Genomic DNA, 121,896 nt, shown 5'->3' on the forward strand with positions numbered 1-121,896 from the left:
GAAACCAGGGAGGAGCAGGGAGAGAGGAAGAGAAGAAAGGTGTCCATCTTAAACATAAGTCTGGTGTGCGGTGCTGGCCATCTCCAGCCCATGGCATCAGCTGGACAGCTTGGGCTTCTTTACACAAAGCAAATGTCCTAGAGAGGGAAGCAGAAGATCTCGGACCCTGAGGCCCAGGGTTGAGTCACACAGCCACGAGAGCCACAGGCCAGCCAGGCCAGCATGGGAGGGGCCAAGAGTAGCCTTGCTGCCGAGATTCACCAGGTAATGAAAAGGAAAATGGCGGCTCAACCAGCAGACTCACTTGTTGCTCCTATGAAGAGGGATTAGTTTACATCGCATCAGGAAAACCATGAAAAGCAGCAGGAATAAAAGGAGACAACCACAGATGAGAGGTTCTGAACTATGTTGATATGGAAGACTAGGTTAAATGGATGACTTTCTAGAAAAACATGAACTGAAAGGTGGACCTAAAACCTAGACAAGGGCTGGGCTGTGGCTCAGTGGTAGAGTGTGTGTCTAGCACTGTGAGTGTGTGTCTCAGCACCGCATAAAGCAATAAAGACATTGTTATGGGGTCTGCTTATCAACACCTAGTGAGACCACCAGAGAGTAGAGTAGGAAAAAAGTTTATTTGGGGGAGAGAGAAAAAAACAGGCTGATGCGTCAGGGCCGCTAGTCCAAGTGGAGCAGTGTGGTCAGTGACTTCAGCAGGCGGGTTTTAAAGGGAGAGCCACAAAAAATCCTGGCAGGCTCACAATAGGGGCCTTTTTCCCCCCAAAGGTTGCAAGCAGCCAGTTTCAGTTTATCTCTTCAGGCTGCACCTGGAGGGTTAGCAGGGTGAGCTCGGCAGGGGGAGCCAGACTACCCACATCAGAAACCGGCAGCTTCTGGGGCCTCCGGAGGGATGGGTTGCTGCACAGAAATGGCCACAATGTCCTTAACTCAAGGCCACATTATTTTATCTCGGGTATTTCTGACCTTGTATTGACCATCAGCACAACTCAAAGATTTTATTTGCACCCATTTTGGTTTGCTCAATCTTAACTAGATATATTTGTTTTATATCAGAGGATCTCTACCCTTTTCTTTTTATAAGGGGGTCTCTACTCTTTCACGTCACGTGCATCTACAACTAAAAATAAAAACATAAAAAAAAAAACACACCTAGACAACATGAACAGATCAAGAACCATGGAAGAAGCTGAAGCAGTACTGAAATACAAACTCCCCTGAAGAAACTGCTACATCGGGGTGTCTTCAAGGTCTTCTATCAAACCTTTCATGAAAGAGTCAATGATTCTAGCATAACCCTGACACCCAGACTCACAAGCATAGCAAAAACATACACTAACTTCATGAATCAAGATCAAAGTTACTTTTTAACCTATTTGTATATTTTTGGCAGTACTGGGTGGGTGCTCTACCACTGAGCTATATCCCCAGCCTTTTTTATTTTTTGAGGGTCTTGCTAAGTTGCCTAGGCCGGCCTTGAACTTGAGACCTTCCTGTCCTCAGCTGAGATGACAGATGTGTGCCACCACACCCAGTGTAACAGGCAAAACTCTTAAATATTTTAGCATACCTAAGTCACCAGTGTTGCAACAATTAAGCATCAAGGCCAGGCCCCCAAGCAGCCTGCAGAGGGAGGCAAATTCTCCCTTCTCTGCCTGGGTCCACCCAAGCAGCTGGGGAGGGTGCCTGTTTTATTTGGTCCTCCAGTGCTAACCTCCTAGGGACTCCACAGACACCCGCAGTGTCTCATCAGGTACAAGGAAGGTGAGTTAGCCATCAGGGCACTCTTCCCTGCTGCAATCTGGCTAGTCATATTCCCAGACCCTGATGGCCTTCATGATGACTTCTGGGGTCCCCAGGAGGCTGAGCCCGGGTCAGTGTCTAGGAAGTCTTCTTTGGGGAAGACGGGCACCCCAAGGTTGGAGGTGGGGTGAAGAGCGTGGGCCAGGAAGAAAGACTGAGCGCTGAGCTGCAGGCTGCGGGCCAGCCACCGGGGGTAGTGCTGCTAGATCTGCAAGGGCCCAGGCTGAGGGCGAGGCCAAGCCCGAGACTCTGGAGGAAGACCTGGGCAGAGGGCACCGGACCCGCGTGTAGCTGCTGACCGGCACTGCTGGTGTCCTATTTGTGCAAGTCCTTCTCCCTGGCTGAGCGCCTCCTGGAACCCAGGTGCCTCCAGTGAAAGAACCCCAAGTCACTGCTCTGTCTCTCCCGACTGGGTGTGCGCAAAACACGCGTCCCCGTGTGCATGGCCTGGGTGTGCGGACACCTGCCCCTGCTGGACCATGTCAGCCGCCTTGAGCCTGCGTGAGCCAGCATCCTGCACAGCCCTGGACACTGGCCCACCCGAGTCCTCCTGCTTGTGTTGCTGAACTGTGGCCAAAGCTGTGCAGCTGGTTCTTCCCTGCAAAAGAGTCACTTCAGTGCCACCCTGCGGCACAGGCAGGGGTCCGAGGTGACAGCGAGGCCTGGCTGTGCTCAGCAGTGACTGCCACAATCTAGCGGAGCACGGGGTGAGGAGGTTCACCCATCCTCTGCACCCCAGGCTGAACATGGAGTGTGTGGGGGCTGTGGGCCATTTCTGCTCCCCCTTCTGTGTAATCAAGTCTGAAGGCCCACACCTACCATGGACGGGATCCGAACCACCTTCCAGAGCCCTCCTGGAAAACGCCCAGGACTCACCACAAGGTCGCCAAGGCCCCTGTGCAGCATCTTCAGCCAGACCCAGGAGCCCACCCCACCTCCCTGCAAGGCTGAGACCCACCTGCCATCAGCCCCGCCCATCAATCCTTCTTTGGTAAAAGCTTTTGGTGAATGTTGCCAGCATTATTTACCCAGAGCGGTCTGCTGGTATCACAGAAACTGGGGGCCCTGTGGCCCCAGGAGGTGACCAGGTGAGAGGGCCATGGGTCAGGGTGCAAAGGACACTTGGGGCTCACCCTGCCCGTGCCAAGGCTGGGGAACATGGGCACCTCTTCTGCTTCGCAAGGCTCTCCTACAGAAACAGCCCATGTCGCGCTCTGCTCAGCAAGCTGTTTCCTCCTGCACACACCCAGGACAGGGCTGGATGAGCAGGTGCCCACCTGCTGGCCTGTCCTCCTTGCCCTCAGGGAGAGGCGCTGTGCTTCTTCGGTCTGCTGCTTTGGCATTTCCAGCAACACCTCCCTGATGACGTGTCTCAGGGCATGCCCTTCCTGAAAACAGGCCAGTCTGGGACATGTTGCAGGTCAGCCTGCAATCGTCACACATCTGGACAGGAACAAAGGCTGGGGGCCAGTCCTGGTAAACCACCCTCACAAGGGCCAGAACAGTCGGCCTCTGTCTGCTGCTGGGCACAGGGAGGAGCAGCGTCCTCACGCCAGGGCCTCTAAGGCCTTACCTGCACCCTGCCTGGTGCTCTGAAAGCAAGGTCATGTAGGCGCCCGCCCTGGAGTCGAGGTCACGTAGGCGCCCACCCTGGAGTCAAGGTCACATAGGCACCCGCCCTGGAGTCCTCTTGTCCAGCCCCCAGGGGCTGTCTTCCACTGTGGCCAGGGAATCCACAGCTCTCTGGTGTACACTGGAGCTCAGGACTCCTGGTGGTCAGCAGCTGTCTCTGCTGACACCTTCCATCTGCCCCAGGAGGCAGTCCCAGGCCCCAGAGGCGGACGGCAAGGGGCAGGGCACTCCCCAGATGACAGGCAGCAGCCCCATTTCAAAGATGGCCAAGGCAGCCAGCTTCCTCTGGTTCTGTGCCCAACACAGAAGCAGAAGGAAAGCAGCTGGCAGGTGGGGGCAATTCCAGGACATGGCCTGGTCCAGCCCTGGGGGCCGTGGTGCCAAGGCTTGCACACCCTCACCTGACACCCCGCCCCCACACAGAGCAGTCAATACCCAGAGACACGGGGAGCAGAGAATGGTGCACAAAAGCAGGCACGGAGCCATTTTATTGGAAACTGTTAAGGCAAGGCACTCTGAACGTGGTGGTCTCCTCGAGCTCGTGTGGCTGCCCCTAGCCTCGGTTCAGAGAAAAATTCAACCAAGACCAGCCTCAAGTCACCTGACCTGAGACTCAAATACACTGTATTTAACAACTGGTCGCTTTGCTTTCAACTCAGCAACATACGTGAAACAAACTGATTTTACAGACACAATATCATGTTAATACAAAGTCCATGGAAGTCTATTAGAAAGTGTCTTTTATGAATAAACAAGTATTGACAACTGCTATAACATACTTAGGAATGTTTCAGAAAACTTTAAAAATTACTATCAAATGCCCAAGAAATCAGAAAAATAAGACTAAAGCATTTGTGAAGGGCCATTTCCTTAGTGTGTGAGAATCCACAGTGCAGCTGCTAGGTGACCTGCCCATCACCAGTCCACAGCACCATGGGGAGTGAGGAGGAACGCACAGTTGGCTGCAGGGGCTGCCCACCGACGTTACCAGGGGGAATTCTCTTGAATCAAAGCAACCTGGCAACTGGGAGTATTGTCTAGGATCTTTTAGGAAAAGTGTCCAGCTGTCCGGTCATTAAGAACAGTCTGTTCACTACTCACGTGTCTTGATTTTAAAGAAATGCACACCCTGGGGCACCTGCAGCTTCCCTGAGGAGCTTACAGACACCACCTCAAAGAAACCCTCCAGAAGTCTGAGCTGAAGCGCAGCCGGACAGGCGGCCCGCTAAGGCAGGCAAGCCCGTCTGCGGCAGTGTGTGGAGGGCCCTCTAACAGGCCCAACGCACGGGCTTCCTGCATACTGGGTCTCACAGCGGGGCTGGCCTGCGCACAGAACTTCTCCCTTTTTGGGGCGGACTTGCCAGGACCCATGATCCCAAAATGACCACCCCCAGACAGACAGCCTGACAGGCAGGCAGAGGTCCAACGCTCATGAGAGTATTTCCAAGGACATGTGACTGCCCATCTGCTGGTGGGGTTGGAGGGAAGGTGAGTTGGGCACCAGAGCACCCACTCCCACCTGTGGGCATTCATGTTCCACAGGGAAAGACGCTCAAGTTCTATCAAAGATGCAAATTAAAAAATGTCATCCCAGAGGAGTCTGAACTCTTACATGAAAACATGAGGGGGGAAATCTCTTGGTGGGGCATCCAAAATTTATTAAAAAAAAAAAAAAAAAAAAAAAAAGTAAGGAGATTTAAACTATTCTATTCTTTAATGCTATTCAATATAGTTGCAGTTAGGAAATAAATCCTTATCAGACTGTGTAAGGGACACTGTTTTCAACAGAAAGCTACCTGAGTTAACATGTACAAAGGTTCAAAGAAATGGGCACACAGATGCCACCCATGGATTTTTCTGGGAAATGACAATGGACTGGTCAGCTCACCCACGACACAAGTGAAAGTGACCTTCCCCATCATGTGTGAAGCCTGCTGGTGGAGAGAGGCCGTGGGACCTGGGCTGCTGCAGCAGATCTGCCAGCACCTCTGGACTGTCAGGTTGCTCACTTGGTAATCAGCTTGACAACTGAGACGGGCAGGCGACAGTGAACGAAAAACAGCAAGAGCCCAACGAGATTAACGTCTTGAGCAACTAAATACAGAAACAGGCGGGAGGGACAGAAGGCAATAGCCTGCAGGGGCAAGAGCAGGATTGTCCTTTCAGGGCAGCACCCAGCGCCCTGCTGGAGGCTGGCCCCCGGTGGAGCAGGTCCCCGCCTGTGCTGGGCAGCACGCGCCTGCAGGGCCCGGGACCGCCTGATCTGTCGAACGCATGTTCCACTTGTCCTAAAACTTCGCATACGGGTTTTGTTCTTTAAACAAACCTGAAAGAAAATGATCTTGAATTAGAAGCTGACTGGAAATGGAATGCGTAACAGCAGCATCAGCTGACTGCGTTTCACGTGATTTACTGAGGCTGAGAAAACGGGTTCTCAGCAGGCCGACCCTGCCCCACCCTTCCTGAAGTCAAACCACGGTGGACTTTGAAACTGAAAATTTACCAGAAACAATAATGGTGACAGATCCTAGGAAGTAAAGACTGAATTGACGAAGCTCACAAAAAGAAAGTAAAACATTTAAGGCAAATGCTTCCTTCAGTACTGGCTGGCTAAAATCATACAGAAAAACCAAACCAAAACCCCTCACTCTGAATCTCCTTATAATTGCTGTTGAACTTTTAAAATCAAGGTTACAAAAGGAAGACAGACCACCAACTTGACTAGACAACATAACTGGGATAAAATGTGAATCTAAGCACAAGTCAATCTGTGGTACCTACCCAAGACCAGAAGTTTCCTCTTCCTGTTGCAGAAACACAACTCTTTTTGAGGATTGAACCCATTGCCTCACACATGCCAGGCAAGCGCTCCACCAGTGCAGTAGAACCCCAACCCACACACACACTCTTGTATGACAAAATTACCTAGAGCCAGCGCAACAAGTCTTACCGCAGGTCTGCTGCGGGTGGGGAAGCAGGGGCAGGAAGCAAGAGTGCAGGAACGAGGTCAGGACTGTTTGTGCAGAGGATGGGAGCATCAGACCTCAGGGGAGGAGGCTACAGTCAGTTCTGGCCCACAGCCCAGATACAAAATGCACACAGGAGCAGCCATGCCAAGGCCTTACTCAAGGAACAGCTCCTGGCTCTGATTCTAGTTTGGAGGGAAAACAAGAGGCAAACCATTCTGTGATGAGAAGTTAAATGCCTTCCAAAACCACAAGAAGCGTGAGGACTCAATGCTGGCGTTCTGCTAACTGACCAGGTAACCATGTGCCTTCTCCCACCAGAACTCCAGGGACTTGTTCCACGCAGCCAAGGCTATCCAAAGTGCAGGCCACTCAACAGGCTTTACTACAAGCAGGCAAAGGCACAAGGAGAGGGCAAGTAAACCACCACCATGGCAGAACAGGCAAGCAGCACCCACCCACCCAGAGCCACGCACTGGCCCTTGCCCACACAGAGGTCAGGCAAAGCCAAAGTCCAAGGATTTTAACACATGCGTGCGTGGCAGTGACCAACACTGTACTGGGTGTGTCCATGTCAATGTCAAAAAGCTCCTCTGGACTCTTCAAAGAAAGTTGTATCCAGTCAACAGCTGACACCTGGCATGGATGCCCGATGTCCTGCTCCATGGGGAGCTGCACCAGGAAGCTGGTAATCTCCCACACTTGAGGCCGGGGAATGCACAGGGCAAGGCAAGGGCAAGACACAGGCTGGCCCTGGGGAAGGAGTGGTGGTGGCAGGCTAGGCAGCAGAGAGCAGGCCAGGGGCAGCAGCTCAGGGCAGAGTGCCCCGAAGCCAGAGTGGCAGCCTGCGGAGCAGAAAAGGGCAGGAGCTTCACCTGCCAGGAAGGAAGAGGAGGCCTGTAGGCTCAGAGGAGCACAGGAAGCCTCTGGCCTGAGGTCACACGCCAAGCCAGCAGGGTGGATCCTGGCCACAACCCAGTCTTGGCTTCTTGTGCACAGTGTGATGGGGCAGAGACCTCCTGGTCAGTGGACAGAGCTAATCACTGTGCACAGCACCAACACCAGCAGCAACGGGGCCCCTGTGGCCCTAGCAGAGGAACTAAACCTGCACATATTTAAAATCCTAACAGCCCACACCTGTGTGGAAGCACCACACTGTCTCCTGGTGCTACCAGCTCTGTACTCCCCAGAGCACAGAAGCGAAGGAGTGACAGTACTACTCCTATGGCTGAGATCCAAAAGTACCTGCAGAACGTGGCAGGACTCCAGCTATACTCACTGGGCAAGATCTTGAAGTTCTCCTCATGGGATTTCACCCTTAGCACAGTTCTCCAGGATAGCACAGGGGCTCAGCTGGGAAAGCACAGAAGGCCAGTGGCCTGGGTCCAGGACAGCAAGGAAATGCTAGTATGTCCACCACCGTGCAGTCACCAAATCTAGCACAGACAACTCTTAAATTTGGTGGGCTTCAAAAATCAGCTTGGAAGTAAAAGAGCACAGAGGACAGCAGAGTCTAACGTTCACAGTTGAAAGGTAATTTGGAGCATGATTTAAGGTGCTGGATTTCTGAACTCTTCCAACAGAATGAAAAGTTTATACTGGACATACATGTTCACTCTGGCCCCTTTGAAGTCACCCTGAAACCTCTCCAAACAAGGCCAAACAAGACCAAGCATCCAGGAGGCATAGTAAGAGGCACTGACAAGCCTCAGCTCAGGCCAGTCTCAGAGAAAGGAGGACCGTCTGCCACCTCAGCCCACAACAAGGAGACACAGGCCAGGGTGAAGGGCTACGAGGAGTGGACCAGAAAACAGCCTAACTGCGGTACAGGCACACACACTTGAAGAAAAATGGAGGACACACCAGCTACTGATGGCCTTTCTGGAAGTTAGCACACTTCATGAACAAACAAGTACCCAAGAAAAAGAAGTCTGGCTGAGATTAAACCCTGCCGGGGTCCCCCTCTGAAGACACTCCTGTGATCGTGTGTCAAGCGCTAAGCCTGGAGTAACTCTGGCTGCTGTCCTCAGTGCAGGATGAGCCCACAGAGAGCAGCTGCTGTCCAGGCCCAGCAGCTCAGTCCTGTCTGGGCTAACCCAGGGCAGTGGCCAGGCACCCATTCTAGGCCATCTGAAAGGAGGCGTAATTGAGCCTTACCATATTTTTTTCTGATTTCGTCATGTCTCGACTTCATCTCGGCTCTCCTAAAAAGTGTAAGAAAACACCAGGTAGCATTAAACCACAATGCACAACACCATCTCAAAAACTCACACTTTCATCTCCTCCAGCAGAGGCTCCCAGCCGGGGGCGCTGTGCTGTCAGACCACACCCACCGGGGCAGCCTGTGGCACAGCACTGCCCCAGGGCACTCCCCGAGGCTGCTCAGCAGACCATTCTCCTTCAGTAAGTCAACTCGAAAGCCCCAAACTGTGATCTTTTAAAGTTCCTTTCGTACAGAGAATGCACTAATCAGTAAGTACCCTGCCAGGTTCTGCAGGTGGTTAGGAAAATGCAATTGTTGGCACGTGGCTAGTGCACCCAAGGGTGGAAACTTCAGCAGGACACCAGCTGCCAGGGCTTGAGCCCCCACAGGCCAGCAGAGTGCCATGATGCAGTGTCAGGGAGACCCCATCCGTGCCCCGAGCCTCGGCTGGCTCAGCTAAGTGGACGGGGCTGGGGACAGAGGACTCGAAAGCCCCAGACACTGTTGCAGGTTTAGCAGCAGTCACTACATCACAGGTGCACACATCAAGCCAGACTGTACCACCCCCTCTCTGCCACCAAGAGAAAGCAGACCAAAGCCTGTGCCAAGGCTAGAGACATCCCATGAGGCTCCTGTCAGTTTCTCACGCTTTAGCCACAGCCTAGGACATGCTGTGTACTGTTCCTTTTTTAAAAACAGAAAATGCATGACTCATTAATGTTTTCTGTGGCTCTCCAGATCTGAGCTCCGTGAAGCAAACTCCTCTGCTGAGACCTCACCTCTCCTCCTGCCGGACCCTCCTTTCTTCCTGCTCTCTCATGGCCCGCTCGTCACCTTTATCTGGCTTCTGACTTCTCTTCCGCCGGCAGCAGCAGCAGCAGCAGACAGTGATGCCCAGGAGGACGGTGCCCCCCAAGACCGACATGGCAATGATCAACGCCTCAAAGTTCACTGGAAATCCAAACGCCCAGAGTTAGGACCGTTTCAGATGTGGAACCTACCACTGAAGGCCCCTCCTTTGGCCATGCTGGGCAGGTCCTGGAACACAGGGCCCAGGTGTCTGCCTCAGTCAGGCTGCTGGCTCTGTGGGCTCACAGCACCAGGTCCTCCTGAGACACCTATCTGTGGCTTACAATTTCTAGGTTAACCACAATGAATCAAAAGGACACAACAGCTTCTTTTACTTGAGATTGGGAAGACATTCCCAGGCTAAGGAGGATTAACAAACCCAGCAAGAAATAAAGAACACCAGGCTGTCTATTCATCCTCTCCTAGGACATCCTGAACTCCTAATGTAGTGAAACTTGTAAAAAGAGATTAGGCGCCCTGATGCAGCTTTGTTTATTATTTAAATCAAAGTCAAGAAGATTACAACCATTTCCCAGAAAAACAAACTTCTTTTGGGGTACAGTGACCACCAGACCCAAAAGGAAGGAGTCTGGAGAAGTAGCCTAAGCCACAGCCCCTATGGGGCCGTCTTCAAATCTGAGTACTATTGATACCCTGGGGTTGGACATGGCCGCCTAATCAGTTTCAGCAATGTGACTTAATAGCTCAAGTCAAACCAAAACTAGCTTTACAGTTTTCTCCAATTTTTCTTAAGAGTCTTTAATCTAAAAGCAGTCAAGATTTTTCTACTCAATTCAAACCAGAGCCAATTAAAGAACATGCTACACAGCTTTTACAAATGTGTTCGGGTCCCCCAGTTCGAAGAGTTTACTGAAGACAGCTTAAGAACAAACTCACTGCCACGGCCTCAGTTTGTCCACTGAAGTTAAGACGTGCACCACAGAGAGCTGGTCCTCTCTAAGCTGCCTATCCTGGCAGGTCTGGAAGGTGGCGGCTCTGGTGAGTGAGTTGTTTTTAATAATAAGCAAAGCAGCTGTGGCTAGGCCTTGACCCCTAGTGGCACCAGGAGACGCTGAGGGGCCCACCAAGCTGCCTACCACTGTTCTCCTACCAAGAGTCCTCCCCAGGCAAACACCCCCTCCTCATGCATGGGACAGGCACAGTATGGGCTTGTCCCTGGCAGCAGGCTGCAGGTCCCTCTCAGCCCTCAGAAGTCACCAAATAAGCCAACCCAAGCTCATCTGGAAATCAAGGCACCCTCCCTCTTGCCACGACAAGGCATCTCCCTCAGAGCCTGTGTGAATACACAAGGCTAATAAACTGCTGTTGATATCACCTGTCAGGGCTGGGTGTCATGGTTCAGGCATCTCTGTACCCTGGGGTCAGAATCTTATTTCACAAGAGAACTATCAAGAACAGCCGCCACTGAGAAGGCACTTGAAGCTGACCGTCATGGGACAAATGCAGATCAACACCACAACGAGACAGCCACACACTCGACCCAATGGACCAAAATCAAGATGTCTGCTGTCCGAAGGAAGCCCTGGCAGGGATGTGGAGCAACTTGAAGTCTCACTCAGCTTCCAGGGCACAAGGGGAGGCCACTCTCAGATTGTGTACAGCGGTCCCACTGAGGTGGAACAGACAAGACAAAGCGAGTCAGCACTGCACAGGGTCAGTGCAGAGGCCGCCCCAGGTCCCGAGGGAAGGAGTCTCTGGCAGAGCTGGGAACCTGTATGCACGCACAGACGCCCAACGAACACGTGCACATATGCACGCCTGCACAAGCGACACGGACCACAGCTGCCGCCTAGTGAGAGGGACCTCGGGATGCACGCGCCTGGGTCACGATGAAAGGGCTGCGCTGTGGCTCAGTGGTGGTTGAATGCCCAGCACGCGTGAGGCAGGGCGTTGATCCTCAGCCACAAAAATACACAAATAAGGAAAATAAAGGTGTCATGTCCATCACAACTGAAAAAAAAAAAAAGGAATCACGCATGGAAAGCAGCTTAGTGACAGGCTCGGACGCCAGGACTGCCCAGCCCAAGGGTTGTCTCTGGGTGGTCAGAAAGGAAGCCTCCAGGAAGCAGACAGCAGCCAGCCCTTCTGACACATGGACAGCAGAGAGCTCAGGCAAGCGGGCAGGCACAATGGTGACCGTGCTCCCAACACACCCACAGACACCTGCAATCACAGCCCTGCCTCACACGTGTCTAGACTGCCTGGGCCTCCGAGCCAGAGACGAGCAGTTCCAGGTGGGAGCTGATGGGATTGTGAGGCAGATGTTCTCAGAAAAGAGATGGCTAAGTAAGTTACAGAGGGATCTAAGGTGCAAACATGAAAGGAACCATCTAGTGCTCTAAGAAAATATCAGCTCCTTCACGGGGCTGAAGGCCTGTGTGACCCCAAAACCTGAAGCCACAGAAGAACACAAAAAAAATTCAACTACAGAGAAATGAGCACCAGGTAGCAAGGCACACCACAAACTTAAGGCAAACTAGGAAACAATTTGAATACTACAAGGGCTAATTTCCTTCATAAAAGAACACTGAGCTAGGCACACCTCTGTTGATGCCAACTACTCAAGAGAGCAAAGCAGGAGACTCTCAAGTTCAAGGCCAATCCATGTAATGCAGTGAGACACCACCTCAAAAACAACAACAAAAAACCCACCTGTGAAATCAACTACACAAACACACACACACACACACACAAGAAAAACACAGGGTCATGTTGTGTCCAGGCCAGTCAGGGAGTCCTAAGCTGGAATGCAGACCTCCTGTGGGCTTCATGGGGAGGACGTGAGTACCCCATACCCCATCCGCAAAGCAGAGAAGTCAAAAGAAAAGGCTTCCAACTTACCCTACCCAGCACACCCCCATTGAGAGTCCAGCACTGAGGTGGACGATACTGAAGGAGTCCTGCAGACGACTTGACCTGCCACCAGATGATCACTGGCTCCCTAACTTCTTTCTCACTAGGAGTGTCACAGAACTACAGCAGCATGTTTCCCAGCAAATCATGCTACCTGAGCATGTGACAGAATTTTCAAAATAGCACCAATTTTGCAAGAAGTAAATGAAAACAACTTACCCCAGCAAACGCCCCAGCGTGCAGAGCTCAGCTTGCACAGAGAGCCAGGGGGCAGTATTTTTCTGACTGGGTAGTCCAAGCATGCATTATTAGCGTTGCACCACAGACACTGGAAGAGACCAACCCGAGAACACAATGTGAAACCCAGAGTCCTCCACAGGGGCAGCAGCCCCTCTTCCCAGATAACTGCGATGGCTGTGATCCCCAACTCATGCTCCTTACCCTTGCTGTTCTTAGGTCAATGCCCCACACAGTGGCCAGGGGTCCTGTCGACCCCTGTACCTCAGACAGCTTCCACGACTCACCTGGACACAACCACACAGGCTGGCTGTTCTCCAGGGAGCATTCCTCCCAACCCACTCTCTGCCCTCTGGTGCCACTCACCTGCCACGCTCACGTGCCTGCTGCCACACTGCCACAGGACAGGCATCTGTGCATGCCCTGAAATGCCCAAGGCCTGGTATGCAGTCTGGCCCATAGCAGGCATTCATAAAGGGCCTGCTGAATGGACCAGTGACCACAATGACCATTGAGAGGTCCCGGCACACCCTACCTTCCCTCCTTACAGTGGTATGGAGTCGCCACAGCTTGGAAGACAGGGAAGCCAGACTCAAAGGCATCTGCCGGGGTCAGGGCCTTGGGGAGCCTCACGGGCGCCTCCAAGCCCCTCAGGCTTGGGGGAGGCACTGCAGTGAGGCGGCATCCTCACACCAGCAGTGGTCAAGAGCAGAGCTGGGTAGGGCCCACCAGATGCCAGAGGTGCACAGCAGTCTGGGACTGCTCCCAGAGCCGGGTGCTGGGGCAGCAAGGGGGCAGCTGAGCACCCTGGCGGGCACCCCCGCAGCAGCTAACACACAGGACGGGCCGAAGTATTGCAGTCCCAGCAGCCTGAGTTTGCCAGCCCACACTAGGGCGAGCCTGCTACTACAAATCTTAATGATAAGAGTACTATGGAATTTTCTTCCATATTTTTTAAAGTATCTTTTAAGTTGTTGATGGACCTTTATTATATTTACATGAAGTGCCAAGAATCAAACCCAGTGCCTCATACATGCCAAGCAAGCACTCTACTACTGAGTTACCACCCCAGCCCCAGAATGTTTAATGCGACTAATAAAATCATGATATTTTGGTCTTAGGCTAGGATGAACATCTATTCCAAAAATATTAAAATGCACCCTGGGCTCCCTTCCCCAGGGTGACTGCACAGTACTGCTTTAATGTCTTGCCTTCACAGAGTTCACAGCACAACGTGGTGACAGCATTCACCTTCCACCCCAGAGGTCAACCGTTTTTGGCTAGTTCTCCATTTTCAAATGGTTCCAGTTGAAAATGTCTAGTATTCCACGTTCACTGGAAGGCTGGGGCTCTTCTGTGGTTGTCATTCTGGTGATCTTTTAACTGAAGACGCTAGCACGTGGGGAACAACCCAGGCGGCACCCAGGGAAGTTGCAGGAGCCACACCTCACCTCTGACCTACTCGGGCCCCTCCAAGACAGGCCCCTCTAAGACAGGCCTGAGGGTCTGGGGCTAGCCCCTCTGCACCTGCCCTTTCTGCTCTGCTCTGTGCTTGCGCAGGGGTCAGGACTCGAGCTTTCCCGGACTGGCCTCACCCACTGTGACCTGGCTGGGTTACTCCACGGACTGTCATCACCACATCCACCCAGAGCAGGGCAGCACAAACCATCTTTAGACTGCAAGGCCATGTATAATAAAAAGTTATTTTTATGGCCAAAATGACTTCCAATAGGAAACCCAGAGACTGAAAAGAATCGCCATGAAATAACGATGTCAAGACAGGCTACAGGGGCAGCTTCTCCCAATGTTCAGTCCCACTGACAAGACCCATCTCAAACCTGCACCCCTGCCAGGTGGGGCGAGAGTTGTTTTATAAAAACATGCAGGCTGGGGAGATAGCTCAGTTGGTAGAGTGCTTGTCTTGCATGCACAAGGCCCTGGGTTCAATCCCCAGCACCACAAAAAAAAAAAAAAACAGGTGTTATGCCGGAAACTATCTATCACTCACTTCCTGCTGCTTCCCCTTGTTAGGGGAAGAAACACAGGCTCTGCAGTCCTGAAAAACCTATAAAAACCTAGAGGTGGGGGCAGAGGTGCCACCCTGGACCTTAGGCTGCTTTTTGTCCCAACTGCTGCCCCCTACTGCTAGCCCTCTCTCAACTACTACACAGCTCTGGACTACATGGGGTCAACCGAGAGCCCTTGCCAGAGCTGCTGAGGTGGTGGGGAGCAGAGACTGTGGCAAAAAAGCCAAAGGCCCTGAACACGCAGATGGTCGTGCATCTTCTCGAGGTCTACGTCGGGGTCCTGTTTCCCCACAGCTGGCTCCTACTTCTCCCAGATGGACAGCTGAGCACCCATTTCCATTAAGCCTAGAATGACCCATCCGAGGGGCCCAATGAGTCTCTGCCTTGTCTCATAAAGCAGAGGATTAGACATTCTTGTTCCAGAATGGCTACCCTCTTGCTCAAGGGCACACAGGGATTAAAAGAACTGGGGACAAAATCCAAATAGGCTGGCTGTCTTTCCAGCAGACTGGCCTGGCAGGTACCTCTCCCTGAGTGCCCTCCCCACTCCTGCGAGGAGCGGGGTTCCCCACAGGTACTGATAGCAGAGGCAGAGCATGGTACAGTCGCAGGATGGTGGTTGGAGGCTCTCTCGATGGGCTCATGTGAGGGCAGACTCCACAGCACTGAGCAGAAGAGGGCAACAGGGCCTTGGGTCTGCTGTGGACTCGGTGTCACCCACTCTGCCAACTGTGGAGTCCCAGCCCCTCCGTGAGATGGAGTTACAGCCCCCAACAGGTTCTAGGGTATCATGGTCCTAGAGGGAAGGCCTGGCCAGACAAGTGGCCACAGAGCAGATGCTCAGCCCAGGGACTCTGTCTGAGCACTGGCCACCAAGCAGCAGTACGCCTGAGGCTTCCCGACCAGCTCCGGGGCGGCCCTACCTGCTCTGTTCTCCTTGCCAACCACCTGCAGGAAGAGTGCAACCACAGAACTGCCTGTGTGGTGAGAAGGTAAGCAGGCGTGATGTGCCTGGGAGAGACTGGGATGTATTCAGTAACCGTCACGAAGAAGGTGCCACCATCTCTGCACACACGAGCCGCCCTGCACTAGAGGAAGCGGGTCTGCTGCTGTTCGCATCCTGATCTGCACTACTTACAGAGACATTCTTCAGGCACTCTTCACAGGATCTGTTTGTGTTCTGAGAACAACCTGTGGGGAAAAGACAGGCATCGTGAGGGTCAGCACGAAAGGCGAGCCCACAGACTGGGTGGACCTCTGAATGGAGTTCCCAAGACCCTCCCAGCACCAGCCTGCTTCAGGTACACAAGATAAACATCGACTGACTTCTGTTGCCAGAGGGGACCTGGAAGAGCCAAGGCAAGGGGTCTGCTGGGAAGGAAGATTCCAGCACAGGAACTGTACTTTACGGCTGGCCTCTGGAGGTGGTGAGCCTCGTGGCTACACACCACCACCAACACGCTGAGACCTACTGCTCAGCAGCCTCTCTAGGGACCCAGAGAGGCACAGCAACACCAGCAACCCTGCCTGAAGCAACCAGGTTTGCACCCTTACTGTTAGGGTTCGGATCCCCCGCACCCAAAGGCTGGTGTGTTAAAGGCTTGGTCCCCGACCCAGCCCCAGCCAGAGGCTGGACATTCGGGAAATGATAAGATCATGAGCTCCGACTCGTCAGTGGATCGATCCATGTGATGGACTAGCTATCTGAATGGACTCCTGGGGAGGGGGACTAGGAGTCGGGCCTAGCTGAAGGGAGTGGGCCATGGGGCTGTACCGCCCTGCCCTTCTCTCTGCATGCTGGCTGCCATGAGCTGACGGCTCTCCTCCCCACACCCTTCTGCACGATGTTCTGCTATACTACAGGCCAACACCATGGAGCCAGCCCACTGTTATCATCAGGGTGTCCAGCTGGGGTCCAGGTCCCAGGTGTCCCAAACCAAGAATGGAGCAAGACAAACACAAGTAACAGGCCAAGTGCAGGTTTACTGCAGGTGAAGGAGGAAGCAGCACTCCATAAGACACAGGAGAGTGGGCGGAGCGGGGGGTAGTGAGAGAGAGTGAGAGAAAAAGAGAGAGAGGGAGAGGGAGGGAGGGAGAGAGAGAGAGAGAGAGAGGGAGGGAGGCTCAAGGCCCGAGGTCCAGAAATCAGGGTCTTCTATGCTGATCTGTGGGGCCCTTCTTCCCTATATGGACCTGACTAAAGGTCTCAGTCCACTTGCCCCCACTGGTTGCCTTATGATACCTGATTAGAATACTGTCCAGTTTTCCCCATTGGTGACTTTAGAAAACCTAATAGGATACTGCCCAGTTGACCCCCACTGGTCATTTTAAAATACCAAACCTGTGGCAGGCAGTAAGTCCTCAGAGGCAGGAGCTGTCATGGTAATGGGATCTTTCTTATACCCTGCAGAAGACATCTCTGTGTCCCTGAACTCCTACCTAACACCAGCTCAGTCTAAAACCTCTGAAACAGAGCAAAAACAAATCTTTCCTCATGCTGTTCATCTCAGGGATGTACACAGCAACACACAGCTGACCAACACACTTACCTACAAATCTCAAGTAGAGACGCATGGCCTACCAGCCTGTTCCAGTCACGAGGAACACCTGGGACTCTGCCCACTATTCACAGCACGGCTGCTGCCAGAGAAGGTCAAACTCCAAGTGCTGAGAGCTTCGGAACGCGAGTTGGTCAGAAGTGAAGACCAGGGTATGAACAAGAATTCCCCACAAGTTGCTGGTCAATTGCCAACTGCTTTTCCCCACCATTCCTTACCACACACAGTGAAAAGAGCTCCTATGTCACTGGTTGCCAGTGAGATGCAAATTAAAATCACAAGGAGATGCCCCTGCACACCACGGAATGGCTAACGCTAGAGACTGCTCTGCAAGTGGACGAGGACAAAGAGCAATGAAGCTTGGCCAATGCAGCCATTTTCAAAATGGCCTGGAAGTGCTCAAAATAGAAACAGGCAGCCCTCTATGACTTGCCCGTCCCACTCAGGCACTGTATCCAAGAGAACCTGGAACACATCACTGACCCGTCACATGTCAACAATGCCACACCAGAAAAAGCCCAGACGTCCATTTCTAGAAGGATGGACAGGCAGGCCAGAACATCCACAGTGGAACACTGTCTAGTCACAAAAGACACATAAAACACAGACAATGGACAAGCACTCATGGTCTGAGAAGGCTCAGCCAACGACCATGCTCTCTGCAGCCCCCACAGGTGGAAATCATCAGCCCTCAGCCAAGGAAAGGGCCGCCTGGGGCGGCACTGAGGGGAGCAGAGCACTCTGGACTGACGCTGCATCTGGCAGGGTCAGGGTCCTGGGGGAACTCATCCAGGGCACATTCAACTCTCCTGCATTTCACTGCAGGAAAATTTATCTCGAAAGAAAAACAAGACAACCCTCTGGGTCTAGTTAATGACAGGCACAACAGTACAGGAGACGTCTGCCACTGACTCAAGTGCATCCATGGAAGGCTACGGAAGGACGCCTGGACAGGTGTACCAGCAAAATGTGGAGGCAGAACCTAAGTGGCAGGATGTGAATGGGGACACTGCCTGTCCCCTGTAGGGCAGACCTGAACTAAAACAGCGTCCAACAGAGTCCTAGTTAACAGTCCAGTTTCTCCACATTTTGCTTCTCTAAATAAAGCCTACTTCACCACAGTGATTGCTATTTAATAGTACTACTCAGTCTCCAGCTATGTGCTGTTGGTTTATGTGGTCGTTTTTTTGTAAACCTTTTTTTTTTTTTTTTTTTTTGTGGTGCTGGGGATTGAACTGAGGGCCTTGTGCTTGTGAAGCAAGTACTCTACCAACTGAGCTATCTCCCCAGCCTGTAAATCACTTTAAAAACTTGGAAGAGTAGATTTTATTCAGACCCAGGGAGGTAAAGAAAACTGACCACGAAATATCTCAATTTCTTAAAGCACCATGGATAGGCAGGGATATGTTTTCAAAAGCAACCTGTGTCCTGGTGCTGGAGATGGGGAAACACAGCTATGGAGCAAAAGAAGGCTGAGCTCTGGGACGCAGGGCGACCAGCTGCACCATGAACTTCAGACAATCTGACTGGCCTTTTGAAAACAAAGACAGTTGGAGAGCTATTCCTGATCAATTACTGGACTCAAAACAATGCAGTTTGACATACTTTCAGGAGTGGGAAACACACCAATATTGGGGTAACTGGTAAAATCTGTGTCTGGACCCTATGTTAAACTGAGTATGCAAATGTCACAATATCAGTGTTCCAAACATCAATGCCAAATGTCCAGACTGTGGTAACTACATCGACTTGTGCAGAAGAAAGTTCTTGCTCTTGGGAGAAATTACTCCTGTAGCACTCAAGGGTAAAGGGCCTACCTCAGCAACTTACTCTCAAGGGCTGGTCAAAACAACAAGTAATAAAATTATAATTTGTCAATCTGCAACAAACATTTTTTAAAGAAATAAAATATAAGTGTTTTAAATAAATTTTTTAGTTGTAGGTGGACACAATACCTTTACTTTATCTTTATGTGGTACTGAGGATGGAACCCAGGGCCTCATAGGTGGTAGGCAAGTGCTCTACCGCTGAGCCACAACTCCAGCCCCCAAATATAAGCATTTTAATGTTAAAATACTAACAAGGAGACAGAGAGGGATGACAAAGCAAACCCAGCACTCGGATCCTTCAGCTTTCCTGAGCTGGGGAGCTTCTTCACTTCCCCAGAGGATCGCAGGGCCTGCCCACCATGCCCACTCTCCACTCTGTTTCAACAGTCATCTGCAAGCAAGAGTGGCCCTGGGGATGGTGATGATGATATAGGGCCCTCCATTACAGGATCTTCATTCTGATGTTCCTTTGCAAACTGAAAGAACCGAGCTCCAAGATACACTGGATCACGGGCCAGTATGAGTCAACAGGTGGATGGAGAGGAAGAGGAAGAACTGCCCGGACCTCCTCATGCTCTTCCCACCTCCTCCTCTGCAACATGAACAGGGACATCTCCAACATCAGGCAGTCCTCATTAAGACGGATTCCAAGATGGGAAAGGTCACTCTATCCCCGAGGCCAGCGCACCACACCATCTCGCACAGCTAGGAAGGAAATGTGGTAACTATTTGTCACTGCTCATGAGGAAAGCAGTGTGCATTCCTCAGAAGCCACAGATGACCTTACTCATCACAGGATACAGAAAACCATGTGCGGGAGACGAGAAGACATGCCTGTGGATTTCAAGTGTAATACTGGATGTGAATGTCTAACTCTGAGGTCCTAGGCTCTGAGGCTTCACTTAGAGTCTACCGATTAATTTTAAAGAACTTTCAGACTCATTCACTTTGGAAATTAAATAAACACCAAAAAAAAAAAAAAAAAAGAGTTCTGTCAGAATATGCTAAATCATTACAAATCATTTTTGGTGCTTCCCTAGTTTCAGATGTGTCAACTAACTCATTACAGACAAAGGACACACTAGCATGCGTGAACAGATACTTCTCAAAACCAAGGAAACAAGAAAATATCATCTATCGCACAGCACCTGTCACACGGCAGGCCTCAAGCTGCCATCTGCTCTGCCCACACAGCTTTGTGCCCACTCTGCACGATGACATTGTTAATTTCAGGTGAGGAAAGAGGACATCCACCACTTCTGTAGGAATGAGGTGAGCTGTGGTCATGTCAAAACCACATGCCCAAGCCTCAGAACCTTCTGCATTCACCTACACAGCCATGTTTCTCAGATTGGGCGAGGGTGGGGTATACAGAGTCACCTCCAAGCCTGGTCCCACTGTAAGGACACCCACCAGCTACTGTTCCTTATCAATTCCTGTTGAGTGGTAAAGCTGAAGTCCTTTCAGGGACTGCCTTCCCCAAAGTTCTTGGATTCAGTCTGACCCCATACACAAGTAACATGGGATCCAAAACTCTATCAAGAAAAATCTTAAATTAAAAAAAAAAAAAACAAAACAAAACTATCAAGGCCTCTTTAATTTCATGAATATTGCTCTAAAGATCTTCGATACATTATAGTTACTACTGTTGCCCCTCCACCAAAGCACACAGAAAAGTATTAAAAAGGCGTTAAAAAGTGTGGGTGTTGGATTGGCGTGATGCACTCTATGTCACGTGGTACCCTTGTAAAGGTTGTTTTAAACGCTAGCAGACATGTTCCTGTAGAATAAGTAGTAACAATCTCATCCCAAGCACAAGTTCTATAGAAATGGGGCGGTGGGGAGGGGGGGACGTTGATGCATGGCTGAAGTCACTAACACCCAAGCACACCTGGAAGTAATGTTCCTCTCCAGGGACAAGGTGAACGCAGACCCTGAGGGTCCCTAGGAGAAGAACAACTACACAGGCATGACACTAATGTCCCTTTCAAGATGTTCCCAATAAGAGTAAACAGTCTGTTCACCCAGGAGGGTGGCCACCACCTAGAGAAGGAAGAGATCTTGGTTGACACCCTGGAGCTGCACTTCGGGATGAATTCCCAAGCTGCCCTGGAGAAGTCCAGGGCAGGAAAAATAGAGCAGCTACTCCCAGCTCCTCAGGCTGCTTTCCTCACACACCCACTCCAGCAGCAAAGCACACACAGCTCTGTCCTGTGCTGTCAGACTCTCCTGGATGCCCACTGTTGGTGAAGAGCACTGGTGGTGCATCTGTGCTCAGAACTCAACCAAGACCCCAACCCTGTGCAATGCCAGCTGGTGCCTTCTGCAACACATTCCAAAACAACTGAATGGCTGAAGTCACTAACACCAAGCACACCTGGAAGTGCATTAGAAACAAATACTCTGGCAATGGACAACACTCAAAAAGGTCACAGAGAGAAAAGGTGCTTGAGTCAGAGAATTTCGATAGGGTCTGGTCTAACATGAGCTGAGAAAAATACTAACCCCTGAACAGGGCCAGGTCAACCCTAACTGCAAAGGTCAGGAAACAGGTGAAGGGGCTACTGGCTCTGTTAACCTACACAAAAGTGAGCACCATTTCCGAAACAGGTCCAACCAGACCCCGCACAGCTCAAAGCCTGGAGCAAGCCTGCCAGGCCCTGAGGCCAAGCTCTGCTCTGCCCTCCAGGAAGCCACCCTCCAGAAAGGCTGCTGCGTTCCGCAAGCGTGTGGGCTTCGGGACACGCACTTTCCTCCACCAGAACCCCCATACCCCTCGCCCTGCCTGTTTCTTGGCCAGTCTTCGGAGGGACTGGGCTTCTCCGTCAGGAACTCTGCTGTGGGTCACCACTGGGGTCCCGCGGCTGGCACGGCTGGGACACCGAACGCAGGACGTCCACCACAAGTCTACAGGACAACGCACCCGCACCACCTGCTTCCCAGCTGATGCCACGGCACCGGCGCCCCCTCCTCCGCGCCCTCAGGGATGAAGGAACTGCCAGTGTCCGCCGCGGTCCCCGAACCCGGGGGACGTGTGAGCCGCAGCGGCCAGACCAGGGGCCGCTGGGGCTTGGCCATGCAGAGCGGCGCCCCGCCCGGGACCCTCGCGAGCCCCCGCCGCCCGACCCCGGGCCTTACCGGCTCCGGGCGGTTCCTGCGCGGCGCCCGCTGTGATGAGCAGCAGGAACAGCGCGCCGCCGGCGAGGGGCAGCCCGCAGCGCGGCGTTGGCCCGCGAGTCCCTCCTGGCACCATGGTCGGTCGGCCGATCAGCGGTCTGAACACCAACCTACTCCGACGCCAGCCCCGCGGCCTCTGCCCGGAAGAGCCGCGGCGCCGGAAGTGGGAGGGAGGGGCGGGGCCGGGGAGTGCGCAGCCGTGGGCTCCGACCCGCCTCCGGGCGCGCCTGCGGCTCAGTGCGCCTGCGCAGCGAGGCCCTCTGCCCGGACTAAGGCGCCTCGGCTCAGTGCGCCTGCGCAGTGGGGCCCTCTGCGTAACTGTGGCGGCGAGTCCGGAGCTGGCGGGCGCTGGGCTGTGGACGATGACCTCAAGCGCTGCCACCTCCTTGAGAGCCCCGGAGCAGCGGTGACGGCCCGCGCCTGCCCTTACCTTAGGAACGTCACATTACTGGACGTTCCTTACCTTGTTACATTATCACCTTAACGTCGTTCCCCGCACGTCGAGGACTTGAAAGGCGACCTCAGCACGGATGGGGCTGTCGTCTCGCCCCTACAGGCTTGTCCGCAGCGCAGCAGGGCCTTGGGAGCTGTCGGCCAGGCGCGGGACCCTCTGCCGTCTGGGCGGTCCCCGGGGGCCATAGGTGACCAGATGGCCGCCTATGGCCATGCTCTGGGTCACCCCGCGCCTCTCCATCCCAGAAGGAGGCATCTTGGTGAGGGTGAAACCCGGCAAAGGACAAGTGGCTAATTATCAAAGAAAAGGAAGTGGGTTGCTAAGAGCTGACCTCGGATGGCCCTTCCCCGCTTGGGAACAGGAGGGTCGCACTTTCCAGCACAAGCCATTACCCCCAGGGCTACTCTTTACTGCCCTAGGGCAGGTAGGCCGGAAAGAAAGAGGATAGGGAGTCTGTTTAAAAGCAAGACACCCCCACTACTGCGGGCACCAGCTCTGGGTCCTGGCTCCTCTCTGGAGAAGTCTCTCAAATAAAACTTGGTTTCTATGCTTGCCTCTTCTATGCTTGGCTTGGTGTATCTCAGGTGTTTAATCTTCGAAACTGGGGGAACGACGACCTCATCCTGATTTCCAAGACCAGTATCAAAGGCACAGCTGAAGGTGGGCTGTGTATCCCACCTGCTGTCAGAGATTCAACTCGGTGACCTCCCTTCTGTCCCTGGGACGGCCTCCAAAATGGTTCAAATGTAAGGTCTCCTCCACCCACGTGGGCAGTGTGCAAAGTACTGCTTTCTGACCCAGACGGCACCTTTGGCCTCTGTATACCCTGTTCTCCAATGTGCAGGGCACTATGTCAAAGACTGACAGATACAGAGAAGAATCTCCAATTAAGGAATTTTATTGAGGAATAAGTAGAATTTCGATCCAAGACAGGCACAGGTCAAGGTGGCCTCTGATACCTCAGGGGACAGGGAAGGTTGTAGGTCTTACCAGGACAGAGAAGCCCACACAAATGTGTGAGGGAGCTGGCAAGCTCCTGTCAGTGAGTGGCTGCAGCTCCTGTGACAGCTGGCCCGAGGGTCATGGCTGGCAGTTCCGCCAACAGTTCCTGAGGAGAAAACAGCCCTAAGCGGGGGTCAGATTGGCCAACGGGGCAGTCTCTGAGACAATCATTGGCAACCCCAACAGTGGGGTGGGAGGACATTTGTAAATGTTAACCAACACACGACTGCATTCCGAACCTGCCATTGGGCAGTGGTGTTTTAGAGCATAACTCAGTCTCCATGTCACTGGATGGGGGTCTGGGAGGCCTCCCTAAAGGAGACAGCGATCTCAGCTCGGCACTGGCAGGTTCTTGATGTGCAAAGTGGAAAGGAATTTCAGGATGCACTAAAAGAGGCCAAGCAGAGACGTATTCAGGAACTCGGGCAGCAGAGCAGGACAGGCACTCCTGGGGAGAGGGAGCATGGGCCGCCTCAAGTGAGATGCACTCTGGGGTCTCAGGCTTATTCTTGAAGAAAACTGCAGACGGTGAACTAGTGAACATGAGAACTGCGTGGGCTCGTGTCAGCCTCGTGAGCTTGAGTCTTCAGACCACGGAGCACAGAAGAGGCCACAGGGTCTGGTTCTCAGGTTCTTTGCTGATTAATTGTACCCATGATGAGTTTTAACCATATCTCTATAGAGGCTTTTTTTTAAATGTCGATGGACCTTTATTTTTATTTATTTATATGCGGTGCTGAGGCTCAAACCCAGTGCCTCACACATGCTAGGCAAGCGCTCTGCCACTGGCCACAACCCTGGCCCTATAGGCTTTTTTTTAAAGTAGCCTAAAAATGCATCGGGTGCCTGCACTCATAACCAGACTGACAGTACTCTGAGGTTTATTGCATCTTTACAGGATTTAGGCCTGGAGAAGAAACAGGCCTGGGGAGTAACCGTGAGCATGTTCATGGAGTTTCTGAAGTTGGAGTAGAGGTGCGACCGTCAGGGATGGCATGGTAAGCAGCAGAGAGTGAACACCGGGAGGAGAAGCCCTCAGCCACCAAGAATGTGGCATGTGCCCTTCCCACCTTCTCAGTCACCATCTTATCAGCCAGCGCACCCTCCTGTGGCTCTCCAAGGACAAATGACATAAGTAGGAGCCGAGTCACAGGTCCCCAGGCCTGGCTGGCCTCCCACGGGGGCTGTGCACCCTCTGCTCATCGCCACCTGCTCTCTCAGAGCAACTCACACTATCACAGTGGCAGGATGACGGATGACGTGGCACTGATAGGAAGGACATGATGTGGCACTGATAGGAAGGACGTGACAGCTGACGCCTGTTCCTTAAGGTGCTCCCAGGAACAAAGAAAACCTTTTGAATCTATCTGAGCCAATTAGCACCCACCACCAGCCCACCCCTGCCACCGTTCCCAGGAATAAAGCCAGCCGTCGCTTTGTCCCAGGAGCCCCACGCTCCCGGGTCAGCACAGCGCCTCCCTTCAGCTCCAAGAAGCAGTCCCTCTAGAGACTGGTTCCCTCACTTCACATATGAACTACTGCACGTCCTGAACACATGGAGCCTGCCTCACAGCTGACCTTCACCCCATTCTTCTGATGAAAGAGCCCAAGCTGGGAGCAGAGGGACCCTTCCTTCCCCATTTGTCTCCTTTCTACCTATCATTTCTTCTATTCTACCTCAGTGGAACAACTCAGTAATGCAGAAGTTTAAAAAAAAATGAACTTGGTAATTATAATCCGAGTGCCTGTTTATCACCCGGGGTCAAGATTTAGGAAAGGAGCAAGATGCCCGATGTGCCCACATGTCTGGAGCACCCAGGTACAGCCTTGGTGTCAAAGAGCGGCCAACTTGTGGGAATGAGCCCAGGGGCTTGCGGCGGAAAGCACAGGCAGAGAACTCTAGAGAGGCAGGAGGATATGGGAGCAGTCCGGGATTAAAGTGCATGTTTTTCCAAGAGAAAAGATGGTTAAGAACCAAGACTGATCCAATTTCAGTGACATTGACTTGGGAGAAATAGTAGCTGCGCCCCAGAGCCACAGAGAGGCCCTCTGCGGGACACACCAGCCACTAGGCCAGGGCCAAAGCCTCGTTGTCATGGAACTCCAGGGACTGCCGCACTGGGGTGCCCTGTACCTACCTGGCACTGTGCACAGGGGGTACCTGCTGGGGATTTTCACCCACATTTTGATTTGGTAGTGAAGTGACTGTGCTAGTTTTTTTTATTATTTCGAGTACATTCCTTGGTTGGTTAAAGAATTACTTCCAGAGAAGTTGCATTTAAAAAGCTAACTGCTTCCTGAGTCTTAGCATGGTCACCACCCCCCAGGGTCTTCAACACTGCCAGGGACAAAGAGCCTATTTGGGTCTGAGACTCTGGACACCTGGAGGGGAGCCAGCAAAGGGTGGGGAATGGTGTGGGCGGCCTTAGGCCAGCAGGGGCTGGTAGGATCCAGGTTAAAGGGAGGCAGGAGGGAGGGGAGGGAGCTATACTCCAGCCAGAGCCAGTGTCCTTGGTTGGATAAGCAAGAATGCAGGATGTGCCCCCCTGGAAAGTGGATGGCTGTGGTCAGCAGCAGCTGCTTCCTTGGTGGGTTTTTCTTTCTTCTTTTTTGGGTGAGGGTAGGATACTGGGGATGTGTTGTCAGATGAGGGTTGGCCTCTTGGGAAGGAGGGAGTGGGACGGTGCCCCTCAACTCAGACACCGTGAGCAGGTTCTGTGAGGCAGGCTCCATTGTTCGGGACGTGCAGTAGTTCATATGTGGAGTGAGGACCAGCCGTCTTTAATGAGACAACCAGGCCACTGCTCAGGTCACATGCTCACAATACCATCCTGCAGGGAAGAGCAGACTTCTACTGGGGCCCAGGAAGGCCAAGAGGCACCGGATCATCACAGAGTGTGCTCATGTGACACAAAGAGAGCCCAGTGTTCTGTGCTCAAGCCCAGTCCACACCTTGGATCCATGCCTAGTACACCCCAGGATTCTCCTCATTTCCCCCCTTTTTCTTTTTGCCATCATAACCTGAGTTGACATGACCTATCTCGTCTCAATTTTTGAGGTTCTGTTACAAAGGCAGCAAATACATAGAAATGATATTACAATACCATCAAGGGAAAGGCCAATTAACACAATATTTACAGGATCAAATATGGAGGTGATTTTGTTCCATAATCGTGTGAAGAAAGAAGCATTTAGTACAAGTTGGGCTCAGGTTTCATTGATTGACATGATTGCATGACCTAGTTTGAGCATTAAGTTTTGAAACCAGGCGTTCCAAGGACCCCTTAAATATGTACTGAATTCTTGCCTCCACTTAGTCACATTGTCAAGCGTTGCCATAGTTTCACAACATAGGGTAATGTGGGATTACATTGTAAATACATTGTCATTTGCACGATATCCATTTTTTCATTCATGAGATCCATTTGTTGCTGCAAATTTAGGATGCCCCTTGTATTAGTGTATTAGTTTGGTGTTGAAGAGCGAAGGCTTCGCTCACTCTAGTAGCCTGTGAATCTAGCACTGCGGCATTAGCACCAGTCTGTGCTAAGACTGTCGTGGCAGCAGTTGAAGCAGCCAGAGCAGCGATGCTGATACCTGCAAGCAATGCAGTAAGTCCAACATCTCTTTTGGCACGTCTTTAGTAAGAACTATCAGTTGAATAATATGAGTATCATTTGATATAACCCAAATGTAAGAAGGTACTCTAGCTAACCATGCAGTTGAAAACCCAGGAGACCAACAGTTGGTCAGGAAGCACTGTGTAGAATCATGACAATATATAGACATATTGGTGGTTTGATTAGAGACAATGAAATAAAAAGGATGCTGAAAACAGAGAAGCGCATTAAGCATTTGTGAAGATGTTGACGAGGAGGTGCTGAAGTGGCAGAAATGAAGTTAAGACAGAAGGCAGGACTTCTGCATCTAAGCCTAATGGCAGCACCATGGACGGACTGGGGGTCCTAATAACTGTTGCACCAGTGCAGTGAGAGTTAGCAGTGATCATAGCACTCATTCGTAAAAACAAAGTGGACGGGGAAGTATCACCTTCAGGAGCCATTTGTTGAGCCTCCTGAGCTACCCTTTTTAATCCCCCCCAAGTTACTGGAGGTGCATGGTGACCTCTTTTCTTCCTTCGTTTTTCTTGTGTGTTTGATGATTGTCCTTGTCTGGCTGAGGAGCCCTCTGTGTCCTCAAGGCGGAGTCTCTTCCGTTCTTCCGTCGGGGTTTGTGAACGTCTTTTCTTGTTGCCCTCCATATGACGTAGCAGGTTTGATTGATCTGGCTGGTATCCAAATTGGCATAGATTCACCTTCTGGGAAAACACAAGCATAACCTCGCCCCTGAGTTAGTAAAGGGTGTGGTCCACGAAGGCAATTTGATAGGGGGTCCTTCCAATACACTAATGGCAGAGGAGTGTCACTGGGAAAGGAACCCCAATGCTTCGTGGCTGATGAAATACCGTGGTCATCAAAGGTTAGGAAACTCAGAGTGAACAGAATGTGATTGAGTGTGTATGACGGGGGCATATGTGTTCCCTCTTCTCCCCCTTTTTCTTTTTGTAGCTGAGTTTTTATAGTATGGTGTGTTCTTTCTACAATTCCTTGTGGATTGTATTGGATTCCTGTAATTACCTTGATATTCCAAGTAGATGCACAACTTTTGAATTTGTTTGAAGTTCATGCAGGTCCATTGTCTGTTTTGATGGCCCAATTTGGGGGCAGTTGTTTATATTCCTAGGTGGTCAGAGTGGAATGCTCCCCTCTGCAAGTTTACATACTTGAGACATTAACTGCTGCGAACCAAGAACTAGGACAAGGGATTCCTTCAGGAGGACCTCATTGACCTGAGCCCTCATGAGTCTCTTGTTGAAAATGGACCACAAACATTAAGGACTGCAATTATTATAAGGAAGAGTGTACAGGCTAATCCTAACACTGTAGTAGGATTCAGCATATTAAGTAGGTTCTATTTAAAGTTGATAACACAGACCTCTCCGGGGAGGGAGAAGGGGACCATGGCTGATGTTCTAAAGTCCCAAGAAGCGAGCGCACCTTACATCCTTTATAGGTTCAGGTCTCTTTTGTTCTCCAGTTGTTTTTTTTTTTTTTTTTCCTTTATCTCTCCTTCTTGCCAGTGTGATTAGGTCTAGTTTTGCAGGTGAGATGCATAAAGTGAGAAGTGAATGGGCAGAAGAAGGACCAATGTGATTCAGCCAGGAAAATCTGATAACCAATGGGCTCTGCAAATGCTTGACATTACATTCTCCCAGGAACAGTCTCCAACTGTGCCTCAACAGAGGCACATGGTTTTTATGGCCTCCATTTCCTCAATTTGACTGATCCCCTATTTCTACACTAACTGCCTGTCCCCAATTCTGGCTTTGTTTTCCCCTTTTGCTTTAGGAACTCCTAACTGCTGTAAGGACAGGGAGTGATGACCGCTCTGGCTGCTTCGAACTGGAAGTGGGCAGCGTGGGGCAAGCAGTTTGGAGTTCCCTTTTAAAAATCAGGTCAATCGAGGGGTCCAAGGTAGAAGTTTGGTTGGGGAAGAGCAGGTTGTAAAGGCATCTGGGGGTGGGTGCTTCTATGAGAGAAGAACAAAAGACATGAGTACTGAAGTGAGATTAGTACAAAATAAATGTTGTCAAATCTGGAACATGTCAATGCATATCATGAAGATGACAGAAGTCAATAATCCCTCATCAGGAGGTAGAAGGGCTGAGAAGTTGTTCCCATAATAAGGCCTAACAAAGGCTGGAGAGGACAAGTCCTTTGTGTGGGAACCTTGACACTGTCCAGGTTATCAGGAATGTAAATGCAACATGTAACCTTTAATGTCATTGATGTCCCCAGAAAATATAGCTAAGCTACTTGCTGTCATCTGATTTTTGTAAAATATCCTTTTATTGGTATAATCTGTGTTTAGTAGAGATCTCTATATTTCTGTTATTTAGGGCTAGATAATCATACTAGCAAACACAGATTAAGCCTACCTGTGTAGCTTAGGGAGGTCTGTAGGCCTTAAATTGACTAAAAATTTCTGACTCTGGCCATTTCTCTTGATAATTATTAGGCACATTTGTCTAAGAATCTCTCTTTTGTAGCTTCCAGTCTTTACTTATTCTAGCATGCTAACACAAGTGTATTATTTAAATTGCATTTAACTATTGCTTCTTTTTTAGACTCTGTAATGTAGTACAATACTCTAACAGTTGTTGTTTAACCATAATTGTATACACCCTAATTTTCAAGAGTAATTGTTCTAAAGAAGAAAACAGACATGATGTTAAGAGTAAATTAGTGTTTCTAAGAAATCCTTGTCATTTTAACATATAGATTGAATTTTGGTTTGTATCAGTACATTAGTATTTGACCTTAGGAAAAATCTTAAGTAGCTTTAACTGATTGTTTCATATACATATAACCAACTTAGTTACACACGAACTTGTTGAAACTTGCCCTTTACTTACACATAGATTGTCTTAGCACTTGCTTAGACCCTCATGTTTACCACATAAGCATTTTCTTACCCAGAAACACCTTGTTGTTTATAGTACTCTAATAGAAACACAGTTAAAACTTTTGGAGCCCTTTGTATATAGAATTGTACCTGTAAGGACTTAACTCTTAGTTACATTGTGTTTAGTGATAACACAAAGCAATCTTTAAACCCTTTTTATCCACCAATCTTTGAAAACACCAATAACGTTTAAGTATGTTACCCCCTGGAATTTAAGGAGTTAAGAGTACTCGATGTTATTTAATAATTAGCATTTTAACTTTGCAAATTAATCAGATGTTTCTAACAAACATATTTGAGTACTCTTATATATGTTAAGTCTAATTTACTTATTTTACTGTAAAACCAAGATATCAGACAAGAGAATTGAACAGTATTTGCCGGCTCTTTCCTGTTGAAGAAAAGTCCAAGAATCAATTGATATTAGACATTTATAAACATTAACATTTCATTAGTTTGACCACCTAGAGACTTGCGAGTTAATTTCAAAGACATTTTACTCTTATTAGTTTACCCAATTGAAATTGAACCTTTTTAAATCATGTGAATTTAAAATATGTGGATCCATTTTTTAAATTTTAATTTTATGCACACTTATTATTCATGTCAATTTTGTCAGGTACATACATAGACAACACATTAGACAAAAACATACACATAACACAAAAGCAAAGGCCTTGTAACGTTTATCTCCATTGCAATGTAACAGATGTTCAAAAATAACTCTAGAGTTGAATAAAAATAGAACTGATGAGAAAAGCATTAACCCAGGTATGTAGGATCAAAATTGTGAGCTCAAAAAATATTGCATTTAAGAAAAACAAAACAAGAATCCTAGAAGAAAAAATGATAATAACCATTAATTATAGCATAAAAGACTGAGGAAGAGGAAGGCAGAGAGAAGGGGTGAGAAGTAGGGGTGGGAGAAAGTGATTTAGTTCCTCCTTTGCTAGGGATTTGTTTTAAAGCTCGCAGAGCACATAAGTGCACTTGATCTAAATACTGAGGTGGGTCCTGCACCTGAATAGCTGGTGAAGCATAGATTCCTTCTCCCTGTAAACAGTCAGCATTTAACTGTGCTCCTGCCCTATTATTCCTTTCAGCCTGTTGCTCACATTGGTCATAGAACCCTGCTCTCCATAGGAGGCACTCACCAGAGCCCAATATCATACGACACAAATCTTTCCAATCCTTGGGAGTGTTAAGATCTAGACTAAAATTCTCTATTAACCGATTAGCATAAGGGGAATGAAGACCATTCGCTTGAACTGCCTTCCTAATAGTAGTAACTGTCTTTTGTTCATGAGGATACCAATGCAAAGGTCGCTGGGCTGTTCTATTGAGATTTACTGGAAATGCTTGTAAGGGAGTCCCCCAATTACGATCCCTAGTTTGACATAAATCATTAAAATGTGGTCCCCAAGGGCTATTATTTGAATATGCAGGAGGAGCAGAAGCAGATTCTTCAGCTACTCACTGTGGTTCCCTACTGTCATTTGATGGTGATGTAGCACTCTGGCCACGAGATGGCAGTACAGGATAAAGCTGACTAGGCTGTGGCTATGGACGATCCTCATCCTCCTTATCTCTAAATTCCTGTGGTTTTTCTAGCTCTTGTTTTTCCCTGTTTTGTACTGGTGCCTGGTGTTTGGCATTTATAGTTTCGTCTTCCTTTTCACCGTTCCTGTTGCGCCCAAAGGCTTGAGACCCCACAAGGACCACCAGAGACCACGATCAATGCAAGCAGCAAAGAGTCATTTATTAGCAAGTTCGAACCTGGTCCTCTGCGTCCTTAACCAGTGACGCTAAGAGAGGCCCCGAGCCCTCGTTAGCAGGGTTTTTATAATGAAAGGCAAGCAGTTTTACAGTGTTCTTTTAATTGGTTAACATTTGAACAGCTAAACATTAGTCCTCCTCTGGTTGGGTCCTGCCAATCTATTTGATTCTCATTGGGTCCTGCCAGAACTGAACGGTCCTAGTGGAAGAAGGGAGGAGGGAAGGGGTGAACTATGCAGGAGATGAGTCGGGGCTAAGCCCCGCTCCCGTCCTTGACAGATAAGGTCTCCAGGCAACCACACATTCCTTGGACAAATATCTCTTAACAACCTTGGTAAGCACAGGGACCCAGCAGTCCTGTTTGTCCTTGAGACAGTTAGCAGCACAGATACCACCCTGCTCTCAACATTCCCACGCTCTACCTGAGCAGCCAGAGTATCTTGTAAGCCTAGGTGCTTTTCCTCAGGGATCCCCCTAAGGCAGCTAAAAGAGCAGTAACAATTGGATAAAAAGTGAGGGTAGGTTTACCCTCCTGTATCTCCTTCCTATGGGCCAAGTGTATAACCCTCTCCCATCCCAGGATCCCATGTTCTATCTAATGCCACCCATGGGGCGCAATTCATAACATTCCCATATATTCATAGCCTCCTTTTCTGAGGCTTTTACTCGCCTGCTCCTCAACAGCGCTTGTACAACTCGCGCCTGGGGAACTCTAACTGAAGGCGGCAGATTCCCCATAAGGAGGTCACACACCCAGCGGCTCTGTGGGCTTTGGCTTCCTCTGAGGCCCCACGTTGGGCGCCCCCTGTTGTCAGATGAGGGTTGGCCTCTCGGGAAGGAGGGAGTGGGACGGTGCCCCTCAACTCAGACACCGTGAGCAGGTTCTGTGAGGCAGGCTCCATTGTTCAGGACGTGCAGTAGTTCATATGTGGAGTGAGGACCAGCCGTCTTAATGAGACAACCAGGCCACTGCTCAGGTCACATGCTCACAATACCTCCTGCAGGGAAGAGCAGACTTCTACTGGGGCCCAGGAAGGCCAAGAGGCACCGGGTCATCACAGAGTGTGCTCATGTGACACGAAGAGAGCCCAGTGTTCTGTGCTCAAGCCCAGTCCACACCTTGGACTCTCGCCCGGTACCCCCAGGATTCTCCTCAGGGATGGAGCTCAGGGGTACTCAACCCCCCACCACATCCCCACCCTATTTGGTATTTCATTTAGAGACAGGGTCTCACTGAGTTGCTTAGCACCTTGCTTTTGCTGAGGCTGCTTTGAGCTCTCAATTCCCCTGTCAGCCGCTTGGTGGGTTTGGAGCTGGCTCACACCTCGTGGGGCCTGCAGGACATCCCTTGGGAGTCCTCCTGGGGTCAGGCCCCCCCCCTTTTTAAATGTGGCCTTTTTTTAAATGTGTTTTTTAGTTGTGGGCCATCACAATACTTCATTTTATTTATTTCCATGTGGTGCTGAGGATTGAACCTAGTGCCTCACACTACCACTGAGCCCCAGCCCCAGCCCCTGAGGTGACTTTTTGACAAGACAGGAAGTGTCATCTGTGCAAGTTCACGCAGGCACGAAGACATGGGGCTGGATGAGAACCAGGGGCTCGCCCCTTCCTGCGTGCCAGCCAGGGACCGTGCTGCTGGCAATTATTGCCAGAGACACCTCTGGGCTCAGTCCCAGGTCACAGCAGGTTGCGGGGGCAATTGCATCTCAGCCTGAGTCTTGAAGGGCCATTCGAACCAGGCAGAGGGTCCCAGGGTGAGGGCTGGTCGCAGGAGTGGTGGGCTGCCAACACCCTGGCAGGCACAGTCGCGTGGATGCCGCACCTGGGGAAGAGGACGCAGGTGGAACACAGCAGCAGGCCGGCTTGCTCAAGAAGGGAGGCCAGCCCGGGCAGGCCGGTCCTTTCAAGGACCAGGGGCCGCAGATGCAGCCTCCAGCTGGCTCAGATCCGCTTCCATCCCAGATCCTCTTCAGAGTAGGGGGCAGTGAGGCCACCGGCGGGTCTGGGAGGCACCGGGTGCTGAGGCTGCCCGCTGAGAGCGGGGCTGCAGCAGAGCTGTGGAACGGAGGCCCTGCCTGCCATGAGAGAGGCTGTGCCCATCCGGGTGCCACTGCAGCGGGGTGGGGAGGGGGGGGGCACCTGTCGAGGGGCCGCGGGCTGGAGGGGAGTTTGGGGGAGGTGTCACACCTCTGCACCTGCCCACGGTGGAGGGAGTGGGGCGCCCATGAGCAGCCGGCGGGGGACATGCCCAGCCCCAGCCTTCACAGGGCAGGGAGGCAAGTCCGGCCCACAGGCCACTTCGTCAGAAAATGGCTCAAATTCATTCTTTTTTTCTTTTCTTTTTTTTTTTTTTTTACATTTTAGATAAAATAAAGCCACTTCCTAGATGTGGTGCCACTAATGTGTAAGCTCAGGCGGGCTCCGCGGCGGGACCAAACGTAAGCTTGGCGGGTCTTGGCGGGCACAGTGAGCAGCCAAAGAAAATGGGACAGAAAGTGGCCAAAGTAAGCTTTTTTGGAATTTGGCTCTTGGGCGAAATTCCCAGATCCCCCGGGTATAGGGACCCAGAGAAAGTCGCAGGTGGCCCTGGCTGCCCAGGGTTTTTATAGACTGGGATGGGAGGGTCCTGTTGAGTGACAGGTGGGTGTGAAGGGTCAGTGGAACTTTCCATCCACCTTGCTGCGAACTTTCTGATCACCTTTGGTGGGCTGGTCTTTGTTCTGGCTGCTCAACTTTGCCCCGGCTGCTCAACTTTGCCCCCTACAGTCGCCTAATTTCCGACCTAACAATATGGTTAAAGGTTAATCTTTGGTGATTCTGTTTCAAATATGCTTGTTTACAAATAGGGGTCTTAGTCTCTCCCTACTGCAGTAGCAAAATACCTGAGAATGGGTAATCTGTAAGCAGCAGAAATGCACTGCTGAGTGCCGGAGGCTGGAGAGTGAGGCTGGAGAGTGTGGAAGGCTGGAGAATTTGACTGGAGAGTGAGGCTAGAGAGTAAGGGAGGCTGGAGAGTGGGGCTGGACAGTGAGGCTGGATAGTGAGGCTGGACAGTGAGGGAGACTGGAGAGTGAGGCTGGAGAGTGAGGCTGGAGAGTGAGGCTGGAGAGTGCAGGGTCCAGGCACCCACAGATTCCTGTCTGGGGTGGGCTGCTGTCTCCTCAGAGGGCAGCTCTCACTGTATCCTCAGCTGAGCTCCCCCGGCCTCCTCTATGAGGGAACTAACGCCCCTTGTTGGGGCGCCACCCTCATGACCTCGTGCCCCCGGGACACCCCTCCTGACATCAGTGCAACGGGGGCTGCTGGGAGGCATGACAGGCAGGCCTGGGGCAGGGTGAGACCCAGGGGTGAGGGACACAGGGCTTGCTGGACGGAGGGGCCCCAGGTGGCACTGGGAGGAGGCCGTGTGCTGCAGGGCCAGGCTGGCAGCCTTGGCCTGGAGGGATGGAGGGCGCAGGCACAGCGTTCCCTCTGGGGACACCGAGGCCGCTCAGAGGCCCACAGGCTGCCCGGCCAGCAGGAGGAGGGCAGTGGGCACTGCAGGGAGCTGGCGGGCAGGGTCTGCATCTCCAGCCCTGGCTCTGCGCCCTCTGGATGCGGGATGCCCACCTGCCCGCCACCACACACTCCGTCAGTGCTTCCCGGTGACTGGATGTCACTGAATCAATAGTTCTGCTGGAATTCTAATAAGGAATTGTATTTTTTGAGGAAAAAATAGAGACAAAGATGTGAAAATACATTTCTGCACAGAGACAGATACACAACCACGCAGCCGGCACCGTCGCCTGGGGCAGGGGTGAAGTGCAGACCTGAGCTCCAGCGGCGCCTGTGGAGGCTGTGCCCCTCTGTGCCCGCGCCACGCTCTCAGAGGACACCGCACACGTATCTACGCACAACGCGGGCCCTTCACACAGCACAAGACAGATGCAGACTTCCAGGTCTCCCAGGAGCAACCCACGAGGAGAGGGTGCGGGTGAGACTGCTCTCGGCGGTGCCTCTCGTGCTCCTGAGAGCAGCCTGGCCCGACAGGCAGGCCCTGGCCTCCGGGAGAGGGAGCCTCTCCAGCTGGCTGCGCTCTGGCCAGGCTCAGCAGCAGGCAGCCTTCTGTGGGTGGCCAGGGGCCGGGGTGCTGGCCAGCTGGGGAGGAAGAACAGAAGCAGCAGCAGGGGGTGAGGTGGGTCTGTCCCCTCAGGCGGAAAGAAGAGCGGCAGCACAAAGCCCAAGCCTGCAGCAGGCCGCGGCAGCCTCAGCCGGAGGCCAGCTCCCAGCAACGCCTGCGCGGAGGTTTTATTGTTCTTTCCACAGAGCTTAGGCACCCGGCAAGTTAAATGCAAGTGGATTTGCCCACCTCTCCCAGGAAGCCACACCCAAGTCCTGGGACTCGGAAAGTCCTGTTCTCAGGTCGCTATGGGAAGAGTGCAGATCGGAAGGGGAGCTGGCCCTGAAGACGAGTCCATGTGAACCCCTGGCCTTCTCTGCCACTTGGAAGGCAGACAGAAGCAGAGTGGACGTCTAGTTCGCTGGCAGAAGCCACGTCAGGGTCACAGATGGAGACGTGGCTTTGGGGTCCCCTCTGCTCTGTCCTGTTGGCCTCGTCTTCACCAGGGGCGCCTAACTCTCCGTGAACTTGGGGTTCATGACTGTCGTGGTGGCACTCTTGAAGAGAGGGTTGTCCTGGTGAGAAACGGGGACACGGACTCCTCAGGGCAGGGAGGTTGCAGGAGCAGACGCAGGAGCAGGGGCCTCCCGGGTCCGCAGGTCAGTGCTGGAGAAGCGAACTGGGGCAGAGCTCTCCTGCACCGCAGGGCTCTCAGGGGACAGACTGCGGGGCGGGCTGGCGCAGTCCCACACGGGCGGCCCAGGTCCACAGCGGGTGGGGCAGGAGCGTCACAGATCGTGGGGTTGTGGGCTCTGCGGGGCCACCAAGGGCGGCAGCTTACGTTGTTCCACTGGGACTTGAGCTTTTCCTTCTCAAAGCGTCTGTACTCCCGGAGGTCACTCAGGTGGGTCAGGGCCTTCCAGATGACCAGCAGCAGGACGCCGATCAACACCACCCCTGCCACAGTGCCCCCTACAATGCCACCAATGTTGGGGCCCTTCACGCACTCTGAGGAGGAAGCACAGCCCGGAGCGTCAGTCCCCTCAGCCGGGTCAGCGCCTCGCCCAGTGGAGGTCCCCCGAGGGGTTCACCCTCCGTCACTCGCTGCAGGTGATGAGAGAACCCAGCCTAGCCCCTGCCAGGAGCAAGGCCTGTGGCTCCAAGGCCCCTTGGCATGGCCCCTTGTTCACAGAGAAGGCAAGGCCAGGTCACCAGTCGCCTTGCAGAGCCTGGCAGGATGCCAGCCCGTGGACACGGTCACCCCTGCTGGTGCAGCCAATTAGCTGGGGCCTGGGGCCTGCAGATTCTCACTACTCAGGGTGGGAAGGTGCCTGAGGGCCAGTTGCCTCGCAGCAGAGCTGGGAACTCACGGGCTCTGCGGTGGGAGCTGGCTCACCTGGCGAAGGTGTTCCATGGTGACCAAAGCAGGACCTGAGCTCAGACTGGTGGGGCAGCTGTGGCAGGAACAGGGCAAGGTCCCACATCTGTGCCACATCTGTGCCTGCCCCCTGCTGAGCCTGGGGCCCTGGGCTGCTGATGGCCATGCCACAGGCCCTGGTCACAGGGAGAGGCACTAACCTTTAGGGCAAGCCCCTATTTGCTGGGTCCCTGACAATGACATTTTTGTGGGCTACCATCTGTCGCCCTGGCCTTTGCAGAGAGTTCTGGTCTTCTCAGAGTTTAAGGAATTTGGCCCTGGCAGTTCCCCAAACCTGAGCCCAGCTCTGTCCATCAGAGTGACCTGGAGAGGGCCATTACACTGGCAGTCAGGAGTCTGAAGCCCCAGGCTGAGGATAGGCCAAGAGTCCAGGCAGGGTGCAGGGAGGGTCTGAGCCCACCTTCCACACTGTCCCGTTCGTGGAGGGGCTTCTAGGTCAGTTCAGTGAGTGTCCTCATGTGCTACTGCCCTGTGCTCTGGGGTCCCTCTGAGTGGCCGCCCAGCCCTGTTCCCTCAGTAGGAGTGGGCAGGGTGCTCGATCACGGGGCTGCATGCTGAAGCCTGAAGGCCTGGCCAAGCCCAGCATCCCCAATGTCTCTGTCACTGTCACCAACCTACCTCCTGGCGGACTGCCCTGCCCCTAGCCTCCCACCCCACTCCATCTGCCGGGCCCCTGGACCCTCTGCCCACCACCAGGTGCCACCCAGAGAAGGCTCCGTCCACACCCCAGACTCCACTGTCCACCTTGTCCATGTCCACTCTGCCAGGTCCAAGCAGCAGCCCTGCACCCTGTGCCCCCCACAGCCCAAGGGCTCTGGGCCCAGCCGGCCTGGCAACTGGAGAGCTGAGTGAGCTCCCGGCCGCTCTTACGCCAGAGCTGCCTGTGCCAAGTGCAGGTCCAGATGCCAGGCTGGGAGGCTGCGTGCCCAGGGCACCAGGTCTCCAGGCGGCCCTGCGTCAGACCCGCTCCCAAGGAGACAGGATCCTGAGCGAAGCAAGGTGCCCCTGAGGTCTCGCCAGCCCCGTGTCCTGCAGGCGGCCAGCTCTGCCAGAACGTCCCCTCGGGGACCTTCTGATGACGGAACCCGTGGGGTCAACGCGCTGCGCCAGCTCTGGGTCATTGCGCTCCACCAGAGCTCGGTTTTCCCCGGCCCCCTTTCCTCTCTGTGTGTCTGTGTCTTCTCCTTATCCCACCACTCCTGCCCACCGGTCATCTCCTTAATTGATGGCCGTGGCTCAGTGGAGAGGGGAGGGTGTGGTATGGCACCACAGCCTCTGCCTCATGCCCTGACAGGACGGGGTCCACCTGGTGCCCTGACAGGACGGGGTCCACCTGGCTGCCAGGCGGGGTTTTCAAGCACCACTTCCGTGAACCGCTCTTCCTGGGAGCTGGCTTCAGGACCCCAACCTCCTCCCAGGCTCCTGGGGCCCCTGACCTGGAGCAGACGGCTGCGGGGCCCACCTTGCCCCCAGGAAGAGAGACTCCTCCCACACGGGCCTTGGCCCTCTGTCACCGCGCCCGCCCACCCCGGGCGCCGCCCGCCTCACCTCGGCTCTCGTCCACGTGGATGTCATAGCGGTCCCTGCCGTCCCGCTGCAGCAGGGTGTAGGTCATCCAGCAGCCCTCCGAGTCCCGCTCCTGGCAGGTCTTGCCCTGCCCAGGACGGCTCTGCAGCAGCACGCTCTTGCACTCAGTGCTGCAGTTCTTCTCGAAGGGGCCCTTGTTGAACTTCAGGCACTCGGCACAGGAGCTGCGGGGGAGCCGGGCATGAGCAGGCGCAGGAAGGTACAGAGGTGTGAGGGGACACAGATGGTGTGCGCAAGTGTGAGGATGCATGGTGTGCAAGGTGCAAAGACTCGGGGTGCAAGCACGTGTAGGGATGCATGGGTGTGAGAGGGTGCTCAGGTGTGTGAGGGTACACAACTATGTCAGGGTGCCCGGGTGTGTGAGGATGCACAGGTGTGCAAGGTGCACAGATGCATCGGGGTGCAAGCACGTGTTGAGATGCATGGGTGTGAGGAGGCACTCAGGTGTGCAAGGGTGTATGTGTGTATCAGGGTGCATGGGTGTAAGAGGATGCACGGGTGTGTCAGGGTGCTCAGGTGTGTGAAGGTGCATAGATGCATCAGGAGAATGGTATGTTGGGGTGCATGGGCGTGTCAGGGTGCTCAGGTGTGCAAGAGTGCATGTGCGTACTGGGGTGTGCTACAGGCTTGGGCATCTGCACACCAGGTGGTCCCCTAGTGGGGGGTGCTCAGGGCCCAGCCCAGGTGTGGGTTGGGGCCACGATGGTGCTACTGGGAGAGGATGGAGGTGGAGCTGGTGGCCGTGGAAAGGCACAGGTGAGACCTGCCAGGAGGGAAGGTCCAGGCGCGGGGCGGAGGGGAGAGGGCCGCGAGGCGCGGGTTGCTGGGACCCGCTCAGGGTGTCCTGGCAGGGAGGCGGCTGCAGGACTCACGTGTACCGGCCGCAGGGGGAGGGGCAGCCGGGGCAGTCCTGGCACAGGGGCGGCTGGTAGCCAGGGTCGCACTCGCAGGTGTTGCAGCGGCACCGGCCCCGGCCGCTGCACTCCACCCGCGCGGCGTTCAGACAGCCCGTGGTGGACTTCCCGCACTGGCACGCTGAGCCCTCGAAGTCCTCTGTGCAGTGGCACTGGCCGCAGGAGCAGGTCCCCCTGCCTGGAAGACAGCAGGGCCCCTGCAGCACCCTCCCTGCCAGCGGCTCCGCGCCCCAGGAGCCCCCGGCTGGAGGTCTGCACTCAGGCCTCCTGCGCTGCCCTGCCTCCCCTCCCGCCACTCCTGCAGTTGGGCCCTGGGGACGCTGTGGACCACCGTGCCTGAGTCACGGCCCCCACCAGCGACACGGTCACTTCTGGGCGTCTAGGCCTCCCGTCCCACTGTGACCGGGACTGTGATCAGGCTGTGACTGTGGTCTGTGGGCCCTCCCATGAGGTCGCCTGCTACCAGGGACGCAGAAACGGGCCCAGCAGGGAGGAGGGTCTCTCCAGGTCCTGCCCCAGGGTCCCACTGTCGGGCTCCTGGGGCACATGGACCAGAGAGGCCTGCTGCGGGTCCGTCAGGACAGTGGCCTGCCCACTCACTAGGGCCACCACAGACTTGGCCGTCATAGCGCTCGCAGTTGACGTTGTCGCACTCGCAGTACCGGCCGAAGATCTCCTTGTTGGGGATGTCGCTGGTGTGGCAGATGCACTGCCCGCAGACGCAGTCCCCCAGCCCGGAGCACACGACGGAGCTGTTGTCCTTCCGGCAGCTTCCCTCCAGCTCCTGGCTGCTCCGGCCCTGCGTCTGACACTCACAGTTCTTCCCGATGTAGCCAGCGTCGCACCTGGACCGGAGGGCGCAGGTCAGGCGCCTGACCCCGGGCAGCAGCACGCAACCCTTGGCGCAGGGCCGCCCTGAGCCTGCTCTTGCTCGAAAGTCTGCTGAGCCCACCAGGGACTGGGCGAGACCCCCGGAGAGGAACCCAGCCTGGCCCTTGAGGGGACTGAGCCCCCTGCTCCAGATGGTGCTGTCCAGGGAACTGAGCCACCTGCTCCAGATGGTGCTGTCCACCCTCCCGGGCCTGAGGGCTCAGGTGCTGCTGGACCTGGCAGTGCTGCCCGGCCAGGAACTGGTCTGGTGGAGACACTCGAGGAGGGTTTAGCCAGGCCTCCTGGCCCAGTGGCGTGAGCCCTCCCTCTGCTCTGCGAGTCTCTGGGGGAGCAGAATGCTGGGGCGTCCAAGGGGGCCGGGCTGCTCCCCTGGGGGCCGAGGGCGGGCTGCGCTGGTGGGTGGGCCGCTGACCCTGGGTACGAAGGGCCGGTCTCTGTCCTCCTGTGGCAGCATCCATCCCTCTGCCAGCCAGTCCCCGGCCTTAGGTGCTGCAGGGCCCAGGAAGGGGGAGCACGGCTGGCATCGCCGAGGGCACCCTGGCCCAGAGCAAGAGCAAGGCCTCGGGTGACGCTCGTCCTCCACCTCCTCCTGCCCGGGGCGGGGGCTGTGGCCGCCTACGCCCGCCTCACCTGCAGATGCCGCACTCCAAGGAGCCCTTGCCCCCGCAGGGGCTGCGGTTCTGCCTCTGGTCCCGGCACCGGCACTCGCACTGGGCGAGGACCCGCACGGTCACGGTGTCTGTGAAGCCCAGCGCCCGGATGACAAAGGACTGCTCCTGGAGGCACTCTGTGGCTGTGACCCGCACCTGGAAGGTGATCTGCAGGGCAGAGGGCAGGGCTCAGGCGGGGCCGAGGGCGCCCAGGTCACGGCCTGCTCCCGTCCCTCGCCTGGCCCTAGGGGTAGGGGGTTCGGTGGATGAGGGACCTGCCTCTCAGAGTGGCCTGGGTAGGAGGCCATGTGGACTGTCCCCAAGTGAGGGGAAAGAGGAAAGGCTGTGCTCAGAGCAGGTGCTGTGGACCAGGCAGGGCGGCCCACGGGCTCTGCCAGCGCCCGAGAGGGACGTTTTAGGATACCTTTTTTATTGGAATCCGGGATTGAATCCACTTAACCACAGACCCACATCCCCAGTCCTTTTTTATGTTTCATTTAGAAACAGGGTCTTGCTAAGTTGCTGAGTCTGGCTTTGAACTCTCCATCTTCCTGCCTCAGCCTGCTGAACTGCTGGGATTACAGGTGTGCGCCACTGAGCCCGACTTTAGGAAAACTTTTATCATACTCTCAGTGAAGGGGTTTTAAAGTGGCTCTGTGGGGGACAATTTCTCCACGAGTCTTGTCCGTAAGTCCAGTGTGCTAAGGGTCCAGAATCCCAGGGAAGTCCTGGGCCTGGGGCCGAGCTACATTCTGAGCCTGGGAAGGGGGAAAGCCACAGTCCAGGGGCTGTCCACTGGGGCAGCACACAGTCGGTGCCAGGCAGAGCGTAGGGCCCTGTGCATGCTGGCATAAGGAGGGCAGGTGCCGGCAGTGGCTGCAGGGAGAACCAGTTGGTCAAATCAAGCCACATCTAAAAATGGGTTTAAGGAATTTTTGCACGGTGCTTTAAGATACAGCAGAAGTACTGTAAAAATGCATAATAAGCAACTGCAGATCAGAACAGAACTGAATAAATTCCCACGTAGGTCAAGCAGGGGGAATGTTTTGGTAAAAATCCACAAGCCAACATCTAGAAAGAAGCATGGGAAGGAATTCCAGGCTCATATTTAAAAAGGGCTGGGGATATAGCTCAGTTGGTAGAGTATTTGCCTAGCAGGCACAAGGTTAAATCCCCAGAACCACCAATTAAGAAAAAAAAAAGCAATAAAGGCAGACATTTTGCTGAATGTTAGTTCATAGTAAAAGAGAAAATGAAAAACTGAGTGATAAATTTCAATCTGAAACATTAGGGAAATCATGAGTATTTCTGATCATCTTTCTGGCTCAGGCCTTAATGGTTTTGTCAAACAGTAAACAAAGACCTGGGGGCATAGCTTGGTGGCAGAGGGCTTGTCTAGCATGCTCGAGGCCCTGATTTTGAGCCCCGGAACCATAAAACCAAAACCAAACCACAAAAAACAAAATCAAAACAAGCAAAAATCAGGAAAACCCAACCCAACCAGATGGGCGGTGTTTGCCCAGCTCTGTGCGGCCGGTGGCTGCCCCCAGGGGGCGCTGTTGCTGTGGGTCCTTCGTCCACACTGGCTGACTCCAGGGAGCTGGGTTCCTCAGGTGTGCTGAGAGGCCCGCTGGTGCCTCCCTGTGTCCTCTCCCCAGTGTCGGGCACAGACTCAGGCAGGGCCTGTGTGGCCTCGTCAGAGAGGGTGTTAAAGGTGGGAACACGGGCCAGCTGGGGGACGGCCTGCGTCCCCCCTTGCTGGGCCCCGTGGGAGCCCCCACTGGTGTCCCGAGATCCCCAGTGGCCTCCCGGGGTGTGGGACGGAGACCCCAGCCAGGCTCACCGGGACGTTGATCTGCACGCCGTCGCAGTCCCCTCTGGGCTGGCCTGTGTGGGACTGCCCGTTACTGCAGAAGGAGTCGTAGGAGACCCTCAGGGTGTCGGGGAGGGTGCTGTGGTCCAGGAAGACTCTGGAGGAGAGTTTCTGCAGGCAGAGAGCGGCCTGCTCGGGGGCCGTCCACTGCGCCAGCCCTGCTGCCCAGCGGAGTGGACCTCCTCCTCCCCAGCCCCACATCAGTGAGCGACACAGGCCCGCTGACGCTCAGCAGGAATGCCAGGTGGGGAGGGCCGCACTGCCCGTGCCACAGCCTGCCCTCAAGACAGGCCACCTGCTGGTGACCACCGTGGGCGTGTTAAGCCTGGGGTGGGGCTGACGTGGCAGAGACCACGCCTCAAGGGTTGGACCCCAGTCCACCATGGTGGTTCCAGGGCCTCCGCCTACCCTGGGATGCAACACCTGCCCTCCAGTTGTCCATCCCCCACCTCTCCATGGCCATCGGCTAGGAGAGCCCTGGGTGAGGTGGGCCTGGAGCTCATGTTTCCGGAAGGGCCCCTGGGGGTCTGGGTGGCACCAGCCACACCAGCATAGAAAGGACACAGAGCTGCCTGTGCCCAGGAGGCTGAGTGGGCCCTGCAGGAGCTGCAGGTGGCCCCAGCTGACCCTGCTGAACCCTCCCCACCTCTGCTGACCTGCAGCCAGGAGGGCAGGGCCGGCACCTGAGGGTTGCAGGCACCAGCCCACCCTGCTGAGCAGGGGCGGGACACTCACGTTGTAGGCGTTCTTGATGAGCTGCACCACGTTGCTGGAGTCGTCAGACAGCTCCCCCACGGCCGACTTGGGGATGATCTCTGTGAGTTTCTGTCGGGGGTCAGAAGACCGGGCAGGGCTCAGCTAGCCCATGGGCAGCTTGCAGGTGTGGCTCCCTGAGGGCTCGGCCGGTGAGGAGGCTCAGGCCACACCCAGCGAGTTTCCCGTTGCGCAACCAGCGCTCGGGGACGGGCAGCCCTGAGCTGAGGCTCTGCTGGTTTCTGTGATGTGAATGCTCCCACCCTGCTGGACTTCAGCTGGGGACGTCGCTGAACTGGGGACACCGCCTGGTTCACCACTAGATGGCATTTCCACCAGGCAAGCACAGCAGACAGAAGCAACCCCCAGGGCACAGACCGCAGTGAAGGAAGCAGAAGTCGCAGGAAGGCTCAGCTCTGAGCACCAGGATGGGTGCAAGTGATTTAAGTTTGAGAGTGACCGTGTTGCCTAAGCCTGGGACAGCTCTGGCGGCCCAGTCCTGCTGTCCCGGGTGTCCACAGAGGGACAGGTGGAGCCCCTGGACGACACATGGACCGGTCCCTCCCACCCCCACCTGTGCGGATTCCACAAAGAGGAAATCCAGTCGCCTCCCCTCAGGAGCACGCAGCTGATGGTCGGGCGGCCCCTGCCCAGCACCCTCTGCGACTCCGCAGGCTCCCCAGGGTGGAGTCCAGCCCCCGGCCCACGGAGCTCATGAGGACCCTCACACTGCACCCCCTCCTCCAGGCTCTGCGGCCCACTCTCATTTGTCCCAGCCGTGGGACCAAGCCCGGCTCCGGGACACTGGCCTCATCCACGTGCCCTCTGGGGAATGGCTCTCTACTTAGTCCAGAAACACGTGCCGAGCAGGCCGGGCAGCTCTGCAGGTGCACACTCCCTGCGGCCTTGACCACCCATGAGAACAGGGGCCAGGGAGGCCTGCGACCCCGAGGCACAGAGGTTCTGGGTCTGGGTCTGGTCTCCTGTCGGCACCATGCTGTCCCCTGGAACAACGCCTGTAAATCTCTGGGACCGGCTACGACCCCGTGAGGAGGGGACCGTCACGGATGAAGGCACGGGGCTGCCGTGTCCTGATGGCGGGCAGTCTTCCTCCTGCTGCCCCGCTGTCCACCCTGTGCTGAGCTGAGTCACCGTCCTGGCTGCCTGGCAAGCTCCACCGCCCACTCCGGAGGGTTGCTGGACACCTGCCCCACCCTGCCTCCCAGGCCCTGCTCTCTCTGAGCCTGGCACACCTGGTGGCAGGGAAGCTGGTGGCCGCAGCCCGGCTGGATCCGACCAGGACCCTTGCTCGCCGTGAGCGCTCTAGAAAAGCAATCACCTTCCTGGGGCTTCGTGTTCCTCCCCGCCAGCCCTGACCTGCAGGGGGCCAGCCGTGCAAGGCCCACGGGCCACACAGAGCCACAGGCGGGAGGGCAGAGGTAGAGCTGGATTTCACGTGTGTCCCCTGAGGAGGGTGGTGGAGGTGCCGGAAGCAGAGTTGCACCTGAGGACCGTGGTCTCTGCCACCTGAGGGTGACTCGGCCCGCTGGGCAGCTGTTCTCTGGACTCACTGTGGGGAGCTCAGTAACCTGTGACAGTCCTGGGTGGCAACGTGGCCCCTCTCAGTGCAGGAAGTTGAGGCCTCATGCTAAGAAACAGGTCCAGGTGGTCTAATGGTGACAGCTGGGATCTGAGGATGTCTGTCCGAGGTCTGTCCACTCTGGTCATTAATGGTATAATGTGAAGACCACGTCACCTCCCTCTGCTCAGGCCGGCACGCATCTCCTTCTGGCCTCAGGACCAGGTGTGGTGCTGGGAACAGAGGCTCCTTCGGGGAATGAGGTGCAGGACTTTCCCCTGTAACTAATCCCTGCGGTGGGGTACAGGGCTGCTCCACGGCCCTGGCTGTCCACACCCTGCCCACTGTAAAGAAAGGGCTGGCCCCGGGAGGTGACCTCAGGACGTCCTGCCTGGGGCTTGGGCCACTCCAGGCAGCCCAACAGTGTGACGCAGGGGACATGTTGGATCTGCTTGGTTTCCCGGGGGCTGGAGGTCAGTCACAAGGGTATCAACCAAGTCTGCACAGCAGACCTGAACAGAACCCTGGGCATCAGGGCTGGGGAGCACTGCATGCATGGCGAGGGCCTGCCTCAGTCACCCGCCATTGCTGGGAGCACTAAGTGCTGCCTTCAGCTTCGTGGGGAGGGAGCTCTGGGCCTGCCGCTCTGTCTCTGGACGCCGCCCTCTGTACCCTCTGCCTCCCGGGTTTGGTTTGCATCCTGCAATGCAACGACTTCGACTGTGGGTCTAGTGGCTTTTCTCAGTCCAGCTGGCAAATCACTGAACTGGAAGCCCCACAACACCTGAGCCCTGGCTCCTGGAGATGCCGCCCTGGCAGGTGGCTGCCTTCCGAAGCCAGGCCAGGCATGGGTCAGCAGCGGCAGGAATGTGGACAAGGCGCTGGCTAGCCAGTACCTGGCTGTGCCTGGCTGTGCCTGCCTGCTGCTCTGACAGAAAACGATGGTACCACAGGCAGAGCAGAGGGGCTGCAGGAAGCCACCCGGACCATCAGAAACATCGTCCAGTCCTGCAGCTACTCCTCACTCCATGACACCATTGGATCCAACTGCTACTCTCTTCAAAGATGAGCAGGCGGAGGCAAGACCCCTACTTTGTGCGTCGAGAGGGCTGAGGACACTGAGAACCCTGGGACACTGCCTTCCCACACAGCCTCGGCTTCCACAGCTGTAGAGTGGATGTGTGCTCTCCAGGCCCGGAGCCTCGGGGAAGCGGGCCTGGCCAACCGGGCCTGCAAACCCAAGGCCCAGGGCGCGGAGGGGTGCTCCCTTCCAGGCGGGATGGTGCAGAGGGGCGCCCCCTCCCCAGGCGGGATGGTGAGCAGGGGTGCCCCCTCCCCAGCTGGGTGGGTTAGGAGGGGTGCTCCCTCCCGGGCGGGATGAGTGCAGAGGGGTGCTCCCTCCCCAGACGGGATGGTGAGCAAGGGTGCTCCCTCCCGGGCGGGATGGTGAGCAGGGGTGCTCCCTCCCAGGCGGGATGGTGAGCAGGGGTGCTCCCTCCCGGGCGGGATGGTGGGCTGCTTCAAAGCCAACACTGGCCCTGTTTGTTTTGGTTGTGGCTCCTGCTCATTGAGGCATTTATGGAAGGCTCGTCCCCAGGCAACACACGTGAGAAGACAGTGTTCTCAGTGGGCACAGCGAGGTCTCCCGGGGGGCAGCCCGGGCAGGCCCCGGGCTCCTGCTTCTTGGGCTGTGGGATTCACCTAGCTCCTCCCTCAAGACTGCGAGCTTGGTGTGCATATCTTTCTTGGTGAAAATGTCCATGTTCACAGGCACGTGGGTAGAAAACAAGTAAGTTTCCCCCGAAAAAACAGAACGCTGGATCCATAGATATGAGAGACTTGCCGCGTTTAGCAGGAAAGGCAATGCCGCCACCACCAGCACCCATGGCCACCAGCACAGGCCGCAAGGGCAGGTGGAGGCTCCTGGTGTCCCCATGGAAGCATCACATCCCCTAAAGGGAGCTTCAGCCTCAGGTTGTGACAGTCGTGACCAGAAAGTGGCCATGATCCCCACACACCAGTGCAGGGAGCGGGACACAGGGCACTGTGGCAGCGCTGGGCTGTCCTCCTGCTGACCCAGCCTGTCCCCCCGCATGGACGGGACACAGGGCACGGTGGCAGCGCTGGGCTGTCCTCCTGCTGACACAGCCTGTCCCCCCGCATGGACGGGACACAGGGCACGGTGGAAGCACTGGGCTGTCCTCCTGCTGACACAGCCTGTCCCCCCACATGGCCCAGAACCTGGCCCTACTGACCTCGTAGGTCTGCACCATCCTCTTGGTCACTGCGAAGATGGGTTGGATGTTGTTCTCAGCCAGAGTGTGTGCCAGCTGGCCCACGGAAGGGTAGTCCTGGGGAGAGGGGCGTCCAGTCAGACAGCTGGCCCCTGAGGCTGGGGACAAGCCTTCCAGACCACCAGGTGGAGAAGAGACCCAGGCGCTGAGGCACCAGCACCAGCTTAGGCCCTGCCTGTCCTCATGCTGTGGACGATGCTGAACAAGGTGTAAGAGGGCACAGGCTGATGGGACCAGGTGGAGAAGCAACAGTGTTGGCACACAGTGAGGAGCACACTGGACACTGGTGTGAACCCAGCGCGAGGAGCCGCTCGGACTTGCAATGCTGACCAGAGCGTGAGCAGCACTGTGGGCGTTCTGTGTCACGGGTGCTGGGGACACCTGGGTCCTACGGGGCAGAGTCTGGGACACGCTGCTCAACATGGTGGTGCCTACTTGCACAGGAAAAGGACACTCAGTTTTGAGCAGAGATCATGGTCAAAGGTCAGGACACCTGGATTTTATCCACCAACACCCCTCAGCGTCTGTGGGTCCAAGTGGGGCCCCCTGAGTGGTACTAATAGAACAACTAATGGAAGATGGAAAAACCCCAAGATAATGTGGCCCGGAAAAAGGGAGTGAAAAGGAGGCCAGGCACTGACAGCCTTGTCTCCCAGGACGAGCGTGTCCAGGGGCCAACGCAGACGGGAAGGGTCTGAAAGCCCTGAAAGAAACAGTTTCTAGGCGGCATTAATCTCCTCCAAAGTAAATCCTCTCCAGGCACTGCCCACAGACTCCCGACCAGAGTAGTTCAAATTCCTGAGTGTCCAAGGAAACTGATATGTTCACAGACCACCCCTCAAAGTAGCCCATATAAACCCAGCCCCTTTCTTTGTTCAGTGGCTCACGTTCCACCAGGAACGTGGGTCCAGGGCGCCATTTCATCCCTGCCTCCCCTGCTCCTGTGTGGAACTTTGTTCCTGGATAAACAGCTGAGCTGACTCCTCAGGTTTACATCCTGCCAACATGTATCGTCTCTAAAGTCCTTTGCGTCACATTTGGGAGGGCAGGGGATGGGTTGCCCAGGGATGGGGACCCTGGGACCTGGTGAGTCTCTCCTGGGGACAGCGGGGGAGGCCCTGGCTGAAGGCTGGGGCTACAGGGGCAGGTCCTGCACCTGACCTTACCAGTCCAGGGCGGGAGTGCATGGGGACAGCATGCCCGGAGACTGTCAACAGGGCAGCCCTGAGGGTGAGGGCCAGGGCTGCCTGACCATCCACCACCCTCCTCTGGCCCAAGGCTGGGTCCCAGGGACCTCACGCTGCCACTCAGGGGTTCTGGAAGTCCCTTCAAGACTTGTTATTTAGGTGGAAGGAGGTGCTGGTGAGCAGCCGGTGGTCCCCTGCCCTTGGGCACCCTGTGGGCTCCTCCCGTAGAGGTCCTGCCCACTCCCGCCTGCAGACTCACAAACTCATTGCTGCTCTTGTACATGTTGTCCTCCAGGTGGCAGCGGCCATCGTTGGGTGTCAGGATGGCGCCCAGCTTCCCATCGCCGGCGAAGTGGAAACCGTCATCTGTGGCGAACACCAGCAGCCGCGTGACATTGCGCCAGCCAATTTCCTCCTGGGGAGCAGGCAACCAGGGGTCAAGCCTGGTCTCCAGGCTGGGTCTTCCCCCCAGGGTCTCCCAGCAGGGAGACAGGACCCCGCCAGCCCCAGCAGGCACCTGGGAAGTATCTGTTCAAACAACTTTCAAAGTGCCCTGTAAATAAGGGAGGGGAGGGCAATCTAGATTTAAAGAGTCCATCATTCAGGGTTCACTTGACCTAGACCTGCCAGGTCTCTCCTCCCCTTCAAGGCTAAAGTCACCCTCCAGTTGCCATGAATGGAAACAGCAGACCTCGCTCCCCTGCAGGAGGCTGGGGGCCTCTCTCCCAGGTCCAGGCCATCAGTGGTGGGCCAGCGGGGGTCCCTGAGATGAACTGCCAGCCAGGCAAGCAGCCCCACGGAGCCTGGTGGAGCTCCCAGGTTTGGGGACATCAGGAGACCTAGCAGGAGCAGTGGCCTCACCGGGCAGGCGGCGACTTGCATCATGGCATCCAGCCCGCCCTCGGGAGCGTCCAGGTTTCCAGAAATGAGCTGCTTCCCGACCTCAGTCTGGAACTTGTTGGAGTTATCGGTCAGCTTCAGGACGTGCCTGAAGGCGAAGGGGGGCTGGCACTGCTTCTCCTTGTTGGGGCAGGGGTTCCTCAGCTTCTCGGGGTGCGTGTTGACAAAGGGCAGCACCGTCTTGTCCACGAAGGACCCGAAGCCTGAGGGGCACAGGGCACGAGGTGGGCAGGCCTGGGGCAGGGCGGCAGGCTGGGTCCCAGACTGCTTCCGTCTCCCTATCTTGCGGCAGGGTCAAGAGCCCTGGCAGCCTGCGTGGTCACTGTATGAGAGTGTGGATGTGTGCCCATGTGTGTCTCATAGGTGCCACACGTGCGTGGGCGTATGCCCACAGGTTCTCACGTGCACGTGTGCTTTCTGCACACCGAAATTGAGACAGAGTGCTGTTCAGGGGTGACTCTCCCCACCCCGGGGGGGGGGGGGGGGGGGGGGGGATCGGTGTGTCCTCGTCCCTCCCCATGGCCTGCCAGGGCCTGCGTTTTGTGGACGTGGCAGACTCTCAAGTGCTGAGGCTCCCTCGGCCTGCAGAATTGACCATGGTTATTTCTTTAATGCTATAATTACTGTGTGGCCTACACGCTTTTTAATAACGAGCACTGTAAGACTTGTCTTTTAAACATGGAGAAACAAGCACAAGAGCTGGGGGCGGGGCTGAGTGGTGGGGGCGGGGCTGAGTGTGGGGTTGAGTGTGGGGACTGGGCTGGGTGTGGGGCGGGGCTGAGTGTGGGGCGAGGCTGAGCGGTGGGGGCGGGGCTGAGTGGTGGGTACGGGGCCGGGTGTGGGGCGGGGCTGAGTGTGGGGCGAGGCTGAGTGGTGGGGGCGGGGCTGAGTGGTGGGGAGGGCTAAGTGTGGGGCGGGGCCAGTGTGGGGCGGGGCCCGTGTGGGCGAGGCTGAGCGGTGGGGGCGGGGCTGAGTGTGGGGTTGAGTGTGGGGACGGGGCTGGGTGTGGGGCGGGGCTGAGTGTGGGGCGAGGCTGAGCGGTGGGGGCGGGGCTGAGCGGTGGGGAGGGCTGAGCGTGGGGCGGGGCCAGTGTGGGGCGGGGCCAGTGTGGGCGAGGCTGAGCGGTGGGGGCGGGGCTGAGTGTGGGGTTGAGTGTGGGGACGGGGCTGGGTGTGGGGCGGGGCTGAGTGTGGGGCGAGGCTGAGCGGTGGGCGTGGGGCTGAGTGGTGGGGGCGGGGTTGAGCGGTGGGGACGGGGCTGAGTGGTGGGGGTGGGGCTGAGTGGTGGGTACGGGGCCGGTGTGGGGCGGGGCTGAGTGTGGGGCGAGGCTGAGCGGTGGGGGCGGGGCTGAGCGGTGGGGAGGGCTGAGTGTGGGGTTGAGTGTGGGGACGGGGCTGGGTGTGGGGCGGGGCTGAGTGTGGGGCGAGGCTGAGCGGTGGGGGCGAGGCTGAGCGGTGGGGGCGGGGCTGAGTGGTGGGGAGGGCTGAGTGTGGGGCGGGGCCAGTGTGGGGCGGGGCCCGTGTGGGCGAGGCTGAGTGGTGGAGCGCCGGCCTGGCCCAGGCGGGGCCCTGAGTTGGAGGAGGACGCGGAGGGCTGGATGAATTCCACAAGTCTTAGGGGACCCGTGACTGGACGCAGCGCGTGGCCCAAGGGTGTGCTGAGAGACGCTGTGTCTGCTTCCTGCCCCTGGGGTTCTGCGTGTGTGTGGGACTCGGGAGGGGCTGAGCACAACCGGCGGCCGCAGGGGCCTCACCAATGCGGCCGGACTCCGTGATCTCATTGAGGGCCTGGAGCAGGTCCCCGCCCAGCTTCTTGACATTGATGAGGTCGTCCAGCATGGAGTAGGAAAGGTCCATCAGGTAGTATAAGTCGATGGGGTAGCCCTTGGCCCGCTTGAAGGTCACATTGAACACAGCCGCCTGACCTGCCGGCAGGGACAGAGACCGCGAGAGGCACCTAGCACCTCATCCAGGACATCTCAGGGGGCACAAGGCACCAAGCTGGCTGCACCTTGCTGGCCCCATTCCACCCCCAGACCCTCCTGCCCTCCCTTCACATGGTCTCCGGGAGGCCGTGCTAGGACCTGGGACAGGCAGGCAGGTGTGAACTCACTCCTGAGCATGAGCCCTGAGCCCCTTGGGCCACCCATCCAGATGTGGAGTCATCCACCTCTCCCCGGTGTTTGGAAGGGGCATGTGGAAGGACTTGGTCCTGAGGGTGGGCCCCCGTCAAAGGGGCAGCCACAGCCCCTGGCCCATCAGAGGAGAGCCGCCCATTCCAGACCTGGGGCTCCCTCTGCTCCTCAGGCAGCAGGGAAGGGGTGTGCTCTGAGGCAGGGGTGTGACTAGGTCTGACAGTGGCTCATTTTCTGGACCGCAGGCCATATCAGAACCATTACTCTGCCAGAAGTCCCAGCATTGGTGAGGGGGGATAGAATATTGTTTTCCAAATGTCCCCCTTCTAAAAATAGAACGCAGGGCTGAAAGAGAGACCAGTACCCAGAGCAGGCACGGGGGTGGGGTGGGGTCGGGACCTGCCTGGGGACAGGCAGAGGCACTCAGACCTTAGCCACCAGGCTTCCGGCAGCCCCAGCCTCACCTGGCCCACCTTGCCCCTGGCCCACCCTGACGCCAGCGTGGCGTGGCTCCTGAACACACAGTGCCTGGCTCAAGCACAGCCCAGGCCAAGGCTACCTGGTCGTAGGTGAAGTGTCACTTTTTGTGGGGACAGCTGCTTCTGGCCCGCCTCCGAGTCCTCCTGGGGTTCCGTGAGGCTCCTGGGGTCCATTATGTCGTCAGCTGCGCAGCCCTTCTTCAGCAGCTGCTCCCGGGTGTCGCAGCGAATGGAGTCGGGCTCCCCTTGCCCGGTGAAGTTCTGGGAGGGGGCAGCCACAGGTCAGGAGGGGCACACGGCAGCCATTGCAGGGGCTGCAGACCCTGGACCCAAGACCCAGCCCTGCCGCCCTCATCCGCACTTGGAGTTTGGGGGTGGAGGTGAGTCGCACGGCAGCCAGGGAAGACCCCAGGCTCCGGCAGCCTCTCTGGGCTCCCTGAGCACACCCAGGGCCTAGGGAGCAGGCGCTTCCCCCGGGAGCAAGAGCATCCTCTGCCAGCAGGCGTGCTGGGCACCAGGCAGCCCAGAACCCTGCACCCCAGGCCAGAGCTCCTGCAGAAGCCCTTGCAGTTCAGTGGGAAACGGCAGACAGAGGGGAGCGGGGTCCTGGGCCAGGGGCTCCAGCACTCTGTCCCCCTAGAGGCCCCCTGGATCCCAGCACAGGCCATGTTTGGTCCTGGCACTGGGCAGTGCCCGCTGCATCCAAGGCTGGGCGTGCTAGATCACAGAGCATGAAGAGGTGGTGCTCTCTTGCTCTCACCAAGTGCACTGAGAAGAACAGCTCAGAAGCGGGAGGTGGGCTGATGCCCGCAGGCAGCGGGGGAAGCGGGAGGTTGACCCTTCCTGAGCAGCGTGCCCCGATCTGTTTGACTTTTGAAACCCTGTTAATGCTTTGCGTACTCAAGAACTGAAGGGAACTGACAGGAGAAAAGAAAACCCAAGATGCAGCCCACATGGGAATAGGTGAACCTCACTGTCTGTTTCAACCACCAGAGTGATCTCAGGAAGGCAGGGGACCAAACTGCCCAAATGTCCAAACCCCAGCATGGACCATACCCCTAAGGCCAAAGAACAGATCCCAGCCACGCTGGGCTCCTCTGCGTGTGGGCGTCACCGCCGTGAGCGCTGGTGACTCTGAAGCCACTCTGGGCACGTGGCAGAACTGGGAGAGAGGAGATGTGCTGTGGAGGCCGGGAGCCCCTGCTCAGGAGAAGGCACCAGGAGCCCTCAGAAGAGTGCCCCCTGGGGCTGGGGTGGGGCAAGGGCAGTGCAGGACGGCCGGGCAGCTCCTCAGCCCAGAAAGGAAGGTGGCGCTCAACGAAAGAAAAGGGAGGTGGTCCCGGGACCAGGCGGGCGTCGCTGTGAAGCAGCAGTCAGAGCCTCGACTACCAGCGGCTGCCCGCCGGCCTCGGAGGGCCTCCCACCAGCCAGCCCAGCGGCCAGCAGCCAGCGGCCAGGGCAGACAGTGGCACTGTGTGGGGAAGCCTGGCCCAAGCCACCTTAGCACGGTGGCCCAAGTGGACCTCACACAGAAGCCCGTGGCTCAGGGACAGGAGGTTGCCTACTGAGGCTGTCACCTTGGAGCACAGACCGTGACCGAGGAGGAGCAAGGTCCCGCAGGAGTCCGCCTTTCACCACGTTCTGGAGGCTGGCCTGACTCTCCCTATGCACCCGGGCGCTGCATCTGCCTCCAGGAAGCTTCTCTCCAGGTCCTGGACCAGGGCTCCCCACGGGGGTGCGGCCTGAGTGACAGGAGGCCTCTGGGCGACCTCCTGCCTGCAGCACAGGCTGCACCCTGGGCCTGGGGCTGGCCTAGGGCAGCCTGTCTGTCTGTCTGTCTCACAGTCCCATGGCCTCTGGGCTGCTCTGGCCCCCCAGCCCAGGACATGGAGGTGGTAACTCTCAGTGTCCCTGGCTTCAGCTGCAGGGAGAGGGACCCAGGCCAGGAGGGCAGCAGACGTGTCCACGCGGCTCTTACCAGCTTCTGGCACCAGGCGCAGCCAGGCCCCGACTGGATGCAGTCCCGGCAGGAGCTGACCTTGTACTTGGTGCATTCCTGGGAGAGGGCTGGGGAGATGGACAGGCGGGTGAGGCCCTGCACCCCTGGCCTACCATGCGGGGTGAGTACAGGAGCGGGTGGGGAGGCCCGGGGGAGAGGACAGAGCCAGGTCAGCGTCTGCAGCTCCACGGGGCCCAGGAGGGGCTCTGAGTCACCCTGGGGGTGCAGAGCAAATGCCCAGGATGTCAAGTCTCCACCTCCTGCTGTGTGGGGGGACCTGCTCCCAGCAGCCTGGTCCCTCCTTGGCCTCCCGGGAGCCTGCATCAGGGAGGACTGAGCCACCCATCTGGAAACGTCATATGTGTGGAGTTACACCCCTCCCCAAACTCACCGGACCCAAGGGAGAGCAGCCCCACCAGGGCGAGCAGCAGGGGGCGCCAGCCTGGCATGTCCTGTGAAGGGAGGGTCTTGGTGACTCTGGAGCCCCTCCTGGCCGAGGGGTCCTGGCCCTGCTGCCGTGGAGTGAGAGCTGGGCTTGGCCAGCACAGTTCAGTCACCCTGAGTCCCTGAGCTGGGGTCCAGCTGCCAAGGGGGGGCAGGACCTGCATCCTGCTCAAGTGGCCAGTAGTGGGCCCTGCAGGGACACCCCCACCAGGTAGGCATGTGTGCACACCCCACACACGTGTGCCCCTTGCTGCTGGGCAGAGCCTGGTCTGGGTGTCCTGAGCTGAGCTGGGACCTGAGACGCTGGCCTGGCCTCTCCGCAGCAGCAGAGGACGAGGGACAGGTGGACTTGAAGCAGGACCAGGTCCGCTCAACTGAGGCAGCCTTCCTGCCTTTCTCTCTCAGATATCCTGTGACCTCTGGGCTGCTCTGTCCCAGGTGGGTGGGAAAGGGCTGTGCAGAGCTCGCCCACTCTGGCCAGGACCCCGGCCCCTGGGCGCCACTGTTGTTTTCTAGATTCATTCCACCGTCCTTGAAAACTCAGCTGTCACCAGCCACAAAGGCTGACCAATGGCCCCTCACAGTCCTGATGCAACCAGGAGCCATAGCTGAGGCCAGGGGTGGGGCTGGACATTCTGGGCCCAGGTGTGCCCTCCTCCCAGGCCAGAGTGGGCAAGGGTGGCACCCTCTCTCCCACCAGGCACCTAGCTGTCACTCTGCCCTCCTCTGGAAGCATCCAGAGGAGCCAGCACTCCATTCCTGGGAGGGGTGCAGGCTTCCTGAGCAGGTGCCCCCGGTGACTTCCCAGCACACGAGAGGCAGGTGGAGAGGACAGAGAAGGCAGGAGGAGGCTCTCTGCTCTCTGCCAGGGCCCGTGTTGTCACCGTAGTCTCATCATGTCCCCAGGAGAGCGGCAGCTCCTTCCTCAGGCAGGGGTCTGAGGCAGCTGGGAGCCCTATTCCTACAGCAGGGCTCAGCTGTGGGGCTGCGTGGGCCTGTGTGTCTTGAGGATGGTACTCATCCCCTGCTGTGCCCCGTGGGACCCTGAGCGCACCCAGCAGTGAGTCCTGCCTCACCCGTGCTCCCCACAAACCCTGCATCTACATCTGGGGCTCTGGGGTGAGGATGCCAAGACCTACATCCCTGTCTTTCGGGAGATGACCCTATTCCCTCCCCAGACAGAGTGCAATCAGGGCTCAGAGGTGCCTGAACAAACCTGATTCTTCCCCTTTGGGTCAGAAGCAGAAGTCCCACCCCGGTTTGGCTTCCTGGTGCAGCAGGGAGGGGGGCAGTTCCAGTTCCCTCCCTCCGCCCCGTCTCTGAAAAGGCCTGCATCTCCCCAGCTCTGGGACATGGGGCTCAGCTGACCGGGGCCCTGCGAGGAGCCCTTGACTCAGACAGTCTCCTCTTCTGAGACCACAGCTGCTTGGAGCAGAGTGGGGCAGACCTCCCGGGATGCCCCACGCCAGGCTTGCCATGCAGTGGGGTGAGCCAGTCGCTGGTTCTGGGGAGGGGCCCATAAGCACCCATTATCTCTGCTGGGCAACCAAGACAGGCCCCCTCCCCACGAAACACTCGTGACCACCAGCCTATGAACTCCTTCTGTCTTGTTCTGAGCGGGGAAATCGAGGCCCTGAGCGGAGCTGTGGAGCTGGGTGCCCCAGCTCCTCTGTGCACCCAGAGAGTGGAGCACAACTCGGTTACAGCAAGACCAACCCACAGACCACAGAGTCCTGACCTTGACCACAGGAAGCAGGTGAGAAGGGCTGCCACCTCCTGGTCACTGTGACCGTCACCATGCACAGCCCCAAGGACACAGGGAGCTGTGGGGCTGTCAAGGAGAGTCAGGCCCATACAGCCCACAGTGCAGCCAGACAGGTGCCTCTGAGAGCTCAGCGGGGACAGGGACGAAGGCCAGGCTCCAGGAGGTGAGCAGAGCCCAGAGCCTGGGGCTGAGCTCTGGCGTGCAGCCAGGCTTCCCTGCCTGTGGGAAGCAGGGCAGTAGCAGCGCCCACCCCAACCCTCCAGCCCCGGGAGCCTTGGAAGGATGTGAGGTGGGTCCCGCATCAAGGCCCAAGGTTCAGAACCCTATGCAGAGGCCGCTTGAGAAGCCCCAGAGCCACTGACCTGCCAGACCTTTGCCTCAGAGCGGCCCTTGACCTTCACCTGCCCCGGGGAAGGTGCTGTTGCAACCTACCACAACCTCAGGAAGTGGTGAATGTCACCAAGTCCCAGCGCTGCTGCGGGGCCCGGCGGCCAGGTGCCACCCACCCCAAAATAAATCTGCTAACGAGGATCCCAGTTCACCAAGAAGCAGCTCAGACCGAGAGTGGCCCTGGGGGAAGCAAGACAGGCCTTTCTACACCTCGCACAGGTCCAGGGGAAGTGGGGCTCCCAGGGCGAGAGAGGAGGAAACAGGAAGAAAGCTGCAGCAGCCAGTGGCCACCTGCTGGTGCCAGAGACTCAGGAGGCTGAGGCAGGATGAGGGCAGGTTCAAGGCCAGCCTGGGCAACTCGGTGAGGCCTGTCTCAGTGAAAACAGAAAGAGTGGGGGCCGTGGCTCAGTGGCAGAGCACCTCCGGGTTTAGTCCCCAGTACAAAAAAAAAAAAAAAGAGAGAGAGAAAGAGAGAGAGAAGGAAAGAAAACTTGAAGCAAGACAGCAGAGGGCAGAAGGCAGGGGTTAGGACAGTGAGTCTGGGGGACCAGGCTTCCCATACAGACCCAGGTGTGCAGAGCTGCTAAGCCCCAAGCCCAGTTGCTTGAGAACCTGGCCTCCACTGGCCCCTCAGAACTCTGCATCAGAGCCTGACCTGAGGGTCCAGGCTCAGAGAAGGAAGCCCACTGTGCTGAGCGTGAGCCATTGGACCCCTGAGGGAGCAGGTCAGGCAGGGCCAAGGTGCCCATGGGAGGGTCGGGAGGAGAGGAAGCAGGGTCTGATCGCTGAAGAAGAGTAAGCCTTTGCGATGAGGACAGAACAGGCCCCCTCTAAAGCCCACGCTGGGGCTGACATGGCATCGTCTCTGCTTCCCACACATGACGCCGCTTGCTCCAGGGCTGGGACCCATCTGGGATCACGGGGGCTCTGCACAGAGCTGGGAGCAGAGAGCCCAAGGAGAACTGCGCCTCCGCAGGCCCCAGGCGGATTTCCCAGGTGCCTCTGAGGCAAGAGCTCCCATGAAGCCCAGTGGCTGGAGGTTTAGGAGCCATGGGTTCTGACCAAATGGGAGAAAAGGGAACCCTCGTATTAATCAGCAATGTAAAACCCCCCAGGGAACCCCGCCGAGGCCAAGGGGAGAGGAGGCACCCTCACGAGAGAGCCCTTCTCTGCAAGCACAAGCTCGACCCTGGGAGACATGAGCAGCACCACCCGCTTTTGTTGTGGACGGCTGCAGATTAGTTTCAGGCCATGAAACAATCAAGAAATGGAAGGACATGAATCTCAGAGAGGCGAGCACGTCTGAAAGCCAGAGACCCTGGAAACGCCGACTTCTGTGTCACAAATCCACAGAGGAGCTACTACGTATCTGGTCAAAGGGCTAAGGGTGGCCTTCGTCTCAGAGGAGATCTCGGAAGTCAGCTTTTAAAAGGTCGATATTCAACAGAAAAGACTGCAGGGCGTGGACGGGCGAGTCACAGCGCAGAAGGGCGCTGGGGGGGCCACCGGGAGTCGCCGTGCTCGCGCTGGCCAGCCCTCGAAGCACCTGGATCTCGTGCAGCATCTATCACGATGCCCTGAGGACTCGGACCCAGCAACAAAACGCGTGGCCAGCTGCTCGGGCCACTCAGGCTTGTGGTGGAAAGTGAGCGGGTGGAACGGGCGGGAGCCGGGCCACCGATCCCCCATCACCACCAAGGGAGGCAGCGCGAGTGTTCTGGCCTCAGCACAGCCCCAGCTCCCCTGCCTCCTCGTGGGGTGGGCTCCGTGCTGCGCCCCACTCACCTGGGGGACAGCTCTGAGAGCGCGTGAAGGAGCCTGGCCAGTCTGTTGCTCCCGACTCTGACCCCTGCTGCCTTGACCCCGGGGAATGAGCAGCGAGGACACACTCCGCCTTCAGAGGGGCCCCGGGCCAGGGAGGAGGCCTGCCAGGGTGCACACACAGCAGGCCCTGGGCCTTGGCCCGGGCTCCACGCATCACCTCTTCAACAACAAGCTGCTGATGGTGGGGGTCCGGGACACCAGCCCTGTCCACCGACTTTGGCCATGCCACCGGCTCTGCCCCAGGAAAGGGTCCCTGAGAAAGGGAGCGAGAAGGGACTTTCCTACCCAGGAGCAGGGTGTCACTGCCCACTTGTCCGCTGTCCTGGCAAGGGCTGGGCTCTGAGCCATGGCCAGAGGGATGCCAACTCCTATCGGGCTGACCGCACAAGGCCACATGCAGACTCATGGCCTGGCCCCCAGCAAGCTAAGGTGCTGATGGGCACTCGAGTCCAGGAGGGCTGCTTCGCTGGGACTAGTGCGCTCACAGGGCACAGGGCCGTGCCCACCCTGCTGTGGAGGTCTTACGGAGCCCCTCCTGAGGGGCGCCACCGTGCAGGCAGAGTCCAGGAGGGAAATCGGCGGCTCCATTTGAAACCCAGCGTGTGCAGAGGAGAATGGAAACCAGTCACAGTTGGTCCTCAGCCGCCTGCTGGAGGGTCCTGGATGCCACCAGAGATTGCCTGCCGCCTGGCACAGAGCTGCCTGAACAGGGGCTTCTCAGCAGCCTGGCCTGTACCTGCTGGTGAGTGTGGTCGCATTGCCACACCGGCCCTGGCAAGCCACTGGTGGCACGGCTTCAGGCAGAACCTCGGCCCTGGCTCTCATGCGACTGGCATAGAGAGGTGGAGCTCTGCTCTGCAGCGCAGACCCACCCAGGCTGCCCGCAGGGCCATCAGGTCTCTCTGCCACCTGGGATCTCAGGGCAACACCTGGGCCTGAGCGGACAGAGCTGGACCTAGGGGGAGCCCTAGGGTTCCCAGGGCTCTGTCCCCAGGGAAGTGAGCTTGACCTCTTTTTGATCACAGAGAGTTGGAGTTTGCACAACTGGACAGCCCCCTTCACAGGTGGGGAGACCACCTTCTGGCTGGTGAGGGAGCGTCCCCTCCGTGCCGGGATGGGAGGTGGCCCCTCTGAGAGGTCCCGAGAGGGGCTTGCTGCCTCAGGCCCTGGCCAGGCAGCCCCGGGACGACGCCTCCCCGCCTGTGTCGCCCTGTCTGTGAGCACCCCCTGCGGGACAGGGCCTCTCTTCAGCTGAGCCAGCTGGGGCTCATGCAAGGGGTCAGGGCGGAAGCTGGGCTTTTCCGCCTCACCTGCGCCCTCGGAATGGCCCCATTCACTCCTGAGCAGGCAGAGGCCCTGCTGGACTAGGGCTCTCCGTCCCTGTCCTGGTGCCTGTGAGCAGAGACCCAACCTCACAGGGACCCTGGCCCCGTTGATGCCGCAGCCCCACAGAGGCCAGGTGGCCACAGGCTGGCCCTGTCGGGCATCCTCCCCTCGTTCCTACTCGAGTGGTGGCCCCCGCAGGCACCGGCTGCAGGCCCGAGGCGTGGGCTCAGCCACCGCTGCCCGGGGACCTCTGCTGGGGCCTCTTCTGGGCAGAGGACTTCCTCATTTAGCCCAGTGCTGTGGGGCAGCCCAGGCTGCAGGCGTGACAGGTCCCAGAGGTGTAGCCCCCACTGGGGCCTCCTGGGTGAGAAGCCCTCAACCTGCTCCATCTTAAAGCAGCGGGGCCGGAACCTGCCATGGCTTCCAGCTGCCCTTCTTCCTGCTCTCTGCCCAGCCTGGCTCCATCCTCCAAGCCGCCAGCCTGTGTCACTCCAGGGGAAGCTGGCCTCCTCTCCCGGCCCTCGCCCCTCACAGCTGCCCTCTGCCACCCTCCCAGGCTCCGTCATGGAGGGGGCTCCTCGCCATCTGGACTGCAGGACCCTGCTCCCGCAGTTACGGGTGCCCCCAGCACTCCTGTAACGCTGAGGAGGAGACTGACTACCCCACACCTATAAAGAGGCCTTCGGGTGGCCAAGGACTCAGATCACCACCCTCAGCTCTATGTGAAATGCTCCCTAGAAACAGACAGGCAGATGAATAAATCCAAGAAGACACAGGGTGAAAGAAGAAATACCCAACGAAGGCAGGGACCTCCCCTTGCTGGATCTCAGTGAAAAGGGGCTTGACCCCTTCCTGTCAGACGCTCTGGACAGGGGACATGGACAGGCCCCCCAGGGCCTACTCTGGGCCAGAGTCCCACGGAGCTGTTCCCCAGGGAAAGCCACTACTTGGGGAAAACCAAGCACTGAGGTGTCCCTTTCAGGGCCACTGTAGACACAGGGGCTTTGCACTCACCACTCTGTCTCCTGGAGGCCTTAGCTCTGTGTCCGGCTGGATTTGGGGGCTCGGCCACTGCTTGCCAGGCTGGCTCTGCAGTCACGTCTGGGAGACTCGGTTAGGGCCCTGGGTGTGAGGGTGCTGCTTCCTGTTCTAGTTGACTCTGCAGAGGAAGTAGAGTGACATGGGGCTGGTTGCCCCACTTGAGGCCCCTCACCCCAGCCTCTGCTGCTCACCTTCCCCCGGGCGGGACTGAGACAGCCCTGAGCTGGGGGACCTGCATTCATGGCGGCTTTCCTGGTGAGAAGTGGAACAGAGTCAACCCCAGGACAGCAGTCTGGTGCTGCTGAGGGGTGGGAGCCCGGGGACAGGGCTGACTCTGCACTCCAGGGGAGACGCCTGGCCTGCAGACCAGCCCAGAGGAGAGCGACTCCTTCAGAAAGAAGAGACAGTCGTGCCGTGAGCGTGGACTGTGGCGAGAAGGGGCATATGCTGCCCCAGAGCAGGAGGGAGGAGGCTGTGGAGCGGACCCTGGGCAGGGCAGAGGGCGGGCACCAGGTGAGGAGGGTGAGCATGGGCCAGGCAAGAAGCCAGGCACAAGGGCACCTCCAGCACAGACTCCAGGGAGGGACGCAGCAGACAGAGAGGAGACGCTCGGAAGTCAGAAGACTCCAGATCCCAGAGGCCCTGCCGAGGAGGCTGCGGTGTGGCCCAAGGATGGGTGAGTTAGTCCTGCACCTGGAGCATTACACAGATGTCCTATGACATAGAGGGGCTGGGGTTGTAGCTCAGCCTGCTTGTGTGAGGCACTGGGTTCGATTCTCAGCACAACATATAAATAAATAAAATAAAGGTTCATCAACGACTAAACAAAATTATTTTTTTAGAAAAAGGAAACTAGAGAATCTATATGTTTTGTGGAGTAGAGAAGGAAGAGGAGGAGACTGATTACCCCCACACCTATAAAGAAGCCTTCGGGTGGCCAAGGACTCAGATCACCACCCTCAACTCTATGTGAAATGCTCCCTAGAAATAGACAGGCAGATGAATAAATTCAAGAAGATACAGGGTGAAAGAAGAAATACCCAACAAAGAAATAGGTAAAAACGATGAAATCTATAACCTGCTGATTTAAAAAGTAATGGCAAAAATATTAGCAATCTGAAACAGAAGTCCTGGAGGACCAGAAGGACAGGTGGGCAGGCAGCAGAGTGCAGCTCAGATTTATCTGGGAGGGGACAGATGCTCGTCCATGGGCACTTAGATAAAAAATATTTAAGGATATGCTTATCCAGTGACTGAGTCTCCTTAAGAGCATCAGGAGGATGCATGCTTCTGAAAGTGGAGTGTGCAGCAAACCTTTAACCAGAGGGAAGTAGACAAGCAAGAAATGCCAGCAATCTCCACTGGAGATGGTAGGAGACACCAAGAATCGAGTGCCGGATGGGCTGCACCCCTCCAAATCAGCAAGGCCTGGCACTGAGTTTTAAAAATAAACAGTCAATGCAAGTTCCAACACAACATTCTCTGCCAGGGACTCTCCTCACTCAGATGTGTCCTCAGAGTGACCAGGAGGGAAGGAGGCGGGGAGCGTGCCCTGTGCCCCCACCCCGACCCTGGATGCTCGGCCCTGACCGGCACTGAGCAGCGCAGAGGCACCCGAGGGCTTGCGTGTGTCTCTGATGAAGTGGTCTCCATGAAATGACAACAAAAACCGAGATGGTAATAACATGAAATTCACAAGCACGGCTGTTGGGCCTGAATCAGATCCAGCCCCGATATCCAACCACCAGTCTGTAGAAAAAACAGGCACAGTGGGACGTGTTGATCGGCCTTGCAAAGTCCAGGCTGGAGAAGGCCCCACAAGACAACCACCAAGACAACCACGAGGGTTGACTCGAGGAAAGGGGAGGGACAGGGCCTTGCAGGGGGACGCGACGGTAAGAGACCTAAGGGACAGTCACAAGCAGGGTCGTTATTAAGGAATCGTGACTTCTAGGCGGGATACTGTTTTGTGGCTATGTGAAAGGGCCCATCTTTGAGAGTCGTGTGGTGAAAGATCTGCTGCCAAATAACACGCGGAAGCTGGGGTGGGGGAGGGGGTGGCACACCCAGGAGGCAAGCCTGGCCTTGAGGGATCAGGAGGACCCTGGTGCTGGGGACACTGGTGGCCATCAAACCTTCCTCTCCACCTTTATATGCACGTGAAATTTTCTCTAGGAATAATAATAATAATAATAATAAAAAGGTGTAACTGGGCCCAGTGGCACAGGCCTGTAATCCCAGCAGCTTGAGGAGCTGAGGCAGGAGGATCGAAGAGTTCAAAGCCAGACTCAGCAACTTAGTGAGGCCCTAAGCCACTTGACAAGACCCTGTCTCAAAATAAAACAGTAAAAAAGGCTGAGGATGTGGCTCAGTGGTTACGCACCTCTGGATTCGTTCCCTGGTACTAAAAAAAAGGCACCCTGAGAGAAAGCTGACACCTGTGCCAGGTTGACGCAGCCACAGCGTGTCGGAGAGAGCGGAGTGCAGGCTGGGCCCAGGGGGAGGAAGAGTCCTCTCTCTAACTTGCACAACCTAACGTTAAAACAAGTGGGACAACAATGACCAGATCACTCCTAGGCTGCCAAGGGGATTGCAGCAGCTAAAGCACAGAGCTCCTGGGAGGTGGGATTCACAGACACACTACAGCATAAAAAGCCCTGAACAAGGAGGGCATTAAAGAAAAACCCAGCAGCCTGAAAACTGGAGGCAAATCTAGCTCAGAACAAGCCAATGCACTGTGGCACATTCACACATGGATTCAAACACGGTGACCTGGAGTGAGAGGATCCACGTGATACATCTCGAAACCTCGAGCTTCAGATCCCTCTCGGGGAGGTCCCACAGCCAAACCGGGGAATTAATCCAGTTTCATGGTGTGCGAATGATCCACCACACGTCTTAGACGTCCAAATGTTTACCAAACGTTTGAAAAAGTGCTCAGCATGCTAATCAAAATGGCTAAGGATCTGTCACCTCACCCCCAACCCCATTAGAATGGCTTTTATCATGAAGACAAAAACTGAATGCTGGAGAGTGAGGAGAAGAGGAACTCGGGGGGAGAGCAGCTGGAAGACACCTGGGGAGAGCAGGAGGACCAGCGACCCAGCAGTGCCTGGGCAAGGGCCCCGAGGAAGGGAAGGCAGACAGTGGGAGTGCATAGGGAGTCCCGCCAGGGCACGTGGGCACAGAGGACCCGAGGCAGGTGCTCAGTGGAGCCGCCCTTCCCACACCTGGCAGGTGAAGGACGCGTCAGGCACAGAAAGCGAACCACACAAACCACACGTTCTTACTGTCTGTGGAGCTGACAAGTTGCTCCAAGGAAGTAGAAGGCAGAGGAAGGAGGGTCAGAGCTGCTTGCCGGTCAGGGCGTGGCTGGACAGGAGGAAGGACTTCTCATGCCATAGAGTGCGGTAGGATGACCAGGTGGACAATAATTAACTGCGTGTTCCAAAGCAGCCAACAGAATTTTAATGTTCTCAACAGAAAGAAATGACATGTGTTTGCAGGGAGGGGATGCCGGTCACCCCGACGTGCCCACCCCGGCGGGCGTGCGTCCAGACATCGCACTGCACCCCACAGCGCACACTTAAGGAAAAGTGCCTGCTTTTAAAAAGCCACGTTTAGTCTTCAAAGAGGAACTGGAGGGATCAAGAGCACACGGGCAGGAGGACCTCCTGGGGTGACCAGAACATTCTGGTGCTGGGTTGTGGTCATGATCACAGAATTCTGCAGATTTCACAAGAATCACCGAATCGTGCCCTGAAAACAGAGAGTGTTGGCACGTAGATTCTGCCTTCTGACGCAGTCTAAAAATGACGCGAAGCTGAAAGTACTGAGAAGGGAAAAGCACCAGCAGCCACTGGTCCAGCTGAGCAGGAGCCAGGGTGGGTTACTGGCCCTCCGACGCAGATCACTGAAGCCAGAATTGGGGACAGGCAGTTAGTGTAGAAGTAGGGGATCGGGTCAGATCGAGGAAATGGAGGCCACGAAAGCCATCTGCCTCTGGAAGTTGGAGACGCCCTGAGAGAATGGAATGTCAGGATCTCTGGAGCCCATTGATTACCACATCTCCCTGCCTTTCTCAAGGACTGCAGGCAGGGAGCTGCTAACTAATGCCCCTGGGCCCTCGCCTGCCTGAATCACCTTGGCCCTCCCCCTGCCCCATCCCCTTCTCACTTTTTGCATCTCACCTGCAAAACCAGGCCTAGTCACTTAGGCAGGAAGGAAAGATAAAGGGGGAGAGAACTGGAGAACAAGAGACCTTAACCTATAAAAGATGTAGGGTGTGCTCACTTCTTGGGACTCTAGGACATCAGCCATGGCCCCTTCTCCTCCCAGGGGAAATCTGTATTATCACCTTTAAATAAAACCTGCTTCATACGCTTGCCTTGGCTGCTTCTCTAGTGTTCAGACTTCAACATTAGAGGGAGCAGAACCCGTCACCGGTAAAGGGCGGTATCATCACAGTGGACCACCCCTCACAGAAAGTGATAATGGACGGACTGAGCGGAAATCAGAGCCTGAGCAGGGCCGCCAGCTGTGTTCTCCTCTCCATTGCGCCTGGCTCAGATTCGGAACAGGCTGTGGACATGACCAAGAGAAGCCCTCCTTTGAGGTCAATGGGCGGGAAAGGGGGTCGCGGAGGATGGGGGCATGGGGAGGCGCTCTGACTTACTTCCCTTTTCCTGGTCTGGCCCCCAAGGCAAACGCCCGTCCCACAGCTGTGCTTGCAAGGTGGCAGCAGCAGCAGCCACAGCTGCAGAAGCAACGGCGAGAGTCACTTTGAACCAGAGGTGGAACCAGTCACAGGAAGCAGGAGACCGTGCAAGGAGGCTGAGCACAGCTGTGTGGCCAGAGGACCAGGGAGAGGGTCTCAGGGAGTGCAGGGCCTGTGTAAGAAGGAGACAAGAGAGGGAGCCCGTAAGGATCTGCACGAGTTTCAGACTCGCCCCCGAGCTGGGCACGTGAGGAGAGGACCCAAGAGCGTATCAAAGGCTCTGGGAACTGCCATGGGGCAGGCCACTGCCGAGGTCACAGACGGGACCAGAGGGGGGTGGGAGGTGGGTATAAACTCACTGCAAAGGCTTCGGACTCACATCGAAATCACAGCCCACAAGAGGCAGGTCTGGATTTGTGGTCTGAGCCTAACCAGCTGGTGCCAGGAAAACAGAAGGATCAGTGCTGTCCTGAGGGTTCTGATAAGACCCAAAGTCTCATGAAATAATGTCAAAATGCCCAGGACACGATCCAAAAGTGCTTAAATGACAACAGAGAAAATCCAAAGAACTCGTAGGAGAAAAGGTAATTAGTAGACACCAGCTCTGAGATGATCCGCATGTTGAAATGCTCCCACATGGTTTAGATCAGCTATTCAAGCCATGCTCCAGGAAGTAGGGACAGACACTCTCCAAAGTCAGGCAAAGGTGAGAATTCTCAGCAGACATATGGAAGCTATGACCAAAGAGCCATATGAACATCAGGAGGCAAAAACACAGTAACAGAAACAAAAAAATCACCGGAAGGGCTCAATAGGACAGGGCAGAGATAGAGGAAAAAGAGTGGATAAACCCGAAGGCCAGCATGAATTATTCAATACGAATGACAGTGAGGAAAAATGATCAACAACAGTCAAAGAAAAGTGCAAACAAAAACTGGGCCTTAGAGACAGGTGGAAGAATGCCCAGGGAGCAACACGTGGGTCCCTGGAATCCCAGGTGTGGGAGCAAAGGGTCGGCACAGAAAAGGGTCCTTGAAGAACTGGCGCCTAAAAACTTCCCCAAGTCGGTGGTAAATACACATTCACAGATTCAAGCTCAGTGAACACCAAAAGGGTAAATTCAAAGAGAACCTGCTTACATTCATTGTACTCAAGCTGCTAAGAGCCAAAAGAAAGAAGGAAGTCTTGAAAGCTATCGCGGGCACATACAGAGGAACCCCGAGGAGCCCCGGCCTCCATCAGAAACCTGCAGGCCAGCAGATCAGGAGCAACACTCTTTAGAGCCCCCAAAAGAAAAGACCTCTCAACCCAGATTTCTATATCCCGCAAAACGATTCCTCGCAAATGAAAGGAAAGGAAACGCATTCTTAGATGAAGGAGAACCAAGGGAATCAGCCCCCAGAAAACGTCGTGGAAATTGATTGCAGGCAAAAGGTAAAAGGGAAATGATCCCAGAGAGAAACTCGGAAACTCAGGGACAAAGATAGAGCCATGGAAGTGATGAGTATCAGGGTAAATATAAGAGGCCACTTTTCCCTTAAGTTCCTCAAAATATGTTAAAAGCAAAAATTAGAGCGTTGTCTGGCGGGTTTTCAGTGTGTGTCGTGCCAAGTCCAACACAGGGCGTGGGCAGCACAGGAGTCTGCTGCCCTTCACGTGAAGACAGCGAGGGGCCGGGGGAGTCAGAATCCCCAGAGCAACTGTGGCACCAACGCGAGAGATCAGTTGGCCATGAATCAGGAGGCTAAGACCACGCCAGACCACTTAAAACCAGCCCGGGAAAGGGGAACAAGGCCGGCGGAAAGTAAACGGACCGCAGACCCGACTCCAGCCACGTTGTGATCACACGGAGCGCAAAGGGTCTCAGCACGCAGAGCTCCAGACAGACGCCGGCAGGTGGGGTCTTTAGAAAGCGACCCGACTCTGCTGCCCATGGGAACCCACTTCACAGGTCATGATACAGGTAGGATCAAGGGAAGGGGTTGGGAAGATGCTCCGTTCCAACGCCAACCCAGAGAGATCTGAGCGACTTTGGGAGACAGACTGGTCGAGAAGCAGCAAGCAGCACTCGGACAGAACTCCGGATTTTGTCTTTTCTTTTTTTAAAACCTCAATTATGTATTTTTAAAAATTATACTTGACTGGCATCATTATCCTCATGGAGGTCACAGTATTCCATTTCCAGATGAATAAACCGAGTTACCTGCAGGTTAAATGATGCCAGAGACCATGTAACTGAGTAGGTTTCAAAGTGGAAGTAGGACTCTGGTTTCCTTTTATTTATTTATTTAGATCATTGTGCACAAATGGGGTACAACTTTCATTTCTCTGGTTGTACACGAAGTAGAGTTGCACCATTTGTATGATCATACATGTATATAGGGTAATGATGTTTGTCTCATTCTGTTATTTTTTCTTCCCCCCACCCCTACCACCCCTCTTTTTCCTCTATACAGTCCATCCTTCCTCCATTCTTGCCTCCCTTCCACCCTCCATTATGTATCATCATCCACTTATCAGATCATTCGGCCTTTGGTTTACTGGGATTGACTTAATCTCACTTAGCATGATATTCTCCATCCATTACCTGCAAATACCATGATTTTATTCTTTATGACTGAGTAATATTCCATTTGTATATATATCACAGTTTCTTATCCATTCATCAATTGAAAGGCATCTAGGTGGTTTCACGATCTAGCGATTGTGAATTGAGCTACTATAAACATTGATGTGGTTGCATCCCTGTAGTAAGCTGATTTTAAGTCCTTTGGGTATAGGCCAAGGAGCGGGATAGCTGGGTCAAATGGTAGTTCCATGCCAAGTTTTCTGAGGAATCTGCAGACTGCTTTCCAGAGTGGCTGCACCAATTTGCAACTCCACCAGCAATGTATGAGTGTGCCTTTTCCCCCACATCCATGCTAGCACTTATTATTGCTTGTATTCTTTTTTTTTTTTTTTAAGAACAATACGTTTAATACATTCACAGGATTCCAAGTGAAAAAACATACATGACTCATGCTACACATTTTCAATCTTGGACAACACAAAAAACACAGTACTCAATCTGTGTGTTCTCATGAGAGGAATGTGAAAGCCATTTTGACCAAAGACAGGTTTAAAAAAATAAAAGCAACATTGAACTACTATGGCACTGGCTGACTTCCTTCAATCTCCACTCAGTTCAACTCCACACCACCCACAGCTGCACAGGGAACTCTCCCCCTCCACATATGTTTCCTTACCCCCACATTTCAACAAAAATTAAATATTTAGAGGTGTGTCACTGAATGAAAACAACGTGCTAAAAAAAAAAAAGTCAATTTATTTGTGGAAAGTTGAAAGAGGGGACTAAGATTAGGTGACACTTAAAGGGCACAGGGAAACTATTCCCATTTGTTTCATTGGCTTCACTCTGGTTTTAGAACATAGGATTGTACCCAAAGGAACTAATGATGCCAAGAAATACCCCTAACATTAATTATAAAGAAAGACTATACTAATGTGTATGAAAAGCTTATAATGTGGAAAAATATTTATTATGAAGTTAAATGAAAAAGCAGGATACAAAACTGTATATACCATATGATCTCAACTATGTCAAAAGCAACCACCCAATACGCCCTGTAAGAGGCTGAAGAAAATAGTTGAAAAGGTCAATGGTGGTTGTATTTAGTAGTGCTTCTACAGTTGATCTTTCTTTTCTTTTTCGTTTTGTTTGTTTGTTTTTTTTCACTTTTCTGTCTTTTCAAAATTTTCTCTCCTGGATTTTTTTAAAAAAACTATTACAAAGACGTAAGTCTGAATTAAGTTTTGAATTTGAGTTCTGAATTGAAATCCAGTCTATAAAGAAGGATGTGAACATTCACAAAACTATAAAACATTCCAGGCTACTCCAATGATCCCACTGTTGGGAGTGACTGGCCTGAGGATGGAGGGCTTTGGCCTCTCCACAGTTCAGGGAAAAGTGTGACCAGGTCCTGCTGATGCAAATGCTGAACCAAACAGAAATGTCATGGATTTACAGAAAGGAACAGACGTCCATGCCTGGCAACAACTTATCTATAGTATAGGAGCTCTTCCATACTAGAATTAAACATGAGGAGGGCTCTTTTCTGCTATTTTCTAGATACATGACAAGTTACAAAAACACTATTATCAGCAGACATAGTGGCATATGCCTGTAATCCCAGCAATTTGAGAGGCTGAGGCAGGATTCTAAGTTCAAGGGTAGCCTTGGCAATTTAGCAAAACCTTCAGCAACTTAAGAAGATCCTGTCTCAAAATAAAAAACAAGATGGGCTGAGGATGTGGCTCAGTGGTAGAGCGCCCCTGGGTTAAATTCCCAGTACCAAAAACAAAACAGAAACAAAACCAAAAAGCACAAACACTATTATCACAGTGGCTGTGGAAAGTCAATCCTGGTTTAGAAACATTAATAAAACAGTATTGCAACAAGAGTGACCAAAGAAAAGTGCAACACTTAGAAAATTAGAAAAAGTGCTTTCTATAGAAATGATTCCCTTTAAGATGTTTGTTTACTGCACACACTTTAAGGCCTCCCTCCCTTCCCCCCAACAAGAGAAGAGGCCGACCATCCAAAAGCTTCCTTCCAAAGCATCCACCAGTTTGTTCAAGCAACAAATATGGTCAGGCACACAGTGTGCGAGGCACTGGGGTCTCAAAGAGGAGAAAACCTGTCCCTGTCTCAAGGACATCAGTCTTGCGAAGTGGGAGGTGGACACATCCCCAATCACATGTCCCTTAAAAGCAGACACTGCCATTTTCTTACAATTAGAGGACATGCTGCAATTGCCACTGGATCACTTATACAAACATCCTTACACTGAAACTTTCCTGAATTACTAGGAGGCAAAAATGCAAGTATTTTCTCCTGGTAAGTATTTCTCAAAAGAGCAGGTATTAAGTGACACTTCCAACATTTGTCCCCAAGCATCACAATGCCTAGTGAAGTCAGTTAACGTGTTTTTAGGCAATGGGAGCTTATTTTCCTCCAAAAACTGAGGGTAATGACCAGTCCTATATCTAGATCAAGCCTCATCAGTATGATCAAAAGCTGAGATGCAGGAATGCTAACTTCAATTAAATTCTTCAGTCTCCTACTATTCCAATCGCTGATTTTCAATGTGCTCCTGTGTTAGCCGTTCCAGGTCTTTCTGCACATTTGGGTGGTCTTCCAGATCTTCATAGAGGGACCTGACGATGTCCAGTCTCCTGTAGTTCTCAGGCTTGACTAGGCTTGGGACAACCTGCAGGCATCGCTCTTTCAGGGTATACACTGGCAGAGTGATGTTGGCAAAAATAGGCTGTCCATCAACATTGAGAGATGGCACAAATAGTTCAGTTTGGTTAACCAGAAGCCCATCCTATGTGCCTGCATCTCTGAAGAGACAAAGGTGACCTCGGTAGCTGTGGATGCGGCGGCCGGTGCCCAGCGGCAGCGTGGGGTAGGGCTGCGGCTCGCCGTCGAAGTTGAGCCACACAGGCAGCACGATGCGCGGGCTGCGGTTGCAGAAGTTCACTGAGCGCAGCACCGGCCAGGGCCGCCCAGACTGCATCTCCTCCTCAGCTCCCGACTCCTCCGGATCGAATTCCTCGGCGCCCGACTCCTCCCGGCCGTACTCTTCGGCACCCCTGTTTGTATTCTTGATAATCGCCATTCTAATTGGGGTGAGATGGAATCTTAGTGTAGTTTTTATATGCATTTCTCTTATTACTAAAGATGGTGAACATTTTTTCATATGTTTGTTGATTGCTTGTAGATCTTCTGTGAAGTGTCTGTTCATTTCCTTAGTCCATTTGTTGATTGGATTATTTGTATTCTTGGTGTAAAGTTTGTTGAGTTCTTTATATATTCTGGAAATTAGTGCTCTATCTGAAGTGCATGTGGCAAAGATATTCTCCCACTCTGTAGGCTCTCTCTTCACTTTGCTGATAGTTTCCTTTGCTGAGAGAAAGTTTTTAGTTTGAATCCATCCCACTTATTGATTCCTGCTTTTATTTCTTGTGCTTTGGGAGTCCTGTTAAGGAAGTCTGATCCTAAGCTGACATGTTGAAGATTTGGACCTACTTTTTCTTCTATAAGGTGCAGGGTCTCTGGTCTGATTCCGAGGTCCTTGATCTATTTTGAGTAGCATTTTTTGCAGGGTGAGAGATAGGGGTTTAGTTTCATTTTGCTGCATATGGATTTCCAGTTTCCCAGCATCATTTGTTGAACAAGCTGTCTTTTCTCCATTGTATGCTTTTGGTACCTTTGTCTAGTATGAGATAACTGCACTTATGTGTCTCTGTGTCTTCCATTCTGAACCACTGGTCTACCTGTCTACTTTGGTGCCTATACCATGCTGTTTTTGTTACTATTTCTCTGTGGTATAGTTGAAGGTTTGATATTGGGATACCCGCTGCTTCACTCTTCCTGCTCAGGATTGCTTTAGCTATTCTGGGTCAGACTTTATCTTACGCCCATGGGCCCAGAGGAAAGCAAACTCCAAATTCCGAGGCTGGTCCACAGTTTCTCACAATATTTATAGAGTATTTGACGTCATCTTAGACCCATCCTATCACTGGGGTTTTGGTTTTTTTCTTTTCTTTAAAAAAAAAAAAAATCCCTCCTCTACTCAGCGGAAGGCCTCGTGCAGGGTCTCCAACATGAAGCAAGCTCCAGAGACAGAGAGGAAGAGAGGCTCTCTCCACAGGCACGGGTGACATTCCAGAGGGGGTGTCAGACTCCCAGGGCAGCTCCTTACCACCCGAAAGGCAGAGGGGAGGGGAGCTAGCTTCCTGGAGAGGCAGAGGTGAGCGAGCGACCCCCTCCCCAGGCTGGTCTCTTATCATAATGTTTTTTTTTTTTTTTTTAGTTGTTGATGGACCTTTATTTCATTTATTTATCCGCAGTGCTGAGAATCGAACCCAGCACCTCACAGGTGCCAGGCAAGTGCTCTACAACTGAGCCACAGCCCAGCCCCATCTCACTGTAACGCTGTATGACCCACTTCACAGTCAGGTCTGGGTTTGCCATCACGACCTGGGGCCAGCAGGGTGGGCTGCACAGCTCGGACAGTTGGGGCAGGTGCGCGGAGATGCACTCAGTGACAGTAGGTCCATCCAAAGGAAGCCTGGACCATCCTGAGTGGTCCTACGCCCAGCAGGAGTCCAGGGAGGAAGGGGGTCTGCAAGGAGGGGTGGGGTGAAAGGGGGCAGGTCGGTCCTGTGGGGCAAGGCGGGGACCCGCAGCAGCAGCAGGCAGAACCCAGCTTGGTGTGGGAAGCGTGGAGCTGGTGTGCCGTGGCCGTGGGCGGATGGGATGGCGGAGGAGGCACAGGGGGCTGGGCAAGGGGCCAGTGGCAGCCGGAGCTGCTCCGCAGGAGGAGACCCAGCCAGGGGACAATCAGGACCCTGGGCTTCCTGCATGACATTGACCCTCCAGGGTGCAGGCTTCCTGAGCACAGTCCAGCCCTCCTGATCCTGCGTCCCTGTGCAGACCCTGCTCTGCTGTCCCCACTCAGCTCCCATCCGTCACCCACGTCTGACACGGGTCTGGAATCAGAGGCTGCCTGTTCCTCTCTGAGGGTCCAACAAGTACTTGGAGCACTTGATACAAAACACCAGTTGTGGCCCAACTGGAAACCACAGGCTTGGAGGAGCAGGGAGGCCGCTGGCCCGCGTGCTTCATGGAGAGGAAATGGTGGCCAGGGAGGGCCGTGGTTGGCAGTGCGCTCGAGGGCCTGTTCCCAGGTCCCTGCTAGCTAAGGTGGCCGTGCCTTTGGAGGAGGAGTCGTGAGGTCCAGGTTGGGAGGCGAAGCCTCGAGGGGTCAGGGTGCTTCCGACCCACACGTGGTTGGGAAGCGGCTCCAGTGGGCACATCACGGTGGCCTCCCAACCTCTCACAGCCCCACCCAGTGGGCTCTGGGAAACGTCTCCTCCCTGGGCCAGCCAGAAAGTCCCACTTTCATCCCTCTCACCAGCACCTTCTAGAAATGGACAAGTGGGGGGCTTTCCCTATGCAGAGGGTGTATCACCTGCCTTCCAGAATGTTGGGTCAGCTACAGAGACAAGCAGGCAGGACGAGGGAGGACCAGGAGGGTGTCCAGGCCTGGGCAGAGCGGGCAGCCAGGGGAGCGTGGAAGGCGGGGAAGGGAGACTGTCCCAGGCCCTGCCATCCAGAGCGCTGGTCTGTGCTCCCAGTCTGGCTTTAACCAGCCACCCCGCCACAGCCCGAGAGCAGGGCAGGGGTGCCCTGCTGGCAGGTGGGGCTGTGCTCTGGGTGTGGAACGCTCTGGGTGTGGCCCAAGCTCGGGCCCCAGCACAGCCAGGTTTCGGGGGGACCTCTGAGAGGTGACCCTACCACAGGGCTCTGACTTTATCGGTGCTCTAACACATCGATGGGTTCAGCCGAAGCGGGTTGCGGGGCAGGGGCTTTGTTATAGAAGCTCCCCCATCCCCCCCAGCAGCTTTGCTCCACTCTGAAGGCTCCCTGCCATGACGCTTCCCGGCCACCACAAGGTAAGCACCTTCCTCTGTCACATGCTGTGATGTTTTAGCTCGTCACAGGCCCCAGAACAACAGAGCCAACCAACAGGACCATGCTGGGGATGTAGCTCAGTGCTAGAGCACTCACAACCATTGACTGAAACCTCCAAAACCGTAAACCATGATAAACGTTTTTTCTCTTTAAATTGTTTTCCTCTGGCATTTTGTGACAGCAATGGAAAGCTACCACGGGTAGGATGCTGGAAGGTCCCACTGAGAAAACCCTGTTTGCATGGAGGCTGAAGGTGGAGAACATGAGGCAGGGGCTCAGGCCCAGTGCACAGAGGTGCTGGGCTAGTACTGAGGGGAGGTTGGAGACTTGGTTCTGGGGGCCTAGTGAGGAAGGAGACCTAGAGGTCACCCTCAGAGGCACTTGTGGTTCTGTCCAGCAGAAGGGCAGGGAGAGGAACGACCCGTCGGCCCAGAGGTGAGGCGCACTTAGCACCTGGAGAACACACTGCATGTGCAGAGCAGAGCTGCTCAGTATGACTCCCCAGCCTCAGGCTCCTTCTGTGGCTTTGCTTTTCTGGCCTCTCCTGACTCCCCTCCCGACTGGCTGGCTGCAGACTCTCCCTCCTGCCCAACGCTGTCTGTTGCTGCCTCTTCTTTCTTTTTTGACTCCTTCCCAGTGACTTCCTCTCAGCGTGGAGGGGCGGGAGGTGGAGCTGGTAGGAGGCAGGCATGGGGCGTAGGAGGGGCACTGTGTGAGCTCCAGGGTTCTCACTTGATCCCCTGAGCCACACTCACAGGCTCAGTGGAGACCCCAGGCCACGCAGGTGCTGGCAGTCAGATGAGTGTAGGGAGGAGTTGTGAGGAGTGGGGCGCTCCACCCCAGCCCTGATCAGGCCTCTGTGCCCACAACCCAACTCCCACACAGCCGCAGGCCCATGACAGCCTCTTCCTCCTTACCCTTCCTCTGTGTGGCTTCTCCCTCTGTGGGAGGTGGCATTTCCCTGTCTCACTTTAAGGAGGTGTCAGGGGACCCCAGGAGGGCTGGACTCAGACATGCGTGGGGGCTGCCAGACACCAGCTCACTGCCCAGTCCTCCTCAGACACAGATGGACTGACAAGCTTGACGTGTAGAGTTTTTCTGAGAAGTGTTTTATGGACCTGTGAGGTGGGTGGGTGGGGGAGACTTGGCTCCAGTTCAAGGAAATTGAGCAAGGAGAAAAGTTAAGCAATTATCAACTCTGGAGGAAAAACAGAAAGTTGTATAAGGAAGATCACGTCATTGCAGTCTGTCCACTTGACTCAGCAATGAATTGCACTTACATAGTTAGAATACAAAAACATGAGACATGGGTTAAAAATAGGACTGTGACACAGCCCTTTGGCAGGTAGAAAGGGAAACTAAGGCCCTCCAGAAGGTTGTAATGCTTGTTTGCCACTCAAGTCTGATGCTTCTCTGTACTACACAGGCCCGCCTGGCCCTGTGGGGCTCCTGTGGGTGCCTTGCCCTAACCCAGGACCCCTGCCTTCTAGGCTAGGCCTGCTCAGGGTCACTTCTCTTTCTGGTTCTGACCAAGTCACCATTTCCTGCTTGATGCGTGGCTTCCAGGAACCCCAGGCCTCCCTCGAACACCCTCAGGAGTGGGTGCGTGGGCGTGCTGAACCTCCCAGTCTACCCCCGCGGCAGTCTCCCCTTCCTCGGCTCTTTGCCTGGCGGGGTGGGAGGGATGGGGATGGTGGAGCCAGGCTCGGTCGGACGGGGCCCAGGAGCAGCGAGGCGCTGGGAGGTGCTCAGGGCTCCTCTCCCTCACTGCGGGTAGGACAGCGGGCGAGCTCAGACCAGCGCTCGGCGGCGCTTCATGGAACTGGGTGGGTGATGGGTGGGAGTCAGATTCTCCCACCTCCTGGGACCGGCGCGAATGGGACCTGCACCTTCCTGGGCTGAGAGGATGAGGAGGACCCTGCCGGACAGGGACGGCCGGAGGGAAGCGCCCACCACCCAGCTCAGCAGAAAGGGCAGCCCGAGGGTTCTCCCAGGTCATCCCCACCCTGTGCTGCAGGCAGTCTGACCACTGCCACATCCAGACCCCTGCCATCCATGCTTTCCCTCCTCAGGGTCCCGTGCCAGCTCTCCATGTGCCTACGGCCCTGCTGTGTCCCTAACTGGTGGGAGCTGCTCCAGTGGGCCTGCGGGGGCACCCTGCACAGGGCCGTGCCCGGCTCAGCCAGCACCAGCGTGGAGGGACCAGCGCCGACGCCTCCCTGTGGGTCCCCTCTCCCTGACCGTCTCCGCCTCTCCCACCAGCTTCTCTTCCTCCCCAAGGGACCAAAGCCCACCCTGGCTCCAGCTCCACGGGACACCCGAGTAGTGCTCCAATCTCTGCCCCATGGGGAGGGAGCACGCCAGGGGGCGTAGCGCCCGTCCTTGCCTCTCTGGGGCCTCGCCCCCAGGACCCATCCAGAGCTGGCCGGGAAGTGCCTGCAGGCGAGCACCCCTCCGTCCTCCTCCCTTTAGGGTGAAGCAGGGAGACGCAGAGGGCCTGGGCGGCCAGGGCAGGAGGGCCAGTGAGGGCCGGGCAGGGCAGGCACAGGGGACGGGGAGGGTCTTCTGCTGAGGTCACCTTCCTGCCTGACCAAGTGCTGGTGGACACAGCGGGGGACCCAGACAGACAGACACTTCCCGACCCGCTCCTAAGCGGGGACCCAACAGGAAAACTGAACAGACACGTGGACAGAGGGGCCACTGGTCAATAAGGGAGGAGTGCGAGGACAGGGGAGGGGAGAAGGAGAGGAGGAAACTCCGGGGACCATGGGAAGCACCGGCCAGTCCCCCGCCGGACTCCCAGCTCTGGGCCTTCTCTTCAGAGAAGCCCGTCGCTGTGCCTCTGTCTCTTTTCTATAAACCTGCTTGTTGCTTGCTCTCCTGGTCCTGTTCTTCAACTCCTTACTGAACAAAGAACCCAGTGCCCCCAGCCGGTCACAGAAACAGCCCGGGGACTGGGTTGGCTCCTTGCAAGCGGAGCTGAGCGTGAGCAGTACCGCCTGCTGGGTTTTAGAAAGCTGGCTGCAGTCCCGGCACATGCGGGCAGCTGGCCAGGTGGCCTACCGTCCCAGGTCAGCTCTGAAGGTCCCTCTGCATCTGTAAGATGGGGTGAGGGGCCTGCTTCTCAGGGAGGAGCAGGTGACTTACTGGAAACTCCCAGCAGACATGTGGGATGGGGTTAGGGCCCAGCCAGCTGGCAAGTAAGGTGGGTAGGGCTGGAAGCAGCTCTAGACAGGGCCTGACCCAGAGCTGTCCCCACAGGGGTGAGGCTGAGGTTGAACAGGCCTCCAGCAGGGGAAGTTTAATGTGGGTGTGTCCCCACCCACAGGGAGAGCGGCTCACTGAAGGTCCCGCAGGGGCGGGGGCTGGGCTGGGCGAGATCTCACCCTTTCACACTTGAGCAACAGTGAAAATTCCAGGTCAAACAAGGCTGCAAGCGGGTCAGGCGTGGAGGTGACACCTGTGATCTCAGCAACGTGGGAGACCGAGGCAGGAGGCTCACAAGTCCCAGCCCGGCCTCAGCAACTTAGCTCTCTAAATAAATATAAAAGGGCTGGGGGTGCGGTTCAGGGCTTAAGTGCCCGGGGTTCCATCCTCAGTGCGTGTGTGTCTGCGTGGCAGGGAGAACACAAGACCCTGGGCGGCGCCCCGCCCCGCTGCAGGCCGGGGAATGCTATCAGATCGCGACATTTTAAAATCCTTTTCTGTATTTTCAAACTGTCTACAACGCCATGTATTCACATTACCTTCAGAAAAGGATGTTATTACGAACCAAGTTCATCAGATCATAAGACAAACACCAAAGGACCCAGACCCGGAAGCCGGCTCCACTCTCCAGCTCGGAGAGGTCGACTGGAAGGGGAGAGAGGGAAGCTGCCGCTGCTCTGCCACCCTGGAGGGCCCCCAGCCCCTCCCGCCCCCAGCACTTGTCAGCCTCTCCTTCCGGAACCCTCTTCCTCCCACCCCACTGCTTCCTCCTAACTGCTCTCAGCATCACAATGTGAGTCCTGTGTGGTTTTTTTGCCACAAGAGTTTCCAAATGTGGGAACTTGACAGTCCCAGCACCAGCAGGATGGGCTCCTGGGCTGCTGTGGGCCAGGGCACAGGTGGGCAGAGGCAGTCCCAGGAGCCAAGTGGTGGGCCAGTCTGGGGGCTGGGTGAAGTGGAGAGGGCAGATGACGAACAGGACCACAGAAACTCAACATCTTCGCGCGGGTGTGGAGGACTGGACTCGGGAAGCGGGCTGGGAAAGCCTCGGCCGAGGGGCTTATTTCATCCCCAGGCTCCTTATCCTGAGTCACCCCCTTCTCCTTCAGACCCAGGCATGCTCTCCAGGAAGGTAGCTGACACCGGGCACATGGAAGGGGCGCTGGGGCTGGCTAGGCTGCTGGCCTTTGGCGACAGCTCCCAGGAGCTGCCCGTAGCCTGGGCAGGGAGAAGCAGCCAGGCCCGGAGAGCGGGGCGTCCGAGAGCACAGTGGGGCGCTGGCTCTGGGTGCGGGACGAGTGCCCTCCGGTGGCAGGAATAGCATCCAGCAGGGCGAAGTCCAGAAGCACAGAGCGCGGCCAGGGCCTGGGACAAGGCGGCCAGGGCAAGTTTTCTGGGTTGGTGTGGCTGGGAGGCCGCTCTGGGGAGAAAAGGGGCGCCAAGCAAGGTACCAAGGAACGTCAGCACATTCGCTGGCGCATCAACGCATTTTAGTTTATGCCCAAAGAGGGTGTTTCTCCCCAGGATATCCAGAGCTGGCTTGTAGCTGGGAAGGGCATGGGAAGGCCAGTAGTGCCACAGAAACTGGCTCCCTGCTCCTGGGGCATCCTAGTCACCTCCTTCTCCTTCAGACCCAGGCATGCGGCTTCTGGCTTTGTCTCTGAGGCAAGAAGTCAGATGGGGAGATTCCCGGGACTCCAGGGAGGGGCAGCTCCTGCAGCACAGCCCCAGCCCCAGAGCCCAGAGAGCCCCTCCCTCTTCCAAAGCCTTCAGGGCAGGGGTCCTGTGTGGAGGCAGCTGTGGAGGCCCCGGCGGGTGGGTGACAAGGAGGAAGCAGGCCGGAGACAGGGCTCAGTAGCCAGGGCAGGGTCCTCTCTCAAGTTGGTGGTCCTGAAACAGAGTCTCGTGGTCAGAGGCAGCTTGCTGAGAAAGGGTTTCTGAATCGAGCTTCTTACTAATCTGACACCAGTACCCACCAGGAGCAGGAGTGGACGGAAGGCATCCCTCTGTGGAGACACCCTCCAGGCACCCTGTGTGCCGCCCACCCAAGCCCAACACTGGCTCTGCACGGGGCTGCGTGCTCCTGCCAGGTCCTTGTAGAGAAAGAAAATGGAGTCTCGTTTAAGAGCGCTTTCAAACAGTGAGACCAGGGCAAGGAGTGAGCAACTTGCAGGAGAAACTTAGGGGTCTGGCAGTGCCCCCGTTCAAGGACAGATAAGCTCTGTGCCCGAGAACAAAATAAAAAAACTTAGAGACCGCTGGTTTCTGCTCTCAAGGCCTGGCTCCTGGCCAGATCCAGGTCTGGAGACCAGAGTGCTGAAGGCACTGAGCCCAGTACTCCAGACAATGACTTTACACGTTTACTCCAGCGTATTTAAGCGAGATGGGAAGAACTCAAAGATGACAAGACTGCTCTCTTTGGTTATGTGTGCTGCAAAATGCCTGTGATGTCTCTCCGGTGCTGAGTTGGTATGCTACCTGGGATGGTTTTCCTTTTGTATACACTTTATATGTCTTAATAAATACTACCTTTTCCTATACGGCTTGTGGTGGTACATTCAGCGGATCGGCCCATATGAATTATAAGTGTGCACAGCAATGGGAAATACGTTCCCAGACAGTCCTCTACCTTGGAACCCCTCTGGATCTTCCTTCCTAGGCAGACTGCTCCAGAGCATCAGTGACTCCCTTGGACCCCTTCATCACTGGCCACAGAGGAGGGAGCATGCTACCACCTGGTGCAGTTCTGGACAGATTCAAGGCCCTGCCCATCTCCAGAGAACTTGCTTGACCCTCTCTCCCTACACTGAGACTTTCCCCACTGAATCAAAGGAGCAGGATACCAGATGTGAGGGAGGGATCACAGGCCAGTGACCCTGGGGGCAGCTTTGAGTGCAGAGGTCCCTAGTCCTGTCCTAAGGTATGGGGACACACAGGGGTCCCTCTATTTCATGGAAGGGACTGTTGCAGAACAGGATAGAGACAGCTGACTGACATGTGACAGGCTGACAGATCTGACTCCATGAGAATGTCACAGGCCAGACTCTAAGGGACATGGCTAAACAGGCTCCATTTTGCTCTGAGACTCCATGTTATGTAGGAAATAAGCTTTTCCCATGGGAACACCCTACCTCTGTGCCCATCTTCAGTTACTTAGCGTGACATGTTTAGCAATACAGAATGACAATTCTTATGTAATGAAAAATTGCTCTCTTTTGATCCCTATTGCTCTTAACCAACGTACCATGTGAACAGTGATTGTGTGGATGTTAGTACCCTTCTTTAATTTGTACCTAGGTAAGGGTCGTTTTAACCCACTTCTCCCTCTGTCGATGATCTCATGATGTTAGTTTGTAATTTTGAATCATAGCAACAGACACTTATGATTGATGTGATTTTTGGTATAAGAACCCCTACAACCCTGTGGTCAGGGCTGTTCCCCCAATAGCCATTTTTTGGGGCATTGTATGAGACAGCCAGCCGGCTTAATAAAGACTCTCAAATGTGGACTTCTCAGTGGTGATCAGTCTGTTCTTAAGTTGTAACAATAAAGACAATGAAAGTTTTATTTTCTTTTTGTTTAGAAGTTTCTAGAAAGCAAATAGGGGGTCCATAATCTCAGTTGAGACAGGGGAGGGACTAAGGACTGGGTGGTGGGCTGGGGGTAACCTTCACTCTGATATCCTTCGGAATTTCGGTGGCCTTGAGGGCTGCAGAAGTACCACTTTGACCTGAGGATTGCTCGGGATAGACAGCAGGTCCAAGAGGGCCGTCCTGATGTCCCCTCCGCTTCCTGGAGTCAGGAGGTGCAAGTTCCCAGGAGACAGGTGCCCTCCCTGTACTGGGGCAAAGGACACATGCTTTGACGGAAGTCACGGCTGCGCCCATGGCTGGGCCTGGACGCGGCGCCCTTGCTTTGTGGCCTTGAAACAGGCCTGTCCCCTTGCTGTCTCCGCCATGCGCAGCTCGGCGTCTGAAGGGAAGGGCGGAACCGCGCTGACCTGGCCTGCTTTTCTAATCACCCCTGCTGGGCGCACAGGTCTGCCGAGCAACGGGCCGCGGGCGCCGGAGGGGCAGAGCGGCCGCCTGTTCCCATTTCAGGGAACTGCTCTGGACTGAAGGCAAGCGTGTCCACCAGGCGGTCAACACCGAGGCAGACGGACGCGCTCCACCATCGCGGCCCCGCCCCGGCCTGAGGCAGCCGGTCTGTCCCAGGCCCTCTAGACAGAAAGGCCATTTCTCCTTCACGCACGCCGAGGCCTTTGCTCTTTTCATCGCTCCAGGGCGGACTGCAGTGTACCAGTTGAACCGTGTACTTCCAACGCGCTCGTTCCTCCGACCCAGCCAGCAGGCGGCACTGCGCACGAGCGCCGGGGAGGGCGGTGCTTCCGGCCCGCGGGCGCGGAACCCGGCGGTCGCGGAACCCGGCGGGCGCGGCGCGCTTTTCCGCCCGGCGGCCGGCGCGGCGGACCAGCTTCCGGGAGGCTGCTTGTGCGGTGGCTGGAGAAGATGGGGAAAGTGCGGGGGCTGCGGTCCCGCGTGCACCAGGCAGCCGTGCGGCCCAAGGGCGAGGCCGCGGTCGGCCCCGCGCCCCCCGCCCCGCGCCCGGAGGCCGCCCTGCCGCAGGCCTCGGCCGGTGGCGCGGGGGCAAAGGTGAGGAGGCCCGGGCCGGGGCGGGCGCCGCGCATGCGCCGGCCGGGCAGCCTCCGCCGCTGCCGGACTCCCGGGCGCGCGGCCGGCTGTGCCTCGCGGGGCTTCTCGGCCCGGCCAGGCCCGGCCGCCGCAGCACCTGCCGCGGAGGGGCGCCGCCCGGGCTCGCTGGTGCTGGCCGGAGTGTGGTTCCTGCCCTGGCCTTGCAGCCACGGAGGACGAACCTTTACCGAGGAAGCCCACGAGTCCTACCGTCGTGTAGGGTGCGCGGCTCGGTCGTCGGTGCAGCCACGCTTGGGTAACTGTTCCCCAGAGCTCGGTCCTCGTCCCCGCCCCGTGCGTCGCTGGGCAGTCCAATAAGGAGGACGAGGTTTTGAGAGAAAGGAAGAGAGTTGTACTGCTTTGCTAGCAGAGGAGGCGCGCCGAGGACCTCTGTTCCAGAGGCCCGGCTCCTTCCCATCTCGGGAATGGGGATTATACAGAGGCGACTCAGAGGCCGCACTCCACGTGTTCCCTGTTGGAATTGCACTTCGCTTGTTAATCTGGGAGAGTCATTTTTGAGATCTGGTGCCGCCCCAGAGTCTGGATTACTTCGTTTCTCTGGTGGTGTGTACCCAAAGACAGGTAACTGCCTAGGGTGGGGAAGAAGGGTAGCCCTGTTTCCTCTGAGATTAGGGGCGTGGGTGGATTTAGGAGGAGGAGGGAGAGAGGAAGAGAAAGAAACATGTCCACAGTGCCTGGCACTGTAGCCCAGCAACTCGGGAGGCTGAAGCAGGAGGCTGGCAAGTTCCAGACCAGCTTCTGTGAGACCCTGTCTCAAAATTTAAAAAAAAAAGGCTGAGGGGCTGGGGATGTGGCTCAGTTGTTAAGCATCCCTAGGTTCAATTCCCAGGCCAAAAAATAAAAATAAAAAATAAGTCGCAGTGACAGAGCAGCAAGGACTGTATTCAGAACATAAAGTGCACCACTATTACATAACCATCACTACAAATTTCAGGACATTTTGGTTGCCTCAGAAGAACCCCCCATCAGTCATTCCACGTCTGCTCACATCTTTCTCTTTCTATAGATGTGCCTGTTTGTATATGTGAAACAATACTTTAAGGGGATTGTGTGGCATTCTTCACTTAGCATGTTCTTGAGGTTTGTCCTTGAAGTATTCTTTTTAGTGTTAATTTCTTCTGCCTTTTTAGGACTAGTAATATTCCATGTACAGGCATGCCAAATCATGCTGTACTTTGTCCATTAGTAGATTTATGGCTGTTTTGGTTTCCAGTTTGGACTGCCATGAATAACACTCCTGTGAACACCCATGTACAGATACTTCTGTGCCTCTGTGAGGGAAATTGCAGAGTTAGATAGTAACTTTAGCATTTTGAAAAATTGCTGGGCTGTTTACTTCAGTGGTTGCACCGTTTCATATCCTCACTGGCTGTCTACAAGGATTCTAGTTCCCACATCCTCTCCTCGCTTTTTATCTGTTCTCTATTATAGCCTCAGCGCATGTGAAGTAGTCTCTATTTGTCATTTGATTTGCATTTCTCCAAGAACTAATGGTGGTGATCTTTTCATGATATGTTGTCTATTTGTGTATCTTTGGTGAAGTGTCTATTTATAGTACTTTGCCCAACTTTTAATCTGAATTGTTTGTCCTTTTGTTGTTGAGTTATAAGAGTTAATTATATATTCTGGGTAATACACCCTTATCAGATATATTTGATTTGCAGATCTTCTTTTCCAATTCTGTGGGGGCTTTTTCCTCCTCTGTTGATTCTGTTCTTAGAAGCACTAAAATTTCTAATTTTGATGAAAGTCCAGAGGCTTTGTTCTTTGTTGCTTCTGCTTTTGTCTCATATCTAGGAAACTGTTGCCTTAGCCAAGACACAGATTTACATGTGTGATTTTATAATTTTATATTTCAGCTGTTACATTTTAGGACTTTGGTTCATTTTAATTTTATGTATGGTGTGAAGTTGGGTCCATTGAATGTAGTTGTAAATTTGTTTTCTTATTTCCATTTTTGGATTATTCATGTGTAGAAATAGAGTTGAATTTTGCATATTGCTCTTGTATCTTGGAATCTTACTAAACTTGTTTATTAGTTTTTTTGTCGCCCTTTCTTGGACCCTTTTTTGTGGATTCTTCAGGACTTTCTCTGAACAAGTTGTTCTCATCTGTGAGAAGGTGGTTTTACTTTTTCCCTCCCAGTATGGTTGCCTTTTATTTTTTTCTACATAATTGCTCTGGCTGGAAACCCAGGACATGCTTATCTTGTTCTTCATCTGTGATGTTCTCTTTGGGTTTTTCATGGCTGCCCTTCGTGGTTGATCTGGGGCTTATAATGCACATAGAAGCATGCTCCTGGTTTATACTAATTCCAGTGGCATAGTCTTGACTCCTGTGTGCTCTGCTCCCTTCCACGCTAGTTGCGTGATTTATTGCGGTGGTGTGTCTGTGAGTGTCACAGCCTGTCAGTTGTTTAGTCAGCCTTTGTGTTTACGTGCCTGCCTTCCACTGCTCCTTGTGTGGGTTTTGTGGATTTGAACTACTGCCTGTTATCATTTGCTTTTAGCCTCAGAAACTTCTTAGAACTTCTTACGAGGCACAGATTCTCTGAGCTGTGACTGATCTAGGAATGTCTTCATTTTGCTTGTTTCTGAAGGATAGTGTTTCTGGGAGGTTCTTGGTTGACATTTTCATCTTTTAGCACCTTGAATGTGTCGTTCCATGGCCTCCTGGCCTCTGTTATTTCTGATAAGTCACTTGCAGTGTTATGGGGTTCCTTTGGATGTGATGTGTCTTTTTTCTTTTATTGTTTTCCAGATTTTCATTGTCTTAGCCTTTAAATTTTTCGATTGTGATATGTCTTGGTGTATATCTCCTTGCATTTATTCTCTTTGGAATTCATTAATCATACTTGGAGTTCATTGAAGCTAATTCTTTCAAAAGTCAAATCTGGCAGGGTTTCAGTGTGTCTTTCTGTCTTTCTTGACAGTTCTGGGGATTGAACCCAGGGGTGCTTTAGCACTGAGCTACACTCTCAACCCTTTTATTTTTTATGTTGAGACAGATTCTTGCTGACTTGCCCAAGCTGGTCTTGAATTTGTATCTCCTGCCTCAGCTTCCAAGTCTCTGGATCATAGGAATGCACCCCCACTCCTATCTGCCAGCATTCTGGTTGAATATCTTCCCTCCCCTCTCCTCTGCTTCTGGTACCTCCGTCGTACCTCCGTCGTAGCTCCCTGTGTTGGTGTGCGCAGTGGTGTCCACCTTGCTCTTAGGCTCTGTTCGTTCACCTTCTTAGCCTCAGATGGCCTGATCTCTATCTAGCTTTCTTCTGATTTGCTGGTTCTTTTTTCTGCCGACTCAAATCTACTTTTGAAACCCCATAGTGAAATTTTTCATTTCTGATGCTGTACTTTGTGCCTCTAGAAAAAACTTACCGACTTTCCTTCTTACCTAAAAGTACTTTCTCTTTACTGATATTATGTTTGATGTGACATTATCATCATTCCTTCCTTTAATTCTGTAGACACGGTCCCACTAACCCTTTCTTTAGTATATTAGCTTTTTTTACTGTAGTGAACTGAGGCAGGCACTTTACCACTGGGCACATGGTTTTGGAGGCCAGAGGTCCACAGAGCATGATGCGGGCCCTGTCCCGCTCTGCTTCCTTCCCACATCACATGGTGTTGGGAACGGATGTGCATCTTGTTTTCTCTCACCCTGTCCTTATGAATCCTCATGAGAGCCAGTCATGGCTTACACCACTTCCCAAAGGCCTTGCCTCTGCACACCGTAGCTGGAATGTTTCTGCCCGCTCAAGACCAGGATCAGAAAACTTAGGGGATTCAACTCCTGTGTGAGTTGTGGGTGGGGACAAGGCATATTAGACCATAGCATTTGTAAGTATTTGTATTGACTGTTTTAAGTCTTAATTTGCCAACAACATTGGCCCCTCAGAAGTGGTTGCTGTGGCCTGGATCATGCTTTTCTGTATTTGGGTGTATCATTTTTTTGCACCTGAGAACTGGACATTGCAGGTAGCACCCCTGGATAATGTTTCTTGATCGTTGTGCTTGTTGATCTGATTCTGAACCTGGGAGCTCTATCTGTTCTGTCCTTGTGCAGCCCTTGCTTTTCCTGTTTTTATATTTGGCTCTTGGGCTTTGTGTAAGCCCCCACGTGTTAGAGTTTATTCTTCAGCTCTCTTGGCCTGCCGAGGTTTTGCCCTGGGCCCTGCATACTTGTGTGGCTCAGATTGCTGTCACAGCTCATGATGTTTACTTTTTTTTGGCGGGGGGGGGGGGGGGGGTGGTACTGGGGATTGAACTCAGGGGCACTTGACCACTGAGCCACATCCCCAGCCCTATTTTGTATTTTATTGAGAGACAGGGGCTCACTGAGTTGCTTTAGCACCTTACTTTTGCCAAGGCTGGCTTTGAACTCGAGATCCTCCTGCATCAGCCTCCTGAGCTGCTGGGATTACAGGCGTGTGCCACTGTGCCCAGCCAGAATGTCTACATTTTTGACCCTGAAGTGGCCAAGGACTGGTGGCCTGGGAATTCCTTCTGCTGCTTGCTGGAGGGGTGCAGCCTTGGGTGTGCATGCAGCCTCTGATGGCCAGGAAGGCTCATCTGGCAGCTGCTCAGGATCAGCAGGTGTTTTTTCAGAGGCTGTTCTCCTGCCCCCTGCTGTGGGGCTCCCCACCTCCTAGTGTCCTTGTCTGCTGTGGTTGCTCTGGGGTGCAGCTGGGACCCTCACTCAGCTATGCTGTGGGTGGGCTCTTGGCATCTCTGTTCTTAGCCCCTGTTAACCCTCGGCTCACTCTGTTTAGCTCTGGTAGCCCCGAGGCCCTGCCCTCTTCCTACCTAGGTCTTCTTCCCTTCCTTCCTGTGGTCTGTCTCTTCCTGCCAGGATCTGTTGTCGGGGCGTAAGAGATAGGGGCAGGAGTAGCGTCAGCTTCTCAGGTGAACCTCTCTCCATTGGAGGGAAGTGGAGGGGGCTCTCTAGTCTTCCTTGGGCCTGCTGATGAGTTGGGACGGGGCTGATCAGGATTGAGCAGCCTGCATGGTGTAGAGCTTCTGTACCAGGGTGTAGGAGTGGGAGCCTGGGCCTCTGGCTTGGCCTGCTTGGGATAGTCTGTGCCTGGGCAGTGTGGGACCAGAGGGGTAGGGGCACACTGGCACCTGCCCTCCCCTCCCAAGTATGGTCCCAGCCCTAGACTCCTGGTAGTTCCTGTGAGGTGAGGGGGAGTGTGGGTTGTGCCAGAGGCTCTCACCGTTCCCATGAGATGACAGTTTCTGTGGTGGGCTGGCTGTTGTCGGGGAGTCCCTCACACCATGGCCTGTCCTGGCCATGTCTCCCTGACAGCTCAGCTCTGGGTTTCCTCCCATGCTGGCCTGGCCTGTGAGATTCTAGCAGCAGATCAAATCCTGCTGGCCCAAGACTAGCCACAGTGATAAGGAAGTGACCCACCCCAGGTGAGATGAGCAGGAAGCAGGAGCGCAACATTAGACTGTTGTGACGCCAGTGTGGCTCAGTGGAGCCTGGAAGTGCTTCTGAAAACATCAAAGACACCGAACCAAATAAGAGGAGGGAGTGGAGAAGTGAGTGCGGAGCAAGCACTGGGAGGCCGAGGTGGGCAGGTCACTCAAGCCCAGGAGGCCCACCTGGACAACACAGTGAGACCCGGGCTCAGAAAGAGCAGAAAGCAACAAAGTCAAGGCAGACTGGGAGGAAAAAGAAACAAATAGAGCTTAGATATGTGAAAAATGCAGTTGTTGAACTTCAGATGGAATAGAGAGGGAAGCAGGATTTTTTATTTCTAAGCCGATACTGTTTGCCTGTCCTTGAGAGAAGTCAGACACCTGTGTTCTGTGTTAACCTCTGAACTGCAGTGGTGAGGCAGGAAGTGCCGCTCTGTGCCCTGGGTGGTGCTTAAAGACCTGCCTGGTGATCCAGAAGGCTCGCTCACACTGCGCCCGCCTGCCCGCTCTCCCTACCAGGCAGCCCTGGACCTCTCCTCCCCCATCACCCACTCCCTCAGGCCCTGGGTGGGAGTGCAGGAGCTGCAGTCCTGCCCTGCTCCCTGCTTGGTGCTCTAGCCGGGTCTGCCTCGCTTCCCTCCTGTCTGCCTTTGCCGGGTGGCGGGGGGCAAATGTAACTCCTCCCTCTCTGCATTTTGGATGGGCAGTGTGAGGCAGAGGGACAGGAGAAAAGCGTCCAGTTTACTTGGTGCTTACACATGTAGTAGGGTTTACACAACACGGGAGCCCTCGTAAGGAATTGACGCTCCAGAGGCAAAACCCAGGGCCCCTGCGTGCGTGTGTGCTCATGTGCACCTGGGTGCTGGGCAGAGCTCAGGGCCTGCTGAATACTAAGCACACACACACTCTGCTGTCCAGCCGCACCTCCAGCATTCGTGCTGAGTGCTTCTGTCCTTGTTGACCACAGACGGTGGTGAGAAGTCACTCGCTCGTGTGGGAGGCTAATGGAAGCTGAGAACCGTTTCCATAGGGTCTGTCTGCACGGTTCTTGACGTCAGCTTCCTGTCCCTGATGGCGCAGCATAGGGCACATATTTTCCATCTGGGTTTCATCTCTTTTTCCACCTGTCAGCATTTTCACTGCCCTTGGCTTCTGCAAGAGGGGAACCCTCCTGGGGTGACGCTGCATCCCTGTGAAGGTCATGGAGCTTGGGCCCTGAAGGAGCCAGGTGGCGTGGGGTCCCTCCGCCATCAGTGACTGGAGGATCGGAAACCCAGCGTGAAGTGGAGTGTGGTGGCTGGAGGGAGCTGGTCCGGTGGTGAGGTGTGCGCACTGAGTTTGCCTGCCGTGCTCTGGTGGGAGGCGGCAGGCAGCGGGAGCAGAGGCACAAGTGGTGGCCGGGGTGCAGCCTGCTCTGGGGACTGGCACACCCCAGGCCCTCCTGGCAGAGAAGAGTGGGGCATGTTGCCCTCTGAAACCATGGAGCCAGCCTGATGTCTTTTTTCTCTTTGGGGGACCAGGACTGGGCCTTCGTCCACACTGACGTCTTTGCCAGGACCCAGATAGACCCCCGTGCTTTGGTGCAGAGGCTGGAGCTGGACCAGAGGAGCATCACCTCCCTCAGGAAAGGTGCGTCGCTGCCGCCCACAAGGTGCTGGAGGGAGGGCTCTGTGTGCCCTGCAGGCCCAGCCAACAGGTTCTGTTCAGGAAGACGTGTCTTGGGCTGGGGCTGGGGCTCGGTGGCAGAGTGCTTGCCTCACGTGTGAGGCACTGGGTTCAATCCTCAGCACCACATAAAGATAAATAAAGATACTGTGTCCTCTATAACTAAAAAATATTTCTAAAAAATGATTTGTCTTTATGGAAAAGTGTAAAGATGCTAAAGTGGAAGAAAGGTGCTGGGAAGCACCACGTGCCGTCACTGCCTGCTCACACAGGTATGGAGGCATTTTGAAGCAGCTGGCAGGCTTCATAGCATTGCATTCATGAATTCTTTAAGGTCTATTTTTAAGGGCTCTTGAAAGAAGAAAAACTCAGGTAAACAGGCAGCGTTCCTTAATTCACACACACAGAACTAGCCACTTCTGATGCCGCTTCCTCGTACGAGTGCGGTGCTGGCATGGGCTGCACGTTACCTCTGCTGTCTCCTCTTCTCTTGCTGCTTTTCCTGTCACATACCCCCCATTTTGGATTTTGCTAATTGCCTTCCTGTGGCTTGTTTTCGTTACCCAGCAGCCTTTTTAGCCTGAGCCTCTGCTTTGAGCGGTGGCTTGCAGGGTGAAGGGTGGGCTCGCCTGATGGTCACGCGTGGGAAGTGAGGCCCCGGGCCTGGGCCCGCCCACCACCGTGTGAAGCTTCAGTGTGTTTTCTGCCCTGGGTGGCAGAGCACTGGAAACAGCAGTGGACGACGGCGCCCAGGCCCTCCCGCAGCCCTCCGGGCAGGGCTCCAGCCGGTCGTCTTGTGGTCCTTTAGTGCGTGCACCTGTGACTCTTCAAACCTCCAGAGTTTAGGTGGCTGTCCTTGTTTTCTGCCCTGACAGTCACTCTTCGTGGTCTCCCAGCACTCGGTGGAATCTGTGCACGATGTCCTTAGCTGATGGTGGATGAGTAGGCAGCTCCAGGGATTTTCCTCCGAGTTCTTGAGGCCCACATCTCTCGCTCCTGAACAGCTCTGGCTGGGAGTCGTGACACTGTGCCCTAGGTGTGGTCGTGTGGTGGTTGACTCTGGTCTCAGTCTGCCTCGTTGCTTCCGGCCTTCAGGATCGCTTGGGGTGAGTGTTTGGATCTCTGCAGGCCTTTCTGTCTTGGCTCCCTCCCATTGCACAGCCTTAGGGTGTATTCCCTAGAGTGGACGACAGCTATGGCTTTGCTTCTGGGCTGCATCCTGCCCTAGTGGTTCCCTGATTAAGTTGTTGGGACCTGCTGCTGACGGGATCCCCGTGGGCACTGCCCTGCACCCCGCCCTGCAGTGTGAGCCCAGACTGCCCTGCACCCCGTCCTGCAGAGTGAGCCCAGACTGCCTAGAGGCTGGAGCCTCAGGAGCTGGAGTTGCCTCCGTGACCTGTGTTCACCCATTCGCTCAAGGTTTGTCTGTGTTTGGGACCTTTCTGGTCGGTTTTCTTAGTCTTGAATCATGAGTGTTTTATGGATCATAGAGGCTAACTATTGTTTTGTAGAACTAACTTTTCGGTTGTTTAAACTTGCTGCAAAGAGCTGACTGCCCTAGTTGCCCGTCTGGTGGATTTTCTCCAGCAGCAGTTTGGGCCTGTGTGTTGCTACATTGTTTAAAGCAACCCCTGGACTTTGAAACAAGCTTCATTATATGTCAGATTAACATGAAGTTTGCTTTCATTTGGACCCCTCTAGCCAGCCTCTGTTCTCTTGTGCACACAGTCTTCTCATTTCTGTGCCAGGTGATCTGAGATCCACTGGGCTCTGAAATTCCTGCCTCTGCATCGTGTCCGTCCCTCCCGAGCTGCCCTGCATGTTGGGGTGCACTTCCCCAGCATAGTGTCCCTGGTCCTGCATGAAGGGCCGCTGGGCAAGAGAGGAATGCCTCTCTTCACAGCACGCTCTTCTCAGTTGCTCTGCAGTGTCCTCCTGAGCGGATGGTAAAACTTGCCATTGAACATGAAGGAAATGCAGTCCTGAGCTCCCTAGAGTCACTGGGCTCAGGCTGACTAAGCCAGACCAAGTTCTGGTCATCAATGGCAAGTCAAGGCTCTGGGCCAACATATACCCAGACATATGGGTCTGGTTCTGGTCTGACATATACCCTGCTAGTCTGAACCGTCTCAGTGACATCCAGGACACCTGACTTCAAGAGGCCCCAGTTCCCCCCTGTTGAAAGAATGACCCTATGACAGGCCTAGAAAGTAGTAGCCCTGCAGTGGCAGAGAGGGGGTGTGGGAACTTGCATTCACTTGGGGTCATCCTGTCTCATACTGAGTTGAGGTATTTTGGATAGTTCTAGGTCGCTGCAGCTGAGACAGGTGGCATTGACTTCCCAAGCCTGGAAGACAAATACAAATGTCACTTTCCCGGAATAAACCCAGGGAGGAACTTCCTTGCTTGTCTAAAGACATCAGGGTGCAAAGGTGCCCTTTCTACATCTGTGACAGCCTTTGGGGGCGGGGTGCCTACAGGAACCATGGAGCATGTTGGCCCACAGTTGGCAGAGCTGAGTGTGTCGGAGCAGAAGCCATGTGTTGGCACAAGACAGGAGCCCTGGGTCAGGTTGAGGGGCTAGGGCTCTGCTCCCCTCCAGCCAGTGGCTTTTGGCCAGACACCTGACGATGCCGGACCTGGGCTTCACGTCTGTTGGAGGTGGTCATGCCATTCACCTCCTAAGATCTGCTGGTTTTGAGGCTAAGATGAGTTAATTGCTGTGAAATCTTTAAAATGGTGCTTGGCATTAGCAGGTGGGCGGTGATCTTGTTCTGAGGGTGAGACTGGCTAGCAGACAGGGGAGGACTTTGTGAATACCCAGTGGGGCCAGGCCTGACTGTTGCTCACAAGTCCTGTGATTAAGAGCACTCTTCACCCAGGGCCGTGGTGCATAAGGTGGTGACAGACCTGTCTCATCCAGAAAGGGCCAGGCACATTTGGCAAATGCTTGTTCCCTGCTCCCAGGGAAGCGACCAGGCCAGGTGGCTCCAGAGGAATCTCAGCATCCTTGTGCTCACCTGAACCGTGCACTCCCTCACCCTGCGGGGTCCTGGAGCTCTGCTGCCACTGTGCCTTGCCTGGCAGTGGCCTCCTTCCCCGTGCTCTTTCTAGCTCGGCTGGTTCCACCTGCCACCTCTTGTCTGATCACTCTCCTCTGATCAGAGTGCTGTCTCGAGGGCTAGCTCAGAGCCAGCCAAAGCCTTGGAGATGACGCCGGCCGCGTCCTTTGGAGAGTGCACATGCATAATGCCTTCAAGAGGGGCCAGGCACTATGCCTTCGCAGGCCCTGCTAGTGCTGCCTGCATGCGTGACTCCCTCAGCTGTTTGTGTGTCCTGTAGCCTGCCCTCGAGTGTCACAAGGACCAGGGTTGTTCTAGGCTGGTGTCCCAGTGTGGGGAGGGCAGCCCTGCACTCCTGAGGCCCTGATTCCTGCCTCGGTGCCCAGGAGCATTCTGGAGTAGGTGCTCCTGACTGCGTGCCACCCAGCCCAGCCGCCCTTTTCCTTGGGAGGATCCTGAGGTGCCTTTCAGGGCCCCTGTGCAGTGTGGCTGTTTCCCATCACAGCTCATCTCCTGGGAGTGCCTCTGGCTGGCTGTGACGGGGCCCCAGGTTCTGGTGCTCCCTTCTCTCCCACCTGGCTATGTAGGTGACTGTTGGACCTGGCAGCATTCTGATGGAAGGCGGCAGGTCTGACACTTCCTCTGTCCCATGGGCTAGCTTGGTGGCTGGAGTATGGGAATGCTGGCCCCTCAGATGGGTAGTCCACATGGGTGTGGACAGGCCCCTTTTCTTGGTCACACCTGCTGCTGAGGTGTCCAGAGGCCTTGGGGTCCCCAGGGCAGCAGGCTGTGCCTCTCCTTACCATGTGCTCCCTCTTTTCCACCTCCTCTTCCATTTCTGGTGTTCCTCCTCACCTCCGTTCCTAGCTGGCCAGTGCCCTGGCCCCAGCAGGGTCCTGACTCCCTCCTCCCTGGGGTTGTGCTGGTGTGGTGCAGGTTGTGCGCAGGACTGCCTCCTTGACTTGGCCACTACTTGGTGCCCTGCCTGGCTGCCTGCGTTAGCACCTCCCCTTCCCTACACGTCTTCCTGGCCAGTGTGAGCCAGACTTGGTGGCATCCTGTGCAGCTGTGTGGTATGGCCAGAGGAGGGAGGACAGCAACGGCCACGGACTCCTCCCACGTTCACACATGGACTCCCTGCCGTGTGTGCCTGTTTCCCGGAAGGTGGCGGGGCCTGACCCCTGTGGGAGCTTGGCAGGTGGCATCTTCTTGTTTCTGCTGGAACCTTGGGGGCCAGCTGACCTGGGAGCCCTTTCTGCCCCTCAACTTCCCTCTGCCCCTTGGCTGTTTTCCTGTTAGTCGGACTCCATGCCTCCTGGGGAGATCTGCTGGGCTCTGCAGCCAGCAGTGCATGACCCCTTCTGGGAGGAGAGGTGTGGGTACAGAGCTTAGGCTAGCCCAGAGCATCCCTTCCAGCCAGCCTCCACCTCTAAGGACACCCCGCCCAGCAAAGGTAGCCTTGTTCTTTGGACCAGGGCCTGTGCTGAAAGAGCTTGCCCCTGGACCCACATGTGAAGTGGCTATAGCCCCCTAGTTTCTGCTTGGTGAGAAGGGGTCAGGGACTGTGGCAGGTCCAGGTGAGCCCCACCTCCTGTGCCCCTGCCCTAAGTCAGCCTGTGCATTACTCCAGCCTAGCAGATGGCTTGGGCATGAAGCTCAAGCGTGGCACTGTGGTGTCCAGAGATGGTCCAAGGAGCACATTTTAAAATTGTCTTTCTGGTTTTGTATTTCACCCTGGAAACTAAGGAACATGCTCACTGCGTGGAACCTGAGGAGGTCTGGAGGGTGTCTCAGATGAGCACCTGGCACTCAGAACCTGAGGTGCAGCAGGATTGGGTGAGGCCAGGTGGCAGCACAGGCCTGGCCTGGAATCAGAGCCTGGTGGGTCAGGTGCTGCTGGTGCAGCAGGATGAGAGAGAGACAGGTCAGCATGCTGCCTGGCATGGAGGCCCCCAGGAGGTGTGGTGGAAACAGGTCTGTAGGATGCTGGGCTGGGCAGTGTGCCAGACCGTAGTCCAGGGACACCTGGAGAGTGTGCACATGGCTCTCTCTGGCAACAGAACAGGCCCTCGCCCAGGTGACTCCTGTTCAGCCCTGACCTCTCCCATCCCTAAGCAGAATGAGGATGCGTGAGCACCCCCTACCATGGGGTTGCCCTCCGCTTGAGTCCTCTTCTATCAGGCTGTGATCCCTCTGTGCCCATGCTCTGTCCAGCAGAGGGCAGCAAAGCTGTTTCCCTTCAGACCAGCTGAGCTAAAGGGCAGTCCTGGGGTGGAGATGTGCAGGGACCTCAGCCCTGGCCAGTCAGCTCCTCACTGCGTGGAACCTGAGGAGGTTTGGAGGGTTGTCTTAAGCATAGTTGTGAAAGACAGCTGTGACAGAAACCTCCTAGAGCACGTTCTTGTCCCTGTGCCACCCCAGACGTGAAGCATGCAGAGAGGAGAGTGGCCCACTCTGGAGGCAGCGTGGGGTTGAGATCACCTTGTCCTGTGGCTGCGCTGCCTTTGGTGTGGGGCGTGCAGCTGGGGCTGGCAGGTGCTTGTTCCTTGTTCTGCCGGCTGTCGGCTGGGCACGGGAGGCCCAGTGACTGCTGCATGGTAGGCCTGGTGTCCTGTGAGCAGCGCCTGGTGCAGACGCCGGGGACTGGCAGGGTGCCTGTCTAGCCCAGGGGATGTTTCCGTGTGGCCCTTGCAGTGGCATTCCTTAGGTCTGCTGTCATAGTTGTGTAGGACAGTGCCACAGTGTTAGTCTCGGCCCAAAAGTGATTAGGAGCCATTGTGGAGCCAGCTGACTGGGCTCTGTTCTGCCCACCACTTCCTTCCTGGCAGTTTGAGCTTCTGTGGTCAGTCTGTCATCCACACGCTGCCATGGGACCCCAGGAGCTCTGCTGTAGAGGCCAGCTCAGCCAGGGGACAAGGCAAGGCTGCGCCCGTGATGCTCAGGACCCCCACCCTTCCTGTCCTAGCACATGGTGGTGACTGGCACCTATTCCCGGCAGCAAAATGGGCTGTGCCGTCCCCCAGCCGAAGCGTGCAGCAGCAGCAGGACACGCAGGAGAGGTGGGTTGGGCTGCTCCCTCGTGAGCTGCTCTAGTGCTTCCTGTGCGCTGCAGCCTGTGGACGGATCGTGTTGGTTGCCCCCCTGAGCACAGAGGAGATTCCTTGGCTGCTGCTGCTGCTGCTGGTGAAGCCTCAATGGTCAGGGGGCCAGGGTCTTGCATGGCGTGCATCTCCAGGCGCAGGGAGACAGGAGGGGACTAGAGAATGCTGGTTGCCTGACTCCAAGGGCCACACGTGTCTCAGGAAGCACAACAGCTGACATGCCCCTTCACCCTGTTCTGCTCCAAATGTGGAGCCAGCCCTGGGGGTCGCTGCTGCTTGGTGCTACTCACTGCTGTACCCATGGCAGAGATGTCATCGTTAGGGTCCTGCTTCCTCCCAAAATCAGTCTTGTAGAAGATGACGTTTATCGGTTGAGAAAACAGCACTTGCACTATTAGAAAGTTGACGCCTGCTCTCGTCTGACATGGCCTCTGCCTGGTCCTGTCTCTGGGCCTGCTCACTGGCTGTTCAGAGCCTTCTCAGGAGGCAGCCAGTGCCTTAGCAGTCCTTAGGACACCCTTACTGAGCTTTGTCCCACCAGGGCTTGCAGGCACAGGGAAGGAGAGGTGTCTGGTCAGAGCTACCCCCTGTGGGTAAGGTGTTAGTCATTTCTGAAATGATTTTCTGGAACTTTGTGTTAGGGAAGTGGACCTGGCCACCATGGCTCTTCATGACAAGCTGAGAGCCTTCATCCTTCTTTCCCTGTGGGTCTGTCTGCAGCTGCCTCACAACTGTGCTCTTGAGGGAGGGGATGCTGTGCCCTCCTCAGTGGCTTTGGGGTTATGCGGGCCTCTTGGGATCCCTCCCTTGTTTGGGGTGCTGCTGGCCAGGCAAGCGTGTCTTGTGCTGTGGACACCCTTCTCCCCAGGGCAGACAGGCCGGGAGGTAGGTGCCTTTGAGTGTTGGGTTGCTGGCTCCAGTGGTGGCGCTTGGGCGGGCTGCAGCAGTTGAGGTCCTCAGCGTGTCTCTGCTGTGTGTGGAGCCTGATTGCGGTGGGTCGGAGCCCCCCCTGCTTCTCACTCACCTCTCGGGCAGCAGGCCACAGGGAGGCCTGCGTGAGACTGAGCACAGGTGTGCCGCCTCTGGTCTGGTGGATGCCGTCCTGAGTCTGCTGGCTCTGCCCTGACCTGTCAGCTCCCTCTGTGTCTTTATTGTGGGTGTTTTCCAGACCCCTTGTGCAGGTGCCCATGCAGGACCCATGAGGCTGGTCGTCCTGGGTGTGCTGGAGGTTTGTCCTCTGGGACCGACCCTCCCAGAAGGCTGTGCAGAGGGACACTGAGTGTGTGCCTGGCTGTGGGGCTTGCTCCACATGGCTGGTTGCCAGGTGGCTGTATAGGGGTCAGACACCTGGAGCCATGTAGCACCAGGGCAGATTGGTGTGGATGTGCGTCCCTCCCCTGTGCTGGGGTGGTGCTGGTGTGTGGTGCAGGGCCAGCAGGTCTTCAAGGACCTGCTGTGGAACTCTCTGGACTGGGCTCCCACATTAGCCTGATGCTGTGCCTCAGACTCCTGTTGTGGGAAAGCTGGGTGGATTCTGCCTGTGTTCCTTGTGCACATGCACAGCAGAAAGACCACAAGTGTGTCTTGTGCTGCGGGACACCCTGCTTCCAGGGAGTACAGGTGGGGAGGTGCCTTTGAGCACTGGGTTGCTGGCTCCTGGCACCACCCCATGGGCCTGGCTGCAGGGAGTCTGTGTTCTAAATAGAAAAACAAATGAATTAGTAGTTTGGGCAGATGCTCCTCCAGAAAGACAGCGGTAGTTGAAGCAGAAGCAGAAGCCACAGAGGTGGCCCCAGACCTGCAGTGATAGGCTGACCTGTGCTTGCTTGAGGTTAGGGCTGCTGGCTGCAGGGAAGTGATGGGGGCACTTCCTGTTCCAGTGCCTCATTTCCTCCTCTGGTGCAGGTTGGTGATGCTGGTAGGTCACCCGTTGCCTGGGCAGCTGCTGCTGTGTGCACTTAGCTCAAGGCTACTGGGTACTGGTTGAATGCACTTAATCCCAGTACGATTAAAGACCCAGTAGGTCTTTCTTGGTTTTCCTACATGCAAAGCTATCTTGTATATGTTGAGTGATGACGATTTTGTTTCTTTTCTTCTCTCTCTCTTTCTTTTTTGCGGTCCTGGGGATTGAACCCAGGGGGTTTTAATCCCTGACTACATCCCTAGTCCTTTGTATTTTGAGACAGGGTCTTGCTAAATTGCCCGAACTGGCCTCACACTTGCCATCCTGCTGCCCGCCTCAGGCCTCTCTGGTGGCTGGTATTACAGATGTGTGCCACCATGTCTGGCTCGGCTCTTCCTGTTTTTATGCCCTTCACGTGTTTTTCTTGCCTTGCCCACCTGACTGGTAGGCTCCGTCTCACTGTTGGCATGCTGCTGGGGAGTCTGGGGGCTCCGCCATGCACACCTGTGGGTCATCAGACGTCTCTTCCTGTGCCCTTTGAGGTTGTGGGGTTTCGAGCCCACGTTGTCTCTTGTATCAACTCTGCGATCTCTGTGAGGCCTGTACCCCATCGTGGGCTGTAGCGAGACGGAGGCACCAGGGCTCTGTCACTTCCCAGGGACGCCTTCTGTCTGGGCAGGACGTGGAGCCCTCACCCAGCAGCTCCCAGGAGGAGGCTGACATTGGCTTTTGGAGGGTCTGCCTGAGACGGGGCTTCGGAAAGCACCACGTGTCGGCCAGTCTCCTTCACTGTGGAGGCCACGCCTGTAGTTCTGAAGGCCCACCTGGGTTCCTGAGGGAAGGTGTCTGCAGACGAGTCCTTTGCTGTGGCTCATAGCCAAGAGAAGGTGATGGGGACAGTGGGCAGAGGTGGGAGAGAGGGCTGACATGAGGGATGGGGCTGCCCATGTCTGCAGACCACTGTCCACGGCCAACTCTGAGGATGGCATGTGGCCTCTGTTGCGGGTCAGTCAGAGGGTTTGGGCCTGCAGCCTGGTTCAGGCACCCGAGAGTTCATCCTGGGAGAGGTTTCTTACCGACAGGAACGGTGCTGTGAGCAAGGAAGCTGGGCTGTGTTAGAAAACGCGCCCAGGGAGCTGTGTGGCTGATGGTCTTGCCAGCTTTCTTCCAGGGCGTCATCTCTGGTTTTGGTAGCTCGTTTTCGGTGTTTAAAGGTCTCTGGGTTTTTCTTAGAATGCACTTTTAGTTACGGAGGACAAGAGGAGAACTGGGACGCAGGAAGACCCGGCACTGCTGCAAGGCACACCTCTCCAGGGTGGCCCGCACTTCCCCTGGTCCGGGCTTGTCCTGCAGCACTGCCTCGCATATTGCCCTGGAAGTGGTGCGGGCCTTGCGAGATGTGCCCCCCCACCGCACACCTCTGCCCGGCCCCTTCTCTGCCCTCCCTGCTTCCCATCCTGGGAGCCTGTCCCACCAGGGTTCCTCTCGGAGGCTGCAGAGGTTCTGTGTGTTGTGTGATGCGATTGCCAAGGCAGGGATGTCGTCATGTGCACACCTTTGTGAACAGGAGCAGCTCGTTTGTGGGTACAGCCGGGGCGGGAGATTCCTGAGTCGACACCACGTGTTGCCACATGGCCTTCTGCAGATGCTGCCCTGCGGGAGGCCTGGTCATAGAGCCCCTCTAGTCCATGCCAGTGGGGTCCAAACTGGGCCCTGCCGAGATGGAAAGGGGACCGTGGTGTCCAGCTTACAGGAGGTGCAGTTCTGTATGCCCAAGGCTCCCCAAGCCCGTGCTCCTCAGGACTGCCTGTTTGCCCTTTCCTGCCCCCCATTTAGGGTTTTAGTCTTTCTTATTAGTTTGAAAAGGCTGTTTATATAGTGAGAGAGTGACTTGTTTTATTATCTTCAGAGGATCCCCCACTAGTAGTTCCTTTTGAATTCATTTGTGTAATTTTTATTCATTTATTTATTTATGTTTATCTATTTACTTTTGTGGTGCTGGGGATTGCACCCAGGGCCTTGTGCATGCGAGGCACACACTCTACCAACTGAGCTGTATCCCCAGCCCCCAAGTTTTATTTCTTCACTTGTAAAGACTTAAAATTTCTTTACAGTAAGATTTGTTGTTTTGTAACTCTTCTGTTGTAAGTTTATTTTTTTGAGACGTGGTCTCTGTGTATTGCCCAGGTTAGACTTCTTGTACTTGTGCTCCTCCTGCCCCAGCCTCCCCAGCGGGAGTTACAGGTGTCACTGCCTTCTTGAGCTGTGCTCCCTCTTCAGGTGGGCCCCTGGCAACTGCCTGCTGGGCCCTCATGAGGCTTCAGGGAGGAGTCGTGGTGTGGGGTGTGGCCCAGGCCTGGTGCCCAGTGAAAGCTCAGTCTGTGCCCACTCTGACCTCATCTGCACCTCCACCTATCCGCCCTGCATCTGTGTGGTCACCAGGAGGCACTGGTGCACTGAATTTCAGCCCCGGGTAGGCACCTGTTCCAGACTGCAGGGAGTGCTTGGCTGTAAGCAAGTTTTGTGTCCTTAACCTTCTCGGCTGGTCCCCTGCAGTCATGGCCAGCCCCAGAGGCTTCTGTGGGGGAGTGAGCCATCAGTTCTCCTCAGCATTTCTCTACACTGAGACCTGTCCTAGCTGACCCCTGCCAATGCCCTGGACATTGTGGGTTGTTGAGAGATGGGCCTCCCAGGGAGGAGCAGGGAGGTCATTTTTAGAGCCATTGAGGGAAAGACTGGTCCCACACTAGCTAGGGTTCCATGTGGTTTGGTTTAATGGAGATACTATGGTTTGGATCTTAAGTGACCCCAAAATCTCATACATGAAAGGCTTGGTCCCCAGCTGATGGTGCTGTTGGGAGCTGGTAGGGGCCGGAGGCAGTGGACCTAAGGGGCTCTGGAGGTGTGCCCTTGAAGGGGCATTGGGGGCTCAGCCTCCTCCCTCTCTCTCTCTCTTATTTATTTATTTATTTTTTTTAGTTGTAGATGGACACAATGCCTTTATGTTATTTGTTTATTTTTATGTGGTGCTGAGGATCGAGCCCAGTGCTCATGTGATAGGCAAGTGCTCTGCTGCCAAGCCGCTGCCTCAGCAGCCTCCTGCTCCTTACTACCTGCTACCACGTGCGACAGCTCTGCTCCACCACGTGTGCTGCCGTGATGTCCTGCTTCCCCATAGGCCCATCGTGAGGGGCAGCTTCGTGACTGAGCCAAAATAAGTCTTTCCTCCTTTAAGCCATTTGTCTCAGAATTTTGTCATAGCAAAACGGGCAGCTGACACACACTGGGGACTTGGCCTCTTCTGGCATGGTGTGGAGTGGACTGAGCAGCCAGGAGGACCGGGAGGAGCTCTGAGCCTCTGTGCAGAAGTGGACTGTGCTGTAGGCAGGCTGTAGGCCGCGAGGCTGACTCCCGGCCCCCGGTGGCTCACGCTGGCTCGATCCGCTGCAGTTCCGTGGTGTCGTGCCTGTCCTTGGGAGCAAGCCGTGTTGGGTCACATGGTACTGCCGATGGGGCCAGGCCTGCCCTGGACTCTTGGCACTCCTCCGCGTTCTGGTTCTCTAGAAGCTCAAGCTGATGTGGTCTGCCCATGAGGCTGTCATGCTGTCACCTTGTCCCTCTCCAGAAGGGCTGCTGCTCATGCCTCGCCCCATAGCACTGCCTGAGTGCTGATGTGGTCAGGGAAGGGCCTGCACCCCAGCCACTGCCTCTTTCGCAGCCGTGCTTGGCAGCAGCCACCAGTCACTTTGCTTGTTTTGTGTGCCTTATTCTGAGCTGAGACGCCAGAGCAGCCCAGCTGACGTCACTCAGCCCTGTCCTCAGCATGAGGTGCACACACCTGCCCTGTTGCTGTGCGGTTCTGGGCTGGCTTGTGCCTGCAGGGCTGTCAGGAGTTGCAGCCTCGTAAACCTCTGGGGGTTCAGTCTTCCGGGTGACTGTGGGCCTGTCCAGAGGCCAAGGAGGTCGGGGCAGAAGTTGGCCACAAGGCAGTCTGCCTCCTGCAGAGTGGGCAACCCCCAGGGCCGTGCAGTCAGCATCCACACCCCGCGTCTGTGGGAACGGCCTGTTTGCTTCCTGTTTCCCTGGTACCATGGAGATGGGTGCTTGGGAGCTCCCAGGGGCCAGGGCCAGAGGCGCACGCCAGGATTCCTGACCCAGCCTGTTCCAGCTTCCTTCATTTCAACATGACGTAGGCTGGTTACTGTTTGGGTCAGTTTTCTCTGGCCTGAGAGTCTTTTTTCTTTTTGAAGTGACTTCAGAATTACAGAAAAGTTGCAGGAATCACCTTGGGGGAACTCCTTCCTCTCTTTGGGCGCTCCACCATTGGGGCGTTACACATGAGGCTGCTGTCCTCCCCTCTCCTGTGCTGCCCCCTGCTGGGCCGGTCCTCTTTTCCTCTCAGGCTCTCACATGCCCTAGGTGCCCTGAGCCCCACAGCATCCCTGCGCCCGACATTCAGGATCTGTTATCACCTTACTTGTGGTTTGATGCCCAGCCACCCGGACACCTTACCCCTCCCCACCCTCTTTGGCCACTGACACCTGCACAGGTCTGTCACCCCCCTCCTGTACCTGCTGGGGTGCAGTGTGCCAGGAGGTCTGTCCCACCAGCTAGAGGAGCAGTGGTGCAGAGGCTTGGACCCTGCCCCCTGCCCTTCACCTCCCCATTTCCACCCCTGTCCCCCCACCCCCTTCTGCCTGGGCTGAGGTACGCATTAGTTCCAGCCCCTGCCTTCAGGTGGGCAGTGAGAGGCAGGGTGTGAGCGAGAAGGAGAGCAGTCTGGCTCCAGGCACAGCTGAAGAATGGACACAGACTGTCGGACTCTGGCTCATAGCTGTGGGGAGGTACCGAGTCCCCTGGGAGCCAGGGCATGGAGGCTTGTGCCTGTTCCTGAAGTGAAGTCTGACGTAGCTTGGTGGAACTTGCTTCTGCGTGAGTTCTTTGTTGTGCTGGCCAGGAAAATCTACATGTGTCAGAAGTCAGGAGACGGGTGTCTCGTACAGACATGTTCTGGGGAGAGTGGGTCTGAGGCTGCAACCACGTCATCTTGGGAAAATCAGTTAAGACTGAGGACACAGGGCGCTCTGTTTGCTCTGCTCTGGAGCAGTCTTGGGCAGAGAGCCCCACACGGTGAGCTCATCTACCCACCCTGTCCCCAGCCAGCGAGCCAGGTTGCCTGAGGGGTGCACCTTGCTGGGGCTTTCTGTAGGATGGCCTTCTTCTCCAAAGGTTCTAAGAATCCCAGAGGTGATGAATTCTCTGGGTTTATAGCATAAACTTGCACCTCGTGGCAAAAGTTCATTCCAACCATTGCCTGAGGACACAGGCAGTGGTTACTGAGACTCCGAGGGGCTCAGTAACAAGAGGGGGCCCCTTGTCCTGCTTGCCAACTCCTACTGCCCAGTACTCAGTCCTGCTTCTGCACCAAGGACCAGAAAGTGCTTCATTGGCCACGGGCATTGTCCCCTGACTGGTTCTAGCCTCTTTAGGCACCGTCTGAGCTGTGACTGTCTTCAGTGTGAGTCTTAGAGCTGCCGGAGGCTCCAAATGGCATTGCTCAGCCCTCAGCATGACTGGCTTGTCCAACTTGTGTCCAGCTATCAGTTAACTTCTAGTTAATGTGGGCAGGCCTAGCTGAGGTCACCACAGAGCACATGATGTTTGGTCCTGCCCCAGGTCTCTCTCTTCACTGGGGGCAGGTGGTCAGGATAGGCCTGGAAAGTCCCGTATCTTGCACTTCGGGGCCAAGTGCATTTTCTTGTAGCTTGGAGAAGCTACTCCTACAAACATATCTTGTGTCTTGGTTTATTTGAGGGACTAAACTTCCAAATCCCGTGTCCCCGCATCCCGTCAGCAGCGTGGTCCCTTGAGCGCAGCCCAAACTGAGACTTCCCTACCTCTGTGACCAGGGCTCAGCTGCCACGCTGCATCGAGGTCCTCATCCACAACAGCTCCCCATGACGCTGGACAAGTTACTGCCCCTTTTGAGCCTTGGTTTTCCCATTTGGGAAGTGGGGCCAGTTTATCGGGTTCTTTTTTGGGGGGACTGGGGATTTAACCCAGGAGTGCTCTGCCACTGAGCTGCATCCCAGCCTTCCTGTTCTTCTGAGGTGGGTCTCACTAAGCTGCTTACGCCTCAGCCCCCCAGTCACTGGGATCACAGGCAAGCAGCACCCCACCCGGCTCTTCAGCGTCCTGACTGAAGTGTGGCCAGTCTTCCGAGTGGCTTCAGGTAGTCAGCATGAGCTCACAGAGTGGCCCTCTGCCTTCATGGATGCCTGGGGGGGCAAGGCCTGTGCCTGGCTGAGGGTGGAGAGCAGAGTCTCTGCGTCTTTCCTGAGAAGGTGGTGTCTGCAGCTGCTCCGCTGCCTCAGCAGCATCACAGAACCTGTGGCCCAAATGGCAGTTTACTATCTCTCCAGCCTGGTTTCTTCTGATCCCTCTCTCCTGGGCTTGCAGACAGCGTCTTCTCACAAGGTCATCTGTGTCTATAACCTGGTCTTCTAAGAACTCACGTCAGAGCTGGCTTCAGAGGTGCATTCCTGTACTCCCAGCAACCCGGAGGCTGAGGCAGGAGGATCCCAAGTTCAGAGCTACCCTGGAGGCTGAGGGGTGGTGGGGATGTAGCTCAGTGGTAACTCAGTTGGCAGCCCTTGACCAGAAGCTGGAAGGAACTCTCCAGAGCTGGACCCTTGACCTTTGTCTGTAATCTAGCCCGTTCTGCCCCAACTTTCCCTCAGTTGTCCCTGATGAATGCACCGCTCCCCTGGCTCAGGTCTCTGGGGCGCTGCAGTGTGGCTGTGGCCTCGCTGTCCAGGTGACTAGCAGCCTTCCCTGGTGGGGTCTGGCTTGTGCCTGCTTCCACTGCCCTGGAGCCTTGTGGGGCTCTGCCCAGTGGATTGCCTTGAGAAGTGACCAGCAGGCTTGGGACCTGGTGCCTTGACCAATGCATCTGCAGAGCCAGAGGCTGTTGGCTTGTCTGAGCTTGGAGAAGCACACCCCACTCCCACTGCCCCACCCTGCCACAGTGCGCTCTCCTGGAAGCCACTCTGAGTGCAGCAGGTGTAGGAGACCTGGGGTGTGGGAGGCAGCTGAAGTGGCTTTTGGTTTGGATGTGGTCATTCTGGGTGTGGAAGAGACAAGCAGCAGGATGACAGCTGAGTACTCTCTCATCCCCTAGATGAGTGGCCAGTGGGCACGAGGCCAGGGTTGAGGATCCTGGACAGTGAAGGTGTCCACCTGGCCGCCTCAGCACCCCACCCGCCCCCACCCCACCGGGAGTCTTCCTTGCTTCCTTCACTGGGGACGTGGTGTGGGCTGACAGCTTTCCTGATGGAGTCCCAGGAGCCTCCACGCTGTGGGGCTAGCAGATGGTGTTCCTTCAGTCCCTGGCACATGTCCCTGCAGTGTAGCCAAGAGCAGACCCCAGGCTGTACCTGCCTTCCTGTCCAGGCTTGAAGAACACCGAAGCTCTCAGGGATAGCTCCTCGGAGAGCCCGCTGCCCCTCTGCAGGCTTCTGCCCAGTTGAGGTCCCTCCTGTGAGCTGTCTACCAACCTCTTAGTCTGCAACTGTCCTGCAGTCAGTCCTGAAGGTCAGCTTGGGGTGGAACAGAGAAAGGGAAGTCTTCCTTGTTAGTAATGCTGGCCTGGGCTTTCTGGGGCAGTCCAGGGGTCCGTGACCATCACCTTAGAGGGACACTGGCGCTTGAAGAGCTTCCCTGGTTGTGCCGACACTCAGCTGCCCCAGTGCTTCATGGGTCCTGAGCAGGCTGAGGGCTGACAGCCTAGCTGCTGTGAGCCCAGCCTCCCGGGTCGGAGCACTGCTGCCCCAACCTTGACTTCAGGTTCCTGGTGGGAGCTCTCGGCTGCGGTCCTGTTTGAGCAGAAACAGTCTGGACGCTTGTTACTCACCCGCCACATGCCCTCTCTCCTCAGGTGCTGAGGCAAAGGCCATTTTGCCCAAGAAGGAGAAGCTGAGGCTGCGTCGGGAGCGCTGGTTGCAGAGTAAGTCCATGTCCTGTCTGCTGGGTCACCCACGCCAGCCTGGCTCTCAGCCACTGGCACCTCCCGATCATGTGACTGGGTTTCTGCATGCACCAGAAACACTGGACCTGTTCCCCACTTGGGGGCACCGCACCAGGAGCTGGGGACAGACACCCAAGGGGATCCCTCAGCCACATGACCACTGCTGCGGCCTGCTGACCACTGAGGTGCCGGAGGGTGCTGGGCAGGCTGGTCAACACAGCAGCATGCAGTGGGCTGTCCTGGAGGGGGGCGCAGCCACCCACCTCCACGAGCACCCCTGGAAAGCTGCTGCGCCTGGCCCTTGTTGGTGACGGCCTGTTTCTGGTTCCCGTGAGGCAGCGCTGAATTACAAACGCAGCAGGGGCTGCAGACCTCTCCTGGCAGGCCACCCTCCTCTCACGCCTTTTGGTTTGAGAACTGTAGTTGTTTATGATGCTGGATACTTTCTAATGTTTTTCTAAAGATCTTCATCTTTCTTAGAAAAATGCGAAAAATTATTTGTGATTTGTTTTCTTAGTTATGTTTTTAGTGTTATTCTTCCAACCTTGTAAAATTAATTTGGAACTTGTTATTCATGTCCTCACATGCTGAAATGTGGATCATGTTACTCCTGAAGATTTTAAAGAAAGTTATGTTTTTCAGAGGCAGTACTTAGGGTAGTTTGTTGGTTTCTTCCATAATTATTAATTTCATGTTTTCTGTCACTTTTTTGTATGTTTTTTAATAAATGATTCACTTCTTCACTTTTTTTTTTTTTTTTTTTGTGGTGCTGGGGATCGAACTCAGGGCCTTGCACCAGCTGAGCTACTCCCCAGCCCACTTCTTCACTTTCTATTTCACAGTTCCTGGTGATAAAGTTACACACAGCACTCTCAGTGAGGTAGATCTAGAAAGGTCAATGGGCGCTGGCCATTCAGACTCGAACATTTCTGGGCTATGATTTTTTTGAATTTCCGGTACTGGGAATTGGACTCAGAGGCACTTGACCACCGAGCCACATCCCAGCCCTTTTTATTTTGAGACCGCTCTTGCTAAGTTGCTGAGGTTGGCCTTGGACTTGATCTGCCTGCATTAGACCGTGAAGTGGCTACTGGTACAGGCGTGGCCACTGCCCCTGGCTGGGCTGTAGTCTACGCATCTTGGGATGTGTGAGTCTGCGTCTCTGTCGGGTCGTTTTGTTAAGGCTTGGAGTTGATCTTTGCTGCTCGTGTCTTCCCACGAAATGACGGTGTCAGCCTCCAGCCTTGACAAGTGGAGCTGTGTGTCTGCTGTGCTCTCCTCAGTCTTTCTCTGCTTCCTGCCATTCCTGATTAGTGAAGTTCTGTCTTGTCCAGTACAGAAATGTGTGATTTTAATTGTCATTCCTACTCCTTTGTTTTCTGAATCACCGTCTGTTTTGCTGATCTCCTGTGCTGCTTTCTCTAGACTTGTTTGAATGGCCTGGTTCATCTGTTTCCATTAGAAATGAAATACTGTACGTTGGCCTCTGGATTCAGCACCGGCTGCATCTCCCAAGTTGTTTTTACTTAATATTTTTATTTCAAATTCTTCATTCAGAAAAGTGGGAAGCATTTTATAGTGTACACCCTTGTATTCACCTCGTAGACTTGAGAGCTAACACTGCATCGTGTAACTGCTATCCGTTCCTGTCCGTCTGTCCAGCAGCAGGCTTCAGTAGGCTTCCCACCGAATGGTCCTGCTTGAGTTCAGTTGGTTATGGCACCTTATTTTTTTCTTTTGAAGATTGTGTTTACATACAATGGATGTGGTGACTGACAGGTGAGAACCCTGTGTGGCTGAGAACCCTTCAGGGCACTGACCTTTCCCATCACCCGGAGTCCCCTCCTCCGGACAGTTCCCTCCCTGCTGCCAGAGGGAGCACCCGGTGGGCTGTGGCTGTAGGCCAGGCATGGCGGCTCTGCGAGCCAAGTCCTGTGGAAGGTGCTCTTGTGCCTGCCCTCCTGCAGGCTGCACGTTGCCGTGGCCCGAGCCTCTCGGCTGAGGGGCATCCTGTCTGGCCCAGTCTCCAGGTGGGCACCTGGCTTTTTCCATTTTTGGCCACTGTGAGTAAGGCTGTAATGAACCTCCTTCTCAGTCTCTCTGTGGACATGTTTTCGTTTCCTCTGTGTAAATACTCAGGAATAGAGGGTCCGGTCAGGGTGGGTGTGTATAGTGTGACCGGCAGCCCCAAACGTACGTGTGAAGTGGCTGTGCACGTGCGCCCCAGCGCCTGAGCGTGGGTTCTGGGCCTGCCGCTGTGCAGCGGTGTCTTCAGGCCTGGCCGCCTGCCGCCTGCCGGGTGTGGCGCGGCCAGTCTTCACTGCTGGGAGAGGCTTTCCAGGTGCTTCCTCTTCGGTGACGGTCATTTTCCTCGAGGCCTTCGCCTTCTTATTGAGCTCTGAACCCTCTTCGTGTTTCTGGAGAGCAGTCCTTGGTCAGTTGTGAGTTTTGCAAATATTTTCTTGCAGACCATGGTTTGCCTGTTCGTTTTCTTAGTTTAAAAAAACAAACAATGATGACAGGAGTTTGATTCTGAGAGTTTCTTTATATTTTATTATGTGGCATGGGGTGTGTGACCTGTTGTTTTCTGTGTTTGCTTTTGAACGCTGTGTAGTCTGGTCTCCGTTGCGTTGTCTGCTGTGGGTTCGTGGCGGGTCACTTCCTTGCAGCCTGTGTGTGGGCTGCGCAGTTGGTGCCGCACCATTTGTAATAAAGACTTTCTTCACTGCAGTGCTGTGACTCCCAGAGGCCTCGTGAGCCTGTGTCTGTCCACGGGTCTAAGCTGCGCCTCGGCAGTGCCGTCTTGGTCATGGCAGCTGCGGCAGGAGGCCGAGAGCAGGCGTGCACGTCCTCCACCCAGGGCGCTGCCTGAAGGCTGCTCTGGGTGTTCTTGGCCTTTCCATATGGTCTTGGCCGTCGGCACATCACTTTCTTTAAGAACAGCAGCGGCAGTTGTGATTGGGATTGCATTGAGTCTGCACCGTAGATCAATTTGAGGAGCGTTGCCATTGCAGCAACATTGGCTCTTCAAGTCCACGAACGTGGCATGTTTCAACGTTCATTTAGACTTTTCTTTAATCTCCATTATCAGTGTTATGTAGTTTTCAGCGTAGAGGGGTTTTGTGGGTGTGTGTCTTGTTTAGACAGACTTACTGCTCAGTATTTTATAGTTTTCAGTGCTATTGTAAATGGAATTTTCTCTCACTTCTAGTATATAAAAGTATTACTGATTTTTTTAAGCTTTTTCAAAAATTATTAAAGTTGTGTCCTATGATCTCGGTAAAATCACGTGAGGTCTGTGAGCTGTTCTGTGGACTCTCTTGGATCTTTAGGAATGTGTGTTTTTTGCGGGTGTGGATTTTCCCCGGTTGAGGTGAGTTGAACTCCTGTTAGTATGCGGCTCTGCTCCTGTCCTTGGGCCACACTGGTTTATTCCCGTGGCTGTGAGGACCAGCTTGTGTCCCCTGCCCTCCCACTTCCTCCTGGTGCCCAGCCTCCCCTGTCGCTCGCCGTCCCTTTGCTCTGCTTTGCTCACTCTCCTGTTGATGCCTGCAGCAGGGCTACCAGATCATCAGGGCTGTGGTCCTCAAGCCACTGGGCGGGGTACCAGCTGACAGCAGCCCTTGAGGGTCTGCCGGGTTCCTCCTGAGTCCCTGTGCTGCCCTCCGGGCCTCCTGGGCCCACACACGCCCCTCCGCTCGGCTGCTCCTTGCCCTCGTCCTCGTTACTTAACTGAAGTTCGCCAGCCCCGAAGGTGAGCGGTGGCCCCATAGTTTTGGTTTCTGTCGAGATGTCGTTGAAGTCAGCAGCTCTCCCTGTGGTTTTTCGGCCTCTGGCGGCTCTGTGCTCGACTGTAGTGTTCCGTTTTCCTGTGACTGATCTCAGGAGCAGTGGAGGGAGGCGCTGGGCGGCGGCGGTTCTCTGCGGCCCTTGCTGCTCACGCTCCTGCCCTGCCGGGCACGTCTGCAGCCAGGTCAGAGATGCAGTGTCCTGCTCTCATGCTGCCGGTTCTGCTTGAAAACGTGTCTTGACCTTTCCTACGCACTGAGTCGTCGTTTTAAAATAACATCGAGATGAGCTCGGGGTCTGCTTAAAGTCCTGCTGACTGCCGCCTGAGATGGCAGCAGCGTGGAAATCAGGAAGGCGCAGGAGGGCCTGCCCACGCGGCCCCCGCTGTGCTGTCCCCCTCACCGTCTGTCCGTCTGGGCATCCAGCCTCCCGGTGGGGGTGCCATGAGGCTGCAGTCCCCACCCTACGCCCAGTCCCTCCTGGAGTCTTCTGATGGCTCTGGCAGGCTCTCCCGGAGCTCGTTCTGCTGGGGGCCTCAGCCACCTTCACCGCGGCTGGTGGTGAAGTCCGTTGTCTGTTCCCAGCTCTCCTGCAGTGGCAGGCTGCTCACCTCTGTCCCCGGCAGCCGGGGCTGGGGGGTCACCACCTCGCTGACGCTGAACCGCCCTTCGCTGCTGTGCGTCACCCGTCGGTGCCTCTGCCGCCGTGTGGGGTGTGTGTCTGTCTTCCTGGGCACGACGGACCTCTGCCTGCTTTCCTCGTTCTGGGTCTGCGCCTCCAAGGGAGCTTGCCAAAGAGCAGCCTGCCCACTCCCTGCCCTCCTTCCACCAGGGTCAGTCCAGCTCTCCGGGATGTGCTGGCTCCCAGGAAGAAGGACTGGTTTGGATGCAGTGCTGAGTGACAGGGCCTTGTCTGCTGGGGCACCTGTGAAGGAGGGTTTTGTCCAGAATCTGCACGCTTCCCGCCAGCCAGGCGCATGCAGACAGCACGTTTTCATCAGATGAAAATCAGATCCCAGGGTGTGCCTTTTGCTGCCACGCCCTGCAGCCCCTTGTAGGGTGGAGCCTGCACCTTCCCTTTGTGCCTCTGGCCCTGTCCCTTTGCCCCCACCTCTAGGCCTTCCCTGCTTGTCACTGGGTTACGCTGCTTGGCCCACTGTGCACCCCACTCCCCACGTGGGGTCTTTCTCCCTCCTGAAGGCTCACGGAGGTGCCCTGCTGGTCCTAGTTGCCTGAGGCGTGGCTCTCCTGTCAGCAACCTATAGGTTTAAGCCAGGGCATGCTTTGCTGTTGTCTGTGTGTGTCTCTCTGCGCCTGTGTGCCCACTCCCCAGCCCTGTGCCCAGGCCCTGAGCCAGTGTCCCTGTGCAGAGGAAGCAGTCCTCGCTGCCACAACTCCAGGCTCATAGTCAGCCCTGTAGTCAGCCTCTGTGCTTAAGGGGACAATAACTCAGAGCCACCCTCGCCCCGGCCTCAGGAGTGGAGTGCAGGGGACAGCAGGAGATGGGTGTTGCCTGCCTGCGTGGAGGAGGCCCAGCCAGGGTCAGGGCACTGGTGGGACCTGAGTGTGGGCCCCTCTGGGTATGTCACCATAGGCAGCCACTGAGGGCTCTGAGCTGTGTGCTTGTGATTCAGCCTCTCCTCTGTGTCTAACTCCTGTCTCCTCTGCCTCAGAAATTGAAGCCCTGAAACTGGCCGAGCAGAAGCTCAAGGAGGAGCGGAGACGGAGGGCCACAGCTGTGGTGGGGGACCTGCACCCCCTGAGGGATGCCCTGCCGGAGCTTCAGGAGCTGGAGGCAGGCAGCCGGCAGCACACGAGAGGGTGAGTATCCTGCACAGGCTGGCCCTTCCAGAGCTGTGGCCAGAGGACGTGTGTCCAAAGGGGAGGAAGCGGGCCGGGACCATGAGCCAGCGCTGCAGCGTGCTTGCCCGGGACCCTGACACCTGTGAGCGAGCCTTGAGCCAGTGTGGCTCTGGGGGACGAGTTGCAGCCCCTGGCAGGGGCAGCCCACAGACAGCTGCCCCGGTGCTGCTGGTCTCACCGCGGCCCTGGGCATGCTCTCGTGGCCCTGCACGCACGCCCAGCCTGCTCAGGGCTCTGCAGGTGCCACGCTTCTCCCTGTTCTTCCCGCCGCTCTCACTGTGTCCATTTTCCAGTTGACCTTCGCCAGTCACCGGACAGCACTCTCCCTCCCTGGCTTAGTCCCTGACAGGAACAACAGAGGAGGGGAGGTTTGGGTTCACGGTTTTGGGGTCTCAGTTGGTGGATGGCTGGCTCCCTCCTTCTGGGCCTCCGGTGAGGCAGGACGTGGAGGTGGAAGGGCGTGGGGGGAGTGCTGTTCTGTTCAGGCGGCCAGCAAGCGGGGAGAGACGGGCTGTGGGGAGGAGGCGCCCACGCGCCTGCAATGACCACCCGCGGCCATTGGGTTGAGGGTCCAGCCGTTTCACCTCCTGACACTCCTGCATTGCCAAGAGTCCAACCACAAAGGCCCCTCGCTTCTGGTGAAGACCACCCTGGAGGGCAGGCACTCTGCACCAGGCTGGGGTGCTCGGCGTGAGAGGGGACCCGCCTGCAGTCTTGGGGTGCAGAGCCCAGCTCGTCCTCCTTGAGCAGTCGAGGGAGACGAGGGGCAGGGCAGGCCTGGCCTGGTCACGAGTCAGCAGGGGCTTGAGGCTGAGGAGCTGCGGCCTCTGTTGGGGACAGATGGGCAGCGTTTGGGGCTTTCTGTTCTGTCACAGTTGCTGGACTTTCATCATTTATTTCTGTCATTTCTAATTTTGCCTCTTTAAAAATAATTCTTTCTCCTACTGAATTTCCATCTGAGGAGAAGCAGGGGCTGCGTGCAGTAGACGTGGGACCCGCCCTTTCACAGGGCTGGTGGTGACACGCCACGGAGCCAGATGAGCAGTCTGGCTTCCCGACACAGAAGCCCCAGCACATTCGGTCTGGACGAGGAGCTGCCCCGGGCCGACTGGGTGGCTGGACAGCGCCAGCAGTGCAGATTCCATTCCTGGTTCTGGAGCAAAAAATGTGACCCCGGTCAAGGGTCCCTTCCCTCCTTTCAGTTTTCTCATCTGAAGAATGCGCTTGGCTCCCAGCAGGAAGAGAGCCGGGTAAACAGCCGCCAGCCCGCCAGCCGAGGAGGCGTGGGGGTGTGGAGGGCTGCTGGTGTGAGGGCGGTCCCACCTGCCCAGCCGGGACAGCGTTCTCTGTAGCTGCCTCTTCATTTGGGTTCCTCGCCCTCCTCAGCACCCCAGGAGGTGGGCATCCTGGCTCTGGGAGGCCGTCTGAAGACTGTCCACTTGAGCAGCTTCAGGCCAGGGCAGAGCTCACCTGTGGGCCTCGCCCCAGCTCGCTGTCTGCAGCCCCTGCTGCCGTCCTCACCACGGAGGGCCTGCAGTGTGGCCAGAGCGCTAGTGACCTTCAGGCGACACTCCCTGAAGTCCCCTCCTGCCCAGCATCCCATCGGGGCAGCACGTGACATCTGGCCCTCATGTCTCCTTAGCCGCCTCATGGCGTGCTCAGCAGGTCTCTCTGGGTGACTCTCCCTTTCGTCGGTGTCTCTGCACAGCCCCTGCTCAGGTGGGGAGCGGTGCTCCTGCTCCTGAGGACACAGGGTCTGCAGATGTTAGGTGGGCTTCTGCTGCAGTGGGGGCTTTGTTGCCTGCTTGCTTGCTGACCAGCTGCTGGCTCACAGCAGTGTGGACTTGCACGTGTGTTCATACTGGAGCTTTAGTCCAGTGCTGCCTCCTCCTGTTACTGAGGCTGTCCCAGCCTCCTGCCAGGTTCCTGGGTCACTCCGCCCTGCCCCTCGGCATGGGGTTGCTGGGTGTGCCTCTCACTTGCAGCCTGCAGCAGGTGCTTGGGGCTCGTGTGCTGCCCAGGCACAGCACCAGCCGCTTCTCCAAGAGTTCCCTGTCTCAGAGATGGGCGACACCAGGTCACTCCTGGGAGTCAGTGCTTACCAGCCTCTCAGCTGGCAGAGACACCGCTGTGTGAGTGCCAGCGGGCACGTTCGTGCAGTTGGCGGGGAGTGGTTCCTGAGACTCCTGTCTTCTAGCACCAGCTGCCAGGGTTGGCTCAAGACGGCTTACTTTTGGGCTTGGTGACCTCCAGGACTTGCTGGACTCCCAAAGAGCTGCTAGGCCTGTGGTCATAGTTTGTACAGCAGAGGCTAAAACCAGCTGAACTATCAAGATGAGTGGCAGAATGCAGGGAGGCCAGGTGGGCTTCCAGCCATCCCCTCCTCATGGAGTCAGGATACACGGCTTTCCCAGCAGTGACCCTCTCTGCCTAGGACAGCAGCCAGGAGCACTTACCCAGGTGGGCAGGCAGGCAGGTTCCGCCTTGGCTCCCCTCATTGTGCCCTGTGGCCCCTGGGCACCTCACAAGTGACCACAAGCCTCATTAACAAACCAGGGTCCCTGGGGATCAGCCCCAAGGGTCCTCACACCTTTGGAACCTCTCTCCACCTGGCCTTCCACACCTCGTCCAAGGCCTGATTCTCACAGGGAAGAAGGGTCCCATAGACACAGGTCACGCCAGGCTGACCGGAAGGCATGTCGCATGGCTAGCCCTGCCAACCAGCTCCCTGCCCCTTATCCTGGGTGCAGGCTGGAGGAGATAGGTGTTGGGCAGCCCTGTGTCCTGGCTCCCCAGGTCCTGGCCCCCCGGGTCACATGGCCTGGTCCACTCCCCAGCGCTGATTGACTCAGCAGTGCTCACGGGGAGGTTGTGGGAAGTTTGAATCTCTCTATCCAAACAAGTCTTCATGGTGTCCTCCACGTGCCCCTCGAGTAGCTGCCCCAGCAGATGCCCACGAGGTGCAGTGCCCACAGAGTCCCTGGGTTGGAGTTGGCGTGTCAACAGTAAAAGATGAGATTCTCTCGGAAGGCTGTGAGCAGCCAGGCAGTGCACGTAAGGACACCTCGACTCCACGTTGGACCCCGTGGGGCCCCTTGTGGCCCAGCGTTGTGCTGTGAGGCTTGGAGTGGCCTGGGCCTCCTTTCCAGCTCTCCCTGACCAAGCCAGCGAGGCTGAGAAGCCAGCTGGGCACCCACTGGGGGAGAAGCTCGCGCACAGGGGCCCTGGAGGTGCCCAGCCCCACTGCTGCCTGCACGACTCGCCTCTGTCTGGTCGGGTAGTTCCTGGGCCCCTGGAGGGATGAGCAGGCCGGGGCCCAGGACACGAGAGGCCTCCCCAGCACTCGGGCAGGAAAGGGACATGAGCCCCACAGTCCTTTCCTAGACGGCCAGGGCTGGGCTGATGGAAAGCGGGCGCTTGGGCACTGCTCTGAGTAGACACAAAATGTCTTTCATTCATATTTTAAAAGAAACATGAATAAGAAATTAGGTCTCCTGTTCTGTGGGCTAAATTTAGGTGCTGGCCTGGGGCTCAGTGCTTTTCTGTCCTCCCCTGGGCCGCCTCCCTCTGTGGGTGTCTGCCTCTGCCTGGCATCTTGGTGCTGTCTTGTGGACTGGCAGCTTGCTGGGAAGAAGCCCAGTGGCGTCCTACCACGGTCTTGCCTCTCCTGACTGCAGGGCTGTGGGCAGGGCTGCCTCGCCACTGCCCGAGGAGCTGCAGGCCCTCAGGGAGGCCCCCTGAGGTGGTTTGAAGGGTTGCAGGGAGCACTGTCGTGGTGGCCTGGCCTGTGCCCTGGCCTCGTGGTGGGCAGCATCTCCCTGGTCTGGAGCATTCCTCAGCTCCTGTGTGGGGGAAGAGGTCACAGCATAGTGGCAGGTGTAGCACTCCACGGTCACAGGACATGGCCCTCTAGAGAGGTCAGAGGACAGATGGCAGACGTTGGGGACTTGCCTGCCTTGGCAGCAGTTGCGTAGACCTCCCAAGCAGGCTCTGCCCTGGCAGGGTCAGGCCCACTGCATCACTGGGCCCAGGGTCCTGACTGGGCTGACCCTCTGGATGGCTTGTTCTTGGCTGAGGCCTGGTGGGGTGGAGGGGAGCCCATCTCCTTGGTCATCACCCCTTCTGTGTCACATAGGAGCCTTGAGTGGTGAGACAAGTTCCCAGATGTGGCATCAGCTCCCGACACAGTGGTGAGGCTGGGCCTGGATGAGCCACACAGCATCTGGTCCAAGAAACAGGGAACATGTGCACTCAGGGCAGGTTTGGGGGTGAAGTGGGTTCTGGGCTGACACGGCCTCTCTGTCCACAGCAGGGTGAGCAGCAAACCCAGGCCGGCTGAGCTCAGCCGCATGAGCGCAACCCAGAGACGGCAGCTGCTGTGAGTACGCCTGGCCACTGTGGCTCCGCTTGCTTCCCACTGTGACTTTGGGTGTGGTGGTCTTTGCTGCAGTGGCTCCAGCAGCCCCGCCCTGAGTGCTCGGCCGCTGCCCGCGGGCAGTGCTCCTGGAACCAGGCCTGGGTCGGTGCTGCCCCTGCCCCTGCCCCTCCTCCCCCGCTGGGTGGGGCGTGTGCCTACGGTGGCTTCTGCAGCCGCGCCCCTCCCTGGCTGCAGTGAGCCCCTGTTGGTGGGGCCAGGAACCCGTCAGCAGGGCTAGCACCCTGTTCTCTGCAGAAGTGGGTACCAGGTGTTGGCCTGAGAGAAATCCTTGGCCACGCTGGCTCCAGGGTCCCCCGTCCCACACTGTGGTGGCCTCTCTGCTTCCTTTGTCTTGGGGTGTCCTGCTGAGGCGGTTCCTTGTGCGGACACTCTTCCTCAGTTGTGCTGAGGCCCTTTGCTCAGTGTGTGGTCAGCACCACTGATGCTGCTGGTGGACACTTGTGGTGAGTTGGGCCCATGTCTCCTGGCTCTTCTCAAGAGCGTCGGTGTTGGCTGGGCCTCCCTATCTCTCTCCCACAGCCTCCTCTAACCCGTTTCACTCTGGACACTTTCTGGCCCTGAGTTTGTATCTTTTTATAGATTTTGTGCTAATTTGAACCAACTTCTTCCTCAGCAGCTTTGAAGGCAGTTTCTGGAGACAAGAACCATCTCACGGGCACCGAGCCTGTGGCTGGCTGCTCCCTGTCCCAGCCTCTCCTGGGGCCCAGCGTGCCCAGGGCAACTGACTCTGCAGGGTGTGACCAGGGTGGTCAGTTGCTTCTTAGGGCTTGCCCAGCTCTAGCCTTGTGTGTGTGGTGCCCAGCAGCTCCCCTGTCCCTGTTGACCACCGCTGCATTTGGAGGCAGCTCAGAGTCGTGACCCCTGGCTTCCTTAGGTCGAGTTTGGCTTCCTGTTACTTGTGTGCAGTATTGGAGAGGAGGAAGAGGAAGCAACTTGTTTACTACCTGGGTTGAAGCCAGACTTCTGGGTTCCCTTCCACATCCGTGGTACTTTACCAGTACATGTGGGGTGCTCAGATCACTGAGCAAACAGTTGCCTTGACCCCAAGACCTGGGGATGGGTGTGCCCCACCCTGCATGCTCAGGCACGCTGTGCCCTGGTGGCTGTGGCTGGGAGCTTGTCTCAGTGCTCCTGGGGGCAGGTGCTCTGAGCCCTGCATCCGTTACCATGTCACCAAGCTGAGGAAGGGGCTGTCCTCTGGTGGATGGGCACCCCAGCGGTGCAGTGTGACTCCCGAGACCCGACCCAGCTGCAGGGACCAGGAGCCCATGCTGTGTGCAGGCAGCATCCTGCGACGGAGGCTCTTTATTCCTTGCCTTTGGACTAGAGCCCCAGTGGTCTTGCCCTGGCTAAGATGACAACAGTAGGAGGATGTGGCCCCGGTGGCCTCGTGCTGCAGGGTCTGAGGCACCAGTTAACACTGGCAACCCCCAGTCTCCAGAGGCAAGGCCAGAAGATGGCTTGGCCTTCTCCCCCACTCAGGCTCTCCCTGGGGACCTGCACAGCCTGTCCTGGAGCCACCAGCTGTGTTCTCATGTGGGGTTTGCACTTGGTCTCCTTTGTCATCCCCGGGCACCTGGCTGGAGCGCGGACTGCAGAGCTCTCCTGGAGGGTGGCACACCATGCTGGGCTGGAGAGAATGGGTGAGAGGGCCTGGCTGCAGGGCCCGGCCGGGCTGGGGCTGTGCCAACCTGTCTCATGGCGCCTGGGTCCTTGGAGTGGCCTCTACCTACAGGGTGTCCTCCCCTGCTGGAGGCTCCGTTGTGCCTCTGCTTGGGATGGCCAGGAGAGGCAGATGTGAGGCCACGGGTCTGGGCGTGTGCTCTGCTGCTCCCCCTCCCAGCCTCTGCCCCACTGGGCGACCCCCACTGCAAACTCTGTGGTGGGCCTGGGGCTGCGGAGACTCCAGGGCCGGCCTGCCTGCCTGCCGGGAGTTCCTGAGAACTAAGCACTACCTGGAACATGGCCACAGGCCTCTACTGTCCACTCCAGTGTCTGGGCTGTGGGGAGAGGTTGGTCCTGTCTGTCCTGGGGTATTAAGTGCTTTTCTGGCTCCCCTCTCTGCGGGGCCTGGGGTGACTCCTGCCCTGCCCGCTACTGACCTCTGGTCTCCATTCTTTCAGTGAAGAAGAAAGGACCCGGTTTCAGAAGCTGCTGGCCAGCCCAGCCTACAGAGCCAGCCCCCTGCTGGCCATAGGGCGGCAGCTGGCTCTCCAGATGCAGCTGGAGGGTGGTGACCAGCTTTGACCAGGACAGTGGTGTGCTGTGAGCTCGGATGGACACACAGGTGGACACAGGCACCCACAGAGGGCTGGCTGCTCTCAGACTGTCCCCCAAGCCTAGATGGACATCCTCCCCCAGGTCTTTGAAGAGCAGTCTTGAGAATAAATGGAGGACTTCATGGAATCCTTCCTCCATATCCTTCTCATAGGTCCTTCTCATGGTCCTTCTCATGGGTCCACTTCCACTTCGGAATCTCTCCTGCATTTCCTGTGGCTGGGCAGACCCTAGGACAGTTGCCCAATCCCCTCAGGACAAGCCACGCCCCCTGTGATGGCCACCAGTGGCTTGCGGAGCCTGCACTCACTGCCTGACCATCACAAGCAGCTCCCGGCGGTGCCCTCCTGTGGCCACAGCACATCTGGAGGAGTCTCGCTGCAGCCACCTGATCCAGGGAGGGCCCTGGGCACAGGGCCTGCTTGGCGAGCTCTTGCACGGCTCGGTTGCTTTGGGGCTGCCGCAGTCCTGGGCTCTCCCGTGCCAGCCACACCCTCCCTGCCTCCCGGGGCCTCCCCTCCGCGGGGCTCCTCGGCGACTCTCCACCAGACCGGCTCTGACCTGGGGTGCAGATGCCTTGCACTCGGGCTGCCCAGTAGGGCTGGTGCCTTCTCTGGACAGGAATAGATGAGCCAGCAGACAGGCCTGTCGGTACCACACCCAGTGTGGCTCGGTGGCCGGTGGCAGGTGACTGTCTTCTTCATGCTTTTTGGTATAGCCTGAGGTCTTTCCTAGGGAACCTGTGTTCAAAATGTGCTGTTTTAAGAGAAAACCTATGGCTTCCTGGTCTTCAGATGACTTCCGTCCAACCTGGCTGTCCTGGCACATGGCCACTCTCTGGCGAAGCATCTCTCAGGGGCAGGGGCCCTGGCTCCTGCCTGGGAACAGGGCTGCCTTTGGGGTCCTATCTGGGAGAGCAAACCACAGGCTGGGAAACCAGCCTCCAGCGTGCTGGGAGCAAGGACAGGAGCCAGGGCCGCGGGGCACTCGCAGGAGAGGAGCCGGGTGGCATTCCCCTGGCCTGCGGCCTCCAGCCGCCCAACGGACGCTGCCTCCCGCTACACAGGAGCTGGGACCCCAACAGCCAGTGTTGTGCTGCTGGGGCACCTCGTGGAGGCAGGGTCTCTGGGCAGGACAGGCCGCCCGTTCTTCCCCAAGCAGCAGGCGCTTCCCTGTATGGAGGGCACTGGAGCCTGAGTGTGGCTGCAGGACGAGTCCTGGGTCACCTCCGTCTTGTGAAAGGACGCTGAGGTGCTGCCTGGTGGCTCGCTGCTCCTCGATTCCTCCACCTGGGTCCTGGGTGTCTGGAGCAGGTGAAAGCCCCTGGGCCCGCAGGGCCATGGTGCCTGCAGAGCCGCAGACCCTGCCCCAGCGCCTCAGCGCTCCCTCGCTGGCCCACCCAGGGACCTGGAGAGTGGCGCCCTGACCCTCCAGAGTCCTGGTGCTGTGGGGAGGTCAGGCGTGGGGTCCTCTGAAGGGGTGTCGGGACCCTAGCCCTCCCCTCCCTGTCGCCTCCCAACACAGGCCTGAAGCACAGCCGGTGACCACAGAACTGCCCGACAGAATGGCCCCTCAAGTCCTTCTCCTGGTATTTTGTCAGCAGTGGCCAGCCGGCTGCTGCCTGCCTGGAGGAAGGGCCAGTGCCAGTCGGGGGCTCCAGGCAGGCCCAGGCCACCGCCCCAGGCCCCATCACCCGCTTGTCCTGAACTGGACTTGCCTGCCCTTTGCAAGGAGCCTGTGCAGGTCTAGGGTAGGGGGCGAGGGGACCAGGGCCCAGCAGCCCCAGACCTCGCAGCTGCACCCAGCACCCCAACACGATCCCCAGGAAGGAGTCTCCGCCCATCAGGCCCTTCCCGCTGCCATAGTCCAGCCTGTGCCTGGGCCTGTATCTCAGCAGACCTCCCATGCCAAACCGCCCTGGGACTGCGGTGGCCAGTTACAGACGCTCTCGGCTTTGGCAGGGTCCCGTCCCAGTAAGCCCCTTGTGCATGGCAAATGCCAAGGTTAGAACGGCATTTAGCACCCAGCTGGCAACCTTGGCAGGATGCAGCACAAGCTCTCCTGCGGCTGCGGAGTGGGCCCGCGGCACACGCAGCTGGACGGGGCTGGGGCCACGGTGCGCCCAGGAGCCAGCCGCCCTCCCTGCTCTGGCTCCTGGTGTTGCTGGCAACCGGGGTGTCCTGTGGCTGCAGCCGCATCCCTGTGTCTGTCCGCTCCCCGTGACCTCATCTTCACTCATGTCTGCACGGCTCCCGTTCCCAGGTTCGGTCGCATTCTGAGGTCCTCTGTGGGGGTGGATCTTGAGATGTCCTTGGGTCGGGGTGTCTTTTCCTCCTGACGATCGAACCCAGGGCGCTTTACCCCTGAGCCGCACCCAGCTCTTATTTTTCGAGACAGGGTCTTGCTAGGGCTGAGTCTGACCTGGGACTTTTGATCCTGCCTCAGCCCCTGGGATTGCAGGTGTGCACCACCGTGTCCAGTGGGCACTGAGGTTTCAGAGGCCTCTGTCCCTGCTGGTGACACATGGCATCATGGGGCAGAGAGGAAGGGTGCTGATGAGCGCTGGAGAGGACCTGCACGGGGCAGAGCTGGGCTTGGGGCTGTAGGAAGGGGCCCTGCAGAGGGGCTGGGCTGGGCTGGGAGGCAGGGGCTCCACCGCTGGCCGCAGCAGGGCTCCCTCCTCGAGGTTGAGCGAGAAGCTCACCTCCCTGCCCTTCCCCAGCACGCTCCGCTCCCGCACATGGTGTACGGAAAGGTCCGGTGCTGGGTGTGTCCCTCCACTCCTGAGCACAGATCCACAGTGTTGGGCACCTCCAGGGAAGGCGGCCTGGGGGATCCGCTCTGACCTGGCTCCCTGTCCCCAGCAGCTCTCCCCTCATCTCCATTCGCTTAGAGCCAGGGCAGGGGTGCAGTGGGGGATCCTGGAAGCAGCAGGAGGCACGTTGGAGGCATGACCGCCCTGTCCACACTCTGGCTCGTCCAGCCTGGGCCACAGTATGGCTGTTGAGTGAAGGCCTGTGAGATGTCGGGGAACAGGTAGGCAGTGGCTCACAGCGCAGCTGGAGGTGGGCAAGACACCCACGCGGATGTGGCTTCCAGCCTGGGGTCAGGCCTGGGTGGACACACCCATGAGGCTCCTGTGCCGCTCGGGTGCCAAGTGCTGAACACATGGCAGGCGTGTTGCTTCTGGAATGTTCCTTACATGGTGATAACATCATCTGAAACCTTGGGAGGTGCTGGCTGCCTCCCAGACCCTGCCCTACTTCAAAGTCAAAGCATCCTGGTTTGCCTGTGTTTTTCTTCTAAAGGTGTGAAAATAATATGAGTTAAAAGAATTAAGACCCACTCCTGGTGCTGGATTGTGTCTGAGTCTTCCTTTCGACTGAAATCAAAACGTCAGAACTTTGTAGATCACTCAGAGAAAAATGAGCAGTCAGCTTGTGTTTCTGAATCCAGATGTTTCTTCCTAGAATAACAGATACAGAGACTTTGGGGTCCGCGCAAGCCTCCTGGAGGCTGGGGCCTCATTTCTCTGGTCCACAGCACTTGAAACAGGCTCTGGAGCCAGGGATCGGCCCTCCCAGGTCCTCCAGGCCTGAGTGCCCAGTGTGGGGTGGGAGCTGCCCTCTTTGCTAACCCCACTCCCTGGGCTGCTCACCCCCAGCTCAGGA

At 56.0% G+C, this 121,896-nt stretch overlaps 4 protein-coding genes across 8 annotated transcripts; 1 reads left to right on the forward strand and 3 right to left on the reverse strand.

The window, feature by feature from the left end:
* Positions 1-3,908: 3,908 nt before the first annotated feature.
* Positions 3,909-22,321, reverse strand: Pttg1ip (PTTG1 interacting protein). Its single transcript, XM_047564734.1, has 6 exons — positions 22,132-22,321; positions 15,745-15,797; positions 12,562-12,670; positions 9,399-9,570; positions 8,574-8,620; positions 3,909-5,776 (listed from the first exon to the last, which is right to left on the reverse strand). Exons 1-6 carry the CDS (start codon positions 22,244-22,246, stop codon positions 5,739-5,741), a joined length of 534 nt encoding a protein of 177 aa, XP_047420690.1. The 5' UTR covers positions 22,247-22,321; the 3' UTR covers positions 3,909-5,738.
* A 13,290-nt stretch (positions 22,322-35,611) lies between these two features.
* Positions 35,612-61,626, reverse strand: Itgb2 (integrin subunit beta 2). The gene is made up of 16 exons (XM_047563626.1): positions 61,471-61,626; positions 55,099-55,159; positions 54,687-54,775; positions 52,789-52,969; positions 51,849-52,019; positions 50,057-50,298; positions 49,455-49,610; positions 47,970-48,065; positions 44,118-44,207; positions 43,353-43,493; positions 41,490-41,677; positions 40,569-40,813; positions 39,927-40,146; positions 39,016-39,218; positions 36,871-37,037; positions 35,612-36,604 (listed from the first exon to the last, which is right to left on the reverse strand). Exons 2-16 carry the CDS (start codon positions 55,154-55,156, stop codon positions 36,542-36,544), a joined length of 2,310 nt encoding a protein of 769 aa, XP_047419582.1. The 5' UTR covers positions 55,157-55,159; positions 61,471-61,626; the 3' UTR covers positions 35,612-36,541.
* A 9,606-nt stretch (positions 61,627-71,232) lies between these two features.
* On the reverse strand, positions 71,233-71,895 carry LOC124993774 (von Hippel-Lindau disease tumor suppressor-like). Its single transcript, XM_047565547.1, has 2 exons — positions 71,637-71,895; positions 71,233-71,513 (listed from the first exon to the last, which is right to left on the reverse strand). The coding sequence occupies exons 1-2, from the start codon at positions 71,893-71,895 to the stop codon at positions 71,338-71,340; spliced, it is 435 nt and encodes a 144-aa protein (XP_047421503.1). The 3' UTR covers positions 71,233-71,337.
* Positions 71,896-81,910: 10,015 nt separating this feature from the next.
* Slx9 (SLX9 ribosome biogenesis factor) lies at positions 81,911-121,579 on the forward strand. 5 transcript variants are annotated; one of them, XM_047563731.1, is made up of 7 exons: positions 81,911-82,616; positions 89,623-89,731; positions 105,770-105,838; positions 111,321-111,468; positions 115,823-115,888; positions 117,431-117,591; positions 118,072-121,579. In XM_047563731.1, exons 1-7 carry the CDS (start codon positions 82,473-82,475, stop codon positions 118,143-118,145), a joined length of 771 nt encoding a protein of 256 aa, XP_047419687.1. In that variant the 5' UTR covers positions 81,911-82,472; the 3' UTR covers positions 118,146-121,579. The 5 variants fall into 5 exon arrangements, with proteins under 5 accessions (XP_047419687.1, XP_047419686.1, XP_047419690.1 ...); XM_047563730.1 differs by having other exon boundaries at positions 81,915-82,616; positions 115,820-115,888; XM_047563733.1 differs by lacking the exon at positions 117,431-117,591 and having other exon boundaries at positions 81,930-82,616.
* Positions 121,580-121,896: the final 317 nt, after the last annotated feature.

This window comes from Sciurus carolinensis, chromosome 9 (genome assembly GCF_902686445.1).
Source record: "Sciurus carolinensis chromosome 9, mSciCar1.2, whole genome shotgun sequence".
NCBI classification, from domain to species: domain Eukaryota; kingdom Metazoa; phylum Chordata; class Mammalia; order Rodentia; family Sciuridae; genus Sciurus; species Sciurus carolinensis.

Coding starts and splice junctions, on each gene's coding strand:
- Pttg1ip (XM_047564734.1), bottom strand. CDS start 22,246: ATGGTGCCAGGAGGGACTCGCGGGCCAACGCCGCGCTGCGGGCTGCCC. Junction 15,798..22,131: donor GCAGGAACCGCCCGGAGCCG/GTAAGGCCCGGG, acceptor TTTTCCCCACAG/GTTGTTCTCAGAACACAAAC. Junction 9,571..12,561: donor ACGCTGGGGCGTTTGCTGGG/GTAAGTTGTTTT, acceptor TTGGATTTCCAG/TGAACTTTGAGGCGTTGATC.
- Itgb2 (XM_047563626.1), bottom strand. CDS start 55,156: ATGCCAGGCTGGCGCCCCCTGCTGCTCGCCCTGGTGGGGCTGCTCTCC. Junction 52,020..52,788: donor GACACTTCACCTACGACCAG/GTAGCCTTGGCC, acceptor CCCTGCCGGCAG/GTCAGGCGGCTGTGTTCAAT. Junction 37,038..39,015: donor CCACGTGGACGAGAGCCGAG/GTGAGGCGGGCG, acceptor CTTCCTCCTCAG/AGTGCGTGAAGGGCCCCAAC.
- LOC124993774 (XM_047565547.1), bottom strand. CDS start 71,895: ATGGCGATTATCAAGAATACAAACAGGGGTGCCGAAGAGTACGGCCGG. Junction 71,514..71,636: donor CCGCATCCACAGCTACCGAG/GTCACCTTTGTC, acceptor TCACTCTGCCAG/TGTATACCCTGAAAGAGCGA.
- Slx9 (XM_047563730.1), top strand. CDS start 82,473: ATGGGGAAAGTGCGGGGGCTGCGGTCCCGCGTGCACCAGGCAGCCGTG. Junction 82,617..89,622: donor CCGGTGGCGCGGGGGCAAAG/GTGAGGAGGCCC, acceptor TTGGGGGACCAG/GACTGGGCCTTCGTCCACAC. Junction 115,889..117,430: donor ACCCAGAGACGGCAGCTGCT/GTGAGTACGCCT, acceptor TCCCCCACTCAG/GCTCTCCCTGGGGACCTGCA.